Source organism: Anoplolepis gracilipes, chromosome 10 (genome assembly GCF_047496725.1).
Source record: "Anoplolepis gracilipes chromosome 10, ASM4749672v1, whole genome shotgun sequence".
Taxonomy (NCBI): domain Eukaryota; kingdom Metazoa; phylum Arthropoda; class Insecta; order Hymenoptera; family Formicidae; genus Anoplolepis; species Anoplolepis gracilipes.
In genome coordinates this window covers 10973616-11095511 of record NC_132979.1, presented here as the reverse complement: position 1 = coordinate 11095511, position 121896 = coordinate 10973616, and the positions used below count along the sequence as shown (strand labels likewise).

General features: G+C 27.4%; 1 protein-coding gene and 1 long non-coding RNA gene across 6 annotated transcripts; one reads left to right on the top strand and one right to left on the bottom strand.

The window, feature by feature from the left end:
- The first annotated feature begins 485 nt into the window (after positions 1-485).
- Positions 486-82288, top strand: LOC140670719 (uncharacterized). 4 transcript variants are annotated; one of them, XM_072901444.1, is made up of 4 exons: positions 486-697; positions 1264-1408; positions 69284-69913; positions 81749-82288. In XM_072901444.1, the coding sequence occupies exons 2-4, from the start codon at positions 1390-1392 to the stop codon at positions 82216-82218; spliced, it is 1119 nt and encodes a 372-aa protein (XP_072757545.1). In that variant the 5' UTR covers positions 486-697; positions 1264-1389; the 3' UTR covers positions 82219-82288. The 4 variants fall into 4 exon arrangements, with proteins under 4 accessions (XP_072757545.1, XP_072757544.1, XP_072757546.1 ...); XM_072901443.1 differs by having other exon boundaries at positions 486-942; XM_072901445.1 differs by having other exon boundaries at positions 489-586.
- A 26203-nt stretch (positions 82289-108491) lies between these two features.
- LOC140670542 (uncharacterized) lies at positions 108492-109912 on the bottom strand. Of its 2 annotated transcripts, none has more exons than XR_012047578.1 (3): positions 109651-109912; positions 109215-109477; positions 108492-109064 (listed from the first exon to the last, which is right to left on the bottom strand). It is a non-coding gene; the product is annotated as an uncharacterized lncRNA (long non-coding RNA). The 2 variants fall into 2 exon arrangements; XR_012047579.1 differs by having other exon boundaries at positions 109280-109477; positions 109651-109911.
- Positions 109913-121896: the final 11984 nt, after the last annotated feature.

Genomic DNA, 121896 nt, shown 5'->3' with positions numbered 1-121896 from the left:
CTGGCTTTAGTGTGATCCGTTTGATTGTGCGTCGTGTCAGTCGAGCGTGCGCATGAGTGTTTATGCGCAAGCATGTAAATAAATGTGCATCACGCATATAAGAATGCGTTTTATATGATCGTCCACCAATCGCCTGCTTAACCACTTGTGGCCTTCTCGAACTACGGTCTTCTGTGTCTTCTTGCCTTCATAAATTTTCTCTTTCTCTCAATATTTCACATGAATATAGATATAGATATAATAAGTGAATATGCACGAAGGCGAAACTTAGTTCAAGTATAATTTTTTTTTTTAATTCAATCAATATATTCATTTATACATATAAATGCTTGCGCATATAAAACACTTTATTATAAGAATGCATATGTATGAGTAGAACATGAGAGTTACACATTTAGGCGGGGACTGTGTGCTTTAAGAGGCGTGTAGAGGGATTTCTTATTGCTGCTCTGGTAAATCTGTCGCTTCAGTCAGTGAGGCAACGAAGGGCGAACCGTGCACTATTGACTGTGTCCGTGCTTCTTTTTTCGTCCACTCATTTGCCAATGTTACGATTCGTGTGTACGCAAGCAAGACACGGTGCGGTGTAATAGTTTACGAATTTATCTCGTTAGGCTACGCGCATTTTTTATTTGTCACTACATATTGCATCATTATTATTACAATATTTTTTTGCACTGTCACCGTGTGCAGATGTGTATAATATCACAAAACAATTATTTATTTACATCACAGTTATTTATTTATTTTTTCTTAATTTTAAGTTTTCGTTACAACTATGTTGTTTATTAAAGTATAATTTATTAAATTTATTACATTGTATTATTAAAGTATAATTATATATACGGCAATTTATATTAAAGTATATATACACTTACAATTTATGAAATATTCGCAATTATATCGAAAAACCGAAATATTGTGAATATCAAAATTATAATGGTGTGTATGTGAGACATTTATTTATATTATCAAAATTATAAATTTTTGTGTATATGTGTGTGTATGTGCGCGCGGGCGCGCGTGTATGCGTATCGTTTCCTTCATTACATATATCAATCGATATGTTTGTAACTATAAATTTTATATTGAAATTTTTAGATTTTTACAGTTTTGTTATTCGAAATATTGAGATATTTTTTCATATTAATTTATAATTATTTATGCACTCTCTTTACACAACTTTCTTATTCGATTATTTATTATTTATAATTTATATACTGTATGCACAAGATATTAAAATTGTGCCAAAATTATATTCAGACAACCATAACACACATGGCAGATGATTATCAACGAAAAACTAACTGTGAATGTACTTTGAATACCACGCGCGACACAGATTTACTTTATATGTAGCCGACGGCTGCTGGATTAAATATCTTCTCGATGGACCCGATCATGCTAGGTGAGCATAATTCAATTAATGTTACCAAATTATGCCAATGTATACAATTTATATAATGTGATCTAGATAATAATTAGCATAATTAATTATCACATGCATTGATACTTTATTACATAGATATTTGTCATATTATTAAAATCGTGTTTGAAGAAATAACTATATTATCATTCAACTTATTGTTAGTTATGTTTGCAATATTTTTATGACATATATAAAACAAGTAAATAGATGAGTAAATAAATAAATAAATATATAAATAAGTATATATATATATAATGCATGCAGATTAGACGTGTCTATTAGTGCATGTTATTAAATCTAATCGTAAATAGGTTTTCATTAATTTTAATGTATTATTTTATTTAATTCTATGTTTCCTTTTAATTAATTGTACGCTCATTAGATGTCATTTAATATTATTGAGTTGAAATAAATTCTGTGTGACAACTGAGTATGTGAAATCTTATCTTCAGGTACATAACTATTGCAGTTTATATAATAATGATATGACTAGTGGCGTGTAAATGTATTAAATAGGATACGCATTACAAAAGGAGTTATATCGCGAAGTTAAACGAGAAAGCGATATGATTAACAGCAAGAGTAGTACTTGCAGCAAAATAAGCTTCGAATAAATTTTCTATTCATGTTTGATTTATATGTATAAACATGTAACGAAAGTGATGTAAGCTATTTTTTTTGTTTTGATAAGTATAAAAATATATAAAAATACAAACGTACATATTAGTTAATAAAAATTATATTATAATTATTCTTTATTAATAATATTTCTCTAATTGTTCTGTAAACAATTTAAAACTTTATATTATTTTAAAGTACTTTAAAACCTCTAGCATATATAGCTATTTTCATTTATTTACATCGTTATTTTATATTTAATATTTTGTGTCACGGATAATCGTTAGATTCTCCTTTTATTTTCAAAGGACAAACTCATATATAATTTTTAATTAATTAATATACTTTAAAAACTCACGCGAATTATATAACTAAAAAAATACATTTAAAATCAATATTACATCAATATAATTAATTATATAATATCTATAATTAATTTTTTCTAAGTTCTTATTATAGAAAATATGTTGTATTGATTGAAATAACATTGAGTTGACATTTTTTTTAATTTTAAAAGACATTAAGTACTACATATATAGTACTACATATATAGTTTTAATACAATACATTAACGTCAACATTCTAATATTTTCAAGCTACTATTATTGTCATTATGTACAATTGTTATTTACATACACAATTAATACAATTAAAATTTATTTACAAAATTAATTATTAAAAAATAAAACAACGTCGACAAGTGATTTCAACGTAAAATTGTGTCAATTTTTGCAAGTGGATTCATGTCTGAGAATATCTTTGCAATTGTGCAATACATTTGAAACCGTGAACTTCAACGAATTAGATTAGCACTTTCTAAAAACTATTAAAAATGCAACAAACGTCTTGATATTTTTATGTTAGGATTTTTTGTTGGATTTTTAAATAGTCTTAGAAACTAGCCATTAGCATTTATTGTTAGTATGATAAATCCAGAACAAAAAAGTTTCAAACAAAAGCCACATGATATCAAAGTGTACAGTATAGTAATCAATTTTTTATCTTGTTTTTTTTTTTATAAAAATCATCTTGAATTTTTTAAATAGAATACTCCGAAATTTGAAAGATTATCAAACGTTAAATAAGAAAATTATTATATATGTAATATAATTATTATATATGTAAGTAAAAGAAATAAATATTAAGATATTTGAAAAGTAATTTTTAATGTAAATAATTCTCGAAATATAAGATGCTTAGAGAAATTGGAAGCTTCAAACAAAAGTTACATAATATCAAAGTATAATAGGAGAACATAAATCTGTAAGGGATGTGAATGATATATTACTGCTGTCTTTTCTGCTGTAACTTATAATCCACAACATATCACAACATGTCAAATATCAAAAGATTTGAAAATTTGTCAGACGATTTTATAAATTCTTTATTCTTAGAAATTTAATTCGTACAACCTCTGTCACTACACAAAGAATACATAGAAGAAACTTGTTACAGTTTTTTCAATGGCTATTTGAATTAAATAATAGAAACATTGATATGTTTTTATAAATTATCTTATGTATTGATGAAATTGTACTTGCAAATTATAAACAAAATAAATAAATAAAAAATATACACTTGGTTAGCAGAAAATCCATTGGATTCATTAGATAAATCATCAACGGTAATAAAATTTAAATATCTGATGTGATACATAATATAATTAAACAGCATTTTATTGACGAGTATCATTAATAACATCTATACTACTTTATTTCTTTTTTTATCTGAAATACCTTTGCTTTTATCAGATATATCTTAAACGAGATGATACAATAAATGATAAAAAAAATTTTATAAAAAATTTGATAATAAAATTATTTTAAGAATCTAAAAGATATTTTAATATAAATTATTTTAAAAATAATCTTTGATTTTTTTTTTAACTTACGCACATATTTGACAACAGCAAATGATTCAAATCTAATAAAACATCAAAGAAAGTGTTTTATCAATCTATTAGATAGGATTTAAATATAGTAGATTGAATTTAAAGATATGATTTGCAGTTGAAAATTGTAAATAGTAATTTTAATTTATTTTATTTTATTATAGCTGTGATAAAGTATTGAAAAAGTTTTGTTATAATCGAAGTTAAGTATATGTTGTTAACATCTTCAGCCTTTAAAAAGAATTTTTTTCTTCAATTATGATTAGATATTCATGATTGTGGGATCTATTATACGAAAAAGTTGAAAATTAAATGATTGACTGAATATCTATTAAATAGTTTTCTGTTATATTTAAACAAACTTAGAAAATTTCTTAAGCTCGCTGAATACGAGAGATTTAATGTCAAAATTAATAAATTCAAAATATATAAACTTTTTACAAGTATATATAAATTTTTGCAAAAATTTGAACATTTTCCTATTTTAACATTTGCAATATTATTTTCATTTAAAATTTTCTAATTTTGATATTAAACTTTCTTAAGGGTTTAAAAAGCATCATGAATACATTTATTTCAAACGTTCTTTTGTGCATTTTCCAAATCATGTATTTCAGAGTTATATTTTATTGTAAAATAAACGCGTGAGTGAGGGAGGAGCTTTGCCCTTCCTTCTGCGCTTTCACTCCGGAAAAAATTAACCTAATCCAATTCCTAATTTTAAATCAAATTTAGGTTAGAATTCTTCAGAGCAAACCTCTTCTCATGCTTACGGCATTTAAATAATTATTAATACTTAATAAAGTATTGAAGTAAAATGAGAAAAATATTAAAAAACAAAATAGTATGCAATTTTTTGTATTTTATTAAATTATATTTATTTTACAAAAAAAGTTGTTATTTGTAGTAGGATATAATTCTACCATAATGTTAATGTTAAACTAATGCTTGAGTGAAAATTTTTGAATGAGAATCCCAAATATCATAATTTTTTTGCTTGTATCAAAATGAGGTATTACCTAATCAGTACATAAGTAGGATATAACGAAAAAATAATACAAGTACGAAAATTGTAATATTTCAAAGTATATCGCAGGAGAGCGTCACATAATTCAAAGCATGTATTATTTAGAAAAGGACTCTACAATATATATTAAAAGAAAAGTGACCTATTTAAATTATAAAGATTTATTGAAATAATATTAATCTCAAAAAATATTTTTAGAATACGTATGTGTGTTTAAGTTTGTCCTATTTATATATATTTTTATTTTGCAATGATTTATTTTTAATATTTATAATATATGATTATTATTTTAAAATTGTTATTTTTGCTTTTAAAACAAACGTGTGATATTAATACGTTACTTTTTATATATTAATAAATTTCTTCAGAAAGTGATTAACACATTATTATAATTTTGTTTGATACAACATTCATGGAAAATATGTTGTATTTATTTTTTTACACACACACACACACACACACACACACACACACACACACACACACACACACACACACACACACACACACACACACACACACACACACACACACACACACACACACACACACACACACACACACACACACACACACACACACACACACACACACACACACACACACACACACACACACACACACACACACACACACACACACACACACACACACACACACACACACACACACACACACACACACACACACACACACACACACACACACACACACACACACACACACACACACACACACACACACACACACACACACACACACACACACACACACACACACACACACACACACACACACACACACACCACCACCACCACGCACACACGCACACACGCACACACAAACGCACGCACACACACGAACGCACCGCGCGCGCGCGCACACACACACACACACACACACATACAGTAGAAACCTTTGACCTTTTTTATTTGGTTCCGGATGCCCTTGTTCTTATCGCTGGGAGAGTTTGTCCTTTTTTCATTCAATGTCGACTATAAAAGAAATAAATATGAGATAGAGAGAGAAAAAATAAAAACAGCAATCAATAATTATTTGAATTTTGTTGTTTAATTGTCATTAATATTGATTTACAAACATATATACATATATTATACATATTATGTATAATATATGTATATATTCACGTTTATGTATATTATATATATTATATGTATATATGTATACACATTTATGTATATTATACATGACATAAAAGAATAATATATAAGCATATATATAATAGAATATATACAGATTATACTTGCGTAGAATAAATGAAAAGTTTACTTTATGAATATATTTACATTAGACAGCTGTAGATTAATAAATAAATTTAAAAATAATTTATATATAATTTTAATTACATTCTCCCTCTCTCTTATAAAATTTATATTAATCAATACACAAATAATTAATTTAGAATAAAAATCTTGTTTTTTAATATTAACTTTAAATAAATTTTAGATTTTCAAGAAACATTTTTTACTAGTTAGATCTTAGTAAGAATAATAAATGTCATAACACACAAATACAATATATTTTTAAAAGTATTTTGAAATAAAACATTTTCAAATAAAACTTTGAGGTTTTTAAAATATAATTAATTTATGGGTCATTATAGTTTATGAAAATATAGCAGGATATGTATAATTTATAAGACATAGTGATTTAAATCTAACATTAACTTGACTATAGTTATTGTTGTATTTTTACTGATATTTTATTTTTATTATAATATCGAAACAGGACTTAATTATAAACAGGACTTATAATTTTTAATTCGGAACATTTAATATAAGCAATATTTTAATATAATTGTTATTAATAATATGCCTGTTTCTTTTGTACTTTATTTTTCTTTGTGATCATATATATAAAACAATTCTACGGATTTTAAATAAAAAAATATAATTAATTTATTGTAAAAAAGATAATTAAGAATTTATTTTCAAATTATGATTACAAATTTTTAAATTATAAATTTTTTGCATATTTTTTATCTTACATAAAACCAAATCATATTTATAAGAATATTTTATATTGTTGATTATACAATTAGAATATAATTATAGAAACAATAAGAGATAGATAAAGATAGATAGAAGGAGAGAGAGAGGGGAGAGGGGGCAAAGAGAGAGAGAGAGGGGGGGGCGAGAAAAAGAGAGAGAGAGAGGGGAGAGAAAAAGAGAGAGAAAGAGGCTTGTAAGCAACAAATAATAAATTGTTAGCTTTTTTTTAATTAATAAATTTTAATCAGTTTTTAAATATGAAACAAATATGAACCCGGGACAAAACTTCACATATGTATAATGAAATATATATAATTATATATAAAATTAAGTATAACAATTCTTTTTAAAATATTACTAATAATTCTACTATCTCTTTCAGCTTTTCTATAAGTAACGCGTTAACAATATCCGAAGTCAATGACACCAATACATCTGTAACTGATGCTCTTGCTACTACAGTTCAAGACCCCGATATGTAAAGCGATACGATTTGAAACGTAAAAGCGAGATAAAACATTTGAGATGAACATTCCAAAGTCATCATGCGTAGATATACAATTGCATAAATACATCAATAATAAAGATTTATCTCTTGCCGTCTTTTATAACAAAAAATATTATTAATTTAATGTTATGATATTCTTTTCAAAACTAAATATAGAAAACATTATAGTATTAATATATAAATATTTATATATAAACGAATATATAAAAATAAAAATATTAATAATTTATAAGGCTCTTAAATAAAACTAATAAGAATTTCTTTCAATTGCAAATAAATAATATGCAATTAGAAAAATTTTAATTAGAAAAGAAATATGTATTTACATAAAGTTATAAAAATACTTAATCCATTTTTAATAATTTTTTTATATTGTTTGTTGTGTAAATGTACTAATGTTAAAATCTACTAAAAATTAGAATTCATTATTCAGTACTTAATAAATATATACGTATTCTATTTTTTAATATTGAGTATTATAATAACAATTTTAAATACGTTATGTAATTTATTAATATTTCTGACACAAAAGAGAGAATTCCAATGGTAAAATATCATCGATAAAATTATCATTGACATATTTAAATAAATTTGTGCACAATTGTAATTATTCATATGCTAATTGTCAACAAGATAAATTGTTAATAAGCATTATTTTTATCAGAAACAATGTACAATATAATTTAATAATTTAAAAATACAAATACCTGCTGTATTTTATACATGCTATATAATATACATGACATAATTATATACAAAAACAAATTTTTTTCCGAATACTTTTTAAATACATGATATAATTATATATATATATATATATATATTTAAACACGATTTAAACATAAAAACTGTAACTATAAAACTAAATATAAGAAAATTAAATCTAATTTTGAAGTTAAAAATAGCATCCAATAACGTTGAAATTGAATACAATAAAATTAAAATTGTAAACATTTGTTAAATTGATTTATATATATACATATATATATATATATATATTGGATGCTATTTTTAACTTCAAAATTAGATTTAATTTTAATTTCTTATTTTTAGTTTTATAGTTACAGTTTTTATGTTTAAATTCTATCAAAAAAAAGTAACACGTACATAAAATTACATCAAATGTGCAATTGTTTAAAATAGAAAATAATACTTGAATTTATTGCTATGTGTAATTTGATTAAATTATGTGTAATATAATTTGTGCGTAAGAATATTTAGCTACCAGAAATCTACATTTTAAAATTATCTGTATATGATAACATTATACTAGTAAGCAACTGATTTCTTGTTAATTGGATTTATCGGCAATCAACATGTGTGAATAAATGAGTGGAAACAAATCTTTCGCGGCAATAATTTTGTTGACAAACGAGATCTCGTGAAAGAGCCAGGTGTTCTGTAAAATGTATTTACACATAAGACAAAAGCTGGCAGTTACTGATTCATTAGCATTGAATTAGTACTGTTTGTTTCAGTTAAATAGTGGCTACAACCTTTAGAAAGATTATTGAAATAGGATTGTGGTTTAGTTGATAAAGGACTGTACAAACAATAGCATTAGCTGCTGGATTTTTCTTTTGACTACCTGCGAAACCATCTGGGAAACCACATGAGTTCTTACACTCGAAATTAACTAGAGATTATATTTCAAATAAATAACAAAATATTTACAGCAACATTACGTTTGGAATATGAATTAATATAAAAGAATTTACAAATTTTTATTTTTTATTTCATTATCTTGTATGATTATCATGTGTGTATTAAAATATACAAGATGACTTATTATAATCTATAAATATCTCTAAAAGTATGACAAACAAAAGAAATAGCATATACGAGAATTAAATTGTTTCGAAAGAGATACTACATGCTTGTTTTAAGGATGGAGATATTTAAGAAAATTTTAAAGTCGATTTGATTTTTTAAATAAAATTATTTATTTTTTAAAATAGATCTACACATATTCTTCTCATATTTTATGCATAGAAATATTAGGGAAATTAAAAAAATGAACAGTTTAAGAGATATTTCGATTTTTTAAACGTTCCTTGTAGAAAATTCATCGTCTAACATTTTCTGGGTCGATTTTGATAAAATCCTAATCTATGATAAATCAAACTTTTTCAAATGTCGTATCAAATGTAAATGCTACAGATAAAGCATATCTCAATACTCTTGATATAATGGTTAGTGGAATTTAATGATCATGACTAATATGATGACATTGTGTACTGATGTAAATTTGTAGAAAGTTGTTTATGTCACGGCGGCCTTGTAGAAAGTTTATATCTCAGAAATACTTATAGGTCTAGTAACTAATGATTTTATTATATTTAATGTTGTGGATGTTATCTGAATAATTTTTTTGATACAACTTCTTTGTTATATCCACTATATTTGTTGGAAAATAATTAGACATTTTGTTAATCTTTAGATAGAAAGAGAGGGGGGGGGCAGAGAATGAGAAAGAAAAAAACGGAGGATCTATGCTACTTTTTTGTTGCTTTTGCTAATATCTTATAATAATTATAATTATGAATATTATATACAGGGTGGGCCAAATAACCTGTTACAAGCTATTTTCTCCAAAAAACTATTGGAGATATGAACTTGAATTTTTTGTACATTAAATGGCACAGAGGTTGAGTACCTGGTGTGTGAAAAAATTTTTATGGGAGCTCTTGCAACAGTGCAAAATAAAAATATATTTCAAGTAAATGTTATTAATTTTGATGAGAGCTTATTAATTTTGATGAGTGCAAATATAAAAAAAATTGTACCCTGTTCTATTTAAAAAAATGAGAGGTTTTTTTTGTCCTGCTAAATCTCGCTATAAAATGTATTTTACGCAGCAAGTAATCAGTCTCTGTGCGCTATTTAATGTAAGAAGAATTCAACTTTATATCTTTAATAGTTTCGGAGAAAATAGCTTGTAATAGGTTTTTGGTCCACTCTATATAATATAGTAGATCTGAATTTTCAATTATTTTTTTGTAGATCTTGGGACTGTACTTTGTGCAACAAATTTTTGCGCACTATATGTACCATATAGGTATATGTAGAGTGCAGCAAATTTTAAATACTGTTATGTGGTAATTTGGAGCAAAAAAATTGGTGTTTTTATAGTATTACTTATTAGCAAATGGCTTTCATTTTTGAGATTTATTGATATGTATTTGTTTTTCTCCTTTGATTTGAGGTAAAATGGTGTATATTTCTAATTTGGAATCTAATTTCTGAATCTAAGATAATGTTAATGTAATGTATGTAACGTATATAATGTCTGTATGTAATATATGTAACAAATACTTTGAGCATTCAGCCATATTTAGGAAAAAACTTTTCAGCCAAATAATCGAGGTGTTATGTGTTTCTTTCTTTTGCAAAAAACACTTAGTGATGATGTAGGGATGAATTATAGCGATATGCCTCATGTATAGCCATTGAGTGCACAATGAATGTGCTGCCTTTCACAGAGACATTTATAAGTGTAATTTACTGCATAATATATTATAATTTTGTATACACTATTCTAACCAACAATTACCAACAATTTTCGAATTTTGATTATTTAGATATTAGTTTAAGTTTTTGATTTTCTAAAAAATAAGAAATCTGTTTCATATAATAAATGATTTATTTTTTTTATCAAAAAAGGTTTTGAATTTTATCAAAAAAACATAAATTTTTTTTATAAATAAAACTGATATTCTAAATATGCTGCACTTATAAATCTGCATTCTTGTGTTTTTTATTTTTTAATTGTATGTTATTTTTTTTTATCAATTTATACTCTATTGAGAATCGCCCGCAGTAGGAACGTTTAATTAACAAATTTTATCTAATAAATAAAGAATTTTATTATTTTTTATACTTTTAACCTCACTTTTGTCTCTTATTAGTTTACTATATTTGTTACTCATATAATGTTCACTACTTCAACTTTACTAAACTTTTATTATTAATATTTTATTAAAAAATATTTATAAAACAAATACAATAGAATTTTAAAATTTAATATTTTAATATATTTAATTTTTTAATATTTTCTTTATGTAAAGAAAGTAAATAAAACAATAATAGATAGTGAATAATTAATTAGGCTAACTTAGGTTTAGAACAATTTAATTCATTTTAATCTTCTTTATGCAGATTAAAAAATAGGCTAATTTATTTTATTTTATATACCTACATATTGTTTGTGCGTGCATATGTACATGAGCGAATGTGTAAATGCAAGCATCGATATGCTAAATTTTGTCAAAATCGTTGTTTTAAACCTTTTTTTCTATGTCATCTTATTATATAAGTTAATAATCTTAAAAAGTTTTATTTACTTGTAGTTATGAATAAAAATAATAATAGAAGAGTAGTGAGAAATAGTATAAATATATCTTGTGCAATTGTTTCTAAATAATAATAACATTATTTTTTTGCGTTGGGACATTTATTATTAGATGCATTATAATAAATCTCATTATGAAACAATAATGTTATCCGCATTCTATTAACATTGTATTTTCTTTTGTTCAAAAATGTCAATATTTTTTCTATTTAACAACTAACTTTTTCATGACTTTATTTTTCTACATTGCTTTCAACAATAATTTAAAGAACTTATTATCAAAACAAATAAATACATATGATATATGCTTTGAGAATAGCGTTAATATAAGTAATCAGTTTTCATAATTGATATTTAATTAATGTAATTATTTATAATATAACTTATAATATATTTATAATGTATTTAATACATTAAATATTTAATAATTATGATATATTTATTATATAATATATTAGGATACATTAAATTTTATATTTATAATATTTATTATATATTTAGTATAATTGTGTTTTATTAATATAATCTTTGAAAGTTTTGGATTTTTGTTTTGTTTCTTAGATTTGTATCATGAGTTTTCAACCTTATTCCGTATAATTGTTGATTGAACATATTTTTTTGCAACTTGTACACATAAGTCTCTTTAGTATATGTATAGTGTTGTTTAGTTATGCAATGTTCAAATATTATTTTGGATAATATCTTTTAATTTATTGTAAATAATAATTATTGTCATAAAATTATCTAAATCTTGATAAATAAACAACAAGAATATTTCATTAATTTTTTCCAGCATTGTAATTATTATAATTATTATAATATTATTATTGTTAAAATTCTTTTAACATACTCTATGTGGCAAGAATAATAAATTATTTAAGTTAATTTAAGCATCTTCTTCTTCTTCTTCTATTTGTTTGGCATAGAGTGAAAGGGAGCGAGCTTAAATTGTCATCAAGCAAACTCAATTTAAGCATCTAAATCCCGTTAATCTTTTAACCTTATATATAACCCAAAATAAGATTCAAGAATAGATAAATAAAAAGAATAGATATATAAAGTCTTTGTTTTTATAGAAAATATTTAGGACAAGATAAGATCATAAAATCGATTTTAAAACAAAGTAAATTTATTTTACTTGAAATACACGTTTATTTTTCTACATAATCATCAATTAGTGTTAAATATTTTTCTTAATGTTATATCCATTTTTTCATTCTGTTTTATAAAAAAAAATCATGAAGAAATTGATTAACTGTTAATCTAATTGCACACGACTTTGATATTCAATGAAAAATGTTAATCTTTTTAACTCCTTTCTTTTTCATTTTGAGAACAATGAGAAATCTGAGGGTGCAAAAATCTAGGAATATTTGTAAGAAGAATGCAAAATAACTAATTTCCGGGTTTGTTTTTGGTGCAATTTTCTTGGCTGCAATACACTCTTTTGCATTCTACTGTATCTTGTCTTGACTATAATGTTAGAGAGCAATTTTTCTTTATTTAATCTGAAAATTTCTCTGACTCAACTCTGACTTTTGATTTTTTTTATCCGTTACTGAAATTCCGTCTTAATCATTGTTCATCAAATACGTTCATTTTACTTCTATTCCAACTTTTTCAAACATTCTTCACATTTATACCCATAAATAAGCTTCAAATAACTTTTTTTTGAAAACATAAGAACAAAACTAGTCTCTTATTATAGTTTTTTAAATATGATTCCGGTTTTCATTTTACTCCATCGCATCATAATTTTGAGAAATTACAGTTAAAGTTACAAGCAAGTGCTATTAATTTATTTTGCCATATTATAGTTAGGATATGTAATCTGTTAAAGGATATCAAAAGGATTTGAATTAATATTGTATATTAATGTTGCATAGTTATGTATAATTAATAAATATGAATATTAAATATTAAATATAAATATTAAAATAAATATAAATATTAAAATAAATATAAATATTAATAAACGTAAATATTAATGTTATGTATGGTTAATAAGATATTTATGATTAAATGAGGTTTATATATTGCAGAAAAGTTGCAAATTAAATAATTGAGAATCTATCAAATAGTTTTCAATTGTATTTATTCAAATTTCAAGTTACTGAAAATGAATCTAATAACAAAATAAAAAATAAATTAAATTAAAAAAAATAAAATTTTATTAAAAATATTGTGCTTAATTTTTTATTAAAGTTCTTGCATTTTTTATTAAGACTTTATCTTAATAGAAAACATGTTTTACATAAAAATTCCAGATGAGTTTGTTAGAGCATCGATGGTATGTCGTGAACACCGTTAATCATTTTTTATCTATTAAATTAAATGTCGTCATATTAAATGTATAAAATTCATCAACCAATTATTTTATATTTTTCCTCTAATCTATGAAATATTAATATAAGGAAGAAAAAATAATTAGGTTAAGTTATATAAAAATACATTTTTTTTCAAACACAAAGTTTCGAAAGCTTTTAAATGCTCATAGTTTATGATGTGTCAATATACATATGTGTGTGAAATGTGCAAACATCTACGAAAGAAAATAATTTTCATGACAATTCCTTTAAAGTAGTTATTCATTTTTAAATAAAATTGTTATAAACGTTACAGCCATTTCAAAAATAAAAATGTTAATAACTTGGAAAAGAAATATGATTTTGGATATAATTTCTTGTTCACCAAAGCAAAAAAAATGAAGTTTCCAAAGTTTAAATATTTACTAAATCTACATCATCTTGTATTTATTGTTTTAATTATTTGTGCTAATTTATTGTTTTAGTTATTAATAAACTTTTTTAATCACATGTTTATACAATTATATTAATAACAACAATAAAACAATTACTGTTTAAAAAGATCATGACTATGATTATATATAAAAGTGTCCTGAGTAGAAAAATTAGTTACTAGTCAGAAACTGACAAATTTTGCTATTTTAGCTTTTATTAGTCATTAACTGTCAAAAAATTGGATAGCAAATTCTATTTAATATTTTTTAGACAAAAACTAGTCAGACTAAATTAATCAATAAATGATAACAAGTTGCTGCCTAGTCAAAACGTAGAATGTTATGGAATATAATTTTCTCGACAAAAATTAATCAAAAATTAATCAGACTAATCAATAAATAATGATAATTTATAATAAAAATGTTTTTTATTATTCATTATAACTTAATTATTTTTCCTTTTTCTTACGTATTTTCATTAATTGTTTATTCATATAGAAATAAAATTTTTCTGTTAATTTACCATCAAATTTAACGTCAAAGGAACACGAAACCCTCATTTTATTATGTTAACTTTTTAAATGTTCGATTAAAAAAAGATCAATATTAAAGATCAACCCGTAAAAAAAAAATCAGTTGCAGGATTCATCATCAATAAACTTAAAAAATATACAACAGTATGACATTTTTAAGTTTCTGACATCCGTAATATTCTCATTTATCAATTCTACATTGATTCTACATAATTATCAATAAACGGAAGTAAAAAAAAAGAAAATAGGTTGATAACAAACAATATAAACTTATACAATTAAACTACAACGTCGCAAGTTCGATTTAATATAAATAGTGAAACAATTTTTTTAATAATCAAATCTTGCGCATAAAATAACATTAATTCAATTAACTATTATAGAGAAACAACAAAAATATACTTTTATATTTAATAAATAATATATATTTATAGCTATTAAATAACTATTAATTTTTTTTTACTCGAGGTCCCACAACTAGAGTAATTTTAATGATATATTTCTGAGTTCTAATAGAACGTAATCTGACGATGAAAATATCGTGGCTATATTATTTTTTAAGTGAAAAATGCTTTTTTTAAATTGACGAATCAGATGAAAAAATTTGACAGCTTTGAGATTTGACAGTTCTGAGATTTAACAATTAAAATTTGAAAGTTTGAAAAAATTTATATATTCTCGGGATATTCACAATAATATTTGTGATCAATTTTATAATGGTCTGTTTAGTGGGTGCATAACGATAGTTAAAATTAAATATTTAAATCGAAAGAAATTCGATGTCTCTCGTCATTTTGCTTCTTGCAAGCCTTCACTATATAATACTTACAAGGGAAAGTATGAAAGTGTTCCCCCTTCGTTTTAATGCGTTTTGAATATGTTGTAGTCTAGGTCAGAATAGAAGACACGTATTTTTTTATTACGTGCCCATACGGTCGTTAAGGGAGTGAAACTGCCTCTTGAAAAATCCGTTTTTATATTTCTGAGCAAATATCGTCGAAAATAAGATAAATAGTATTTTTGAGTATAATTTTATTCAAAGTGCATGGATATTTATAATATCATAATATATGTTTTGATAGTAAATACAACTTATCGAATAAAATATTTTTCATAAAATAATATAAAAACTTAATTTTAATAATATAAAAAATTAATTTTATAAGTAAGTAAATTAAATTAAACTTATGCTCAAAAATCCTAAAGGATATATTTTTGGCCGGTACTGTATATAAAAAAAGTTTCCAATAAAAATTTTATGGTTTTTAATGTACTTTAAAATTGCATAAGCAGATTTTTCGAAATCCCCCTTTTCCCTCAATTTTTGAAAAATTTGATTACGCAGTTTTAAAGTACATTAAAATTTTTATTCGAAACTTTTTTATATCTCTTATGGTTTCGATGGTATTTGCTCAGAAATATAAAAACCGATTTTTCTCAAACATATAATATGTTTGCTCTCTAAAGCCTTACTATTGTTTTATTATCAATTCATATACTTTTTTTATATGTAAATAAAATAGATTTCATACAATCCGGCAATGTATTTAATGAAATATATGCTGATACCTACGAACGCAAAATTTGTTAATCCATTTATTTTTCTATTAACAAATTACGTATCCATTAATGTAAAATAAATTTTAAATGTTTGAGCATTTAGTCGTTTACAGAATTTATATATTTTCTTAGTATTTCTATTTTTATATATATATATATATATATATATATATATATATATATATATGTATATATACATATATATATATCAAATATATTCATTATTATAAAGCATTGTATTTTTCTACGTATGAATATAAATCTAATAAAACAAATAGTACTAAAAGGTATTGGATAAAAGAAATACTAACATAATTTGTAACTATTTACTTCGATTTACATTATATATTATAAACTTTATATATGTAATAACATTTATTGAAATGTATGTTTAAAATAAAACTTTTTTTAAATTTGGAAAGATATACAAAAAATATTACATAAATAATATAATATATTAATTTATATTATATATTAATTAAATTATTAATTTTTTATATTTTTTAATTTCTTTTTGTTTTTTATTTTTTTTAAATTTATTTTTGAAGAAGTAATTGGCATTATTCGGCATTATTCTGAATTAATTTAACATGAATCAATTTAATTCAAGTGCACATTTGCATACAACTAAACGGGAGGATATTTTGAGCATGTATTACAATATAAAAAATTTTGGATGATTATTGCGAAAAGGTTACAATAATGTAACTAGTGAAGTATAAACGTCACTAATCACTTTGATTTTCATGTTTATTATAGTTAAAGAATCTTGAATTACGTGCATTTGAATCATGTTGTAAAGTCTTTTGGTTTCTGAAACACGACACTTTAAATTATTGCATTGTTATTCCTGATTATATCCAGATTTTTATATTATCTATTTTTATTTGTGAATGTTATCTCTTTTGTCTTCAATATGATTGTTACACTATTGTCAATCGATTTCAATTATTTCTGTTAATTACTGAATATTCGATACTGTTCGCCTCTCTCTCTCTCTCTCTCAAGTACTGTTTGTTTTAGAAATATTTGCTCTACAATTTATTTACAATTTACAATTCCTTTACAATTTTTATTCTACAAATTATGTTGTTTTCAAATATAACTTTATACTTGAGAGAAGATTGGACTCTTTTTCTTTTTCGAAATTTGACGTAATGATTGATCGATATGCGCAGTTTAGACTGAGGTATTAGGTATATCCATAATGTACATCTGCCGTCAATTTTCGTCAATTTTGACAAGATTTACTATTCTTGTTAAATATTTTATATATGTATACATGCGCGTGTATAATATATGGATTTAAAAACACCAAAATTCTTTGTATTGTAATAAAAAATATATTTAATTTTAAAAATATCTTTTATTATCAACCTAATCTAAAAAAATGGTCAGTCACAAACATTTCTGAGATCGTAAGACGATCAAAAATCAAAGCATGTAAGCATGAATCGAGATGAAGAGTTAATCAAGAGATCCGGTAATCAATCACGGTCGATCGTGCCTATTATGGGTATGCAATATTCCCCTTCCCTTTTGCTTTTTCTTAAACTGCTCCTGGTCGGTAATGGATTACACACCTTTGGTCTTTCTCTCTCTCCTTTGTTCATTCATCTATTATTTTTTCCATTACCTTGGCAAAGATATATATGTCTCGACCGAACATGTAATATAAGAATAATAATAATAATAATCGACATCGCATAAGAACCATAAAGAGAATTGGCTGCTGATTTTATTAGCGCGGTGCGAACCGTCCATCAAAAATTCCTTGCTAAATTACAAGAATACTCCGCTATAAAATTTTATTATAACATATAATTTCCACATAGTACATTTCTTCTTTATTTATTGATAGCAAATAATTAAAAAAAACTTTCAAATTCTACTTTAAAAACATAATATATTTATTTAATGTTACGATATTTGTAAATGCATAATTACATTCTTTTAAACATTGCTTCAATAACAATATATAAAAACATATTTTTCTCTTTATTTTTGTTGATATTATTTTTATTATTTATAATTATATAATAATATAGAAATATTTATGTGTATATAAAATGACAAAAAAAATAAAACATACAGAAATGTAAAACATACAGAAAGACATTAAACTACAAAGATCAATTATTAATTAATGGAAAAATTTTTTATGTTATTTACGGGTATTTTGGGATTGACAATACTAATTTCATTTTTGACAGTCTTATTTATACGTATAGTTGAGGTTACAATTAATCTAGAAATAAAATTAATAATAGGGAAGTTATACCAATAACACATTTTTCACAGTTATATGTTAAACAAAAAATAAATTTTACTTCTCACTTTTTTACGCGGAAAATTTTCACTGTGAAAACATCCTTTTCTAAAAAATGTATATTATTGTGTAACGAATATCTCGAAATGTATTGTTGTCTCTTTTCCGCGATGTCGATTGGTCGTTGATTGTCAAGCATTTCGTGCGCTGTGACTTGCTTCACTTATATAATTAACAAATATATTTAAAAAATATACTACATAATTAAATTATATCAAATGTTTATATAGTATTATATTGTATTACATTGAATAATGTTCGTATAGTTTTCTTTAAATTAGAATTTTACTTTTTCTAAAGTAAAATTTGAATAAATAAAAAAAATAAGAATTATGAATTAAATCATTATCATAAAAAGTAAGAATTATGAATTAAATCAAATTCATATATTTTTTTTATATATAGATAAAATAGATTTCATACAATCCGGCAATGTGTTTAATGAAATATGTATATGCTGATACCTACGAACGCAAAAAAAAAAAAATAAGAATTACGAATTATATATAAATTAATGTTTATTTGAAAATAAAATTAGAAAAATGTAAAACAATAATTAATTACATAATAATTAAATATATTAAGCTATTCTAATACAATATACTTATATGTATATATATATATATATATATATATATATATATATATATATATATACTTAGTAGAAGATATGAAAATTTATACGCTTACTTATTTTATTGTAAAAAATGAAAAATGTTACATATCTGAAAAAAGTTTATACTAAGTTTATATAAAGATATATTTGGAATCAGTAATTTTATTAGAAAAACATATATGTATACGTAAATGTTATGTAAATAATTATTAATGTAAATAATTATATATATTTCAACATAATTTTAGCTTTACAATAAAATGAATTATAAATATAAATAATAATATTATAAATAATTTCAATTACATTATTTTTATAAATGAGAATTGAATTCCTTTTTGATATTTTTGAAGAATTAAGATTGCAGCTAAAAAATTTAATTTATTTTAAGATATAATAAATATATTAGTTAATTAATTATCAAAAAGAATAATAAAAATTCTTATTAATATTTTTAAAAATATTACTTTCGTAAATTTAGTTTTAACAACTTGCAGATTCTATAAAGATTTGGATTCATGGTCATAATCGAATTTTGAAATAAGTTTTCGAAATTACTTGTTTTAGTTGACATCTGTGGTTAGCAATAATACACAAACATAATCATTATTAGAAGAAAAATTTTTTTAAGTTTATTAATATATGAAAAGTTTATTTTATAATTTATTTATAAATGATAACATAACAATGTTCAGAAACAACTAACAATTTATCTTCATTTAAATAGTATGAATTTGCGACGAAAAGCTATATATTTTTTCTTAAAAAATAATTATGTGTTTTTTTATACCAATTGATTCCTCTTATGATTTTGTGCATAAAAATATTTGAGAGCATCGAAAAATAAATATTTTGCAACTATTCAATTTTTTGCCATTTTACTTTTACCAGAACATTATAAGCGTGCACTATTCATTTTGTTATATATGTATATGTGTATACATATATGTATACACATATACATATATAAAACACACTAAATATATAATATATTATCGATTATCTTATTTTAATACTTTTTAGTACATAATAATAATCATACAATGCATGATTGTTTCTTTAAAAAAATCGAAAAATTAATATTTTACGAGATATTTCGTATTTGATGCCAAAATATTGGAACTTTCAAGCCTCATAACTCGAAAAATACTTAATAACTCAAAAAAATATTTTATTATATAGTGTTTTGGTGAGCTCTCGAAGTAAGCTACAAAGATATGCAAAAATATATAGGATGTTCTATTTAAGAAATTCAAGGTGACCTTCATATAACCTTCAAACGACTATCCAAGGTCAAACCAATGGTATACCATTTTATGGCGCTTTTCGAACCAAATAATTTTTATTTGAAACATTTTTCTCTAAAATGCTTTATTTTCGATATTATATTTGAGATATTCGACCGTTTTCGGACTTTTCTAAAACCTGTATATGTAGGGGAACGTAGGGTAGAACGGCTAACGTAAGCATTGAGCAAGTTTTCAACATATTAAAAAAAAATAAATTAATCTTTTTTTTTTACTAAAAATATTCTTTGGAATATCCACTATAAGAAAAAACACATTTATTATAAAATAATAGTTTAAATAGACGAGATTATTGATTTAGTAAAAGCCTAGATTTTCGTGATATGTTTTTCATGCGGGGTATAATGGACTACCTCCAAAACTTGTTTATTTCATTAACATTGATGTCTAAAACTTCTTAAAAGTTATATATTCTAATATGATATATAGAACATAAGAATATATATTTGTATTTTTAAATGATAACTATAAATTAATAAATAAAAACAATTCTCTTGTTATAATAAATATTTTTCTCTTTAAAACATGGAAAAATGTTCTTTAATGTAATAATTTTTGGTAATAATTTTGAAGGAGAGCATCTATGTACACTCTCTTTCTTCCTCTAGTATAAAAATAAAAAGTACAACATTTCGTGAGCTATTAATATTTCATTAAGCCTCAAAACGTATTTATTTACTTTTGATCATATAAAAAATTATAATTAATCAATATTTACATAGACACAGTATGAAATTAATAAAAAAAGATCATTTTAAAACATAAATGTATTTACGGTAATAAAAAATAGAATTCTATCATTGTTTACCTTATTTAAATATATCGAAGAATTACAACTCAGTCACGAAGAGCACAGTAAGTGCATTAAATAATTTATAACAACTTTCAACTAAAAATATTGCGACCATTGATAACAGCACGCAGAAAGAGACACCTTATAGCAATAATTGCAACATATTTCATGACATAGTAGCATCTCTGTAAAAAGAAATCGACTCTGCACCATTGTACCCCGCGGTGCCGTTCTACCCCACGTTCCCCTATATGTAAATATGTATATACATATATATATATACGTATATATGTATACATAAATATAAATAAATGTAATTGTTAATAATTGCCTGAAAAAAATGTTTATATAATCCCGGTAAAAAATTTGTTATGTATAATCATATATGATATATGATCATATAAAATTTTATATATTTCTATATAAAATTATATAGAAATATATAAAAGTTTATATAAGTTATGTATAATTATATATAATAATATATGACTTATTATATAATTATATATAATTTTATATTAATGTTGGCTAGATGTCAGTCAACGATAATACAAAATTATGCATACCTACTATACATAACTATACATAACTTATACAGAATTTTATATATTTCTATATACTTTTATATTGTTATATATAATTATATATGAGAAATTTTTTACTGGGCAGATATATTAATATAATTTATTAACCCTCAAACTGAACACGTGGGCATTCCTGTCCGTGCTATTTTTATATAAAACATATATGTTTCTAAATCTTGATCTAACAAGTAACAAAAATATAGTATTTAAAAATATTTTTTCTTTAACTCTACTATCCGGGAAAAAATTTTTATATATAATCAGACAAAATTATACAATCTAATTATACAAATTTATATACAAAATTTGTCCATTTTATATATATATATATAATTATATATAATTATATATAATTATACATAAAATGTTGCAGCATTGTATATAAGTATGTATAAGCTTACATATACATAATTCTAATTGCAACTATCAATTTATTTATATATAAATATACGTAACGTTTTATACAGTGTCATCTATAATTATATATATTTTACACAATTGTATAGAATTCTGTATAATTATATTCAATTCTGCATAATTATACATAAGAAATTTTTTCGGGTACATAAACTCTACTACATAAACTTTAGTGTAAACTTAAAAGAAGATGTGTAAATTTTTTTAGAATTTTTTAAATAATTTTGGAGTACAAAAATTAATTTGGACTTCAATTACCCACGCGTTCAGGATTACGGTGCCAGAATAACTAAATATATTATAAAATGTATAATTAGATATGAAAAGATCTGACAATATATATATATATATATATTTATATATATATATATATATATATATATATATATATATATATGTGCGTGCGTGCGTGCGTGCGTGCGTGCGTGCGTGCGTGCGTGCGTGCGTGCGTGCGTGCGTGCGTGCGTGCGTGCGTGCGTGCGTGCGTGCGTGCGTGCGTGCGTGCGTGCGTGCGTGCGTGCGTGCGTGCGTGCGTGCGTGCGTGCGTGCGTGCGTATAACATTAGTGCACATATATGTGTATATACAATTCATGATTAAACTATCAGAAAAACACATATCTCATACTTGGTCAAAAATTTTTATATATAATCAGACAAAAATGGTCGTATCTAATTATACAAATTTATGTATGAAATTTGTCCATTTTATATATAATTATATATAATTGTACATAAAATGTTGTAGGCATTGTGTATAAGTATGTACAAGTTTCCATTACATAATTCTAATTGCAGCTATCAATACATTTATATATAAATATACGTAACGTTTTAGACGGTGTCATTTATAATTATACATATTTTTACACAATTGTGTAGAATACTGTATAATTATATTCAATTCTGTATAACTATACATAAGAAATTTTTTATTGGGTACAGTTTTAATATCTTTTTGAAACTAAGGGATTTTATCTATATACATAATTTAAACTGAAAACTATCTGTAATATATTAATAAATCTTCTAAAACAACATAGCTTATAAAAAATTATAAAATATATAATATATATATATATATATATATATATATATATACGTATAATATAAAGATATAAATTATTTCATAATGCAACAAGAACTTATCTTTATCTTTATCATATTCATTTCTATAGTATTCACAATTTGATTAGAATTTTTCTTTAATTGGTTAAATTAAACAAAACACAAGATAAATTTTAAAAAACTGAGAAAATAAGGATTGGTATTATATAACACTTTTTACTGTATAATAAACTATATACTCAATAATAATAATAATAATAAAAATTACATTTATGTTATAAAAAAAGAGGATTTTGAAATATACAGTCATATTTAATAACACGTAAAATAATAATTATTTATATGTTTATGTAATAATAATAATTATTTCTAATATAATTTATTATTAATCTAATTTCTAATCTAATTTTTCTCTTTACAAAAAATGGCATAAAGCTTTGGGCGCGAATATACATATAGTGTTGAAGTTTCTTTTTCGCAATGTTAATTGACTGTCTAATTTGCTTCCCGGTAAAAAATTTCTCATATATAATTATATATAACAATATAAAAGTATATAGAAATATATAAAATTCTGTATAAGTTATGTATAGTATGCATAATTTTGTATTATCGTTGACTGACATCTAGCCAACATTAATATAAAATTATATATAATTATACAATAAGTCATATATTATTATATATAATTATACATAACTTATATAAAACTTTATATATTTCTATATAATTTTATATGGTCATATATCATATATGATTATACATAACAAATTTTTTACCGGGTTATGCACTGTGATTTGCTTCATTCGTATTATTTACGGCTGTCAAATCATTTTTTGCAAAAGAAATTAAAGTTAAAGTTATTTTTGCTTTTTTCTTCTTTCTTTTTCTATTTTCCTTTTATCTCTTCTTTTTCTTCTTTCTTTTGACTTTCTAATGATGAATATTTATAGATAAATATTTACTTTTTACATATACTATTTAAATGCACATAAAACATGGACATTGACAGCATATTAATATTACACAATACAATTTGATTTTATACATATCTTTTTTTATTCTATCACGTCACTCTTTTTATTTCTCTCTTCTCTATCTTTTTTTCCTCCTTTCTTTCTCTTCTTCTTTTGCTTATTTATTTTTTTATCTTTAATTTCTAAAATTGTAGCTTCTTCAATTTGAACTTTTCTTTCTTTAACTTTGTTTTCTTCTACAAACTATCAAAATTTGAATGATTTGAGTAGTAGTAATTTGAGCAGCCGTAAATAATACTATTAAATGCGTAAAATACATCGATTTTACCTTAATGTTATCTCGCAAAATATTCATTTTTTGATTATCTTACCCTAATACTTTTATGCACAGAATAATGAGACAAATTAATTGGTGTAAAGAAAACACATAGTTATCTTTAAGAAAAAATCTGAATTTACAACTAGCAGTTACACATTTTTACTTTAACATAATTATGTGTTTTAATTACGCCAATTGATTCGTCTCATTAATCTGTGCATAAAAGTATTAGAGTAAGATAATCGAAAAATGAATATTTTACGAGATATCTTGTATTTTATGTCAAAATATTGCAAATTTCAAGCCTCATAACTCGGAAAGTACTCCATGAAACGTAACTTTATTATAGTGTTTCGGAAAGCTCTCGAGATAACTGCAAGAATATGTAATAAAAAATAGAAATAGTTTTCATTTAAAAAAAAATTAATGACCTTGACCTGATTTTAAGAAGGTCACTCAAGGTCAAGTCCACATTTCCATCATGTGTCCCCCTTCAAACCATGCAACTTTTGTCTGAAACATTTTTCAATAAAATCATCGATTCGCAAGATAATCAACCATATCACTTAAAATGAAACACTCTGTATATATACAGGGTGGACCATTTTAATCCATCCAGTCGAATATTTCAAAAACCAAGCCTAGGAGAGAAAAATGTTTCAGACAAAAGTTGTATGGTTTCGAGGGGGCCATAAGATGATACCATTGGTTTGACCTTAAAAAGTCATTTCAAGGTCACGTGAAGGTCACTTCAAGTTTTTTAAATGGAACACCCTATATATTTTTACATATTCTTGTAGCTCATCTCGAGTGCTTTCCAAAACACTTATAACAAAGTATTTTTCATTAAGTATTTTTTTAATCATAAGACTTCAAAGTTGCAGTATTTTGACATAAAATACAAGATATCTCATAAAATATTAATTTTTTGATTATCTTACTCTAATACTTTTATGCACAGAATAACGAGACGAATCAATTGGCATAATTATAACACATAATTATGTTAAAGTAAAAATGTGTAACTGTTAGTTGCAAATTCAGATTTTTACTTTAACATAATTATGTGTTTTAATTATGCCAATTGATTCGTCTCGTTATTTTGTGCATAAAAGTATTAGAGTAAGATAATCAAAAAATTAATATTTTATGAGATATCTTGTATTTTATGTCAAAATACTGCAACTTTGAAGCCTTATAACTCAAAAAATACTCAATGTAAAATACTTTGTCATAAGTGTTTTGGAAAGCTCTCGAGATGAGCTACAAGAATATGTAAAAATATATAAGGTGTCCCATTTAAAAAACTTGAAGTGACCTTCACGTGACCTTTAAATGACTTTTCAAGGTCAAACCAATGATACCATCTTATGGCCCCCTCGAAAACATACAATTTTTGTCTGAAACATTTTTCTCTCCCGGGCTTGGTTTTCGAGATATTCGACTGGATGGATTAAAATGGTCCACCCTGTATATACATATATATACATATATATATATATATATACAGGGTAAAAAAGGTATTTATATCATATATATATATATATATATATATATATGATATAAATACCTTTATATACCTATATATATATATATATATATATATATATATATATATATATATAATATAAATACCTTTATATACCTCTATATATATATATATATATATATATATATATGATATAAATACCTTTATATACCTATATATATACATATAATACCTATATATATATATATATATATATATATATATGATATAAATACCTTTTTTTATGTGTTTTTTCTTTCTCTTTCTCTTTTCTCTGTTTTATTTAATTTTGTCGTTTTTAACTTTTTTTTAATTTAATTTTTTTATAAGTCGTCACACAAACTGTGAAAAAAAAATTTGCGTGATAATTTGACAGCTGCAGACGACACGATCGAAATAAGTCGTACTTGATAACGAGATAATAAGAGAACCAATCAACATCGCGGAAAAGAGTCAACAATATGTAAATAACCGTAGATCAAAAATCTATGAATAGAGTGAATTAAGCAAACCGGAAGTTAAATTTGCGATAAATGGAGCGATAGTGCTCTGCTTTTTTATATGCTTTTTATCTTTATAAGTGAACACTGCCGGCTTATTAACGAATTTAATCGAGGATATCTAAAGTTTGTGTGTAATCTATTCGTAATAATTTTTTTCTATTTATTATATTTATTCTTTGAACCTGACTTCACGAGTTCGCGAGTATGGAATATATTTAGTGTTTCGGTAATTATCGGATATGCGACGGAAACTTCCGACAGTGTCCTATTGTAGAAAAAACAGCACTCCCTTCACCGCGGATTTTACAGTTGATTTGCTTTCGCCCATTTTTTGTCCATAATAAACGTAACCCGATAAAAAATTTTTACATATAATCAGATAAAAATGGTCCTATCTAATTATATAAATTTATATACGAAATTTGTACATTTTATATAATTATATATAATTATACATAAAATAATGCAGGCATTGTGTATAAGTATGTATAAGCTTACATATACATATTTTTAATTGCAGCTATCAATCCATTTATATATAAATATGCGTAACGTTTTATATGGTGTCATTTATAATTATACATATTTTTACACAATTGTATAGAATACTATATAATTATATTCAATTCTGCATAACTATACATAAGAAATTTTTTATCGGGTACATAAACTTTAGTGTAAACTTAAAAGAAGATGTATAAATTTTTTTAGAATTTTTTAAGTAATTTTAGAGTACAAAAATTAATTCGGACTCCAGTTACCCACGCGTTCAGGATTACGGTGCCAGAAAAACTAAATATATTATAAAATGTATAATTAGATATGAAAAGAGATCTGACAATATATATATATATTTATATATATATATATATATATATATATATATATATATATATGTGTGCGTGTGCGTGTGTGTGTGTGTGTGTGTGCGCGTTAAGTAACAAAATTCTAAAAAAAAATTTTTTTGAGAATACGTTTTTTTTATCCAAATAAAAACTTTTATTTCAAACTTCCCGATAAAAAAGTTCTTATGTGTAGTTATGCAGAATTGAATATAATTATATAACATTCTACACAATTGTGTAAAAATACGTATAATTATAGATAACACCGTATAAAATATTACGTATATTTATATATAAATGGATTGATAGTTGCAATTAGAAATATGTATATGTAAGCTTATACATACTTATACACAATGCCTGCATTATTTTATGTATAATTATATATAATTATATATATAAAATGGACAAATTTCATATATAAATTTGTCTAATTAGATACGACCATTTTTATATTTTTATCTGATTATATATAAAAATTTTTTACCTTTAAATGTATTTTTTATTCAAATATGTTCTAAACTTGTCGTTACATTGTAAGAAATACAACAAAAATTTGAAGATATTTTGGTAGAAATAAAAATAAAGATTATTTTGTTAAGAATAAATTTAATTCTAAATAAAAATGTATCTATTTATAATTTTTTATTCATTCTTTATAATTTGTTATTTGAAGCAAAAATTGTTTAATTTTGATAATATGTCGATTTTCTTTGTATGATATTTCAGTTTACTTTAACAGAAATTAAGAAACTAATTTATATATTAATAAGACCAGATGAAAAAATAATGCAGCAAGAATAAACACATACGATTATGCATATAATGTTTTTAAAAATTAATTATAAAATATTTTTCTTTTTGTCTTTTCAAAAAATGCTTTGTGTTAAGTGCAACTAATCTATAACATATGCGTCTGTATAAATTAAATCAATGCTTCACATTTTTATAAAATATCGGAGCCGACAAAGAGAACGACGATGGTGCTGATAATTAGCAGGCTAGATGGTAGACAAACATTGGTCGCGTTTCTGTGGTACCTATGTAAGCAAAACATGTGTCTCAAGGGTGACACTAACATCCATCATGCCTTTGAACACGCCTACTTCGTGACACGTAGTGGCATTTGCCTTACAGTTTTAACTTTTCTTTTCTGCGCTTAAAATTTGTATTTGTACTGTCTTCCATGTTTGTACAATTTTTAGAAATTCTGATATATATTATCAATTATTGTGTGTATGCAGTTTCGTATTACTTCAAAGGATATTGGTTTTCACTTCTTTTTAAGAGAGATTAAATATATAAAATTATAATTACATAAATATACTTGATAAAATCACATTCAAATTTTATAAAATAGAATTTTATAGAATTTGGAGTTTGTATCTCTATCGAATCATCTGTTATGTCTGCAATGTTTGTGCACCTTCTGTGTTGTCTATAAGCTTTCACGTAATTTACAGAATAAATACAATTTTATTGATATTTACTGAATAAAATTAATTTTTCAATGCACTTTTCTAAATTTTTATTGAAATTGCAATGAAAAGGAGTTAATTGATTGAAATTTCAGTACCTGATTCGATACTATTTCAATATAATTTTATTATAATTTCTGTAAAATATGCATCAAGAAATATAATAGCTACACAAAGCGATTATAAAGTAGATTAAAAGTTTTAGAAATAATATAAAATTAATATAGTGTACTTGATACAAGAATTAGACACAAAAAACAGCGCAAATCGTCTTTTAAAAGGTTTTATTCAAATATAGTACGTCTATTCTATTTTTTTTCGAACCATTTTCAGTGACTGAAAAAAATCACAAGTCATGAAAAATAAAAAAATTACAAGATTACATAAAAAAAATACATACGCAAATATAAAGCAAAATCATGCGTTTTGACCTTTAATGATCCTTAAAGACTCTCAAGAAAATCAAGCGCAGCAAGTCTTTGATTATATAGTTCCAGTTATTAGATGGAAAATGACGTAAGTATCCGAGTAGAAAAAATCCAGAATTTAGCCAATAACTGGTTAGAAATTTTGATTATTGTCCAGTATTGTTCAAATGTAAACCACTTTTTCCAAATTTTGGATTTTTTTCTATTCTTATTTATGTCATTGCCATCTAATAACTATGAAATCGATGAAGGCTTGCTATGCTTGATGCTCATGATTTTCATAAAAGTCAACAAGAAATTTTGAAGGTTGAAACTCATAATTTTGTCTTAAGTTTGCACATGTATTTTTTATATGCAATTTTATAACTTTTTTTACCTTTTCTTATAATATATACATATATATTAGTTTATATAAATAAACTTAAATACAAACAACACATTATATATAAAAGATTTTGGTTATTTTTTATAAAAAAGTTACTGATTATCTTTATCACCTTGACATAGCGCGATATAATCTTATACAACTCTATCTTTATATAATCATATTTGATTAAATCTGATTACATATAAAAACAGATTCAGCCGAATATGATTATATAAAGACAAGATCATATCACGCCAAATTTCGGATATTATTATATATGATGAAATTATATTGCGTCAAATTTCAGATTTAATTTTATATAATCATATATAATCATAATAAATTAATTTTTTCTCGAACTGTCTTTTACAAAAAATACATATTATAATAAAAGGTAAAAAGTGTTATATATATACATATATATATATGTATACATTGCATGCGCACTTATTTTTATATAGGTATTGAAATTTATTAAATTAAATGTATCTGATTTTTTAAAATGAAACACTATTTTCTCTCTCTTTTTTCTCTCTCTCTCTCTCCTAATGTAGAAAATAATTTATACAAAACATTATATAACACACATATATGTAATATAAGATTAATCTAAAATAATATTTTATAAATATAATTTGGACTAATAATAATTTTTACTTGACATTTTAATTTGCAATTGCTTCATTTGTGTAATATTTGAATAATTAGACAATTGTTACGATGCAAACATTGTTTTCATTATGTTATCACTCATTATATAAAAATAATATAAAATTCAAGTTTACAGTGTGTTATATTATTGTGTCAATAATTTGAATAAAATAGCATTTTTTTATAATCTTGATAAAAAAATATTATAATCTTATTAATAAAAATATTTGCATATACATGAAAATATTTATAAATAAAAAGGAATCAAAATAAAAGATTGGTTTCACATAATTTAAACGAGAAGTTACTAACTACAAAGTTTACTGATAAAACATTTAGCTGCTTAGCAATGTTTATATATGGTTATGTGTTAATAGATATTTTTTAAAAGTAATTGATCTCATGAACATGATTGATGAGTAATTAATTCATTAACATAAAAATGGTAACAATGATAATTGAATTTGTTTCATCAATTTTAATTTCACATTAAAAATTTTAATGACTTTACATACAAAGCAATAATGTCTTCTGCTGTGCCTACATTTACACAGAAATTTTATTAGATAATATGTGGTTTATAGATTTTTAATTTATTCATAAAATAAAATATTAATTAAAATTATAGTTGTTTAAACAACATGCGTTTCTTAAATATTACAGAGTAATTTGATTATTAATTATAAATATCAATATATCGGGAGATATTAATATTTTCGATTGAAAAATCCCCAAAAAAATTAGTATAATAGGGTCAGATGTAAACACACATAATTAGATATAAAAAGATAACATGTATAATTTTATATGACCATTTATAATAATATCTGAAAAATGACGCGATATGCTCTTATAGTCATATAATCATATTCGATCATATTTGCTTTCATATATAAACAAATCTAGCCAAATATGATTATATAAAGATAAAATCATATGACTAAACTTCAAATTATTATATTCCATATAATTACATATTATTAATAATATTTCCACCCGGTAAAAAATTTCTCATACATAATTATATATAACAATATAAAAGTATATAGAAATATATCAAATTCTGTATAAGTTATGTATAGTTATGTATAGTATGCATAATTTTGTATTATCATTGACTGACATCTAGCCAACATTAATATAAAATTATATATAACTATACAATAAGTCATATATTATTATATATAATTATACATAACTTATATAAAATTTTATTTATTTCTATATAATTTTATATGGTCATATATCATATATGATTATACATAACAAATTTTTTACCGGGCATATATTCCATAAAATTACATATTATTAGATCTTTTCATATCTAATTGTATATTTTATATTTTACCATATAATAGCCATTTTTTTCGCAAGTGTATATGCTCTTTTATAATTATATAAATTCGTTTTTCAGTTATGCACATACAAAATCTATTATTTTTATCTTTTTTCATATAAATATATACATATGAATATTAATATAATATGAATATATGAATTTTCCATATTTATCACAAAAATGAACTCATTATGGATTTGATCGAATTGTATTCAAAAATATATAATTATATCTATAATTATGTATATATTAGTATATTGGAGTTATAGTTTATTTGTTTACCGCTATGCAATATAATATAATTATGCGTGGTCAATTAGATATGATTATATATTATATAATTACATAAGCCCATTTTTTCTCGGGTTGCATCTTAAAAAAAAAAATTATTATAATTTTTTCAAAAAATATGCTTTCGAAAAATAAATGCAATATCATGTGTAACATGCATAATATGTCATTTTATCAAAAAGAAAAATATTTATGTAGATATTTATTTTTTTATATATTACCATTAAGCTATTCTTTCCACACACCAGCTGACATACCGTTCAAGCAACAGAGACGTGTATAGAGGATATGAATAAATAAGAAAAATTGCAACGGAAAGAGGGGCCCTACGATGCGGCTACATAATTCTTGGAAGAGATTCGGACGGAATCGTCGCCGCCACTGATGATAGCAATATGTTTTTGCTTTGCGAGCATTCTACTGCGTCTGCTATACTTTTACAATCTTTTTTCTTTGTAATGATAACTTTCAACTCTCAGCAAGCACACCTATCTTTACAATTTTATCGCATTTAATCTTCTTGTTTTTTTTAATTTAAACTTAAATATAAATATACACATAAAAATTTATTTTATTCTAACTTAATTGTACTTATAAACAGCATACCATTAATATTAGTAAGTAATTTATCATATTCTTTTCTTCATTAGTTCTTATTTAAATTTATAAAGTTATTGCCGAAATAAATATTTTTCTTCTACTTTATATGCAAAATTGTTTTTAATATATAATTAATTTAAATGTATTGCATTATAATATAATATATAACAAATAATATTGATTAATTGTTTCGTTTACCTCTATGCGGAATATTAGAATATATAGTGGCTATTTCATATATTTATATTTTTGAAACAAACTGGATATAGAAATGCCATAATACAAAATATAATTTTTTTATTAAGATAAAAAATATATTATCTATTTTTATCAGAGTTTAATATCTACACAATCTCTCTCTAGTGAGTTCAGAATATGAAATCGATTTTTTTACTATATTTGACTAATTCCAAATTTTAATAAAAATTAGATATTAATCAATCATTATCGATAGAATTATCTTTAAAATATAGTACATTACTTATATGCATTTATAGTATTAACATATTAATTCAAATATTTCTTGCTAATTCTGCTAATGCATTTAACTGCAAAATACAAACAAATTTCTTCAAACTTGTCTTTATTTTTTTTTAATTTTTAAGTATTCTTCTCTATATGTTTTCATGACTAATGTCGTACATTCTCTATGCCAAAATTAGTAGATCATTTACCGTATGCAACTGTATTCATGCAAGTACATAGGTGAAATTCGCCAACTTGCACTATAAAGAGGATATTCATTAATTTTTCAAGAATTATCCGTTTCTATCCCACAGAGAGTCAAAAATCAAAATTAATGAAATTCAATTATAGTATTTACACTTTTGAATAAAGAATTTTTATCAGTCTATAATGGCAATGTAGCAAACATATTAAATTGTTTATAAATTTTAACGTGGGCATTGGATTTTGTAATGTGCATTAGTGCATTTTATCTATAATTATTGTATCTTTGTATCTCTGTTGTGATTTTTGTATCTTATTGTGATAGTTTGGACAGTAGTGGAAGAAAGAAAAAAGGAACGAGTAATCGCTACACTAAAAAAATTGTATTCAATACATTTTAATAAAATAATAATCACTGTCCGAGAAAAAATTAGGCAATTATATATGATCATATTTATGTATAATTATATCCGAAAAATAGCGCGCGATCTTGTATAAATAAATGTGATTATATGTAATCAAATATGTATGATATAATATATAATAATATAATATAATCAAATCTGTATATTTAATTATATATGTATAATTAAATTGATTTGTGCGATTTTCCAAAAATCAGTTTAATACATTTGAAACCTTTATGTGAAGATTGTATCACAAGTTAATCTGACATCACTATTGTTACAATTTTGTTAATCGCATTTTGTAGGCGGCTTATTTATATTTGCTCATGACAAATGTTTCATACGAGTATAGATAGCGAATAATGCGCTGTGTAGCGGTAAACAAATGAACTATAAGCCCAATATATACATAATTATAGATGTAATTATATATTTTTTAATACAATTAGATCAAATCTTTAATGGGTTCATTTTTGTGCTAAATATTTATTAAATTTATATATATTCATATATATATTAATATTCATAATATTCATATGTATATTTATATGAAAATAAGATAAAATTAATAGATCTTGTATGTGCATATGACTGAAAATGGATTTATATAATTATGTAAGATCTTATATACCCGAAAAAAATGGATTTTACATGGTCAGATATGAAATGCATAATTAGATGTGAAAAGATCAGATTACATATGTAATTTTATATGATCACATATAATAATATTTAAAATTTAGCAGAATATCTTATCTTTATATAATCATATTCAGCTAGATCTGTTTATATATGAAAGCAGATGTAATCGAATATGAGTATATAAAGATAAGATCATATCGCGCCATTTTTAAATATTATTATATATGATCATATATAATTATATATGTTATCATATCTTTTTATATCTAATTATTTATATTTAATTATTTGTGTTTACATCTGTTATATTATACCCATTTTTTTCGAGTAATAATCATTGATAATTAAATTAAAGGTGTAGTAAAAAGCATAAATGAGCCATACATGTGAATTATAAAAATTGTTTAATGCAAAGTAATTGCCATAAAATAAAAGGTCGTTTTGCAATATAAAAGTGGATGTAGTCACATCGGCAGTAACAAAAAAGTATATACAAAATCAAACGTGGCTGCTAAACTAAATTGCAATAACCTCGAGTATAAAATACATAATAAAAATATAAAGAAACTATAAAATTATGAAATACATTAAACCAATGGAAAGTAAGAAAACGATAACATATGTCGAACGTTTCGGCTTGATTTTTCAGGCCTTCTTCAGCGCAATAATTCAAATATTAATAATAAGTCAGTGTATGATAAAAATAACGCAAAAAATGTGAGTTGATTTAAGATTTTTCATAGTTAGTCGTCTTGAAACAACCCGCAAAAAAGACAGTTTCCGGGAGCGTTTTAACAGTGTTATGCTTCTCTAGTTTGTTGATTAGAAAGAAAGTACTGATCACTGATAATTGCTCATAATCTCTCTCTCTCTCTCTCTCTCTCTCTCTCTCTCTCTCTCTCTCTCTCTCTCTCTCTCTCTCCCCCCCCCCCTCTCATTCTGCTCTAAATAATGTCATTAATTCTACTCTTCTATTAATTTTGAGTAGAAATTTCTTTTGTGTGTCTTCGTAAATCTTATTATTATATACATCGCTATAATACATCTTTTTTGAAATCTGTTTGTGTAATTGGTCTCCTTATCAGATTAAATATATCAATTAAATTGAAAATATAGCAATCAAATACAACATAAAGTTTTGAGTGATAAATATATTATTTATGTTGAGATCTTCTATGGACATTGATTACTGACCATGATTACTCGCATTTGAGACGCCATAATCCTATCCTTCTTAGAAGACCGTCGGCATGTATCGGATATTACTTTTTTGTACAATGTCGCCAATAACAATATTGACTATTCCAGCCTATTCTACTTGATTTTAATGCGTCTTTTAAATCATTGCGTGTTACGTCTTTTCATGCCAAATTTTATAGATATAATCTAGACCTAATAATTTATAATTTAATGTTGATCTAATACTAATCTAATACTATTATTACTTGAATTTCTCGACTGACCTGTTATACTCTGAACTCATGCGACTTTTTTATTTCTTCTTTTTCTGCAGACGATCCATTTAGCATCTGGTTATATGTCACTCATATCTTTCTGATAAATTTTAGATTTTAATTTCAAATTTTAATTTTAATTATTAATTTTTAATATATATATATATATATATTATGTTATTTTATTTTTTTCTACTCTATTTTATGTTATAATGTATTTTTTTATATCATTTTATGTTTTTATTTTATTTTATTTTATTTTATATATTTTTGTTATTTCTTTTTATTATATCTTTAATTATCTTTTATATTTTTTAATTGTAAGATGCTCTCTATAGATGCGGGTTTTGACAATGAGATATATTATAAGAGAAAAACTTACCTTTATTTATTTTGATATTATTGTTTAGTTTTTTTCTATCTTAATAAAATTAATACATTACTTTACAAAATTAATACAACATATTTACATATTTACTTATAAAATAATTAATTGCTAAAACTTAAAATATTGTTGTTATTCATAAAAAAATGTCTATCTTGTTTTGCTAAAACTTAAAATATTACTGTTACTCATAAAAAATGTCTATCTTGCTATAAATGTTATTTAGAATATTTATTTCTATAAATATAAATATAAATATTTTCTTAATTTGTATATGTATGTTTATAAAGTTTTCTGTTTAATATATTATATATACTTATGCATATACAAAATGTCTATAAATGTTCGAGTAAATATCTCGCAACTAGTTGAAGTTACAAGAATGAAAGAAATTTGTACTCGACTTTGAGTTCTTCTAATGTAAATGTGAAAAAAATTTATTCATGACCTTTTCAATTATGAAGATCATTTTTCTTTTTTTTAAATAGTATTATCTTAATTTTTTATATAAATCGATTCCTCGCAATATTCCACGTAAAAAATTATAGGAGTACGCAAAAAATTTAATAGTTTACAAGATATTTTATACTTTAATTTGACATAATTTTACATAAACTATGAAATATCTCGTAAAATATTCATTTTTCGATTATCTTACCTGAACTTACTTTTGTGCACAGAATAATAAGAAGAATCAATTAGTGTAAAAAAGACACATAGTTGTATTAAAGAAAAAATACGAATTTACGACGAGCAGTTACATATTTACAAATAGCAGTTATATATTTTTTTGCTAAATATTTATAAATATTTTGTAAGCAACCACTATACTCACAATAGAGTTTAATTTGAACTAATTATATATATGTATATTTATATTTTATGGTTTATCTCTTTTACTTTAAAAAACAAAGGGAGTGGCCACTTTTTGTGAGACACTATGTATATAAAATTCTTTCTCTGAATAATGTAAATATTTTTATAACCTAATATACACACTATAATTAATGTTATATATAAATATTTCTGTACCCGGTAAAAAATTTCTCATATATAATTATATATAACAATATAAAAGTATATAGAAATATATAAAATACTGCATAAGTTATGTATAGTTATGTATAGTATGCATAATTTTGTATTATCGTTGACTGACATCTAGCCATTAATATAAAATTATATATAATTATATAATAAGTCATATATTATTATATATAATTATACATTTATACAAAATTTTATATATTTCTATATAATTTTATATGGTCATATATCATATATGATTATACATAACAAATTTTTTACCGGGTACTTATATATATATATATATATATATATATATATATATATATATATATATATATATATATATATACACACACACACACATTATATATCAGTATTAGCAATATTTATTGTAATAAAAATTTCATTACATTGCAAAATGCGAGAATATAAAAAATTATATAAAGAATTATATAAAGTTATGTTAATAGATTGAACATTTTAAAGGACAGAAATAGTATTTATATTTTAAATAATAATGTTAGTGACACATTTTATATAGAGAACTAGACGATTTTTTTCTATTTGAGAAAGGGGCTAAAACGTCTTCACCCTGGTACCGGTTAGCTGGAACAGCTCGCCGACTCGCATAGTTATATTCACTCACACTTACATGGATCGTCATATATACGCAGATGTCTGTGCAGTTGTCTCTTTCGTTAGATATGTGCGTTACACGCGTGTAAAATGACTACACGCGTCGGAACCTTTGATCTTAACCATTCATCACTGCTTGCGAGAAAAAGTCTAATAATATTACATGCACGGACTTCATGTGTGTATGGATGTATATTTGTGTTCATGTGTACCAAATATGCGTACTTAAAACCTTGTAGAAGCACTACGAGAAGTATATAGTGCATATACTTCTCTCATCTTCGTCAAATGTTTTATCTGCGTTCAGTGAAACTGTTTTTGCCAAAATTAGTGACAAATATTTCAACCTATTAAGTTGCATACATGTCTAAATTATTTTAATATTGTGCATATTGTGTTACATAAAATTAAATAATAAACTTGATTATAAAGTAAATATTATAATAATTTATACTGCGCGCACATACATACACACACGCATGCAGACGCACACGCACACTTATTGTTAGTCAAATACACAAACTTTTATATAAAATGTTCCAAAATGTAAAAAATTGAAAAATAAATATGTAGGCGACGAAGAAACTTAATGTTGTAATTTTTTACGCAAAATAGTATACTGTTCGATGCTTGGAATGTACAAAAAATAAAATTAATAATTATACAATTTAGCGTGAGTTTGCAACTATTCACGCAGAGGGATCGATTTACATCACTTGATATTTTCAGTATAACGAGATCTATAATTGTACGGTCTCAGACGCGTTTTCAACTTTGCGTGTGAAGCAAAGTTCATTCCACATCATCTGGTACTTAGAAGTCATCTCTTTTTTTTTACTATCTATCTTTGAATTCGAAAGCGAATATGAGATTATTTTGTCTTGCACGAAAAGTTGAAAATTCATGCAAACTCGACAATGAGATATAAATCTTGTTACACTGAAAGCACCAGAATGTGGTAAACGTCAACTTTTGCATGATAATTGTAAATTCACGTAAAACGAGATATTGTATACAATTACAATATCTCGTTTCATATCCGAAGCACTGAAAGCAGTATGAGATGGATTTTGTTACATTTTAGTGCGATCTCGTGTTATATTGACAATGAAAGCACTAAATAATAGAATAAATTTCATTTTGCGGGAAATTTTTTGATATTTTGAAAACTTTATACATTTAAAAATCTGTCTGTAGTGTATGGTATGGACATATCATATCTATATAAATTATCCAAATATAAAATTTTATTGTGTCAATTTTTAAATCAGTTTCTTTGGGTGACCCGTTAAATAATTTTTTAATAAACAATGAGCGCTAAACTAACTGTAAAGGTTACTCAAGGTCAAAATTTTTACAATCATATGTAAAAGTCAAAATTATCCGTGGATATTATAGTGAAGAAATATATTTATTCTTTAAAACATATATATATATATATATATATATATATATATATATATATATATATATATTGTATATATTTGTTAGATAAAAATTTTTTTAAAACACGTATCAATATAACAAAGAGAAAGAAAGAGAGAGAGAGAAGGTTAAATTTAATTAAAACTATAATAAAAAGTATTTTAATTAAAAGTAAAATAATTTAATGCAATATCTTTAAGTTCCAGGTAAAAAATTTTTATATGTAATCAGACAAAAATAATCGTATCTAATTATACAAATTTATATACGAAATTTGTCCATTTTATGTATAATTATATATAATTATACATAAAATAATGCAGGCATTGTGTATAAGTATGTATAAACTTACATATATATATTTCTAATTGCAGCTATCAATCCATTTATATATAAATATACGTAATATTTTATATGGTGTCATCTATAATTATACATATTTTTACACAATTGTGTAGAATGCTGTATAATTATATTCAATTCTGCATAACTATACATAAGAAATTTTTTATCGGGTTGTTGACAATTAAAAATAATATTTTGACTGATTAGTGAATTTACAACGTGTTAGCATCTCTTGACGCAAAAAATATTTTTATTCCTTGTATAAATAAACCGAGTTTATATAAGAAAGTTTCTCAACTATAACATACGTTAAATCTTAGCATGAGTTCAAAAACTTATCATCAATTCATAGATATTTAAAAGATTCTCAAAAATCGAAAATAATAAATTTTTTTTGTTACTATTGCTATTATTATGTATAATTTATGATTTGTTTACTTAAGAAAATCAAAAACTTTTTGATCTTTTTTGTATTTAATTAATATGATATTTAGATATTTGACATTTAATAGTAACATTTAAAATAAATATTATTTAATATTTAAATAATATGCATTAAATTAAAAAATCTCGTTTATTTTTCTTATAATTTAATATATTTATTTAGATAAGTTATTATTATTACATTGTTTTTGGAAAATTTTAAAGTGTAAAACTTCTTGGATAGTTTAATAGATTTATTGAATCTTTCTTTTGAACCATTTTACTAGATTTTATTTTGAATAAAATTTCTATTTCTGCTTTATAGTAATTATAAGTCAAAACTTTAAACCATCATATTTTCTCATAGAAATATCTGCATAAAAATATATCAGATAAAACTAAATTGTTTTCTTTTATAGAATCCAAAAATGTAATTTTATATAGGGCGCGTTCGGTAAGATACTATTAACTCTAACAGTGTCCTTCTAGCTTTGTTACTCATTAAAAGTTGAAGAAAGATAGAACGACGCTGTTAACACTAATAGCGTCTCCCCGAATGCGTCCATAGAGGTTCTTATTTAAAATTTTAAAGTTAACCCCGCTCTCATTCACGTAACTGGGGTTCGGAAACCAACTTCCGTTTACGTTTGAAGGCTCATCGGATCCATGTAATTCAAAACCTAAATTTTTTAAATCAATAACATAGTTTCTGACTGCTGTTAAAAGTTATATGCGTCACTTTATATATGTATATTGTTCATTTATTACTATAAATATATAATACAGAAATTAAATTATACAGTAAAATATATGTAACAACAAAATAAAATAAATGTTACAGTTGATCTGTTTTGCCTCACGTTAGGATAAAATAAAAAAAAACCTACTTAAAATTTGCTTAATATTAAATGAAGGTTTTTTTGTTCTTCACACACAACATTCTTCTTTAAAAGGCAAAAATAAATTTTAATCTTTTATCATATGAGAGACATTATTCGTCTATGATGTACTTTAATACATGTACTTGATGTGAATATTATTATTATTACTATTATTATTATCAGCAAATTTATATATTGTGTATACAATATAGTGTGTATACAATATGTAAACTTTGTTGATAATAATAATAAGAGCACAAAAATATTATAGATTATTCACGTGAAAATACAATGCATATCAAGCTATTAAAACTGTCACATAAAATATATCATAAAATTGTTATATAAAGTACATTATAGACAAATAATGTCTCTCATATAATAAAAATATTTTAATCAATATAAATAATAAATTATTTTTTTATTTTTATGGTAAAATAAAAGTGATGTAACGATACAATTATTTGTACTAAATTGGACGACCATCCGTCGGCCAACTGTCATCCGGCTGAACATCCACTAGGCAAGGGCAGAAGCGCACAGCATTCTGTTTAATCTGTCATATTTTAAATGGCCGTTATACGCTTGTGCTTGGGCTACGTTCCAAAGTTCTACAATGAGTAGAAAAGTTAATTCCATGTCATTCTAAAACGCGGAATAACTGACTATATGGACGGGGTTTATGTGTTTCAAAAGTGAGATTAAAGTATCCCTGGAGTAAATGCTATGAACCCTGCTTCTGAGAAGAGTTGAAAGAGTAAAGTCTAAGGAAAAGCACGTCATTGCAATAACATATAACAAAGTATGAAGAGACAATAACTAATGTCTTCTAAGGCTAATTAAAATTATTAATTATATTTGTAACCTATCAATGATGATAGAAGTATGCTGTTAAAAGAAAATGGATTTTAATTACGATAATTTGTTCATTTTACTTTTATTATTATTTAAATATGTTTAGGTTTAAAAAACATTTTTTATTAATAATTCTTTATTATTTATTAATAATTATTCGCAATAGTATTCAACAAAATAACTCGTTCCATTTTATTGATTTCCTTATTTCTTCTGCTACGCGTTTCTAAATTCGTACAACCATATAATTTATTCTGGCATACTCTTTCCTTCTACTACTTTTTCCATGAAATTGACAGAGTTTGGAACGCAACACCATCATTTCGTTCCTTCGTTCTGAAAAGTGTCGAACTGAACCGAGTCGGGAAAACTCTCAATATAAAAACCGGTTTTTATAAAGTGTTTTACCAGACTTGTTCCTGAAGCATATTTTATGCTACAGCAAAAAAATGTTCTGAAATCGATAGTAAAATTTAATAGCAGAACCGGAGAAGAAAACCGGGGTGAAAGTGTTTTGCCTCCGTCGGCACTCCTCTTGCTATCCGCTCACAAATCCGCGTACCGTAGCGAAATTATTAACGCAAAGCTTCTCGCCTTACGCAACTAGAGATCATAAACGATTTCTACCCGATAATTGCCGCCGCCTCATTGCTTCGATCGAACGAATCGAGCGAGCCGAGCATCGAGCATATTCGTGGCATTATCGTGCCGCCTTTCATCTCGCGCGAAATAATAAGCGCGACTACTTTGTAAATACCACACTTAATCACGACTAGACAATAGTCGCACACAATAAACTATTTATTATACCATAACACACACTTAAATATTTGTGCTTTTACAGTTTGTACTTTTATTGATAATTTCGTCAGATAAGATGCTTTTATGAGCAGGAAACATACCGAATGAAGTTTAAATAATCTGAGTGAAGACACCAAATAAAGTTAAGATTCTCTTCGTTTGTATACTTCATTCCAATGACTTTAATTGCAGAGTTGATACTTGACTTAAATAGTCTTATTTTAATAAATAGTTTCTCCAAAAGAATCTTGAGGTTATTTAAAGAATCTGAGCAAATATTTATGTCCTTGACTGTTTATTATAGTCTGAAAGGTTCTATCAGATATTCTAGTTATAATTAAGCGAAACAAAACGAGAATCGCGAACTTAGCAAGAAGTGAAAATCACGCAAAATATCAAGCTAAAAATTTTGACTTCTGATATTCCTAGAGCTCAAATACAAATTAGAGCATAAATTAAATGAAGATAACTAAAATGTTATCGAATGTCGCCTTTACAAAATCCTCTCTTTTAAAAGCTTAAAGATTTAAATTATAAAAACATCCATCACTAATGCGCACAGGCAGTTATTAATAAGACATACATGCAAAAACAGACAATCTAGTGCTAGTAAGAAAAAATAGATAAAATACGAGTGGTTGCTACTCGTATAAAGTGAAGGTACTTATTAATAAACTTTTGTTTAATTAATTTCCTGTCTTTTGCAAGACTAATACAACGTATCAAAAATAAATATAAGAATAGTAAGACAATTGCAAGAAATCAAGCTAAAATTTATCACTGAACAAGATTTTAAAATGTAGAATAATAATTTAAATAAAATAAGTGTGCGATTCTGGCGCAGTGAGTTGCGCGTCTGCTCACTATGCCTAAGATCTCGGGTTTCAAATCCGACCAGAAATTTCGAATTTTTATTCGATTTAATTTGATCGCCACCTCTCGGATGGTAATGGCAACCCACCGAAGAGTATCTTGCCACTAAAACTCCCTCTATCTAGGCCGTTCGGAACCAGCATTAAAAAAAGTAGGTCCCTATGACTGCAGATAAGACGGCTCTCTGCGGTCATATGCTAGAGGGAACAGAATGGGCTGCGGAAGGAGGTGTGGAAAAAGGTTGGAAGAGGTTGGTGTACCTTAAAAACACTCCGGCTAATCCCGAAAGAAGTCCGGTATAGGTCCTTTTTAATTTAAATAAAATTCTCCTAATTTATATGACAAAACCCGGAATTCCATTTCTAATTGGTAATAATCTTTATTTTTCTTATCTCTTGCAAAATAATAAAAGCAGCTGCCTGTTGGAGCACCTAGATCATATTCAGAAAGTTCATAAAATCGCCTTAGCATTCAGAAGACTATAAAACAGAATAACGTAAGAAACAGACATGTCAATTAATAATTTGAAACAGGAAAAAGCATAATGCATAAAGTACATATGATATATACGGATGATAGAAGCCAAGTGGTTTAACTTTGAATAGAAATGTCAACATTCAAGAATAAACGCTGATCGATAACAATTTCATGGACAATATTTCGTGAAGCAAAGAACCCGCCGCTTGAAGGCTCCACATCAGCTATAAGCGAAACACAACTAATCGTATCAGCAGCGCAACACAAAACAAGTATGAGTGCCACTGTAATCCAATACTGTAAATCCAATTATTGTAATAATTTTGCGTAAATATCGGAAGGAAATGACGTGTCGAGACAATCAATCGCAAATCAATCATCTATTTATCAAATCAGTGCAACGACAATAGCAATTACAATAATCCGTTTAAATGAGAAATTCTTCAGAGAAAGAGAGAAAAGCACTATTTGAGAGCAAATTTGAATTATTTGCAAATTATCAGCGAACATGAATTTCTTTTTAGTAACTTTAACGAAACTTTCTTGTAGATAACATGATTGACTTTATTAACGAAAATAGTTCAGAAATAAGAAAAAAGTGACATTAACAGAACTAATGTATTTTTACAAAGAAATTGTCGTTAGTCTCGTATGATAATAATATTTTGACGAAATGTATAGAAATATACAGAAAATGATACGCTTTACATATTGCAAAACGCATTAGTAGTCATCTTTGCAGCTTTTAGTTGACAAAGAAATCAGTTATCTTATTTGTTAGAAATAGTACCAGACAAATAGATGAATAATAGAGGTAGACATATACAAACTCTTCGCGATTCATCAAGATTAAAGAGAAGAAAGAGGAGAAAGCGCAAACTCATACAAGGAGTTCGAAAGATGCGAGCGGAAATGAATAAATTATGCGTGACGAAACTCCGTACAAATATAGACGAAAGAAATCCAAGACGCCGAGAATACGATAACGACAGATTCAACATCACGTACAGATGCACAGAGAACGACGTAAGAAACCGGCACAAAACGTCGTTCAGTACGATCTACAATTAAAATAAACTAGACATATGATTCTTGAATTCGACTTTGTAAAAGAAATTACACGAGTTTCTGAAGTTTTTGAAGCTATTCTGCACTAAACTAAAAGGAAAAGCAATGTTAGATTTTTAAACGTGAGATATAAACTCCTCGCAAAAATTAGAAGAATACATAATTTTTCTTAAAAATAGGCAAAATTCAGCTAGCTGTAAGTGCCCAAGTACTAACAGGTGTATATAATGTATATAGTGGAGGGTAGTACTGGCCCAGACACGCTGTAGCAATCATTCATCCGTGGTAGATGTCATACTCTGTGTAAGGTATTCACAACAAGCCCAAAAAATGATTGTTATTAATAAACAAATATTTTTGTGGATTAGAAAAATATGTAAGGCATTAGTTGAATCAAATCCGAGACCTTTTGCTTTCTAAGCAACTTAAAAATAAACAAAAAATAAATAAACAAAATTTAAATCCAAAAAAGGACTTTAAAAGGTTAAACTTTCTATTTTCGAAAATTTACTATTATTTATTATTTATTTTCACTCAGTGGAAAGAAAATTTTTTATTTTGTCCAGCTCGTAGTTTTCTATATATAAAAATTATCAAACTTACAGAAATATAAAAATATTAGTAGCCTTTTTTCATCTGTTAAGTAGGAAAAGGACATACTTTTTAATGCAAAAACGAATTATTTGGAACAATTAAACTAGAGACACTATAATAAGAGACTGGACACGAGAAAAACACTTTTGAATGGTTCACCATTTTGTATCCGTTCCCGCTTTTCAAATCTATTAATTACATTAATCTTAAATTGTAACATAATTTTAAAAAAGTAAACGTTTCAAAATGAATAAAAAGTATTTCTTGTTATACAATTCTATTTTTTTCTAATATCTATTTATATTAAAATGCAAAATTAGATAATTACAAAAATTAATATATATTAATGTATATTCACAAAATTTTATTTTATAGGTACTATAATATATTTTCATATTACCAATTTATCAATATGTCTTTTACACAATTATTACAATTTTATAATTTATTTACAATAATTAAATGAAATAATATAAATGAAGTCAAATAAATTAAATTAAATTAAAATATAAAAGAAAAACAGTTCTTTTTATTTAAAATAATAAATTTAAAAAATAATTTTAATATCTTTTGCTATATAATTAATACTTCATATTCTTAATTTATTGTCACAAATGAGCTTTTATTGCAATATAAAGTAAACAAAATTTACGCTAACAAAAAATAAAAATATTGAGATCATAATAATATTACAATGACGTTAAAATGACATCAAACAAGACGTCAAAATGTCATTTTAATGTCTTAACAACAACAAAATTATTTAAATGCTAAATGCATAGCTATAAATTTACTGTGTATATTCTATTTACATTGGTTTTATCTTTTTCATTAAAAATCCTTAATCTATTTCTATCTAGAAAGCTTTTAATAATTTAAGAAAATAAATCGTGACAAGTTAATATATGATTTGCATTAATTGTTTTAGATTTTTCTAATAAAAATTATTTTAAATTAATATTTTTTATATTACTAAAATGTTTAGAATAATATCGAAATATTTGTTTTAATTTAAAAAATATTTTTAATATTTTCACATTGACAAAGAATTTTTGATATATATAAGCTTTAAATTGCACGAATCTGATAAATTTATATTCTAATTAAAATTTTTGATTCCTATTGATTTTAAGCAATTATTGCACAGTTTACATGTTTTCGTGAATTTAAAATATTTATATCCAGCAATGTTATATAAAAAGTTTAAATCAAGAGTTGCTATTTTTATATACACACAATAGAATTATTAAAATCTGATATTTTATTTATATTTAATATATTATCTTGCGTTATGTCTTTCTTTTTTTCATTGTTGTCACGTCATTGTAGGTTGCAGAGAAATAGAGACAGTGAAATAGTATATATTACTTTCTTTCTCAAGGGACTTTGATGAAAAATGGCGGACATGGAGGCTTGTGTCCAGTCTCTTATTATAATGTCTCTAAATTAAACAATAGAACTTAAAAATTTTTAATTTGTATACGATAAAGTGACTCATGTATTCGTAGCATATTAAGCATATAAGTTAATACGATTGAAAAATTGTGTAGTTATTGTAAAAATTTCTGGTACACTCGCGATGAATGTTTCCCGGTAAAAAATTTGTTATGTATAATCATATATGATATATGACCATATAAAATTATATAGAAATATATAAAATTTTATATAAGTTATGTATAATTATATACAATAATATATGACTTATTTATTGTATAATTATATATAATTTAATATTAATGTTGGCTAAATGTCAGTCAACAATAATACAAAATTATGCATACTATACATAACCATACATAACTTATACAGAATTTTATATATTTCTATATACTTTTATATTGTTATATATAATTATATATGAGAAATTTTTTACTGGGTTGTTTTAAACATATGATTGGGAACAGACCAATCGAATCAATGACGGAAAACTATTAAAAACCTAACAACAAAATAAGTAGACAATAAAAATGATACAATAAATCATGCAACAATAAATCATGTGTCGAGCAACGGAGAAAGAATTTCAATTCTGTACGCAGCAACGATGAAGAAGACAAAGAAATAAATGAAACATCATATATAGCAATATTTATATTAGAATATCGTAATACTCACATAAAAGATACGCCACAAGCAAATGCAAGAACGACTTAATCTTTAAACTTTTTACTTTATTATTACATGAATTAAAACGCGGAAAGATGAGAATGTTTTATGGTTCAGGAGCCATATTGATTATAATATTATTTATTATGATTAATAAAATTAAAGCATTATTCAAAACATGAAAAGTGGAGTCATAAAGACAGAATTACACTTATCGAAATAACAGGATACAAAGCATATACAATCGATGAAAGCGACAATTAAATGAGTGTAAAATATATGATATTTATTATCGAAGATTCTTCTGATAGACTTTTCGACTGAAACCGTTTATAGTAAATTAATAAAAGAAAATTTTCTAACTTTTATTTATAGCTCGAGTGGCATAATCACTTTAATAATCATATTAATTTGGATCACTATACAACACAAAAATAAAAACAAGTAACAAACACGACTAATTGTTCGATTTAGATGAATATTCTATACTTTTCTTTATTGTTAGATCTATATTAAAAAGATGTGTAAAAAACACAAGATTCTGAGCTACAAAATTCTGAAGTGGATAAGAAATGATTATAATTTAACATTGAAAATATGAGAAAACTCATTGTAAAATCAGTCATAAACAAGAAAAAAAGAAAAAATATATAACTGATAGCTCGAAAAGATCTATTATATTAGATTTATTATATTTTAGTTAAAGTTAAACAAAGCGAGTGCAAATCACAAACTCAATAGGAATTATACTAAAATACGAAACAATTTTTCCTCAATGAAAATGTCGAGAAAGATCATCATTTTTTTCGAACTTCTTAATTTTTGCCATTACATATACATATATCTTTATAACTAAACCTTAAATTAAAATTTTATGAAAGTAAATTTCACCTTAAGAATATAATTAGGTTAATTTTTTAATCTAATTACCACTCCACAAAGTTTAATTTGCAAACACTTTTCTTTTTTTAATCAAATTCAGTTTATATCTCGAAAATTATTGATGCCTCAATATTTTTGTTGAGAAAAAATTGATTTCCAAATAAGCTAGAGACTTCTTATATACATAAAAGATATTTGGTAATTATGATACAACCTGTATATAATCATATCGCCGAACGTCTCTTTTACAAAATTCTATCCAAGATTTACATCAAGAGATAGGGTAGTACATAGTACCTCATGCCAAATCATGTGTAACAACAGCGAGGGGTGCCGTGTATTTATATGAGAGTCGGCCAGTTGAGACTATCTTAAATTATCAGATCTCAATAACGATTAAACCGAATCGAGTTCTTAATAGGTTTAATCATAGCTTAAATTTCAATAATATCAAGCGATGTGATTAGTAACGCTAATGCATAAAAAACTAAATTAAGGGTTGACTGGATCTGAGTATTTGAAAGTTAATGCATAAACGTCAAAGCGTTACCAAGGCTTATTCTAGAATTTTATGTTTAAAAAACTTTCAATTAAAATATCTCAGGAACTAAAGTCGTAATCAATAATCTAACGGCACTTTTACTATATAATATTAATGCGAGCTTTTGATTGCACCCAGTTGGAATAAGATTGGTACAATCAAGCCTGAAATATCATATTGTAAACTAGAATTGTGACATTTTTCGTCGATTTATTCTTCAGTTTCAATGTCATGCACGTAAGCACACACACAAACCGATTTTGTCCCTCAAGGTGCATTCAAAATGATCATATGTACGGTTATTCGTTTGAGTGTTGTAAATATACCTTATGAGTCAAAATTATACAATATTTTGCGTATTTGTGTGGGAGTAAAAGAATGAAGAATTGTCGTTGTCAAATGTTGAGTAAATATATTATAATATATTAACGAAAAAAAATATATAAACTTTAAGGAAAGATACATGCTATCAAAAAAATAAAACATTCATTTTGTTAAAGAAATTAAACTAAATTAAAAAAATTAAAGAAATTAAATTAATTAAATTAAAGAATTAAACTAATCAATAATAATTATAAAATTTACAATAAATAAACCAAATACATAAAAATAAATAAATACAACTTTGGCTCTTATAATTCAACTGTGATTCTTCCCATATATTATATTATTTTATACTTAAAGCTAGCAAATATAACTAAGGTTCTCTTGATAATCAAGAAATAAACTAAATCAATAATAATGAAACTTATAATAAATAAATCGAAAACATAAGTACATAAAAATAAATAAACTATGACTTATATAACTTTGACTCTTTTTATACATATTAGTTATATATCGTAACTATATACTATATACTAATTGTAAGTTTCACTTAACTGAAGAAATAAATTAAATCAATAATAATAAACTCTACAACAGTAAATTACATTAATAAAAATAAAAAAAAATTTCTTTTCTATTAAACAAATACAACTTTGATTCTTTGTATACGTCAGGTGAAAAAAATACTGTTATGTATAATATAATGATTAAGTTAGTGTCGATCGATAAAGTTAAGTATCATATTCGTGTCTTTTAATAATTCATTCTTTTCTTCCTTCTGACATTTGATATTTTTAAGACCTATATCTTTGATCGTCTTGCATCTATTGCTGAAGATAGGCGAAGTAATATTTTAATAAAGTACAAATAAATTATAAATATAAATATTTTTACGAAAAACAGTAAAATCCTTTAAAAAAAAACCTTACAAAAGTTAAAAAATATGTTAAATGCATAAAAAGTATTTTAACTCTTGTACGCAATAAAAAATTTAAAATAATAAAAAGAAAATAACGCAAGTGAGATTATATAACTAGTTACATTGGAATCCCTCAAGAAATTGTAACTTTAGATTATAAATTTATGTGCACTATAAACAAAGATGTTACGATGGAAAATTTTATTGTGAAAACTTAGACTTAAAAAAACGTTCTCATCGTTATCATCATCATCAACTACTTACATGTACAAAAGATACACAGAATACAAGATACATAGAAAAATTTTCTTACGATTGCTGCTTTTCATAAAAGAATACGCCAGCAACGCTCTGAGTATGATACACTCATAAATGAGTAAATGACATGCACAGTTAATCGTTTCTCTTTTATGATATGAGTAAACTTCTTGAAAAAAAGTAATACTGTAATGTAACATATCAATTTTGTTTTGTTACTAAAAATGAAAAAAATATATTTTCTTAATAATTAATCATAATTTCAGATTATGTAACTTTAGATTATAAGTGATTTATGTTTGTGTGAAGAACATATATGTTTTGAAATATTAAATATACATATACGTGTAAAATAATATTTAATATAAATATATATCGCAATAAGCATTTGCATAAGTGAGTGCAATTTAAGATTATTGTAATAAACAGAGAGAGAAAGAGAGAGAGAGGGAAAGGGAGTAATTAAAAATTATTAATTTAAATAAAATAGCAAAATTTCAGCAGCATGTTGGCAGTATGATGGCAAATCTAATCCTGACTTTTTTCTATCCACTATGTATAATTGTTTATTTTCTATCAGCATAAGCTGCTCTAATAGCAAAAATCAAGTGTCAACCTAATTATTGTCTAGTGTCACAATACAGCAACAAATTGCAGCAAATATTAATGTACATATCAGTTATATATATTTATGGTAAAAATGTATTAGAAATGAAATATGTTCTGCCATCACTTTGCGATAGCAGAAATACATCAAGAATAGAGCATGTTTGTTATAATAGCTACTGACGGCAGAAACATAGCAGAAATTATGCATAACTTGTTGTCGTAACTCATAACAGGAGAATCACAGCAAGAATAGAATAGGAAATATTACACAAGATATAAATGACACAATTGATATATACACCAACATCATTATGATTTAAATCCAAAAACTCTCTAATTTTTAAATTGAATCATTTTAATTAAGGAACAAATAATTAATAAAAATAACCAATCAAGAGTTTGTTAATGTTTAGCAGAGTACAAAGATAATAAAATTACAGACACATATCTACATACAACAAATTTGTATTTTTAACTTGTTAAAGTTTAATAGCAAATATTTATTTGTAAAATTGTTTTTTGTTATATTGAGATTAATAATCCCAAATACATAATATAATGGTAAGAAAATATCTCATTCAGTATACGTATATTCTTACATGTTAAGAATATCTGAAACTACTCTACTCTTTAAAGGATTTCTCTCTTAAACTAAGAAATCTTTTTGGCGCTTACATATTTTAGAGAAAGATATTATAAAGATAAGTGAAATATTCTTGATTCTTTATTCTATTCTATTCTATTCTTATTATGAGATATAATTTTTTGGTATATATATATAATTTTTTGGTATATATATATATAATATTTGGTATATATATATATATATATATATATATATATATATATATATATATATATATATATATACCCGGTAAAAATTAATTTATTATTACTATTATTTCTTCTGTCTTTTCAACTTTTGAGAGGAAAGTGAAAAAAATTGTGATATATATATATATATATCACAATTTTTATATATATATATATATATATATATATATATATATATCACAATTTTTTTCACTTTCCTCTCAAAAGTTGAAAAGACAGAAGAAATAATAGTAATAATAAATTAATTTTTACCGGGTGGGAATCTATTGACCACGTCGCCGATTGGCCAGTTTAAAATGAGGCTCTCTGATTGGTTAATCGTTGCTGATGACCCTAGGCATCGGTCGATATAAATGGCTGTGGTCAATCGTGACGTGGTTAAACGAGACGCTCCCATTTTTACCAATACTTCTAAATAAAAAAATAAAACAAAAACATATCTTGTTCTCGGGGTCATGAGCCTACTTTTAGTCATCTTTTCGTCGCCTATATCCTCTTTACTAAAAGATGTCTTTGACTAAAATATGTCACGTTTTAGCCATCTTTTAGACGACTTTTTGCCCTCTGGGCACATAGCGACAAACAAAGGAACATGTATATTATAAAATATATCTTTTTGGTCTTGTCAAAAAGATGACTAAAATGATGACCAAAAAAGACACCTGTTTGTCGATTAAAATTAATTATAACTTTTAGAACACATCTTTTAGACATCTTTCCGCTTTGTCGAAAAGATGACTAAAAAGATGACCAAAAAAGACATCTTTTCATCGACTAAAATTAATTATGACCTTTAGAAGACATCTTTTAGACATCTTTCAAAAGATGACTTTTTTTGTAGGCAGAAAGATATCCTTTTAAATATCTTTTAGCCTTGTCAGAAAGATGACTTAAAAAAAACATCCTCTCGTCATCTTTTAGTATTATGTGCCCTGTGGGTGGCGTACTCAGACTTAACTATAATTCGTATTTAAGTTTTCATAACATGCATATAAAGTTTAAAAGAACAGGTACTACTAAAAGTATAATTTAGAGAATGTCTTTTTTGTCAGTTTAACTTCTGATATAATCCCAATAAGGGATACCAATAAGAATACAAAACATGAAATATAACATATAAGAATAACCTATAATTAAGACATTAGAAATGACTAAAAGATGTCCTTAGAAAATTTTTTAGAAACTAAAAAGATGTCTTAAAGACTACTGAAAATGTCTAGATTTAGTCATTTTTAGTCATCATATGGATAGGCATATCAGTGACAAAACGGGGTCATGAGCCTACTTTTAGTCATCTTTTCGTCGTCTATACCCTCTTTACTAAAAGATGTCTTTGACTAAAATATGTCACGTTTTAGCCATCTTTTAAACAATTTTTTGTCCTCTGGGATGCCGCGCACATCTATCATAATACATCGTGCGTCACAAGAGTTGATATGCAACTGACAATTGTTCAAACGATATTATCTTGACAAAGTTCGCATTATGAGATACATAAATAATTAAAGTATAAGTTTCTAATAATATTATGTATTTGTACGATGTTATCACGAGCGCCAGGATTAATTTTCGACAAATTCTTTAGCGTGAAAGATAAGATGTAGACTTTCTTTATCACTCTGTAAGTTTATAGTATTTTTTGTTTCTCGATGAATATTATCTCCGACATTAATCGCTTTCGATGGATGAGCTATTTCAATATTTGTCCCATGCAACTCTCCACGATTATTCAACATATGATAACAGAGTGCTGAACAGTATTTCTATAAATGTGGTTGCAATGCTCGGCTATTCGTGTTTTTAATAATCTACTCGATTGTTCGATGATGCATATGACGTATTACAATCTTTGCATGGAATCTTATATACTACATTGCTGCTCATTTCGTCAAGGCAAAGTATCTTTCTCTTCATAGATAAACCGACATAATTTATTAATGCTGTATACGATTACTTTTTATCTAGATTACACAGCACTGGCTTGAATTTCTTGAAGAATCTTGGAATATACGAAATGTTATAGTACGAAATATGTTTTTGTTGTTATTATTTGAGTTTAATATGTATTTAAATTTCCATTCTTCCTGTTGTATAATTTGAAAAGTATTTTGAGACGTTCGTACAATATTTAAGATATAACAATTCACAAATACTCTCTCTCTTTTTCTCTTTTTCTAGTCATGTATGCCTTTGTTTAGCTTAACCTCTTATTACTCTTTTTCTTATTATAACTATTTTATTATAAATAACTAATAACGAGGCTCTCTATAGAAATAAATTAATAATAATAATGGTAGTATATATCGCAAAAATTTATGATGTAACTGAAGCTAATATAAATCTAAGAATATAATAAAAAATTTAGATATAGTAAAATAAATAATTTATTACAAATTCATGAAATCAATAATCAAGTTATCAAATCAAAATAAAATGATAATAACGATCGTTTCGAGCTCATTGTTTGAGTCTTCTTCAGCGCAAATAAATATAAATAAAATAATTACGGTATTGGTAATAATATAAGAGCCGTTAAAAAACATAAACTGACCTCGGTAAAACAATTAGACGCAAAAATGGAATATACATACAGAAATTAATAATAACGTTTGTTAGTTATCTGAGAATATTCAGTGGTTGCTAAGCCAGGAAGTATTTTTTCGAAATTAGAATTGGAGAACTCCATCTTTCCCTCTCTCATATTTATATTATTTTATGCAAATAAAAATCAAAATTATCAGTACTATTGCACATGTATGTAAGAAAATTATAATATTTCAAAGTCGCATATCTCAGGAAACAAACGAGACCGCCGCAAAATTCGAAGCATGCTTTACTTAGAAGTGTACTCTCTACAACATATGTCAAGGTCAAGGTCATCGGCGAGGTGTCCGTTAAAGTAAAGATTTATGTATCATTATCTCTTTTAAAATTAACATTAAAAAAAGGACTCCACAATTTTTATGGAAAAGTGATCCCAATCAAATTAACTGAAATTTTAGTATGATGTAGTTGATGACGTCCTGATCAAAAGTCCCCATAGGCTGGAGGTCAACAAGTGGACAGTTTCCGAGAAAGAAGGGGGGGGGTCAAAAGTCAATAATAGTATCTTATTCGACAATATTATCATTTGAGCATATCCTTGTGTAAAGTGTGCTGTTGTGCGCTTTTCACCTATTTGACCTTTAAAATTCAATGGTAGTCCGGACCTTTAAATATGACCTCCGCAATTTTTATTTATGTAGCTCTATTCTTTTATAATACTGTGGCCAGCTCTGTCAGGATGTTCGTAAGGAACGGCACAATATCGAAAGTCAATTTAAATGTTTATTGATGCAATTGTTTGAAAATTATAGCTATTAATTAAAAAAATTTCCAAACTTCTCTTCTGCAATGACTAGAACCGGAGAAAAGTTCATTCCGTACGTCCGTTGCGTGGTTTCACGAGTTTACGTAAGTTTACGGGAAAGTGTGCAGCTAATCTAACCACAAAGGAAAAGTAAAGAGACTTATCTCGATAGGACGAGCAGGAATAAGTTAGTTACTAAAAATTTTCTGTAATGTGGTATGTTTAGTGAAACAACTTGCCATATTTCATCATCGTCTTGAAATTGTTAAGAACAGAGTAAGATGGCTATAGTATGATTCTATAGTGTGTGACTCTAAATCTTTCATATCTTCATATATATAAATCGTGAAAGTTGCAATTATTCTCCTTTATTACTACGATAATTTCACAGGTAATGTATAAATCTAGCCATATTGTTAAATTTTATAACTTTATATTATAATATTTATATTATGTATACTTCTTTAATTTAAATTGAAATTAATGCAATTTTATATGTTTTATTAGTTTTCCAACAGATGCAAAAAGTCCAAAAGAATGGTTATACTGTCAATTCTCACAAAAATATAAGAATTTGCAGTGATCATTTTACAGAAGACAACATTCGTCGACATGTCAGATGCAGATTGGGTTTTTCATTTTTCGTAGAGTATTGGCAGCTGAATTTGAATTTGGCAGTGAAATTATTCTATTACATCTTTTGGTTTTTGAGAAAAATTGATGTAAAAAGTGAAAAAAATGTGTTTTTGGCTATTTTTTACAAAGTATAGATAACGAACCCAATGAGTTAAAAAGTTCGAAAAAATTTTATAATGAAGATTTGACAATATATTTTAGGCTAAGAAAATCTATAATTAATCCACAATTACCTATCTCTACAACGTTTCTTTACGATGGAGTACGCGCGTGCTCACGCCTTATCAGTTGATTAAAGGGGAGTCAAAAATGAATACTTCAAACTACAGTACACTCACAATTTTCATCCACGACTCAAGTTTTTTTAATTAAGTACATTAACTATCAAAGGGATTCTTTGATTAAAAAAAATTGTTCATATTTTTTTTCTTAAGTAAAGTTTAAATAAGTCACAAATTTTCAAAAAAATTTATGTACAATCGAAATGATTACAAAATTATGTCCCATAAATGTAGCAATGATTTTTGACTGCAAATAATATGTATATTACCAAAAGTAACAAGGTTTTTTAATTAATTAATATTAATACTTAAAAAATGTATATAAAACATTGTATTTAAAGTCCACAATCCACAATCAATGAATATCTATAATGGATATTCAACAATCGATATTATAAAAAGTATGTGATGCAAAAATGAATCAAGGATAAAAAAGGGTATTGAAAATTGTATTAAGGAATTCGCTTCAACCGTTTGTATGTAAAGAATTTGGAGAAAATTTTCCGTTTTAGCATTAAAGAACATAAATTGATATTAAAGACATTATCAGAAGACTTATTGTTAGATGCTATTTGAGCGGTACAGACTGGAAAACATGAAATATTGTGAAAAACATTCATAATTTATTTGCCAAATTAACCTGGGATTTTAATTCTGGACAACTTATATAATAGATAGATATTTATTTCATATTTTTCGGTTTTATGTGAGTGAAAGAGAATTTTACAAAGTTTGCAATTATAGTAGTATTATGTGCATATAAAATATAAGAATAACAATATCTCTTACAATTAGTCTGATTAATCTTTTAACTTGGTTTGATACTTAACTTTCTATAATATGTAATTACAGTTAAAGAAAGTTTGCAAAATTAGTTCAAAGTTAATTTTGTAATTTGACTTCGAAAATAATGGAGCTTGAGCATAAATATGATCATTATCCTAAGCATAAATATTAATTTTAAATATTGTATATGAAGGAAGTGAACGTAAAGCTTGACATATTAAAACATTTAATATGTTTTAAATATTCTGTCTTGATTATACAGAGTGTCCCATTTTTATTCCTCCAGTCGAATATGTCGAAAACCAAGCCTGGGAGAGAAAAATGTTTCAAGCAAAAGTTGTATGGTTTCGAGGGGGCCATGAGATGGTACCATTGGTCTGACCTTGAAGAATTACTTAAAGGTCACGTGAAGGTCACCTCAATTTTTTTAAATGGCACCCCCTATTTTTTGTTACATATTCTTGTAGCTGACTTCGAGAGCTTTGTAAAACACTATGATAAAATGTTTTTTCATTAAACATTTTTTGAGTTATAAGGCTTCAAAGTTGCAATATTTTGACATAAAATACAAAATATATATCTTGTAAAATATTCATTTCTCGATTATCTTACCCTAATACCCTTTATGCACAGAATAATGAGACGACTCAATTGGTGTAAAGAAAACACATAGTTATCTTTAAGAAAAAATCTGAATTTGCAACTAGCAATTACACATTTTTACTTTAACATAATTAGTGTTTTAATTACGCCAATTGATTTGTCTCGATATTCTGCGCATAAAAGTATTAGGGTAAGATAATCAAAGAATGAATATTTTACGAGATATCTTGTATTTTATGTCAAAATATTGCAACTTTGAAACCTTATAACTCAAAAAGTGTTTAATGAAAAAACATTTTATCATAGTGTTTTAAAAAGTTCTCAAGATAAGCTACAAGAATATGCAAAAACATAGGGTGTTCCATTTAAGAAATTCAAAATGACCTTCACGTGACCTTCATGTGACTCTTCAAGGTCAAACTGATGACAACATCTTATGATTCCCCCTAGAAAACCATACAACTTTTATCTGAAACATTTTTTCGAATTTTCCATATTTTTCAAGATATTTCACTGAAGGAATTAAAATGGGACACCCTGTATATGTATACATCTGTAAATCACTATCAATAAATAAATATATGAATGCACGCGGTACGATTAGAACTCGCGTAATGAGTGATGAACACACTTTATGAAACAAAAAACTTTAATGAACAGGAGCACACAGAGAACATATTATCGAATATTAATCGATTACAAGAACAAATTGCCAAGCTTACATCCGTACAGTTTAACAGCTGATACAATTCTAAGATGTCTCTTATTGTTAAAAAGACTCGTAAGTCGTTCCAAAGATAATCTTCATATTACATCGAAACATGAGAATGCAGGGCTGTAATACTACTTCTCTCATTTTCAAAATTATTGTCCCAACAATCCATCAGTATAATAAAATCTTGACTTCTGGATTTTCTCTTGCGAAATCTCTTGCTCCATCTTACATTCCTAATTATGTTATCTAGCCATCATCGATCTCAATCCCATTGCATAAAAATGTTGATTCCACTGTCTTTGGCAAGCCTTTTTGTTCTATTCTAAGCTACTGCTACAGATTACCTAGCGACTTGTCTTTTAGATCCACTCAACTTCAAATTTTTGCTACTCTGACATATCCTTTCCGCATCAGACATAGGCATGTCATCTTCCTTTTCAACAAATATCGATTCTCAATCATAATAGTAGAAAGAAAATCAAGTATATCTATTTGAATTTTCTCAAATAGAGTTCTAACATTAGAAGTTTATAACGGAGATTTTCTCTTCTCCGAAGGGTCTTTTTTCTCAACACATATCATGTGAAGAATGACACCAATCTTCTACATCACGCTTATACGTTGTTGATTCCAAAATGTCTGCCAGATGCAGAATCATGAACCAACTTCAAAATTTGACTTATACGCTTTCTCATAATAATAATTTAAAATACGACTGATTTTTTTTTAAAGATTAAATTCGACCTCTCCAAGGCTATGCCTGTGTCTTCTGCACCGCCTTCCAAGATCCGTGGCGCCCTTCTCACTCCTTTCGAACCAGTCATACAAAACCCGAATTCTTTACATCCCCCTCGCCTTGAAAGAGTACATCTTTCAATAGAGGAACTCAGGATCATTCGGATGTTCATCAGGTAGAGCAAATATTTTCTTTATAGATCGTTTGTATTCTCCACCCGCTGTTTTGACAGTGACTAACTCTTCATCACATTGTCCTCTCCAGGATGTACAGCAACGATTCGTCCTAATTTTCAGGATACCGATGGAATATTATCTTCAATCAGGAGTACCATCGAGCCCTTTTAAGTTTGTGCTCTCCAAAGCTCCACCTTGTACGTGATTGCAGTTGTTGCAAGTATTCTTTTTGCCATCATTTCCAATAATGTTGCCGCAGTTTTTGAATGCTGCTATTTTAACAATCTTGTATCGGCTATCTCAAGATAGTTATGTTTTGCTGGTCGCCTCACATTACTTCTTATTAAAAAATGAGCCGATGTTAATGCCTCAAAATCGTTCGGATCTGATGATAACAGTGTTATCGGCCGTGCGTTTAATATTCCTTCGATCTCTGCTAGCAGCGTATAGTATTCTTCGAATAAGTGACTGCAATGTTATCTGCAGATGTCTCTTCACGCTTATTACCGCTGTCTACCATAATCCGCCAAAATGTGGTGCTTGAGGTATAAAATACGAAATAATTTTTTCTATGGCTAATACTATAGTAAGATTTAATTCTTCCTTCTCGAGAAACTCATAAAGAGCTTTAGTTCATTTAGAGCTCCGACAAAGTTGCTACCATTATCAGAATAGATGGGTGTTAGTACTCCTCCCCTTGATGTGAATCTTCTCAGAGTTGCCATGAATGATTCAGTATCTAATGCACTGATCTAACTCTAAATATACAGCTTTGGTTTTAAAACATACGAATATTGCAATGTATCCTTTTGAGGTCGATATTTTTCCTATTCATATAGTCAGCTTTCTCTTATTATGATAGGTCCTGCGTAGTCTACGCCACAAATCTTAAAAAGACGACTCACTAGTTTTACTCTACTTCTTGGCAAATGAGCCATAATAGCGTTAGGTGTTGTAGAATTGTAGCGAAAACATCGTATGTATCCTCGCGTCACCTTCCTTGCTTTTCTTCCTGAGAACAACCAATATTCCTTCCTTATTTCACTTAAAAGATGCTGAGGCCTACAATGCTCATTTCTGATGTATGTCTTCCGCAGCATAATAGATAATGGTAGTTACATGATGCTTTTTCGGTAACAAAATTGGATGTTGTTGTTCCTCTGGAATATTTGCATGTCGAAGACGACCTCTTATTATTCCTATATCATCTATAAAAGGATTTAATTGTACTTTTCTTATATAATTGTCGTCCTGCCTTTAGCGCAGTCAAATCCTATGGAAAGCACTCTGCTTGAAACATACAAATGTAATTTTAGCCATTTCCAACGGAAACACTTGGAAGTTATAAGATGTCTTATCTTCTCTTCTTTTTTGAAAAAAATTATCTTTTTTAAATTATATTTGGAAAACTATTTGAGATATAAAAAAAATGTTTTGTATAAAAGTTTCATAGTAAAATCACTTCTATTTAACTACATAAATAAAATTAAAAAAAATTTTTTTTTACAAAAATTTTTCAAAAACTTGAAAAAAATTATTTTTTAAAATTGTGTTAATGTGATTAAACAGAGGTAATTTTACCATAAAATTTTTGTATAAAACATTTTTTAGAGGGGTTGTTTCATTCGTTAGAACCATTTTTTAGCAGCAACTAAAAACTTCTAAATTTATTTATTGACCTCTTCTACGTGTGTACTAAGTTTAATCAAAATCAGAATTTTTTGGTTCGCGAAGTTCCCTTGCAAGTCTCTTGGCGAACTTTATAGTCATAACCCGGTAAAAAATTTGTTATGTATAATCATATATGATATATGACCATATAAAATTATATAGAAATATATAAAATTTTATATAAGTTATGTATAATTATATATAATAATATATGACTTATTGTATAGTTATATATAATTTTATATTAATGTTGGTTAGATGTCAGTCAACAATAATACAAAATTATGCATAGTATACATAACTATACATAACTTATACAGAATTTGATATATTTCTATATACTTTTATATTGTTATATATAATTATATATGAGAAATTTTTTACCGGGAATATTAGATTGAGATCCTGGATCTAGCATTGTACAATAAAGATGTAGACGATTTCTCTTGTCATCATATACGTAAACTTACACTGTAACCAGAAATATGATCAAAGAATCTTGAAAAGCCGAATGCGTTACAACGGACAATCCTCTATCTTCACCGGTGGTTGCTTTCGCTATTTTCTCTTCTAGATGAAACTGCTGCTCTTCTGCGGCACGTTTGCTTGTTACAGCTACGATGTCTTCTTATCTTTATCGAAATCCTCATTTTGTTTGATATGCAATAGAGTATGATGCCGCTCAGAGACTTCTTGCATATTGATGCTTTACATGCCGGACCAATGTGTCCTCTTCTTAAACAGTTGAAGCATAACCTTCTTTTCGATGCTTTTTGTTTTTTTGCTGGTACTGGCAGCCTCGCAAATTCTTCACATTTAAAGATATGACGAGATTCTTGACAATATTCGTAGCGTGTTGTTGCTGCCATTGCTACGTTTACCTTTTTACTACTCGTTTGTTTATTAGTTTTTTGTTTTATTTTAGATCCGTCGATTAACTCCAATATATGTGCTCTATTTGTTAGAAAATTGAACAATTGATCCATCGTAGGCAGAACTTCCGTATCCTCTTATTTGCGTTTAATTCCTAATCTCGTCTTATATTAAAATCTAATTTTGTCGTCATAATATAGATTAAAATAATATCCCATTTGTAGATTGCTTGTCCAAGCGTCTCAAGTGCTCGTAGATGTGTCTGGATAGTATCTATAAAAACGACAAATGATTACCCTTACAAGGAGACCATCAAACCTGGTAATAATGGATTTTAATGAACGTTATATGTATATTGTAGAGGGTCTTCCCTGTGCACGAGGTTAATGTTATATTACGCGCATTACGAGCATTAGTTTCCGAGAAAATTAAGTTTAAAGTTATGGATCTAAAATATCGGAAGATTGAAGTAAATTTCAAGTCGTTGGGGTGACATAAGGTTTCCAAAATATTAGAATACAAAATAATGCTACAAACACTAAATATCAAAACTCGAAATTCAATCTTCCGAGTATTTCAGACGCGCATGTAACTTTAAACTTAATTTTCTCGAAAACTAATGCCCGTTATGTAATACAACGTTACTTCGTCCACAGGGAAGGTTCCTCTACAATATACATATAATGTTCATTAAAATCCGTTATTACCAGGTTTAATGGTTTTCTTGTTAGTTAGATAGCTCAAGCAAATCTTTTGTGTATTAATAATAAGCCTTTTATCTTCATAGCATTCCTTTATCAGGCTCAAAATGACTTTATAGTTCGCTTTAGTTGTCTCAAAAGTCTCAATTGCCTGCAATGCATCTTCAATTGATGCGCTTCTAATATACTAAAATTTTGGAATACTCGACAATTTATTATTCAAATCAATCACTGATGTGAACGTATCCTTAAAGCTTAGCCATTTGTTGAACTTTTATCGAACTTAGGAAGCTCTAATGATCGTAATTTTACATTAATCTTGTTTGCTTGTGCACTAATCTCCACGTTAGTATTTGGCTGATTATTTGTTTCTCGCATCGGCTGCATCAACTTTTTTGCTTTCGCCACTGCTACAAAATACATATCATTAAAATTATTTTGCTCCTCTGGTAATTCTTGTACCAACTCAGCTTGCTTACGTTCTGACGCAGGAAAATTTGTCTCTCTTCTAAGTCTTCATATTTCAGCTCTTCTATTGCTGTTTGTACTTCATCGAATCTTTGCCATACCTCTGCGGCCTTTCTTTCAATTTTAAAATCGAATTATCAATAGCAGAGCCAAAGTATTTGAATCAAGTTTTGACACGGCCATTAATTATTTCTATAATATATCGAACTTTTGTTACAAATCTTGATTGATTAGTTTGTTAGTGATTCTGGAAGTGAATTTGAGAATGATGAAATGTATATTGAAAACAAAATTTTTATGTAAAACTGTCTTTTCTGAATCTCTGAAACCTCTATCAAACACTAAAATATCTCCCTATCTGAAATTATTCCAAATATCAATTTGTAATAGTTCATTGAATATCTTTGCATCATTCTTATTTCCCGGGTATATGATTGCCAAACATTTCCAATATATCTGTAAAATACCATTATTAGCTTTATCCAGATCTCTATGTTTATGACCTCAATATAATAAACGAAAGAAGTTTGAACTTTTTGAATAAAAACGTATCTCATCAAGTACAAGAATGCAAATAAACGTTTGGCAGTATCAGTTTTGATATTCAACTAATTCCGACCGATCGTGATTAAATGTAAGAAAAATGTAACAAAATTGTTGAGATTTTATTAGAACTTTTTTTATTTTATCACAAAAGTAATAATTAACAGTTTTACGAGAAATAAAGCAACGGTTTGCTATTTCTTCAAAAGTGTAGACGTGATAAATAGATTCTTAATCTCAAATTGAAGCTCTTGGACTTATATAAGCGTATTTTCTAAAAAGGTCAACACTTTAAAGAAATCGATTTTGATTCAAATTTGTTTCAAATTGTAATTGCATTTGTCATATCTACAAAAAATGAAAAAGTGTGAACTTTAGGATTCTCTTCCAATATTAACTTTTTAAAAGATTTTAGTATTGATAGAATTTAATTAGAAGATAAAGAAACTCTAACTTTATTTGACTGAAAATCTTTTGGAACTATAAAAGACTTCATGTGAAGTACATACGCGTACTCCATACCGAGTAACATCTTGCTCTATAAATACTTTGAGACATTCTTCGTGACTAATTGTGAGGCTTTTTAAAGATCTTTTTCTTTGCAATTCAAAATGCAGTTCACATTATGTGCAATAGTATATTTTATATCCAAAACTATGCTCAAATTAATGCCAGCTTTTTGTATTCATTTGTTTCTATCTCTTCAATAATATCAGAGAGGACCACAGACTTCTATATATTACTAGACTGCTAACTCCCTAAATTTTGCTTATATAAAGTGTCCCCGAATTTTATGTACTAAGGTAACTCTTTCTGCGCATGCGCTGACGCCATTATAATCAGTACATGTATTTCTTTCGGTCTTTAATTCTGACACATGTGAGCAAAAAAAATGAAAACAATATTATATGATGGGATACAAAAGTGCAATTATTAGGTGCCAAAGCACAGTTAATAAAAAGGAAAAAAATAGTTTTAGAAAAAAATAGTTATGTTACTTGTAAAGAGTTCGACGAGCTACCCCAGATTTAAAAAAATCATCGCTTTATGTTAATTTATTGCTGAGATAATGTACGTTTCAGCAGATTGAAGATGCAAATTCGATATCACGCGCGTGCGAGGCAGCTGGCCGCGTCGAGCGTCGCTTCCACCATTCCATCGCCATACGTCGTTTTGTTCGTACGTCGACACTTTATACCATTGCATAAACTAAACTTTTAAAGTTATAGATTTGAAAATTTAGAAACAGTAAATTCAACTCTTCTCCTAGACTTGGTGCAAGTTTCATCTGTTAACAATTAGAGCTACAGTGAATTTAAAAAAAAAAGAAATTATTTCGGTTGTAAATAGACATAGAATAAATTTTTTTTTTAAATTTGTGTAAAAATAAAAGCTATCGATTAGTTTTTACGCCGATTCTCTATGATAAAAATTAAAAGAGTTATTCAATTTTTTTGCAACCATTTTTCGATAGTTTAAATTATAAAAATCGCTTTGTTTCAAATTGTACATTATAGTACAACTTTTAAAGAATAAAAAGCACCCAAGTTGGTTGCTATGCCACTTGCCAAAGCTGAAGAAATTAATTTCTTTGGAGACGAGTTTTTAACAAACAAATAGCTTTTGCAAAAACTAATAAAGATTTTGGCTAAAATTTTACACACTTTTTTATCATCGCGAGAGCCATATAGTATCACATTTTTAAAGCCATATCGTCAAATCTTTATGAGTAATAAATAAGTGAAATAAAAGCCTATTTTGACGGTTTTAATTTTTTTGCAACTAAACGCATAAACCGATTTTAACTTGTCGCGGCTCATTTTGTAGGTCTTTTCAAAACCTACATTTTTCATTTGAAACTTTTTTTATAAAATGTATACGTTTTGTTGCAAAAAACCTGTTTTTCTCATTTTTATGTCTTTTTTTTACAACTTTCTGAAACTAGTCGCGAGTCTCAAACATACACATTTTATTTCTAATCACCTTCCAAACATTTTGGTGAAAAGAAACCACTTACAATTAGTTCATTTCCAAAGTCTAATTTTACTGGACTATTAAGGCCTGAAGGGTCTAGGTGCGGCTATAATAAGGAAAACGATCCGTGAAGGAGCAACACGATCCTATACCAAATAGGATGTGATTCGAGAATTTTGGGGAAATAAGCCGATGTGTCTTCCGCGAGTCTCTCGTTTTTCACTATTCGGCGAGTGAGAAAACCGAGAAGATGTGACTCCCGAATTTTCTAGTTACCATAGAAGATACGTAGCAAAAAATCTTAACCGGTAAGACGAATGATTTCACTTTGTAAGGTCAACAATTTCGCTATCGTTCGGATGGATCACGATTCACGTTCTTAGGGATCGAAATTTGATTTTCGCATCTGTTAGTGTTCTTTCGCGTTGATTTTCGCGAAATTATTTGGTATTTTTGGGTATTGAATATTCAATAGGCGGAGCAATCCATCTGCGCTTTTATTACAGAACTGTGACTTTTCCGAGAACTGCCGCCGCTGGTCATGTTCTTTGTCAATATTGTCACGTTAGCATCTTCTGTATTGTATGCTATTTCGCGTACAATATTAATGCTAGCATCGTAAAGTATTTGCGCATTTTTCGCACTAATCATTATACGTAATTGGAATTGTAATTACAAAAAAATCCATCGAGTTGTACGAGAAAAATATTTTTCAATGGATTTTTATATAAGAATCATATAAGATACGCCAAAATGACGAAATTATCAAATTAATTTTTGGTCCAACGCAATTAAAGCGTTTTTCAGTAAAGAAATTGTTCACTAACAACAGAACTTGGCTCCTATTGCCTTTTTTCCCATGTCTATATTATCAAATTAAATTGTTTATAAACAAATTGTTTAAAAAATGTCTGAAAAAGTTGAAGTTTAAGTAAAAACTGAGAGTGCCATCGTTTCTGTGAAAAAATTACGTATGTATATGACACATGTCAAAACAATTTTTTAAGAAATTGTTTAAACAAATTGGTTATAAGTTATTTTCATAAATTTCCCAATACATAAGTAAATAAATTAATAAGTGAGGATAAAAAACAATCATGGATATATTTTAAACTATATTTATTCTTCTTTATTTATTTATTTATTTATTTATCAATTTATTGATTTATTGATTTATTCATTATTTAACAAGAAAAATTAAAATAAAATTAATCGAGAAAATGTATGGTAAGGGGGTCCTATAGCATGTTACGCTCCTATGTACTGCGGCCGTGTGCCGTCTCATTAGACAACTTTGGTTGTTAATAACTCGGTAAATAATGGCCTGAGCCAAAATCGAAAAAGGAACTTTTTGGTCAAAATTCCACCTTCTTTCACTCCCTAAAATATTTTTTAAAAGTTATAGGACACCCTGTATATTAGATATACTCAATAAAACTAAAGGATTACCTAAAATCAGTGTTAAAAGGATCAATTCAAACTTATTTAGTTTTACAAAAAATTTTAAATATTGTAGAGCGATTTTTAAAAAAGCATTATAAATTTTGAAATTTCAACCATCGATGTATTATGAAAAACCGTTTGTTTCCTGGATAAATTTTTGTGATTTTCAAACGGGTCCGGTGCGCCTGGAGGTAATAAAAGATTTATAACGTTACCGGCCGTTTGACTGCAGTGAAGAAAATTACTTTACCAAATCGTGGCTCTTGTAATGATATTAAAAATATTGTAAAACAAATAACAGAAAGAATCAATCTTTAACAAACAAGATTACAAAAACAAAAAGAGAATTAAAATTTATAACTATATATGTATACATATGTGTATACTTATAAGTATAATTTGTAAATCCTTGGGAGAGAAGTTAAAAATTCAAAAGAAAATATGTAAATATAAAGTGGTGAAAATTATATCTTATTTACAAATTATCCATGCGAAAAAAGTAATAAGTCCATTTTAAAATGATTGGTCACAGAATTTTATATTTTAAACCGTTTAGAAGTTACAACATTCTACAGATATTGTGATTTTGAAATTTACATAAAATTAATAATTTTATATTTCAAAAAGTATGACATTGAAACTTGATAAAAATGTTTCAATCACATACATACAAGTACTTTATACATACATTATACTATTTATATTATGTGTATAGATTATATATTAAATCTATATTTTATCTCTCTGTATTTGAAATATATAAAATACATATTAAAGTGAGTCATCGAACAATTTGCAATACAAATAATAAACACTGATTTCGTCTTTTAAATAATTTCGTGACTTTAAATGAGATGCAATCTCTTGTACATATAATTCAAACATTAGTTATATTCGTGAAATGACAAGCTCTTATATAAGTCAAACATTAATTATATTACTGAAGTGGAATAATTTAAGATTAATAGAAAAAATAACTGTTTTATCTATATTAGTAGTAATTTTTTAATAATTAATATTTATTTATTATTAAAAATTAATTAATAATTTATTTATAATATTTAATATGTAATATTTTAATATTTAATTTATATTTACAAAAAATATCGGGGCGAAGTCGCTGAATCGGGAATCGAATCCGAGTCTCACTTTTTTCTCGCCTACTTCTCTTTAGGGAGATAAAGAAGAGGGATTATAAAATTCTCAAAAATGAGAATCTATTTCTTGGTAAAATACACCAAGTAAAATATGTGTTCTGTGCACGTTTCAAATTTTCGCGGAAAGAATTAATTTCTAAAAAAAATTTACGCATTAACATCCGCGTATGGCTCTTATCGCCAAGTTGATAGTTATTTACTTGTAAATATTAGGAGCTTTATTTATTCAAAATATTAATTTATATTAAAATTATTTTTAATAAATATAGACATTTTTTTAATAATAAAACTTGCATGTATCAATTATATGCATGTATATCTAAAATCTAATCATTGAATTGTGTGACTATTATAGTTATTAAGTATTATAGTTATTAATTTTATTCTCTCTCTCTCTCTCTCTCTCCTCTCTCTCTCTTTTTCTCTCTCTAATGACTATTAATTATTAAAATTACTAACTACTTTAAGATATGTTTAAAGAGAAAACGATATATAAACTATGAATAAATATTAAAATAAAATAAATTGCAATTATATTGATAATTAACAATTTTTTAAATATTAAACTGTGATATATAATTTTTTTAATAACTCGTGCAATAAGATATTGATTTGTCGTAGAAAACAGCAACATTGAAATTGGAGCGCAACCTCAACAACAACATCAACAACAGCAACAACAGCAGCAACATCAACAGCAATATGGAGAAGTAAATCAGTTGGGGGGTGTGTTCGTAAATGGTAGACCCCTCCCTAACGCTGTCAGATTGAGAATTGTCGAACTTGCACAGCTGGGTATCAGACCATGTGATATCTCACGACAACTACGTGTCAGTCACGGATGCGTTAGTAAAATACTGGCACGCTATCATGAAACGGGTAGTATTTTGCCAGGCGCGATTGGTGGTAGTAAACCGCGAGTAACCACACCAAAAGTCGTGCAATATATTAAGCAATTAAAGTTAAAGGATCCAGGGATCTTTGCGTGGGAGATCAGGGATCGACTGTTATCCGATGGCGTTTGCGATAAATACAATGTTCCTTCAGTATCCAGTATATCAAGAATATTGAGAAACAAAGTCGGCATAACGACGACTATGCATCATCATCCACATCATTCAGCTCACCATCATCATCATCATCTTTATGCAGCTGCTGCAGCGGCTGGTGCAGCTCTTTGTCCAGTGCCGTACCCACCGACACCATATCATCCGACGGTGCCACCTTCCATCACACATCACCATCATCAAGGTTAGTACTTGGAGATTAACGCATATTCGATTTCAAGCAAGAGATTTTTCTAATCTTCTATGTTAGTCAATCAATCTACAATAAGGACTACAAATAATTTAGTTCAAATATTGAATATAAATGAAATAATTTTATTTCAATTGTATTGTTTTATTACTATTTAATCACGATATCGTCTAGAATTATATATAATGAGAGAATTCAAATAATAAATACAATTATTTCTATAATTTATATGCTATAACCCGAGAAAAAAATAGATATAGTATGGTCATATGTAAATATACATAATTATATATGAAAAGATCTGATAACATATGTAATTTTATATGACCATATATAACAATATCTGAAATTTAGCGCGATATGATCTTATATAATTATATCTTTATATATATAATTATATTTGCTTAAATTTGATTATATATGAAAACAGATCTAGAATATAATTATAATAAAGATAAGATCATATCCGAATATAACTATAATAAAGATAAGATCATATCACGCCAAATTTTGGAATTATTATATATGATCAGATCGCGCCAAATTTCGGATTTAATTATATGTAATTATATATAATCATATAATACAATATAATCATAATAAGTTCATTTTTTCTCGGGAAATTATATTTAAACACTTATATGCTATAAATTACATTTTAAACACATTGATTGTAAACACAAGTATGTATAATCACCTAACCAATCTTTGAGACAACATAAAATTTAATAAAAGAATTTGACAAGCATTAAATTCCAAAAAAATACACATACTCCAAAATTGACTTAATGAAAAAAAACAATAAAATGGTCTGCACGACACTGGCGAACAATATCATATTTTAGATATTACTTTAATGTTTATTTTAAGTTTGACAAAGTATTATAATTTTATATTTAATTTCTTATTGACTGAAGAGACAAATTGTCAAAATATCCCATTATGTATTTAACTAATCTATGTATTTAAATATAAAAAATGAAAAAAACACCTATTGTTTGTTCGTATAAAGCTATTGTTTAGTTAACTAAATTTGTTTTAAAAAACAGTGAAATAATCTTAAATGTCGACCTGACTGGCAAAGGATATTTATTTAATTCTTATAAAATGTTACGTGACGTTTCGACTCTTGGTTTGGGTCTTCTTCAGATGTTCGAGTTCTAAAAAATCGAAAGTTGTCAAATAAAAACGCAATATACTGGCTTATGAAATGTTATAAACCAAAAAACAATGCAAACAAAAAAACAAAATTATTACCTGAGATAAAAACAATTGTATGTCAATTAACTGCACAGATAATTCATTATTGATAGAAACTGAGACTGTTAAGCAAGCAACTTAATACTTGTTTAAAAGTCGACATCTCTTATGAGATGCTCACCGGAAAGAGAGGGATCATACTAACTTGATTATTGTGTCGTAAATAGGATGAGGTTTTCTGTATCTTTTTGAAAGTTAATTGTGTTGTCTGTCATTTTAATGTAAAACATTTCAGCTATCTCTCTCTTTTTCAAATGCTTCTATACATGCAAAATTTTTGGTTTTTTCCAATCAAAGTCATGTTCAAATTCGCTTCTATGGTTACTTAACGACGCTATGGTTACTAACATGTCTATCAATAATGAATTATCTGTGCAGTGCTTAATTGACATACAATTATTTTCATCTCAGGTAATAATTTTGTTTTTTGTTTGCATTGTTTTTTGGTTCATAACGTTTCATAAGCCGGGCGTATATTGCTTTTTTATTTGACAACTTTCGATTTTTTAGAACTCGAACATCTGAAGAAGACCCAAACCAAGGGTCGAAACGTCATGTAACATTTCATAAAAATTAAATAAATATCCTTTTCAGTCAGGTTAGGTTAGATTTAAGATTATTTCACTGTTTTTTAAAAAAACTACTGGCGACTAGTAATATTGTTATTTTTGTTTAAATTTGTTTTAACAAAATTAGCTTATTAATAATTATTATATTCACATTGATTATATTTATATATAATAAATATTTTATAACAATAAAATTAAGCCAATCAGAACCTGTACCTGCGATAATTAAATAATTAAAATAATTAATATAATTAAATAATTAAGATAAGGTTACGTTTGTTAAAATACATACATTTGTTAAAAACATATAATATATAAAAGTCAAAGTTTCGATGCCATTTGAATCTTTCTTAATGATCGTGAAATAAATTATAAACAATTATATCTAAAATAACTCACAAATAAAACAACAGAAGTACTTTCATCATGTATCGCTACAGTACAGATCTTTTAAGAAACACGTGCTGTCTACTCTGATATAAACATTATTAAAGGGATATATATAATACATGAAAGCTCAAAAAAAGAATATATTTTTCAAATTTTTTTTACAATAAAATGATTCAATACAAATTTTTTATTTTTTTACTATATTTACACAATGTATTTAATTTTTTCAATGTATTTAATTATTTAAGTTTAAATTTAAAAAAATTTTTTTGTAAAAGTTACAAATATATTTGTGCAGTCTTCTTTATTGTGACACAGCTGCATGGTGGGCGTGACCGTCCACAAATCGTACCTAAAATAAGAAAATCCAAAACCAAATTTTTTTATTACACATGGTAATAACTATCTGGTAATAAGCTATCAAAGCCTTTTTCCAAAATTTTAAAAAATAAAAAATGACGATATGTTAAAAAAAAGTTTTGTTATTTTAACAAAAAAATTCATTAATATCCATTAATAACTAAAAAAAATGTAGGATTAGATTAAAACAAGGCTCCGTTATCAGATGGAATTTTATTAGTATTATACATATATTATATATTATATGTATATATTGTATATTATAACTCGCATGTAAAATTTGAAGTCAATTAAACGTAACTCAAGTTTTCACGTCCACCATAAGAGAAAAAGTAGTTTAAAATTTTGGTTCTGATTTTTGCTAAATAAACTATAACTTAATTACTCTTAATGAGTGATTTCTGGGACATAAAGTTAGCCTTCTGCAGATGAAATAACTTCTTCAGTAGTTAAACTTGATGATTTCATCGCGTTATGGCTTTCTTAGTAGCTTGTTGCGCTTGAATATTAGCTTTTATAATTCAGTCATCTTCCTCCAAACACATTTTATAGGTTTTAGGACCGATTTTACTATACTGTTTAATAATGGGTACAAAGGTCTTCTAGACATATTGAGCATTCTGAATGTTCAATATATTTAAATCATTAAACAGTACAGTACCGATAAAAACTGCTATTTCAATAATTTTTAAACTATTAAAGCAGATCGTAGGAACGATTTTCCAAATTAGTGCGTGCTTTCGTTATATTATCTTGAATAAAGCCATCCAGACATCTTTCTAGTCGCTATTTAATTCTTCGTAAATAAGGCCAATTGCGTCGACAATTGCGCTTGTTAAAACAGATTTATATTCATATAATTTGTTTTCAGCTTCCGCATTTGGTCACAAACACTATAAATTCTTTCCTGTAGGACAATTTTGATGTTATCATTTATAGAAATTTTGTGCAAGAAAGTTGTTTTTTTTTCAAATTTCTTTTCTTATTTTTTCAATAGAATTACAATTACCAAGGCCAATAATTCATTATTTTATGTATATCAATGTATGTCGGTTATATTTTGCTCACGAACAAACAATGCGCATGCTTGCTGAGTTTGCAAAGTACTACCACAAAGATTGACAGAAATACTAAAGAACAAAAATACTAAGAAAAAGGTTGGCTGGGTCCGCATATAACGGTTTTAGGGCGGAGCATAGCACAAGTTGCGACGCACGTGATCGAGCTGCCGAGCTACCTGAATCGTTCCATTAAAAATTCTACAACTTCGTCAATTCTTCGAATTTTTACATCAAATTTACTTTAAAATGTTTTTAAAATGTCAATCTGTGAAAAAAATTGATTTTTTTTAAATTTTTGAACAGGTATACCTCTCTAACACAAGCAATACACAAAGCAAATCAATCGCAATAGAAGCAGAAATATGTAAAAGACTGATGGAAGATATGTAAAAGACGGAAACATTAAATTTTTTCATTAAAAATTTTTTTTAAACCGACCATGCAATCTCCACGCCTTGAATAATACTAATGCTAATGATACCTTTCGTATCTTATAAATCAAAAAGTACTTAATAAAAAAATACTTTTTTATAGTGTTTTGAAAAACTCTCAAAGTAAGCTATAAGAATATGTAATAATAAAGGGAGCGAGTTTTATATATTTTTAAATTTATATATTTTGTATTCCTCCTGGAACATGCTTTAGGGGAACAACCTCTTTAAAAGAGTACCCTTTCGAAAACATCAAATATATGCTTTACGGTTTTTTATAATATTGAACTATTTACAAAATATAGGAGATAAGGACTTTATAGACACCTTGTATATAAACTTGCATGTATATATTTGTTCCACATAAATACATATTTGTATCAATAAAAATAATCAACTGTAGTTCTACTCAATAATAATACATTATTTACTTTTTTCAATAGTACTGAAATAACACTTTATTTTGACTTTTGAACTCTTGTAGCGGCTAAACGGCTCATAATTTGAAATCACTTCTATTATGACTTTCGATCAGCACAATATAACTAATTTCATCCAAATCTAATTTTCATAAGAACCGTGCAGAGTCTTTACCACAAATGTCACATACTATACCAAAAATCGTGTTACTCACCTTCATCAAGAACATCGATGTTATGAAAATCATGCATGTTATTACATCTAAAGAATGAATAAAGTTAATGAAATGGCGGATATGAGATCCGCTTAAAGAAGCCTTGCCTGTCGTGAATGACTGTAAACGACATGCAATCAAGCGAAAGGTCCTCCATAACCATCTACCACTAAGATGACAGATTGAGCAGTTTAAAAAAACTCTGCAGACATAAATAAAATCAATATATATCTACTTAAAAAAAAGAAAGGTACAGAACGTACAAAAAAAAGACGGATTAGAAGATAATAAAACAAAACCAAAGATGAAGCTTACTGATCAGAACGGTAATTAAAATGCACGCATTGGAATGATGTTCCAAAAAGAAGCAACATAAAACAACATAAAACAGAATAGAAGACAGTGTAAAAAATGTTTACAGGTGATGAACTGTTATTTAGAAAAACCGAAAAAAAGAGAAAAGGAGAAAGAAAGAAATCTCAAGAAGGAAGGAACTAAGAAAGGCAGTGAAATTCCGGCTTAAGACCAAAATGGCCAAGACACTAAATGGCTGACAGAGAAACTAAGCGAAAAAATCAAACTCTGAAAGCCTATTAAAGATGGGAATGTATGAATTGTCAAGAAAATCCGTATTTTGTTGTAAGTTAAGATCTTTAATCTATTGTTTTATGTGTGTAACATTTCTTTCTTTCTTTAAAAAAAAAGATTTTTAGAGAATATTTGAACTCTCCTAGTCAAATTCATGACCCTCAAGTCTATGTTCAGTAGACAGACTACTGTGTAGCCGACGGTTTATTAATGTTAGAGCGATGTTCTTTAGCTCTTTATAAATTGTCCACTTTACGAGGTATCACAATCCCTGCAACAAAGCTTGTAGGCTATATTTGCATGATTCCATTTAGAAAGAGAATTCTTATGGATTTTTATGAATTTATTAGGTTTATTCCCAGCGAGAAATGATACATCAATTCGATCACGAATTGACCTTGGAATGATGATATCGAACACACATTGAAATTTACATCAATTCAAGTGTTTTCTGACCCCCCAATTAGAGATGTTTTCGACTTCGAAATTACATCTAGTCGATCGTCATTTAGACGGAGTTTCGACATTATTTTGACGTACTTTCATATGTTAATAAAGTATTTAGATAGTATATATAAAACTGGTAAGAGGGATGTCTAAATCGATTCGAGTCATTTACCGGAGTTTTTACATTATTTTGTCTGCACTTTTGTATGTCATTGATACAATCGCTATTTTAATCTTTCCAAAATCATTGTTTTGATTTTGGAAAAATGTTAAAATAATGTCAAAACTCCATTAAAATTACTCGAATCGATTTAGACATTCTTTTCACCAGTTATATATACTATTTAAATATCTTACAAACAACAGTTAATAACGACATTTAATGAAAATTTTGTGCCGTAATATATAGAAATAAAAGTTGTTTGTAATATACAAACAACTATATGTATGGTTTGTAATATACATATAATTGTAATATACTATATAATTTTCGTTTCTTGTATATTATAAACCTTAATTCTGCGTAGCTTACAAAAGTTGTTCGTATTATAAACAATTTTGTACTTAATGTCGGCACAAAGTAATTGTCTGCAAGGACACCATTACAAATAATTGTTTAAGGGCATAATAAGAGTATACAAATGATCATTTTTGCAGTGAAGTACGTGTCAGTAATATATTTCAAAAATAAATAAACAAATCGTAACAAATCGTTGTCGCGTCATATACTTCCTCATCTAGGTTAAAGGTTAGGTGATAAAGGGAACACATCTTTCTCGTATTAGTACTTACTGCACGTTTCGTAGACATATTATTACCAATTATGCAAACTCTCCTATTTTTGTCACAAAAGCTGCACCGGTCGGCAAGTAACGAGCACAATAACATATAGTTCTGATATTCACTGTTCAGTCCTTCAAGCAACGTATGTGCGTATCACGTAATAATGGCACGCGTGCGCGTACATTTTGCGTTCGGAAAACATATGGTTTGAGATGCTGTTTTTGTTCAACTTTCACTTAAATAATAAAGATAGAATAACACACTTTTAGCATGTAATTAAGATATTAAAATTTAGGCTGTAAAATCCTTTTAAAGTAATATATCTAACTGTAAGTAAATAATATCTACGTAATAGATTTTTAAACAATATATAAACAAAATATATATATATATGTATGTAAATTAAATTAGAGTTTACATATATTGATAATATATGTAAACTATATATGTATATATGATAAATTAATGCGTAGAGAACACTATTTCTATAAAATTTAAAAACAAACAAATGCCTTTTTTGGACTCGTGATTTTGGATTCTTGTATAAAATCGAGATAAAGTCAAAATGTTGAAATTTTCAATATGCAAGAGTCACGAGTCCAATAAAGGCATTTGTTGGTTTTTAAAAAGAAATATTGTTCTATACACATTAATTTATCATTTCCATTATACATTGAAAAATAGACAATTTCGAATTCTGTTCGATATGAACACTCCGTTGACATGATATCGAGGACATTGACATCGTTTCGACATTGAATTGACATCAGCCTTCTCGCTGGGTTGTTGATGATGTATGGATAAAATTTTTTTAATGTTTTGGCAGCAGGTAGGAATTTGTTTGCCATCTTTTATGTATAATAGTAAGTAAAAAAGGAATTGTAAAAAAGGAAAGAGGAAGAGCAAAAGAATGAAAAAAAGAGAAGAATTGTAAAGAGAAAGAAGAAGGAATTGTCAGAAGAACGAGTATTTTAAGAAAACAGAAATTTAATCTATCATGTATGATCTTAAAGATTAAGTCTAGAGGGTAATTATTATTTAACAAAATATTAATCACTAGCTTGAGAATTTTTGTATAAAATCGAAAGAGAGCGTATCTTTGCGAAAAATGATCGTGTTTAAAAAAGCATTTTAAACTTTAAAAGCTCAACTTTCTAACGCTTTAACAAAGATTTTCCTATAAATATTTTTATACAAATGGCATTACTTTAAAGCGATCCTTGCCAAATTACAAAATAAGCTTCAACTTTGACGACGTCTACGGGTAGAACAAAATTTTGTATACCAACTTTATTAATTGTCTCTTAAAATTTAACATTCCTCTTTAACACTAAACGGACCGACACTTAACACATACATACCTATTTGTACCATAACCGGTCAAATAACCGATTAACTAAAATAAAATAAATAATAATAACAACAATAATAATAATAAATAATAATAATAATAATAATAATATAAAAATTAATTGTATATATTTATAAATAAAAGTCATGAAATCAAGTGTTAAAAAAAATAGCGTCATACACGAGTTTTATAACCTAAAGTTTAAAACCGGTCATTTGACCGAGCATGATCCGTTTAGTGTTAAAATGCGTTTTTGATCATAACGCTACGACTTTTTTTCACTGATTGTGAGTTATGATGATTTGAAGTGAATAGTGCACTTTCAGTGCTTTTCTCTCTGTAAAAATCTGTATTCTGCCGTCGGTATTAGCATTACCCAAGGTGCACCCACACACCACACAAACTATACACACACACACACATTCACACATAAGATGTAAGTCCGACCGTGTAACCTCTTCGTGGTACATTTTGGGTAATGCCAATGCCAGCGGGAGAATACAGATTTTTGCAGGAAAAATACCACTGAAAGTGCACTATTCACTTCAAATCATCATAACTCAGTGAAAAACGCATTTTAAAGGAGAAATGTTAAATTTTAAGATACAATTAATAAAGTTGGCAGAAAAAATTTTGTTTTGCCCGTGGACACTATCAAAGTTGAAGTTTATTTTGCAATTTTGCAAGGGTTGCTCTAAAGTAGCGTCATCTATAGAAAAATCTTTATGGGAAAATCTTCGTTGAAGCGTTAAAAAGTTGAGGTTTCAAGGTTTAAAATGCTCTTTTAAACATCGCTCTACAATGATTTTTTGCAAAGATAAATGAAGTTGAATTTGACTCTTTTTCACGCTAATTTTAAGTGATCTTTTAATTTTGTTGAGAAGTGTATAATTGATATAATTAATATAATTAATATATTAATATATACATGTCATCTTCTATCTCGTTCTTCTCAATGTGCTTGATGTAATTCAGTTCTTATTTTTCAAGTCTAGAAAGCTGAATTTGTCACCTAACTGTTTAGGAGATACTAAACCTCTTGTGATACCGTCACCTATGAAAGATTTAGATAAGAAATATTCTTTTTTCGATAAAGAGAGGAAAAGAAAAAAGGTCAAATTGTATTTTGAAAGAAAAATAAGCAGAATTGTATAAGATACTATTTTTACAGATAAAAGTTATCCAAGAGAATTTTTGGATAATTTTGAATATCAAGAACGAGGTGTGGAAATCTGGAATAATCGAGGAAGTGAAATGCCGGTGGCTGAATGTAAATGTGCACTTTGTATTTTGGTCTTGAAGAGTATATAATGCGAAGAATCGGCATAGTTAACGCCAGAAAAGCCAAAGGTGTAAGATAAAATAATAATTCGATCATGAGGTGCAATTAAATGATACCTAAAGAACTTCGTAATAAACAAAACGAGAACATACATTACGTACCATTGTCCAAATTCGAATCTTTTTTTGGTTTCTATATTCTGCAGCGCTTTCTTTTCTAGTGTGTTCTGTTGTAATATCCTTTGCATGACGCGCTTATCTATTACTACGTTGTCTACAATAATTATAATGTTTTGTTTACAATAAGTAGTTTATTAGGCATAATCTTGTGCAAACTATTTAAATTGCATAAACGGCTCACATATGGAAATCTTAAAAATTATTTATTTAGCAAGATAATAATTTGAATATTTCGGAAACTATATATTTTCACATTCGCACTTGTGCTATTCATTAGTAGACATTTAGTGCTTGTGTCTATAAAATTTTATCAAAATCGGGCATAGATACGGAAGTCTAGCTAATACAAAAATTAATGAATTTATTTTATATTCAAATAAAAAAAATTATTATCATTATATATATTATAAATGTACATATAACATATATCTGTACATATACAGGTTGTCCCATAAAGAATGAATCAACGTTCGTGAGCAGGTAGAGCGCATTAAACTGAACAGAAAAGCCCTTTACCAGTTTGCAGTTTTCGCAATATTTATTGAAATATTAATTAAAAAAGATTGGCGAATAAGCGCGCGCTTTTCGCGGGTAGACCATGGGCCGTATTCTTTAGGCGTTTCAGCGGCGAGTGTCACGCAGATTGCATGGCAACGAAAAACAACCATATTTTTCGTTGCTGTGCTACCCACGTGACACTTCGCCGCTGGAACTCCTCGAGTGTACGGCCCATGGTCTAGCCACGAAAAGCGCGCGTTTATTCGCTGAGTATTTTTAATTAATATTTTAATAATTATTGTGAAAATCGCAAAATGGTAAAGGACTTTTCTGTTCAGTTTAATGTGCTCTACCTGCTCACAAACATTGATTCAATCTTTATGGGACACCCTGTATATATATATATATATATATATATATACATACATACAGGGTGTTTCATTTTAATTTCCCCAGGCAAATATTGTGGAAAATAATGAAAATTCGAAAAAATGTTTCATACAAAAGTTGTATCATTTCTAGGGGGACATAAAATGATGCCATTAGTTTGACCTTGAAAAGTCATATGAAGGTCACGTGAAGATCATTTTGAATTTCTTAAATGGAATATCCTATATATTTTTACATTTTTGTAGCTTATCTCGAGGTTTCCAAAACACTATAATCAAATGATTTTTTTTATTGCGTATTTTTCGAGTTATAAGGCTTATATGTTTTCTTTACACCAATTTATTCGTCTCATTATTCTGTGCATAAAAGTATTAGGATAAGATAATCGAAAAATGAATATTTTACGAGATATCTTGTATTTTATGTCAAAATATTGCAAATTTGAAGCCTTATAACTCGAAAAGTATTTAATGAAAAAATATTTTATTAAAGTGTTTTGGAAAGCTCTCGAGATAAGCTACAAGAATATGTAATAAAAAATAGTAGACTTCATTTAAGAAATTAAACATGACCTTTACGTGACCTTTAAACGACTATCCAAGGTCAAACCAATGACACCATCTTATGTCCCTCTAGAAACCATACAACTTTTGTCTGAAACATTTTTTCGAATTTTCATTTTTTTCCGCAATATTTGCCTGGGGAAATTAAAATGAAACACCTTGAATATATACATATACACATGGATCATTCCACGTCAAATCGGTCACCCCCCCTCCCGCTTAAAATTATATTGAAGAAAATCCAACTTTCAAAATATCAAAATTTAATAAAATATCAAATAAGCTCTTATAATAGAAATCAAAAACTATAAGTTTTAATGGCTAATAAGAGCTAAGATGGCTAAGAACAGCGTTTTGCTCCTATTAGCCATTAAAACTTATAGTTTTTGGTTATCAAAATTTAGCTTAAAGTTCTAATTAAATTTTCTAGTTTTTGATGGAGTCTAGCGATTTTGAAAAATGTCAAGTAATTTGATTTTGTAGGTCATATAGAAAATGGGAAATATTTCCTAATTCAAATCTTTACTATTTCTTGCAGATGAAGTACAAAAATCATTTCCAATGTAATTTTACCCACTGAATTCGAATCTGAAGTAAAAAAATTATACGGTCATACAGGGTGTCCCATTTTAATGTACCATCTTTTTTATTTTCACAGGGTCTAATCAAAGTTTAATCAAAAATAAAAGTTGTTTGACTTTAAGATGGCTATTGATTGATAGACTATCCTGCGACGAAGAAAGTGATACTTAAAATGAGACATCCTATATATACACATACAAATATACATTTAGTTGTTATTGTATTCACTTTTGAAAATAGTATTATTATTTTTAAGGATTTTTTCTCTTTTTAATATGACACTTCTGCACTATAATCGCCGACGGCATCGAAAACTAAAAGCTTTAAGTTCAATTTTGATACCTTAAAATTTACTTCAATACAATTTTGAGCAGGGAGGTGGCCGATTTGACGTTGAATGACCCATATATAATATTATTACATATATATTACATATTTATTTGTTATTACTGCATTTTCAGTTGGACCATCATCAGTGAATAAACTGTCATCATCGTCGCCAACAGTGCATACTAGCGGCGGACATCAAACGGCAACCAGCAACGTTTTGCAATGGCCAAGTCCTCACACTGTACACGACATTCTGGCTAATAGCTGTAATATACAGAATTCTTCGTCATCTCCTTCGCCAACTTCTTCATTATGCTCCACAATCAACAACAATCATCACAATCGTCATAATGATAATTCCGCTAATAATAATAGCAACAACAATAATGGTGATAATAATAATGATCGTAGGACGTCAAGTTATCTTCATCACCCTCACTTGGCACATCACCATCATCAACAGTATTATACTTCCGCGTTGTATCATCATCATCATCACTCGGATACTATGGCAGCGGCCACCATATCATCCACTCTCTCTGTACAATCTATTATGTTGCAATCTTCAGGCACAAGTCAACCAGCTAGCCCTTGCAATTAGAAGAAAGAATAATATTATTTCACAAAATTATAAACAACTAAATGATCAATGATAAATGAGTTTTTTTGGACGAGGATAAATGTTTTTAATATATTTTTACGCATAGTATAACTGGTTATAGTAGAATTGATAATGTAATAAGGATGTTCATATTATTACAATTTTTTGTGTTAAAATAAAGTATGAATAAAAATAACATATCCATTATCATTCTTATTTTATTACATTTGCAGATAATTATTGTAATTATAAATAAGATGGTATATTTTTATAAAAGATTGTTAAAACAAACAAAATTTTAATTTTTTTGAAAGGAAATAAATCACTATAATAGTTATTATTTGAATGTAGAATTGTTTAGAGTTTTATATATCAACAGTTTTCTTATTTATATTTATTATATGAAAAAACTATCCAAATATGTTAATAACAAATTATAAAGAAAAATTATAACTAACTAATATTTTTAAATGTTTTATGACAAAATTACAATTAATATTAAAATTTAAAAAAAATAATATTTAAAATATAATTTATTAAAATGATTGCTAAACAAATGTAATGCGATTTGATATATAATTACAACAACTGCATTAATAAAAGCAAAACCTCTTTGATTGATTTTTTGCTATATAAGAATCATAAAATAAACATCTTATAGTTTTTAGAAGCTAATTAAATTCCAAATTTCACAAAATAAAACTTATAACTCTTTATTTTGAAAAGATTTTGAAGTTTTTTCTATAGTAGATGAATAAACAAATAAAAAATTCAAAAGTATTTTAATTTAATTGCTTCTTAATCATTTTATTACGAGATAAAATCCAATTTGTTTATATTACATATAATATGTAAATAGTATGTAATAAGAATCAGAGAAAGAGAGAGAAAAAAAGAGAAAATTTTTTTTCGTGCAAGTACTATTGTTTATATAGCATTCATCAAACTGTGATTTTGTAATTTTTAATCTGTAGATTTTTAAACTGTGATGCTTAAAGACACAATTAATAATATATAAAAAATTACTAAGCAATAAAAACACTATACTATATTCTATTTCTTGTATAATAGGAAACAAAAATTTAATAATAAAAATAAGATAATAATCTAAAATCAATTAAATAAAGTTAAAAATATATAAGGTGTCCCAGAGCACTTGTGTCAACGCTCGTGAGCAAGTAGGGCATAGTAAACTGAACAAAAAAGTCTTATACTATTTTGCGATATTCGTAATAATAATCGAAATATTAAATATTAAAGTTAGGCAAATAAGAGCGCGCTGAGACGCAATGAGGCGGGCGTTCGAGCCGCTCGAGCTATAGCACGGCCCAGCGTATCCAGCATTGGAAGGTGCGCGGTGAGGAGAGTGTCTCAGCGCGCTTTTATTTGCCTAACTTTAATATTAAATATTTTGATTATTATTACGAATATCGCAAAATGGTATAAGACGTTTTGCTCAGTTTACTGTGCCCTAAATGCTCACGAGCGTTGGCACAAGTGTTCTGGGACACCCTGTATATATCTGCTAAATAAAATTAAGATCTTCTGTGTATATATATAAAATCACACAACAAAGTTTAATATTTACTTTAATATATTGGTATTTTTAAAAAATATGTTAAATTCTAAATTAAAAAAAAATATCTTTAAATAATATTAAGTAAATAATAAAGAGGCAATAGGAGCGAGGAGATGTGAATATAAAATTGTAAGTTTTTTATATATAGATGATATGTCGCAATTGTATTGACATTAAGTACATTAGTAACATTCTATAGAATGACGGAAATTACAATAAAGATTTGAACGTTTCGATTCATGTTTTGAATTCTCTTCAGCATAATATATAAATTAAATGAATGAATTATAAATAAAAACGAAATTAATGATTAAACATCGCATGATAAAGACGTAAGACATGTGTGAACATAAAATCCGTGATCGTATTCGCATGATTAAAAGGATCACTGCCTCAGAACCGCTGTACATATTTATCGCATGTTAGTTGTATAAATGACATATATCTAAAACGATCCAACTTATTCGGCTCTTTTTTTGTATGGCTTGCATAATAATCCCGCGAGGCAATTCTCAAATAATATTAAATTTATTTTGCTTTTAATATATCTATTTAGTATTTTTTCGTAGCGCGCATTAAAGAAAAGATCATTACACAATTCACAGATTTTTTAAAAAGGAATGATAAAAACAATAACGCAAAAATAACATAAAATAAGAAAATTAGTCAATTATATACACATAACTGAAAATGCTTGCACAATCAAGATTATTAATATGTAAAAATTTTTCATCAATGAATTATTATTTCTTGCTAATACATATTTATATTTTAACTATACAAATAACAGAGTCTTATTTTTGTATACACGCGCATATGCGTGTAATATACATACATATATAAGAAAGCATAAATCCGACTATAGAATATTTATTGAGTAACTCTAATCGGTAGTATTTGAGTTTTTTTTACTTATAATCTGATTAAACTTATATATTACTATAATCTAATTAAAACTTAAAATTTTAAAATTTAAATTTTTGAGATATAAAGACATAGAAACTTACAATTAGCAATGTAACTTCTCGCATGAGTAATTGGGATACCTCTTATTTATGATACAAATATGTAAGTACTGCGGAGATAATAACAATTTTAACATTTTTGTAACTTGAATAGGCTTAAATATAAAGTTTAAATAGAAGTTTAAAAATGTTATTTATACTTGTTTTTCAAGTGACAATTATACATTAACAGTAGATTATTAGTTAAAAAGCAATAATTAAAAAGTATTAATTAAAAAGCATTAATTATAAAGCAATAATTGCATTTTAAAAAGAAAACTTTTCTCTTTAAATTTCTTTCCTAACGTCATTATAAGATAATTTGTTCATTAGTTACAAGCGTTGAAATTCCAAAGGTCGATTTCTCTGAAGAAATACTTTGATGAAAGTAAATTGTATGATAATCTGCAAGAAATAAGTTAAAAAGAAAAGTTTGCTATTTAACGGAATTCTGCTACAATTTTTCTATTTGGTATTTATTGACAAATATTAAAAAATTTGTCGAATAAACGGATGTTACTTTCTATTATTTATGTAAGTTTGTAAAAGGATAATTACTAAAAGAGTTTAAAATATTTTAAAATAAAAGTTTTAAGCTTTACAACAATTTTTTTTATCTTAAGCTAATTAAGAGACACAATACTGTTTGTGCTAATTGTAAGTTCAAGTAATAATTAACAATCCGTGTATTTTTACGCGAGCTGGACAGTTGAGAGTACTTTTTAGCGAATTCGATTGAACTTCATTAGTGCGCACAAAGATTATCGAACATAAAACATCTAAGTATTCAAAAAAAGTAACATAATTAATACTAAGCTAATTATTACTCATCAAATACGAGTTATTATTCCTACAAATTATTAATATCCAATATGAATAATGATAATAATAACTCATATTATTATAATTATTTTAATACAATAAAAGATATTTGACATAAGAGCAATTATATTGAGTGGACAAGTTATTTGTTAGAACTCATAACATATATTAGAAAGTAAAATCACAAGTGTTATAACGATAATAATACAATCGTTGCAAACAATCGGGCAAACGTTTCAATCAGATCTTTCTGATTATCTTCAGCGCAAAGTAAAAGAAGTTATTAGTTCAAATAATATGTAAATATGAGAGATAATTGTGGTAATTGTCAACTTGTGTATTCACATAATGAGATATTGTATAAGCATTCGACATGCATTTGGAAATTCTGTGAGTAACGGTTAGATGTTACTCAATTAAGTTTGAAGAACCTATTATTGTAAATTGGTTTAGAATAATATTTAAGTCAACATTATCAGTTCGTTGATATTGTGTGCTCTTCACTGGTTCGTCAGCCAGTAGATGTGCTTCATAATCGGTCAGTATCTACCTAATGTTCAATCATAAAACTGAGGAGAGAACAACAAGGAACGTCACATTAACAATGTCGTAATTATTTTAAAATGAGTTTTACTTACAATAAAAAATTTTTGTCGTAATGTAAATTAATATTAGTGTGGATAAATAATAAGAATTAAAAGTTATATGTATACTCTAGTAAGACAGAATTTAAATTAAACATCGGTCACGCAATGTCGAGTTGTACATATATCGTTTGCAATACAAAGTGTCTATGGTTTAGGAACCTTGTTTATGATATCATTGTAGGAGCTTGGTAAACAATCCGTGTCCGTCTGCAAGTTAAGACCGTTATTTTGTCTTTTTATGAATATTACCTCCGATATGAGCCTTTTATTTAAATAAGGTTCACTATCTAAAATTTTAACATTGTTCCATATAAAATTATGGTTGCAATTTTCGCAGTGGTCTGTAATAACTGATTTAGTGGTAGAATTCCTATTGATATGCAGGCGATGTTCAGAAATTCTGGTAATAAGTCTCCTACTTGTTTACCCTATATAAGATGCATTACAGTCTGCACAATTAATTTTGTAAACAACATTGGATCTTCGATATTTTGGGATAGTATCCTTATACATTTGTTTGATTTGTTTAGATTGTAATATGATTATTTAGTGTTAAGATCTTTTGTTATTATTTTGAAATGTTCAGAGAAACCTGATAAATATAGTATCGTAAAAAGCGAAATTTGATTGTTTGTTGTTCCGTTATCAACATTTTTACGTTATTATACGTATTAATAAGGTATTTTAATTGACGGTTTATTGTTTGAAAGATAATACTCAGCGAATAGTTATTATCTAACAAAATATTGACCATGAGTTCCAGCTTATTCTTATGGAAACGAGAGTGTGGCAATAAAAGTGGTCTGTCTATGAAACCGAATATAGCCCTGTTTTTGAGAAAAGGGGTGTTGAGAGGAAAAATTTAAATATTTCTCGGAATATGTCGGTTTTTAATACCAATTATATAAAATACGTTGTTGTTCTCTCCTATCAATGTTGTATCCAGAAAGTTTAATCTGCCCTCTTTATCGATTTCAAGTGTGAATTGAAGTCTATTATGGGACGAATTAAAAACATGTAACGTATTTATTGTCCAATCAATGGGGACAGTCATCAACACGTCGTTGTCATATCTAACATAAATCGAAGGAGTAAAATTTAAAGCCGTAAGAGCTTTATTCTCAAGATTTTGCAGCATAATGTCAGCTATTATGAGTGATAGGGGAGCTCATAGGGGTACCATATGTTTGACAATAAAATTTATTTTTAAACATGAAATAAGTTGAGTTTAAAACAAAACTAACACCCAGTAAAAATTCTGATTTAGGAATTTCACAATTATCGGATAAATAATGCCATCTGTTAGAAATGCTGTCTAATGAAAATTCAATTGAAATGTTAGTGAATAGAGATATGACGTCTAATGAAATGGGCCTGAAGTTATTATTAATATATCTGAAATCTTTTTAATTAAATATAAACTATTCTTAACATGACTGTAAGATATCAGAAAATTATTAGTAATTATTTTATGTAAAAATATAACTAAATTGTATAATGGGCTATAGAAAATATAATTATTCGGTGTGGGCAATTAACTTTGTGGATTTTGAGAGTGAACCCTTTCTGTAAACAGTAATTGGCGGTACGTTGACATTGAAATAAAACCACGGTTTTTCCACCTAGTAATGAGATCACGAAGGCTAGAAATTCATTTGTTCATCGGGTCCTGCTTAATCAGAACATATGTGTCTCGATCTCCTAGTAGTTCTTCAATTTTTTTAACATATTTACCTTTGTTTAAAGCTCTTATATTTCCTTTATCCGCTCGTGTAAGGATAATGTTTGGTTTTCTTTAAGGATATTCTTCGTAATCGTATTCAAATAAAGTAGGGTGTTGTTTATGGAGTTTTTTGGATATGACTATATGGAAATCGATTTTAATAGGTTGGAGGATACGTTCCTTAATATGCGTTTATTAGATGGAAATTTTTTAAAATTATTTTCAAAGTTTTTTATAAAATCAATGATTCTCTATTGTTTGTGAGTGGTAAACTGAAATTTTCTTCCAGTTATAAATTTAATAATGTTATCCGAAATGTAAGTCGACGGTAAATTAATGAACCATCCGTCTATAGTCTTTAATAAGTTTTCGCGAGTATATAAAGCATATAGGGCAAACAATAATTTCCAAAGTAACATTGTTGCTTGGAAAGTATTGAATCTATTAATAGAAAATTCAAATTTAGATTTTTGTTGCCCCAACGGAGGCATTACTTTTTCATGATAGAAATAACGGATCGGCTTTATGTTATCGGTATGAAGTTGTTTCGATAACATTTTAAATTTCTTTTCTAATTTGTTGCGTTCTCTAATGTGATAACCAAACAAGAGACTAGATTGTTTATTAAAAAATAAGTTGCAGACTGACATCGGAATGTTGTTGTATAGATTTTGTGATATCTTAAAAATTTTATTATGTGCTAATCTAATGAAATTGTAAATATCATCAAGCTCCAATCGTAATAATCTCAAGAAAAACTTCTTCACAAGGTTATATTTGTATATAAATCTATTGTTATAGCAATTGTTTTCATAGTTCTTGAGTTGACAGTTTAGATGAAACGAAAAGGCTTAGTATTCAATACAATTTCGGATGAAACGAATTTTAAGTCTATTTACAATAATTAATTTGCGATGCTTTATTCATAATTTTAATAATCCAACGATGCTGAAGATGATTAGGAAGATCTGATTGAAACGTTCGCTCGATTGTATTATTATCATTATAAACACTTGCGATTTTACTTTTAAATATATGTTATAAGTTCTAATAAATAATTTGTCCACTCAATGTAATTACTCTTACATTAAAGATCTTTTATTATATTATCATAATATTGAGAGCCTTTACTTTACTAATTAATTTTCATGTTTTAATTACTTATGTTTATATTATAAATTTGTGTACGATAATCTTTAATGTGCACTAGTGCAATCGAATTCACTAGATTATCGAATTAGATTATCGAATCTCATATAATAAATGTCGAATTCTTATTAAGCTTAATTGATTGATTGAGTTTGAAATATATAAGAAAAGTGTGCTTACTTTTGTTTTATATGTTTTATATGTTCTATGAACAGAAATATTACAGTGCAAAAGTTTAAAACAGAAAATTTACGTTTAAGAAATGTCCATCGTTTTTTCCGTCATCGTCCCAGAAAAAATTTATGTCTCTCATTTTTAATACAAGATGGAACTAAGCACTCGCAGCTGATAGTAAACTATCTGTATATACACGTACACAACATATGCAATATGTATAAATATAGTAACGTTATACGGTTTTAATAGATAAAGATTAAAACTTTGTGTACATAAACTTAACTCTCCGGCTCATGTGTAGATTAAAAATTATTAATGTAATTTAAAATTACATAAAAGAATAATATAATCGTTAAAAATTTACTTTAAAAAAAAGTAAAAAAATGTTAAATTCACTCGTCAGTTGTCAAAAATTGTTATATTGGGTAAAATATTTCTTACTTAAAATAGTGATATCAAAAAATTGCACTAATTAAAATAAAAACTTTAACCAAAAAATATTTTAACTAAAAATAGTTGTATAAAATAGTTATTTTAATTTCGAGGTAAAAATGCATAAAAGATTATACATCACCGATTTTATTTCTACTTACAATTAGATATATTATAAGGGGAGGTGATCTCAGTAATTTCCTGCAAGAAGTAAGTGAGGGAACGGCATTGGTGTAGGAGATCTAAGAAATTGAAGTTACATTTTTTACGTTTTATAAACTTGTATTATCTTATCTGATTATTAGAAATGTGTTTGTTTACTGTTACGTACCTTGCAAGCAACGTAATGAAATAAAAATGTAATCGGGAATACGGTGCTCAGTGCTTTTATTATGAAACTTCTGAGATGTTGCTGAGGCCGAGTACAGACGAGAACTAACTACATTTTATAGCGCTGAACCTTCATTCATTTTTAGAGGTCTTCACATGCAGATAAGGTCGTGTGGCATCTCGGAATGATGCGTTTATCGCTTAACTGAAACAGATATCCCGCGAAGAGATATTATGAGTGTCCTATGGCTTATGCACATCTAGCGTGAGAAACTGCTGTCTCTTAATAAGATATCTAATCGTGAAATACTTGCGTGGAAAAAGTTGCGGTACGTAACACCTTTGGAGTGGAGGACTTCCTTAAAGTAATAGAGTACGGAAGATCCTCGCAGTAACTTACTTCTAGATTAATACAATACAGGTTAATCTAACATAATACAATTAATTATAAGATATAAGTTGGTTACAAAGATAGCGATTGGTAGTATAAATTTTAGGTGATACAAGATGATATTTTTACGTATTAATTTAGATTTGATAATCGGTAATTTCGAGAGCGGGAACGCTGTCTTCCTGCGCCATGATCATTATTCTCGCTACACTGAAGTGTTTCATTATCTTCGACGGGTATCGATGCAAGAGGAACTTTCTGTTGTGTGATTGTTACACGTAGTTATGCGTTACTGTTGATTACATTATTATTAAAACAGTTGTTGAAATAATGAATACAGCCTTCTCTAGGTATATAATATAGTCTAAAAATGTTAACGCATTTACTTATTAGCGAACATTTTATGAATATATATATAGTGACTGATATCAAAATGCCATACATTATATAATAGAACCAATTCATAGTACTTCCATATAAATTTATTGTTCGATGATGCCTACTTATTTCGTCTGTTTCCTTATATAATTCATTCAGGCTAGAGCTTGCAGCTTTTAATAAATTAATGTCCAAATGAGGTACTTTACCGATATTTAATAATTAAAGCTCCGAAACATTTATGTTCTTCTTTTTGATGTCCTTGCATAATTGTTTTGTGCTTAGATGAACGTTTGGCATAAAATCTTTTTCGGTAGTATCTATTATGTTAACGGTTTGACTATGTAGTAAAATATTATCTGAAATAGCATCGCATTTTCGAGATAACGCGATTATTCCATTCTAATGCAACTGTGTCCGACGTGGTTTGTCATCTGGACATAAAACGTGAAGAGTTTTCTCATGCGATGCCAAATAAATCCAAGAATTCGCAGATTTCAATTGTTACCAAACAGTATTATGAATTTTTATTAAACGTATATCACATTCTTTTAATATGTTATCTAATCTAGCTGATCTTAACAATTCTGACTCGCAACTATGAATACCCGTAATCTGGAATAATAAATTTGTTTGTTTACACGTTATTGCATTGTCACAGATTAATAGACAGATAGCTAAAACTGATATATATATGAACAAAAATAAATTTAGAGCAGTGAATCGTTGCGATATAAAAGTTTTTTATTATAAATACAAAATTTTCTTTACTTTAACCACAAACACAAAGAATTAAATACAATTATTTTCATAACACACACACATACACGGGGTGAGTGCGGGAGGGGGGACCGAATACCCCCTTGTGTATGTACGCGTGCGTACGTACGTGCGTGCGTGCGTGCGTGCGTGCGTGCGCGCGCGTGCACGTGCGTGCACGTGCGCGTGTGCGTGCGTGCGTGTGCGTGTGCGTGTGTGTGTGTGTGTGTTATGCAAATATTCCCTCGCTAATATTTATATTATTCCATGCGAATAAAAATGAAAATTATTAGTACTATTGCATATGTGGAAAAATTACAATATTTCAAAAATGTTTTATCTCTGAATATAAATCACGATATAATTTCATTGACAATCTTAATATTAAAAACAGCTGCTTATTTTCTATACTTTTTTTTGTTAATAACTTTTTAATAAATAACGAGCGACGGCTAAAACCTTCTGAAGGTCAGTCAGGAGGGTAATCTTGACAACATATATCAAGGTCAAGGTCATCAGGGCTGTTTCCCCTAAACGTAAGTTTTACCATAATGGGTAATAAATAAAACTTTTTTTGTTAATAACTTTTTAATAAAAAACGAGCGACGGCTAAAACATTCTGAAGGTCACTCAGGAGGGTAACTTTGACAACATATGTCAAGATCAAGGTGATGGGGGCTGAATTCGCTAATGTCAATATTTACCTTATTATATTGAAAATTTGAATTTCTATTACAATTTTGTATGTGAAAAGTTTTTTCCCTGCATTCATTTTTGGAATGACCGATCTTTTTGCAATAATTGCAGGTTATAGTAGCTTGATTATTAAATTTATTGACTTTAAATCTTTCCGCATGATATCGTATTTTGCGCATAAATCTAACTGTAATTTCTATTGGTTCTTCTAATGTATCAAATTTTTGTACTAAAAGATGTTGCCCGATATGTTTGTGTAATCCGTCCAAAAAGTGATCTATTAATTTATTTGTAGCAAAGACTCTTAGTCCTGCTGCCTGATCAGGGTAGTTAGAAATTGCGATAATCATTTCGGAATTTAATTTCCTTACTTTAGTAATATATTTTTCGAGGGATTCGTCTCTATTTTGCTTAAGATTATTTATTTCAAGTTCCCAATGATCAAAAATTTTGTAATTGCCAAATTCTTTTTTTAATGCACTACATAACTCATCAAGGTTAGTTATTGTATAAATGGATCTTAATGCGGCACGGCGTCTCCCGTTAATTTTGTTTGTATTACTGCTCTAAAAAAGAATATTCTTTCGTCGGGATCAACTAATTCGATAACTCTTTTATAATCGATTATGAATTGCGTGACTGGAATATTTTTGCCGTTAAATATTAGTAAAAGCAATAAACTTTGACGGACAGAAAAATAACTACCATTACTATCGATGGATGATCTTTAACTTGATCGATCGTGATTATTCGCAGCTCTTCCGAAATTTTCTGACGCGTGTATGTCGTCCATTGTTCCGGTATTTGAAATTACGTGATTGTTACTTTCAGAATTGTTACTTGACGAACTATCTTCTGACTCTAACGAAGTTTCTGAGTAATAATGTTCTAGCTCTCTTAGGAGATCTCTAAAATTTGCCATTGACTTACAGTAATAAAACGCATAGCATGATTTTGATTAGATGGCTTCACGATGAGGTCGTTGAGTTGATGAGTTGACTCCTCTTTACGTGGTAATCCTCTACGAAGTTTTGTTATTGCTGCTGTTTTTTTCCTTCAATTGTTGATTCCTATGTTTCCTAGGAGCGTCCTGATGTCTTAGCGCCTTTTCCGATTATTGTGGTATTGAAGTTTCGTCCGTCGTTGGATTTTAGTTGATGATATAGCCACGTTTGGAATGGCCACGGTTCCGATTGACCACATTAATATTGACGTACGTGCAATGTACGTTGCAAGACAAAGCAAAGTTCACATGCGTTTGCAACTTTCTACGCGAAGCGAGGTGGGCGGGGTGGGTGCGGGAGAGGGAGGACCGGAGGTCCCTCCTCGCAACCCCTCCCCCCGTGTGCGTGCGTGCGTGGGTGTGTGTGGTCAATATTTATGTGGTCAATATTAACGTAGTCAATCGGGACTGTGGCCATTCCGAACGTGTGGCCATTCCGAACGTGGCCGTTTCGAACGTGGCCGTTTCGAACGTGGCCGTTCCGAACGTGGCCGTTCCGAACGTGGCCATTACGAACGGACTGTTTCGAACGTGGCCATTACAAACGTGTGGCCATTTCGACCGTGGTCGTTTCGAACGTGGTCAAATTTAACCGTGGCCATTTTGAATGTGGGCAAATTATATCCACTCATAAGATATCTATTCGTGAAATATTTGCGTGGGAAAAATTGCGGTACGTAACATTACATTTGTGACTTTCTACACAAAGCAAGATTTATCCTACTCGACCCATGCTTTCAGGGCAAAAAGAGGTCTATCGTTGCTCGGTTCCACATGGGTTTGCAACTTTTGACGTTTTATCTATGTGTTTACGTTGTGATGAAATTATTGAAAATATATACGTTTCTCGTCTCATCTTAATTTAACATTAACGTAGATAAAATAAAACTAGGATAAATTGCGATTAAATAAATATAGTAGTAGTACTAGTAGAGTTTATTTCGGACTCTCCTAAGGGTTGCCGGAATGTTTTCAGGGGAGCACCAAATCCCTTAACAGTATCAATCCTCCCTCTTCTTCATATATATACATATATACATTTGTACAATGTTAAAATACATACTCATATCCCCCTTCACGATCCTGACCATTGAGCGACCTTACATTCTATACTCTTGTCCCTACCCCACACCCCACGCCTTTCCTCTCGCCTTTCTGACGCTCTGCTCCTTCCCCTCTCCCTACATCTTCCCACATATAATACCTATCCTTCATTTCCCGATCCTGGCCATTTTATGACCTTATATTCTATTACTTATGTACCTCCTCTTCTGTCTCTCGCTTTCTTTTCCTCTCTCTCTCTCTCTCTCTTCTTCTCCTGATTCTCCTCGCCACTTCCTCCTTCCCCTCCTCTTCCTCTCTCTCTTCCTTTCTTTCTTCTTCCCCTCTCTTCTTCTTTCTCTTTTTCACTTCTTGCTTCTCCTCCCCCTCTTTCTCCTCTCTCCTCGCTCTACTTGCTTTTTCACTTCAATCTTCATCTCTCTTCTCCCTTTCTCTTCTTTTTCTCTCTTCTCTTGTAACTTGTCCTTTCTTCCTTCCTCTTTCTCTTCTGCCCCCTTCTGTCTGTTTGCCCTTTTCCTTCTCCTCCTCACTCTCTCTTACTGCTTCCGGCTCCTTGATTATCCTCCTCATCATCTCCAACATCTCTTCCACACACTTCCTTATCCCCTTCATTTCACTCTTTCTTGCCCCATTCTTTTCCTGCATCTCTTCTCCACTTTTTCCTTCCCCTCCTTTTTCTCTCTCTTCCTTTCCTTCCCCCTCCTCTCTCTCTTCCTTCCTCTCTCTCACTACCTGCTTCTTCTCCCCCTCTTCTTTTTCTCTTCGTTACACTTGTTTGACCCTCTCTTTCTTCCTCTCTCCTCCTTGTTCATTCCTCTTCTTTCCTCCCCCTGTACCCCCTCCTTTCTTTCTTCCTCTTTCCCCTCTATGACTTCTCCTCTCCTTATGCCCTCTTTCTTCTCCTCCTTACTAATTCTCAGGGTTGGGTGGTAACTAGTTACACAGTTAAAAGTTAAGTTAAAAAGTTAAAAAGTTAATAACTTTTAACTTAACTTAGTTAATTTTAAATGCCATAAACTTTAAACTCTAGTTAATTTTAACTTATCTTATTAACTTTTTTTTATATCAGTTAATAAAGAATTTATTAATATCAGTCATATGAAAATTGATGATCGTAATGTATAAAAAATATATATATATATTAAAGCTATTTTATTTATTTATATGTCGATTTGTTATTAGATAAAGAATTATTAGAGTGCTTGGGAAAGAAATAAATTAGGGACTTTAGAAGAACTCCATTTAAAATTAACCATATAATTTATAAGTATTTATAATTATTATTATATTTTAATAAAAATATTTATTTAATAAAAATATTCTGCCTTTTTCTTGTATTTTATATCTTTTCTTTTGTATTTTATACATATTTTAATAATGTTAATTAATAATGTAATTTACCAATTAATAATATATAAAGAAAAATAAAAAGTAATAAAAAGATAGTCTTTTATAATTTATAAAAAAGAAAAATATATTTTCTACTTTTTTATATATCTTTTTATTATAGCCTAAATTAAAATATCAATTAAAAGATTAATTATGCAAAAAATGTAGTTTTATATAATTAACGTTAACTTTAACTTTAATAAACAACGGGTTAATTAAAAACGACCTGACTAGCCAAAATTATTCAATTTATTTACACGACGTTTCGACCATATGGTTGTGGTCCTTTTCAAGTGTAACTATAAAGAAAATAAATAACGGATCAAACATTGATATATGGATACAATTTTTACCGGATTTAAGCCAAACAATACAACATAATGGCGTTATAAAACTAGTCTACTCACACGTAAATTAAGAAAGAGAAGAAAGAATCCAATGCGACATGTTTAAAGGTAGAACTTAATGATGGAATAATTAAATATGTCACTTAGTTAAAAACAATGGTTATTAATTTTGAGATGAACACAAACAAGGAGACACGTCATGTCAGCATGAGTTTTTAAACGAAACTGTCAATGGTTAAAAGGAAAACAGTTCAAACGACCTTTATAATTTTGTCATAAATATTATTTAAATTTTCAGTATCTCTTTGTAGATTAATCGTGGAGTTAAATTTCTTAATAAAAAACATTTCAGCTATTTCTCTTTTCTTAATAAATTTTTCATTGTGTAAAATAACCGGATCGTCCCACTCAAAATCATGCCCAAATTCAACTCTGTGTTTGCTAACGATTGATTGATTGGTAGGATGTAATTTTATATTGTTAAGATGTTCTCTAATACGTGTGCGTATATGTCGCTTTGTTTGGCCTATGTAAAGCGCATCGCAATCCTTACACTGTAATTTATAAACAACATCAGTTCTAAAGTCAGTATGTAATCTGTCTTTACCACGCTTAATCAATGTATTAAGTTTATTAGTTACAGTCATAACGACGTTCAAACCAGCGTCACAAACAATACGACGTAAACAAAAGCTAAATTCATTAACATAAGGAATTGAAACAAAAAGGCTGCTTCTTTGTAATTCCTTCCCCCGGGGTTCAAATTCCAAATTGTCGCGATTTTTTAAAAAATTGACCCTCTTTTTGATGTGTCGTCCAATAAGGTTGTCAGGGAAACAATTATTACGCAGTGTTTTATAAACGATACACAAATTCTCATTGTGGAACCTAATATCAGAGAGCAGCAATGCATGATCAACAAGACTATAAATCGTATTAATTTTATATTTCATGGGGTGATTCGAATAAAAGTTGATATATCTTCCCAAGTGGGTTTTCTGTACCAATTAGTTATGAGTCCATTGTCAACACGTAAAACAGTAGTATTTAAGAAGCTAATGGACTTATTCTGTTCAATCTCAAACGTAAATTTTAAACGAGGGTGAAAATTATTAAAAGTATCTAACATCTCATCAATGCGTGTGCGTGGAATTATTGCAAATATGTCGTCCACATATCTATAGTAAATTGGGACTTTAAAACTTAACAAATTTAGACAATGAGACTCTAAATCATCCATAACAATGTCCGCTAATATCGGAGATAAAGGAGAGCCCATGGGGCTTCCGAAAATTTGCTCGTAAAACTGTCCATTAAAACTAAAACTTGTCGAATCTAAAATCAATTCCACAACATGTATAAATTGAGCAAGGCTAAAGTTAGTAGCAGAACTGATGTTATTCCATCGCTTTTCAATGGCGCTCAGAACCAATTCTTTGGGGACATTAACGTCCTTGATCTTTTTGCAAAAAGACCATCCGTCGTTTATTTAACTTTAATTTTTAACTTTTTAACTTAACTTTTAACTGAGTTAGTTTTTGTTTTTAACTTTAAATGTTAACTTATTTAATTTATTGCCAATTAACTTTCAACTTAACTTAGTTAAAAAAAAATTAACTTCCCCAACCCTACTAATTCTCAATAATTCGAGCTCCTTGCATATCCTCCTCATTATCCCTAACATCTCCTCCATACACTCCCTCATCCCCCTCACCTCACTCTTTAATTGCTTGAACTTCTCCATCTCTTCTTATCTACTTCCTCTTCCTTTCCACTTCTTTCTTTCTTTCCTTTATCTACGCTCTTCCATACTTATCTTTCCTTCTCTCTGCCTAGTCAGTACTCGTACATAACCTTCACCTGTCACCATATGCATTTCTCGACTCATCTTGCCAGCCCCTGTCAAATCGATACCCCGCTATCCTGATGTATCGATATCGATCCATCGTTCATTCTTTCTTCACTTACACCATCTATCATGTCCTTACCGCCATCTATCGTATATTTCCAGTACCCTTTCCCATCCGTCTCATCGCACCATTGTATCGATATTGATATATCGACCGCTTTCTACCATCTGCTCTATTACCCTCCTCTCCCCGTCTCGCCGTAATTTCTCCACGTCATATCTTTCTACTCTTATTTCACTTTTCCTCGCCTCCGGCCTCCTCTTTTACTCCACTTCCACTTTCAGTCCTCCGCTTTCTGCTCCACTATTTCTCTCCACCCCTCTTTTCCTTACTCCGCTTATTTTCTCGCTCTTCCTATCGTCACCAGCTCTTCACGTCATCTCTTTCCACATTCCGATTTTCATGTCCTCATACTTTTTCTCTCCATTCGCCCTTCTCTTTTCCTCCACTTTCTCATGCACCTCTTGCACTCCTATTTTCCTCACCTCTCCTCTCCATTCCTATTAAACCTTGCACATTTCCGCACTCTTACTTTACTGCTTCCACTCTCTACCCGCCACCTTATCTCTCCCCGATTAAATAAATATATTCTTTACATTAAATTCGATATTCAAGATACTAGAAAGTATTTCTTAATTGTAAGAAAATATAATAACAAAACTAAAATTATTTGTCTATACTGAAAAAATTTTTTATATTATTAAACTAAGATAAATTTCGATTAAATAAATATATTCTTCATATTACATTCAGAATTTAAGATACTAGAAAATATTTCTTAATTGTAAGAAAATATATTAACAAAAAATGAAAAATTATATACTAGAAATTACTAAATGTATTGTGATGTGGCCGTCCCGCGCGTCCGCCCGGCTTCCGTAATCGTGGATCGATAACAGAACGGCCGCGCTAAGTCTGCTTAGAGCGAGGAACATACCGTGACCTCCAGAAAGGCAATTATCGCGAGGGATAGAATTATTTTGCTAATTTAGTATTTTTCTTGGTAATTATTTACTATAGGAGAGGCAGCTTCAATGACCTTGATCTTGACATATGTTGTCAAGATCACTGTCCAGAGTAATGTTCAAAAGGTTTTAGCCGTCGCTCGTTATTTTTTAAAAAGTTATTAACAAAATAGTTTGACAAATAAGATATTATTATTCGTTTGTAGGAGTACTTATATAATATCTTATATTATATATTGTATAATTTTATTTAATTTATTTCATTTATTCATTTACATTTTCACTTTGAGGATACTTAATAGCCATTACCTCGAAAAAAACATCTAATCGTTTTTCAAAATTAAATCTCTTTTTAAATATAAACTCTGCTAAATAATGATTAAAATGTTTCTCTTTACGACCATACTCTCAGTGAACAACAATACGAAAGGATACAGTCTATGTGCACGCACGCACGCACGCACGCACGCACGCACGCACGCACGCACGCACGCACGCACGCACGCACGCACGCACGCACGCACGCACGCACGCACGCACGCACGCACGCACACGGAGGACGCATATACGTTGCAAGACAAAGCAAAGTTCACATGGGTTTGCAACTTTCCACACGAAGTGAGGTGGACGGGGTGGGCGCGGGGGGGGGGCCGAAAGCCCCCCTTGCACCCCCCCCGTGTGTGTGTGTGTGTGTGTGTGTGTGTATGTATGTGAGGTAAAATATTCCCTGGTCCATATTTATGATATTCCATGCAAAATTCAAAGCACGCGTTACTTAGGAGTGTACTTTCTACAAGATATATCAAGGTCGTCATTGGCGAAATGTCCCTTAAAATAATTTTTTTTTACCTGTATGTATCACTCCGCTCACGTGATTGATTTAACATCTAAATAAATAAACCCGCTTTATTAAATATATATGTGTGAAAATTATGTCCTATTTATGAAACTTTCTTTGTTAATAACTTTTTAAAAAATAACGAGCGACGGTTAAAACCTTTTGAATATTACTCAGGACAGTGACATTGACAACATATGTCAAGATCAAGGTCTTGGAGCTGCCTCCCCTATAGTAAATAATTATCTTTTTCTTTTCTTTTGAGCGATACACGTTAAATCAGGGGCTTCACCGAAGATCGACGGCGGCAAGAAGCAAAACACCGCCGAACACTGTTACGTGCTAAACCTGACGAATGAATAAAAAGGTACAGTTATCTAGTTACAAGACTTTATTTGGCGCGATGTTACAAGTCGAAGGTGTTTTCTCTGAGACTGACACTTAGAACTGACTACTTTTATATCGCTGGACCTTCATTCTCGGAGGTCCCTACATGCAGATAAAGTGTGACATCTCGAAGTGATGCGCTTATCGCTTAACCGAAAGAGATATCTCGCGAAGAGATATTAAGAGTGTCCTGTGGCTTCTAGCGTGAAAAACTGCTGTCTCTTAACAAGATATCTATTCATGAAATATTTGCGTGGAAAAGTTGTGGTAACACCTCTCCCCTTAAATTACAGATTCTCCTGGATCTGAGATTAATTCAAATATTCTTATAGCTATAAGTTTAATAAAATTACCACTGACGATATAGTAATTTAACTTAATGTTACAATGTAAAATACATATATAAAAAAAATAAGAAAAAGCGGTTACATTTTAAAAGATCTTATGTACTATGATCGCATATTTTCGCAAATGTATTTATATCAAATTTACAAGTCGACGAGTTCCACTGTTTTTTTTTCCAAAAGTTTCCTGATGTCGATTATTTCTAATCTCCTTAATTTCTATTTTGCAGTTCGGTACTGAAATGAAAGTAACGAGCGGGATTCATTAGCGCACGGTGCGATAGCCCACTACCCGATAGCACACGGCAAATTTAACGTTATTTCCACAACTCTTTAAAATAACGTCGGACGCTGCGATCAGCTGATTGCTACACGCGATGTGTGTATGGCTGAATGTGTGTGTAAAAGAAAGGGACAGAGTGAGTGAGTGAGTGAATGAGTGAGTGAGAGAGAGAGAGAGAGAAAGAGAGAAAGATAACCGTCTCTGCGACGGCGCCGCGACGCTTCTTCGATTGTCATCGACCGCTTCTTCGATTGTCATCCACATTGTTGTCGACGATCTCAGACCGATCGATATATTGATTTTCCAACTCAGCTGACAGACACATCACGTGTAGCAATCAGCTGATCGCAGCGTCCGACGTTATTTTAAGGAACACTTATTCCTGACGTAATTATACGACATTTTCTTCTTTACCAAAATTTTATTTAAAGCATAATTTTGTGTTATAAGATAAAATAGTTAGCGATTTTGACTCATGCGGCGGTAATCACTCGTCGGACGGTCAGCTGCGCCCGCGCTCGCGGTGCGCCGCGCCGCTCCTGGCTGCCTTCTATACTCGACGCGTGATTTGCTAACTATTTTCGCTTATAACTCAAAAACTACGTTTTAAATCAAATTTTGGTAAAGGAAAAATTGTCTTAGATTTGTGTCAGGAGTATGTCATTTTACGGACGGAAGGTTGTTCTGGGACACCCTGTATGTTATTGCTGATCCACCTCATGTTTTCAAAAACTTAAAACAAGTGTTAATTAACATTCATGTGATAACAATTCCAAACAATATAGTGGCTAAATATAATTTACCGTCAACTAAAGTAGAATTAAGACATTTCAATGAATTACTATACATTCAAGATAATTGCGAATTATTATTATCACCTAGATTAAAAACAGATGATATTAAATGTACAAATAATTTTAATAAAATAAAAGTAAGCAGCACATGTTTTTTATAATGATGTGAGCAGGTCATTCCAATTACTAGCAAATTATAATAATAAACCAAAATATCTCACTACTGCATGGTTTGTTGGTTCACAAATGGTTCTCTATTATGACATCAAGAAGTTGTAAAGTAGCACTTGGTACTAAAAATGAAAATATATATAATAATAATATTAATTTCTTAAATAAAATTATAGATATATTTACTTCTTTAAAAATAGGTAATGGCGGGATTAACCAGTACAAAGAGGTATATTAATTAGTACTATGTTTATAATTAATTTAACAGATTATTTAATTAAAAAAAAAAATTTTTATTTATTTTAACCTTTTCACTCAAGATTGCGTTGAAAATTTTTTTTCTCAAATAAGAAAAAAGAACGTGATACCTGATCCGTTGCAATTTGCAAATAATTTAAAATTAATATCTATTTCAATGTATATAAAACTTGTAAGTAACGATAATTATGAGTACGATAACCGAGAATATTTATCAGGACTTCTTGAATATTTGTCAACTATAAAACCAAAGAAAAAGAAAGATATAATTTTCGACAAAAAAAATATATCTAATATAAAATAAAATCTAAAATAAAATGTCCGATTTTAATAATAATTCCATTATATATAATGTAAAAATAACAACACTTGAGCAAAATTCTTTATACAATATATATATATATATATATATATATATATATATATATATATGTATGTATATATATACAAGGTGTCCCCGAATTGGCGGATCAACTCTCGTCGGTAGATAGAGCGTGTTAAACTGAAGAAAAAAATCTTATATCATTTTGCTAAATTCGCAATAATTAATAAGATATAAATTAATAAAGATCGGCCAATCCGTGCCAGTATAAGCGTGCGGCGCGAATAAACCTTCCAGTTGTTACTTGATATTACTTGATTTAGCGCGCGGCGAGACAATAGGCGGAGCGCTCTACAAAGGACATACAAAGGGCGTACTTAAAGAGACACGTATAGTGCGTTCTGCGTTTACGTCTTTATCTTACTCTAATACTTTTATGCACAGAATAACGAGACGAATCAATTGGCATAATTTAAACACATAATTATGTTAAAGTAAAAATCTGAATTTGCAAGTAGCAGTTACACATTTTTACTTTAACATAATTATATGTTTTAATTACGACAATTGATTCGTCTCATTATTCCGTGCATAAAAGTATTAGGGTAAGATAATCGAAAAATGAATATTTTACAAGATATCTTATATTTTATGTCAAAATATTACAACTTTGAAGCCTTATAACTCGAAAAGTATTTCACGAAAAAACATTCCACATAGCAAAAGTTAATTCGAGGTATGTCCATCGGATGTATTTCTAGGGATTTTCAGATATCCAAAGTTCATCCGTGTAAAACCCGAGGATGTATTTGGGATATACTGAGGATACCAAAATGTCCGCTCATTAGATATCTGTATGAAATCCAAAAATGGATATCCTTAGGATATTTTTATATAATAGCAGATAATTATCCTAAGGATATCCTTAGGATAATTAATAATAAAATTCGATCCCAACAATGTCTACTGGATGTTTCTAAATGCCTTTTTGCTATCCTATAGGTTAATCAATATGCACTAATAGTGAATTCGATTGGATACATTAGTGCGCACTGAGTGCACATAAAGGTACCCAGACAGCACAGTCGACTAAAAGTATTACTAAAACTGGGTATATTTTTGTCAAAGACATCTTTTAGTCGAAGCGTTTAGTCAACAGAAAATTGACTTAAAGCTGTCTTATGACCCGAATTCAGTCGCTTATAAGCCTATCCATATGTTGACTAAAAGATATGACTATTGTAGATATCTTTCAGTCGTCTTTATAGTTTCTTTTTAGTCATTTCTAATGTTTTTTTTTTTGACATCTTAATTTTAGGTTATTTTTATAGGTTATATTTTATATTTTGTATCTCTTATTGGGATTACCAGAAATTAAATTGATAAAAAAAATATACTTTACATTTCATATTTAGTTGTACCTGTTATTCTTTGTAGTCTTTATATATTACATGTTATGAAAATTTGAATACGAGTTATAGTCTGAGCACGCCACGTAGCGGCAAACAAAGGAACACGTATATTATAAAATAGATCTTTTTTTGTCTTGTCGAAAAGATGATTAAAAAGATGATCAAAAAAACATCTTTTCGTCGACTAAAATTAATTATGACTTTTAGAAGACATCTTTTAGACATCTTTCGAAAGATGAATTTTTTGTGGGCAGAAAGATATCCTTTTAGACATTTTTAGCCTTGTCAGAAAGATGACTTAAAAAAGACATCCTCTCGTCATCTTTTAGTATTATGTGCTGTCTGGGGTATTATCGCACACAATTTCACAATGATAAGTAATTATAAAAGTAAAATAATAAATAGTAAGAGCTCTTATTTTATCATTATGTACATTCAACAACAATAATAATAGCTTTTACTAAATAATTATGTTACTTTTATATAATTGCTTTTGTTATTATAAAATTGTTGTGTGTAATAAACCTTTATATGTATGCATTCAGTGCATTAGTGCATCCAATCGAATTCGCTATAATTGAATATATATATGTATAATAGCGGGTAAGGCATATTTTAAGTGCCTATCTAAAATATCTTGGAAAACATACACATTATTCGACAAATATATGTGATAAAAGTTAAATGTTTCATTTTAAGTGAATATATTTATTAGGCATTTAAAATGAGTCACCAGATATAAAAGAAAAATGATCAGCTTAATAAAGATTCTAAAAATAAAAGTTGACAAAAAATAAAATATTAAAATAAAATATATTTTATTTTTTAATATAAATATAAAATAAAGTTGAAAAATAAATAAATAAGTAAATAAAATAAGTATATATATATGTATATATATATATATATATATATATATATATATATATATATATATGTGTGTGTGTGTATATATGACAATTAGAAATCCTCAGGTAATCCTTAGGTAAATTTAGTTGCAATTAGAGTACATATTTAAGATAATTCCGATCAAATAAGGATATTCTACGGAGATTTTATGCTATATAAGATTAGATATCCACAAAATGTTCAATACTGGACATTCTATGGATATCTAAATATTGTCCAGTGATGGATGTCTCAAATTGGATATACTATGGATGTTCATTTTATGTCCATGGACATATGGATTTAAAATAGATATAAAATGAACATTCACAGGACATTCTGTGCTATGTGGGATTTGATTAGTGTTTTGGAAAGCTCTCGAGACAAGCTACAAGAATATGTAATAAAAAATAGTAGGTTCCATTTAAGGAATTAAAGATGACCTTTATGTGACCTTCATGTGACTCTTCAAGGTCACACTAATGGCACCATCTTATGTCCCTCTAGAAACCATACAACTTTTGTCTGAAACATTTTTTCAAATTTTCATTATTTTCCGAAATATTTGCTTGGGGAAATCAAAATGAAACACCCTGTATATATGTATGTATATGTGTAAATGCAAATAAATATTTCATATTTAATTGAAATCAATCAGTTAAAATGACTATAATATCATAAAGGCTGATTATGCAGGCCGTAACCGTATGCCGGTAATTTAGATTCCGTTAACTTATGCCGTAAATTTTGATGTTCTAGTTTACGTTTGATGTATACCGAGAACTATAATATATATATATATAGAGTGGAGTTATCTGACAATGAGTAATTAGACTGATTTGAGTAATATTTTTTTTAATAAAATGGATAAAGCAATTGTGTGTGCGACATTTATAACAATTCTTGGCTTAACTTATTATACTATGAAATCAGCACCAAATAAAGCATACAGAAGAAAACGTCGTTGGGCCGTACGCCCAGTAAATAGAAAAAGAATAACTAAAGGACATTTTCATAATTTATTTTATGATATGAAAAGAGTTGATAAAGCATATTTTGTAAAATATACGAGGATGTCACTCGAATGTTTTTACGCATTGTTAAATCTTGTTGAACGCAAATTAGTCAAACGCAACAACCGGCAAACGATAAGTCCTAAACACAGACTTGTTATTACATTATTGTAAGTGTCACATACAAATATTATAAGTTATAATTGTTATTATTTTATATATAATCATTAAAAATAATAACAGTATACATGAAATAAAATTACATAAATTATTTCAGCTATCTGACACAAGGCTGCCAATATGCAGGTAGTAGCATGGGCGTTTTTAATAGGAAAAACAACTGTGTCTGTAATCGTTCGTGAAACTTGTGCAGCCATTTGAGAAATTCTTTCTCCAATTTATTTAAAAATACCAACAGTTGAAGATTGGCGAAACAAGAGTGAAGGATTTTATCAACAGTGGAACTTTCCTAACTGTTGCGGTGCTATAGATGGGAAACACATAATTATTCAGGCTCCAAATAAATCTGGAAGTGTTTTTTTTTAATTATAAAAAAAGTTTTAGTATCATATTGATGGCTGTTTGTGACGCTGATTATATATTTACACTTGTGGACATTGGAGCGTTTGGGTCACAAAGTGATGGAGAAATCTTTAAAGAGTCAACTTTTGGACAAGCACTGGAATCTGGTACAATAAAGTTACCAGCAGACTCGCCATTACCAACTACAAATACTATGTTTCATATTATTTTGTGGGAGATGAAGCTTTTCCGTTGAAATCCTACATTCTGAGACCTTACCCTGGAAAGAATTTAAATAGTGAAAAAAGAATTTTTAATTATCGGTTGTCAAGAGCACGACGAACAATTGAGAATGCATTCGGCATTCTAGTATCAAGATGGCAAATATTGCTAAATAATATTATTGCTGATGTGGAAACAGTAGAGAAAATTGTGGCAGCAACAGTGTGTCTGCATAATTTTTTATGTATTTCTGAACAAGATATGCAAGAAAAAGTGTATTGTCCCCCATCTTTTATTGATAACGTTAATTGTTCTGATGGGAGTATTACACCAGGCTTATTTAGAGATGATTGTGTGAATAGTTTTGAAAAAGTTGAACGTTTAGGATCAAATAATGCTCCAATAGTATAATTGAACTTCGGAATAGAATGGCAAACTATCTTTCCAATGAAGGGGCAGTTCCTTGGCAATGCAATTACGTTCTTAGAGGATATAATCCGGAATAAATATGTTTTTTATATAAAACAGAGTATTTATTTTAAGTAAGTACTTTTAGGATATTTTAATCAATATTTATTATTATTAAAAGAAAACTATTTTTTCAGAAAGTTTCTGGTGATATTTTATATAAAATATTTCATATAAACATATGCATATTATAGCAACAAGGAGAATGTCAAGGGATATAATGAAAATTTCGACAACAGTAACATTACGAAGAAGTCTTTCAAAATTAGTTCCAATTTTGAAGATTCTGAAAGTGAGAGCGAAATGCAATCCAATCCGCATTTCTTCGTAAATTATTACGCAAACGTGAACGATTCGTGGAAACAATTAGATTAGTTTAAATAAGGTAGCATACAGATCTCATGTGAACATACTATGCAATTTTCACACTTGTGGAACAGAGTACAAACTTGGAACTTCCGTATTTATCACAGATGTATGCGATTCGTGGAAGATGATTACGTTATCACGTGTTTGCAATATCTGCTCTTGTGCTGATGTACTTATTGTACTAATATGTTAAACATGTGTATAAATATGTTATATAATTATGTTATTTTCCATTGCAAAAGTATTTTTATATGACTGCTAATCAGTGGATAATACATTGCATTTGCGTTTTGTAAAATGTTAATAAGTAAAAGTTCCATATTCACGAAATTTACATTCTATTAAATTACATTATTGCCATTCTGCCAAATATACATTGCTCAACACTTGCTTTATTTTCATTAAATCGTTATTTATTTTTTTTTACGTCAAAGCTAACAATAAGTTACTATAATTATTACTAATCTAATCATAAAATATGCTTTATCATAAATTATTATGTCATATTATCATATCACAAACTTATATATTGTTAGTATATGAACTGAACAAAATTTATAGTATAAAAACGAAGTTTTATTTTGTATATTTTAAAAAGATGTAATTCAGAATATATATTCTTTTTATAAAACAGAATTTTTATTTATATATATAAGTTTCATATTTTTAAATATTTTCATAACATAACATAAGTAGAAATGTACACATCTACATTCAACATTTGCTTTTTTGTTAAATTATGTTATCTAACTAAAAGTTACTGTTATAATTATTATGAATTTAATAATATACCCGTATTATAAATTTACATGTTATCATATCACAAACTTATGTATTATCATATCACATAAACTTAAATATTGTCATATCACATAAACTTATATATTATCATATCACATGAACTTAAATATTGTTACATCATAAACTTGTGTATTATCATATCACATAAACTTAAATATTATTGCATTACATAAACTTAAATATTGTTATATCATAAACTTGTGTATTATCATATCACATAAACTTAAATATTATCATATCACATATACTTCCCGGATAACACAAGCTATTCGAAAATAATTCATTTTTATGTTACCAATTTTAAGTCCCTTTTGAAATACATATAGAATACATTTTATAAAATCAAAATTGGTAACATAAAAATGAATTATTTTCGAATAACTTGCGTTATCTGGGTTATGTATTATCATATCACATAAACTTAAATATTATCATATCATATAAACTTGTATATTATCATACCACAAACTTATGTATTATCATATCATATAAACTTATTATATATTGTTAGTATATAAACTACTAAAAACTTATAGTATAAACAAAGTTTTAAAACTTATAGTAAAAACAAAGTTTTATCTTGCTTATCTTGAAATTATTTGCATAATTTTAATTTTACTGATTATTAAATCTTTTTTATTAAGATTTTTCATATCTCCGTACAAGGAGTCACACAAATATTTTAAGGATTCGTCTTCTGCATGTACCATATTTTTGTGAGTAACAAAACTTTTGAAAGCATCTACAGCATTACCCAATTGTTCCTCAACATTAGACAATTGTTTTCTCTTTTCACCTGTACACTTCTTTGGTATAGATCTGTCCTGTGATATGGTTGTCCCTAATGATCCCTTTAATGTTGTAGGATGTTGTATGTTTATAGATGAATTGGATGTTGTGGATCTCTCTTCTTGTCTAACAAGTGCTAATGTATTTTCGCTTGAAATGTCTGAGAAAGATTGCACAGATTCTTCTGTACTAGGTATCTCACCTACAAATTTTCAGAACAAAACATATAGTTATCAATTGTTGAACAATTTTTATAACCAAGTACATTACCATTTAACATCAAAAATTATATAAAAGTAATAAGAAAGTTCAATTTTGGACATATCTGCTTCAATATTTAAATATTCATAACTTGTGTATTTTATAGAGTCATTCTCTTCGCCTAGAATTTCTGTATTGTCTTCATAAGAATTTTACATTTCCCAAGAAGAATTTGATTCAACTTCTGTTGTAATGTTTCCAAATGTTCGTCGTTTTTTCACTACAGAGTGTAAGAATGCTAAATGCTTCATTAATGGCCATTCTGTTTGTACAACTGATCCTGAGGGTATTTTTTAGCTCTCTCTTTAGAAAATCTACTACGTAATGCTGACCATCGAGCAATACATTCAGCGGCTAGAAAAAAATATACAATTATTTACATATACATATATCTATCAAACCTAAATCTAACCTAACTTTCTACTTAAAGAATCTTATATATTTACTTAATTAATATACTTTGTTTGTCATTATAAATTCGCAATTTCATTGCCATATTACATCATAAAATATGTGTATATACTCACTTGGTATTTCTAATTCTCCACTTATAAAAAGCCACGAATTTTCTATCGCTGTTCGATCTTTATATTTAGCATCTTTTTTATCATACAAATGTGGAAATCTTTCCACTAAACTTATTAAATGTATATCTTTATTCATTATTATTTTTGTAGAATTATTTTGAGATATTATTTCGAGAGAAAATTCAAACACTTCACAGCATGCAAAAATATTTACGTTACACACAACCATAGATTATATAAAGAGTGAGATTGTAACCAATCTCCACATTCTCTTTCAAGATAGCTTACCATATTCCCTAAAAGTTAAAGTTGAGTTAACTTTACAATTACGGCATAAATCACCGGCATTCAAAAATTTATCATAAACGAAAGCATTGAAATCCCAGTGTTGAACTTTATCGGTTCCGGCATAAGTTACGGTTACGGCCTGCATAAATCAGCCTTAAGAATATATAATTTTTTATCAACTATTTTTATATTTTAATTTTAATTAAAATATTTACTAAAATGCATTTTTTAGTTAGAAAAAATTTTAATTTTTAATTTTAAAAAACAATATATTTTAATTAAAGGGTTAGACCACCTTGACACTTTCAAAAAATCTAATTCTTTTTTTGCTTAAAATATTCCTTATAGTCTTAAAAATGATATATATTAGACCCGACTTCGAAATCGCAAAGGAAAATGATGTTTCGAGTGAGTATAGTGAAGCGCGTCACCGTGTAAGCGGCTTATTGAAAGATTTGCCTGTTACCTGCAAAGGGACACTTATTCTTATGAATTTTTTTTTGTACCTGTACGTGGCTTTGCCAAAATTTTGACCGTTATTTTATACACGAGGTTAGTTATAGAACGAACAGACGCCAAACGACGCTCAGCGTCAAAAATTGTTACGAAAAACTTTAAACGCGTTTTTCTCGAAACAGCATTTTTCAAAACGGCGGGCAGCATAACTTCGCCAATTTTTATCCGATCGACTTGAATTTTTACCCAGATCTTTATTTCAACATTATCTAGGACTGTACGTAGGATTTTTATAATATCTTAAAAATTCTCGCCGCTATCGCTTTATTTCATTCAAATTTTTGAAGCCAAAAATGACTTTTTTTTCAAATCGTTGCCATTTTAACAAAAATGCATATTTCTCAAAACGGCTACGTACATCCCTAGTTTTGAATATGTAGAAAATAAATATTTCTGTTTTTTTGTTCTACGACTAACCAGTGCTGAATAATCGTGCCCGCCGTTTTGCATGTCGATCAAAACCGCGTACAAAAAGATAGCCATTACGCGCTTAATTTTTATATTAAATACTTTAAAAAATATTTTTTATATTCTTCAATATACTCATAATAAACACCAAAAAAGAATTTTTCCTTGTACAGTATAGTTTTCTTTAAAAAAATTCTTAAAAATGGTTAAAAATTTGAAGCTCTAAGGTGGTCTAACCCCTTAATTAGGTATGTAAACCTTATTTCTTTTAAAATGTTTTCTATAAAACACAAAATAAATATTTTTATACATATTTTTATTAATATTTATTTTCACATATTTATAAAAAATTCGTCACGATAAAATGCATCACAATTTGAGGTTACACCATTATATCAGTCATGAATTATACCGTTTATAATAAAATTTATATAGAAGTAAAAATGTAATAAATTCAAGACGCATATTATTTAATTAATAAAGGGATTAAACAGAGTTTTTATTTCTATATACTTATTTAACGCGAATTATTTTCAAAATTGTGGATGAAGATACTTTTACTTATATTTGATACATGTAGTTTGTCATCTTTTTATATTATGTATTTTTATAATTTTACAGTATGTACAGAATCAAAACTTTATAAATTATACATTGTATATAGAGCATTTATATTTGTGTGTTACGCAATGCAAATATAAATTCTCCATACATGTTCTGATACTGTAATATATCAAAAGATGTGCTAATAAGTCACTACACAATGCAATCAAGAGAGAGCAGACGCAGTATATAGTTTTGACACTAAATACATATCGAAGACATATACATATTTACTTTTTGTAATTTTTATGTTACAGAGAGTTGGAAAAGAAGACTCGTTATACATATATACCTTGGTGACAGTAAGGCATAGTATAAAGTGAATACATCAAATCTTTATAAACATACTGTATTTGCTTTTTCTTGATTGCATTGTGTAGTGATTAGAGAACTTCTAGAAGAGAGAAGGGCCACCCTGCCATTATCTTACATGATTGGTTGGCAGAATGTGTGGACCTGGACATTACAAATGTCCAGAACAGATGTGATACAAATTGATGATATTACTCGAATTAAAGAAATTAAATTTGTTTCTGATTTTAGTGATTGTTGATATTAAATAAAAAATAAAATAATGTATGTATTTATATATTTTATATATAAATTTTATTAAAATATATTTTATATATAAACAAAAATGTGTTAAAATATATATATATATATATATATATATATATACCTAATTAATATATATATTATCGTAAACACTCAAAATTCGTTTTTTCGTGTTTATTAGTAAAAATTCAAATTTTTACTAATAAATATGCGAAAAAATGGAAATAGGGTACATCGATATAATCCATTTATATAGTATATAATTTAGAGAATAAAAGTATATCCATAGAATGTCTTGAGTATATTATCAGTATATCATATATATATCTAGGGTCATTCTACGTCAAATCAGCCACCCCCCTGCCCAAAATTGTATTGAAGTAAATCTAACTTTCATGGTACCAAAATTTAGCTTAAAGCTTCTAGTTTTTAATGGCGTATGGCCTTTTTGAAAAAAAACAAGTGATGACCTTGATTTTGCGTGTCAAATAGAAAATGAGTAATATTTTCTAATTCAAATCTTTACTATTTCTTGCAGATGAAGGACAAAAATCATTTTCAATGTATTTTCAATGTAATTTTATCCACTAAATCCGAATCTAAAGTTAAAAAAAATATATACAAGGTGTCCCATTTTTACGTATCATTTTTTTTACGATTTTTTCAAAAGGTAAAAGTGCTATTATTTTTAAGGATGCTTCTTTCTCTTCTCAATATAACATTTCTAGACTATAAACATTAATCAGTTTTCGTATTTTACACAGTTACACATTAGTCAATATCAGTTTTTAATGATTTATTACAAAGAAGCTATCTGTGTTTATATAGGATTATGACTCTAAGAATTATTTCCCAAAGTCCCAAGTAATTAAGTATCTTTTTTTATTTTGTATTTTTAAGTTTCAATATAATTAAAAAATTTTTTTATTTAACTTAATTAAAAATTAAATTTTTTTATTTTATAAATTTAAAAATTTATATATATACTAATAACATACTCAAGACATTCTATAGATATACTCAGTATATATGAAAAAATATTCTCAGTATGTACTGAGAAGCAGGAAAACTCGGACATAGTGGTATTCTTAGTACATACTCAGGATATCGCATTACGTATTTCGAACGTTCTCAGAATATACGTAATATACTTTTACGATATTCTCCGAACATTCTCAGAATGTACATGTGCTGTGTGGGCTGTTATACCAGGACTATACAATTATTCTTCCATAGACTCATAAAATACATTTTTTTTAATTTACTCGAATTTACAAGCTATACGAGCCTCCTTTGTGTTGCTTTGGCAGCGTCACTCCTGTACTGTAATCCACTGCGCGCAGCGAATATTTTGCATTGCGTGTCGATATTTCTAAGAAATTTAGGTAAATATCTAGAAAAGGTTACACCTCGCCGATGATGTTAACCTTGATATATGTTATAAAGAGGAAAGTACTGATCAATTTTTCCTAATAACTTAATTGGCGGTCTCGTTTGGTTTCTGAGATATACGACTTTGAAATATAATAATTTTCCTACATACATGTGCAATAGTACTAATAATTTTCATTTTTATTCGTATGAAATAATATAAATATGAGCGAAGAAATATTTTCATAACATTCACACACACACACACACACACACACACACACACACACACACACACACACACACACACGTGTCTTCGGCCCTTCCCCTCCCGCACCCACCCCGTCCACCTCGCTTCGCATGTACGTTGCAAGCAAAACAAAGTTCACATGGGTTTGCAACATTCCACGTGTGTGTGTGCGTGTGTGCGTGTACGTATGCGTGTGCGTGCGTGCGTGTGTGTGTGTGTGTGTTATGAAAATATTCTCTCGGTCATATTTATATTATTCCATACGAATAAAAATGAAAATTGTTAGTACTATTGCACATGTATGTAGGAAAATTATAATATTTCAAAGTCGCATATCTCAGAAACCAAATGAGACCGCCACAAAATTCAAAGCATGCGTTACTTAAGAGTGTACCCTCTACAACATATGTCAAGGTCATTGGAATCGGGGGTGGCTCCCTATAAATAAACATTTACCATTAAATATCTCCGAAAGTATAAGAGACCGCCATTTAAGTTATTGAGAAAAGTTGATCAGTACTTTCCTCTCTATAACATATATCAAGGTCATCATCATCGGCGAGGTATGACCTTTTCTAATTATTTACCGAAATTTATAATTTTTAAAATGGTGGAATAATCTTCAAAGATCCTTTGAAAAGTAACTCTGAAGATACCTGCAGTAATAAAAGTACAGCAAAAAAAATTTCCAATTTTTCGACCAGAATTTATTTTTTTGTGTTGAATTACTTGTTCACCTATACTGAGCCATAAAAAGATACATAGATTTTCTATACATAAAAACTCGTCCGACAACATCTGCTAAGGACAATAAAATCATTTTAGAGAGTGAAAGTCGGATCGGTTTCCCGCTGCGCGCTCATATACTTGCACGATGGTGTTCTTTAAGCCCTTTAATTTCGAAAATACTTCGAATTTCACTTTATAATTTTGAAAGTATATTCTTTAAGAATGTTACTATCGATTAAAAAAAAAATCGATTTTTTTGACCTCATAAACAGGTTCCCCCTTATTTAATACAAATGTAATTAAAAACTTTCACGAAATAAGCTTGTTTGCTGAAAAAGATAAAGCATTATTTAAATTGTAAAAATAGTGCCGTAACCACTATTTTGTGAATTAAATTATATTTTATTGTTACGTATAATTTGAGTAATTGTTACATGGTTTTGAGTGATTTAATAATTGTTGTATAGACACACATCGGTTTTCGCGAAATTCTGAATAAGAAAAAAGAAGATTTAAAGAATTCCACATGGTAATAAAAGAAATATTCAACATGCAATAATTAGATTGCAAATTTATATTATTGTATATATTTGATAATTTTAAGATTATAATCTTATAAGAAATTAGATAATTCTCTATGACTATCCTAGTGTGTAATGTCATATTTACAGTGAAACGCTTCGCTTAGTCAGAAATTATCGTGTGTGCCAAAACATAAAAGAACTATATATACAGGGTGGACCATTTTAGACCATCCTGTCGAATATCTCGAAAACCAAGCCCGGGAGAGAAAAATGTTTTACATAAAAGTTGTATGGTTTGAAAGGGGCCATAAGATGGTACCATTGGTTTGACCTTGAAAAGTCATTTGAAGGTCACGTGAAGGTTACTTCAAGTTTTTTAAATGGAACACCCTATATATTTTTACATATTCTTGTAACTCATCTCGAGAGCTTTCCAAAACACTTATGACAAAGTATTTTTCATTAAGTATTTTTTGAATATAAGGCTTCAAAGTTGCAGTATTTTGACATAAAATACAAGATATCTCATAAAATATTCATTTTTTGATTATCTTACTCTAATACTTTTATGCACAAAATAACGAGACGAATCAATTGGCATAATTAAAACACATAATTATGTTAAAGTAAAAATCTGAATTTGCAACTAATAGTTACACATTTTTACTTTAACATAATTATGTGTTTTCTTTACACCAAACATCTGAAACATTTTTCTCTCCCGAGCTTGGTTTTCGAGATATTCGACTGGATGGATTAAAATGGTCCACCCTGTATATGGATGCATTTATCGATGCATTGATAAATTGTAATCAAGTTATAATTCATACAATAAATAAATTTAAATGATTTTCATTTATTTAAGTTTATTTACTAAAAGATATGCTGTAAATACGTCATAAATAAATTTGCTTTAAATTAATAACATTTATAATTTTATTAAAAATTTATTAATATATTAGGAATAAGTTATTTTTTCAATAAATAAATTTAACTAATTAAAAAATTGTTTTAACTATAATAATTTTCCTAATATAAATAAATTTTAAATAAAATTGTGTTATTAATTTGAAATAAATTTTTTTTACAACATATTTATTAATAATGAAAAAGTTGTTAAAAATTAAAAGGTTAACTCACTATAAAAAGTAGTTTTTGGAATAAAATTAAATAATTCGACATATCTTTAACAACTCTCTATTATAACAGGAACATCATTTTTAATTAAAATTATTGAAATGTAATTTTTAAACATATCATTTTTTAATATTAAGTAATATGTTGCCGTAATTAAAATAATAACAAAATTGAATTTGTTGTATGAACATGCTGATAATTCTTTTTAAATAAAACTTTATTGCTGCATTAACAAATCTAATTACAATTAGTTATATCTATCCAATTTATGTAGCAAATTATTGCTTTGTTAAATCGGCAACCCTATTTTTCCAGTAAAATTAATTTCTTCCGTGTAAGAGGTAAATGTGCTACCTGACGTAATTTCTTTACTTTGGTCAGAATTTTCTACTGGAAATGCAGATAAATGAAATATCTTATAACTTTTACTGAGTAGGTTTGGCGCAAGGACCGAGCCGCTGTTTCCACCCCACTCCGCTGTTTCGAAGGACCTGAGTGTGGGCTCGAAATCAGTCAGTTTAACTCCGAACTTCGCGTCGATTAGTCGCTTTTAACTCTAGTGTTCCATTCACTTTCTAGTGTTAACTTACTATATTTTATCTCTAGTGAAAGATTTTTACGTAACTTAGATAATATAAATCTGAAGAATACAAATATTAAATTAATATTATTAAATTCAATTGTCTTAGTGAAACCAATCTCATTTCAATTTCTATTAAATATCTTTCGAATTGGCACGCAGTAATACAAATTAGTTTCTAAAATTAATTACATACCGAATTTCGTGGTGAAAGGATCATCAAGATCTGCTCGTTGTTGCAACAGTCAAAATGAATTTTGCCAATTGAGGACCACCACAGCGTCGCACGGTAAGATATTGCAATAAGGAAAACTTGCTCATGTAATAAAAATTATTAATATTTAAAACTAGTAATTCTAAAAGTTTTTCAATATCTAAAACACGTTGTACCTGTTGAAAAGAAATCAACACGTCTTTTGATCGCACAGTATTATAATCTTGTCTCTGTTAACAATTTTGCGTATATCAAAGTATATTTAACAGTGAACGCAATTATAAAAAGCTATTTTCTCAATTTCTCTTGTGATACTCAATAATAACTTTATTTCATACGCATTAATTAAATTTTGTCGAAAGAATTTGCCTATGACACCATGAATTTATTGTTTAGATCCGAAAGGACGAAAAAGAAACACATGGAAGTATACAAAACCGTCAACGACTTTCACGCAGTGTTCGTCAGATCACGCCTTCTATAATATTTGCTACACATGACTTGGAAAATTTTAGAATTATCTAGAATATTTTATCACAACGCTAAGGTAAGTAAAAACTTTTACTGTTTTATGACACAATGGCTAAGGGAAATTCATTTTCACTTTTATTATCCCCGAGGAATTCATATTTTTTGTTTCTGAAACTTCGGCCGAGAAACCGTAATTTGACTATTTCAGCAGCCTTACACGATTTAGGAACTGTAGAATATTTTTTAAATATTAGAATAAAATATTTTTAAAATATTAATTTGAAAATATTTCATATAAATTTATTTTTACTTAACATTATTGTTAATGATAATTTTATTATTCACGATTTATCATTATATCATCAAATATTCTATGTAAATTAAACTTGCTTTTATAAAATTAATTTATTATTTCACGTAAATTCACGTTTAATGTTATAATAATTATTATATTTAGTAAATTTTTCTTATCTTATATACCTGCTATTATTTTATTTATATATTTTTTATTATTTTATTGATTATTTTTATTTACATTTTATTTATATTTTTATTTATAATATTAAATGTGTTTCTATCTCTATTAATTTCATTTGATGATAGCCAATTAATTATTTAATATTACATAATTTGGCTAAACATTTAAATTAATTGTAAAAATAAAACATCTAAATTCTTAGATCACTCCTTTATTGTCTTTTTTCATCAGTTTTAAAATAATATTATTACTATATATAGTGTTCGCTGCGTCAGGAATTGTATCGTTATCTAAACTGAAGAGCCACTAATTGCATGAAACGATAGTTAAATCAATATCTTTATTTGAGCAAGTTTTGTTCGTACATGTGAATCGCTATTTTGTAATATTTACAATTATCACGCAGAATGTACAGAACAAGTGCAAAATTTAGACCAACAAAATTTAGATTGTACGTGGTTACGGTACACGAGTTACGGTATATGTTTCATTGCTTATCTAGACTTCTTTACTCAAAATTCCCGGCAGCACGGCAGAGATAATTATTATCCAGGTAAAATTCTTAAAAAATATATATACACAAATGCGTTACTAGAAAATTGTTTTCTAAGATAGCTTCTTAAATATTGATTTTAGACAAAAAGTTATAAACAAAAGTTTAATTATTTTAAAAGGACAATATTTTAGATCTTAATCTTTTATTTTATGTGCATCAAAAAATTTTGAAGGTTATCTCAGTTATTGAAATTGAAATTTTTAATCAACTATTTTTAATCAGTTATACTATAATTGTAAAGGAATAAAAAGCGAATCCAATGACTATAAACACTTTGACTTTAGGATAACTTTAAAATGAAAAATATAGAAAGACAGGATGAATAATAAATAGGCAATAAAAGTAATAGTTTTTCGAACAAAATTAATTAATTTTATTTAATAAAGTTCTCAAAATGTGCTCAAAGTTACATTTCCCATTCATTTCGTGACACTGAATATGCTCTAAAAAATGCGAACTCTTTGAACGTATCTTGATCGACAAACATTGATAATACGTTGTTTTAATAATATCTCGTCAGATGTTAAATAATGTTTCCAAATTGGTAAAAATGATTCAATAGCTTGGCCTTCTCGTTCCATTGACTTAACACCGCTAGATTATTTTTTTAGTACACATTAAAACAAATAACGTACCAAGATGTATTAATCGCCCGCTTTCTTTCTAAATATTTGCGTATTATTATTGTTGGATGTTCGGAAATAAATAATAAATCGTATAAATCGTTATAAACAATCATGTAAACAGATTAGATAAATATATCGTCGAACAATATATTATTCTAAATAAGATAATTATAAGATAATTTAGAGTACACGGGATGCGTTGGAGGGAAGTCATATCGAGTATTTTTTTTGTAATTTCGACTAAATCTGTTTCGTTTCAATAAGTTTTAATACAATCAATGCAATTTTGCATGAAACTATTGTTAAATTCTGTATCTAAATGAAAGCTCATCCTCTACTGATAAAAAGTGTTTTTCTTGAAACCGATTTGTTTTAATAAAATGACATAAGAATAATTTTTCTTAGAGAAAAATGTGAAGAATTTAAAAACATATTTAAAATAAAAATAAAAAATCTACTGACTTAAAAGTTTATAGATGGTCTGTTCCTAGCTCTCTGAGGTGATATCAGGAAAATCACACTATTTTAAAGATCTTTATTTGACATAATAAAGTTCTTATACATTATTAAGATCTATACAGTGATATAAAAATTATTAAAAAAAATAATTATTAAATTTTAACTTTGAAGACAAATATCTCGATAAAGACGCGTTATAGAAAAAATAATTTATAAGAACTTATAAGATTATTTTTATCATGCCCATGAGAGATTGCCCACTTATACCGAGATATCCTGTATGTATATATAAAATTTATTATTTTGTAAAACTTGAGTTGCATGAAAAATGAGCTTAATATTAAAATAAAATTTAAAAATTTGACATGCCGGTGTCGTACTGAGACATATGCATTTTTATAAATATGTAAATAATTTTGTTTAATAATTTCACATATTACATATTCTGATTTTTAATCTTCTGATGTTTTCTATTATTGCATGTAATATAAAATTTTAATAATATCATAAAATAATATTTATAAATTATAGTATTTTATAAATATATCAAATTATCTTAATTTCTATATGTAAAATCGTTTCTATATGTAAAAATACAACTTTGATATTTCGTCAGTTTTATAATAATAAAATTTTCTATGAAACTTTGTGCACAGGACACGAAAATTTCTTGGTCTTATCCCATGTAATATAAATTAAATCTCATATCTTTGAGATTTAACCTTCTTTACCTCCCGCCTCGGGAACAAGAATCTTAACTTTGTGTAAGCTTTTATAACTATGTAATTTGATACTTTATCTTTTGTAAACTTCGTATTGTTATATTATTAATAAATTTAATTAAACTTCACATGAGTTTGATATTAACAAGCATTGATATTGAAAAATATAAAGTTTTCCTTAAAACTTTAGTTTTTGAGATATCTTGATCAAAAACATTTGATATAAAAAACTTTCAAATAAAATGAATAGATAAGTGTCACAATGTTTATATCAAACTTACTTATGAGATTTAATTCTATCATCACATCTTTGATTCGTTGACTATTAATTTTATATATTTTATGTATTTGGCGTCACGACGCTACCGCCTCAGTAGATTATTAATATACATATATACATATATTATTGTATTAATATATGTATATTGTATATATATATATATATATATATATATATATATATATATATATATATACATAGGTAAAGGAGAGTTATTCTTAAAAAGTAACTAGTTATCGTTATCGTTACTTAAAAAGTAATTATTCGTTACATTTTTCGTTACTTTTTTAATGTTAAAACAAAATAAAAAATTAAATAAAAAACATACTTTTATAATATATTTTATTAAAAAATTTAATTAAAATATTATTAAAATATTAATAAATTTTAAAAAGTTTTTTATTTTAAATTTGTAAAACCATAAGTAATAAGGAAAAAATTTTAAAACACTCAAAATATAAATAAAAAAATTTTGGGTTGCATAAAATTTATAACTATAGTCAATTACACGATATATTTTTTGTACTTTTATAATTAGGATCTGTATTCAGAACGCGCTTACAAAGATGTTAGCGCATTCTAAATACGGACCTATATGAATATTTGTTGATAATTGAAAATTGAATATACGAAAATAGAAAATATAATATGTCATAAATAAGTTCCATATATAAAAAGTAACGATGAAAGTAACTGTTAAATTCGTTACCGCTACACACACACACAGTTACAGAAAAAAATAGTAATGCCGTTATCACCTTAATAGGAGACTGTGGTGCCAGTGTCTCTAACAATGTTATTGAATTTATCAGTTAAAAGGGGTAAATATGGAATCGTGAAAAACGAATTTTTTTCTTTAAAATCATTATTATTAAGATTACTATGTTTCTTCTGAAACAAATATTTTAAGCGACCATTAATCAAATATAAGGTTTAATGAATATCCGTTCCTTAGTAAGATATTGATAGTGGATAATATATTTTATATTAAATATCTTATATTAAAGTATATTTTTGTGCTGTACTAGATTTACATTTAAAATAATGATGATTAGTTCAAATCAAATTTAAAAAATCAAAAATAATAAAAAAATTAACTTGAAATGATCAAAATATAAAGATGATAATTTGTATCGCAAGGGATGAAAATTAACCAGAAGGTTTGTTTTTTGCGACCACACTAGGAAATTAAACTTTATTTATTTAATTAAATGCTTGATATAACGATGACGTTTTGACCTTTGGTTTAGGTCCTCCCCAGAAAGTCGACTTTCTGACGTGACAATGTGACGTTCGAATTTGTAACTCCTTAACCGTTATAACATTAATTAAGACTTGAAAAAGACCTAAACCAAAGGTCGAAACATCGTTGTTACATCAAGCATTTAATTAAATAAATAAAGTTTAATTTGCCAGTTTGATCGCAAAAAACAAACCTTCTGATTAAAATATAAAGATGTTAAATATATAAAGAAAAAA

Coding starts and splice junctions, on each gene's coding strand:
- LOC140670719 (XM_072901444.1), top strand. Junction 69,914..81,748: donor CACACATCACCATCATCAAG/GTTAGTACTTGG, acceptor CTGCATTTTCAG/TTGGACCATCATCAGTGAAT.